General features: G+C 41.7%; 2 protein-coding genes across 7 annotated transcripts; one reads left to right on the forward strand and one right to left on the reverse strand.

Annotated features, from left to right (window-relative positions):
• Positions 1-4,161: 4,161 nt before the first annotated feature.
• Positions 4,162-52,911, forward strand: ELF2 (E74 like ETS transcription factor 2). 4 transcript variants are annotated; one of them, XM_048510205.1, is made up of 9 exons: positions 4,162-4,450; positions 15,735-15,959; positions 16,840-17,005; positions 41,212-41,325; positions 45,490-45,663; positions 46,486-46,575; positions 49,829-50,021; positions 50,375-50,719; positions 51,221-52,911. In XM_048510205.1, the coding sequence occupies exons 2-9, from the start codon at positions 15,885-15,887 to the stop codon at positions 51,846-51,848; spliced, it is 1,785 nt and encodes a 594-aa protein (XP_048366162.1). In that variant the 5' UTR covers positions 4,162-4,450; positions 15,735-15,884; the 3' UTR covers positions 51,849-52,911. The 4 variants fall into 4 exon arrangements, with proteins under 4 accessions (XP_048366162.1, XP_048366163.1, XP_048366164.1 ...); XM_048510206.1 differs by lacking the exon at positions 4,162-4,450 and adding an exon at positions 4,561-4,682; XM_048510207.1 differs by lacking the exon at positions 4,162-4,450 and adding an exon at positions 5,732-5,750.
• Positions 52,912-55,221: 2,310 nt separating this feature from the next.
• Positions 55,222-68,001, reverse strand: NOCT (nocturnin). Of its 3 annotated transcripts, none has more exons than XM_048510211.1 (3): positions 67,771-68,001; positions 57,555-57,824; positions 55,222-56,537 (listed from the first exon to the last, which is right to left on the reverse strand). In XM_048510211.1, exons 1-3 carry the CDS (start codon positions 67,811-67,813, stop codon positions 55,702-55,704), a joined length of 1,149 nt encoding a protein of 382 aa, XP_048366168.1. In that variant the 5' UTR covers positions 67,814-68,001; the 3' UTR covers positions 55,222-55,701. The 3 variants fall into 3 exon arrangements, with proteins under 3 accessions (XP_048366168.1, XP_048366166.1, XP_048366167.1); XM_048510209.1 differs by lacking the exon at positions 67,771-68,001 and adding an exon at positions 67,491-67,752; XM_048510210.1 differs by lacking the exon at positions 67,771-68,001 and adding an exon at positions 61,686-61,746.
• Positions 68,002-144,179: the final 76,178 nt, after the last annotated feature.

The following is a 144,179-nucleotide window of genomic DNA, read 5'->3' on the forward strand; positions in this document are numbered from 1 at the left end:
GGCTCAGATACCAACTCAAGGGAAGAACTCAGTAGTTGCAACCACAGCAGCAACCTGATAATAGATTGATTATGACCTTTTTGAGTGTGTGGGCACATTTGGAATTCTGACACAGCATGGTGGTTTCAGCCATAAAAAGGCTGCCACAAGAGGTGGAGATAGTAGTCTCAGAATGATTGCCATAGTTTTAATTTTCAGTCACACAGATTCTCGTGTTATGGTGGTAGTTACTGCTAAAGCAACATTTTAAAAATATACACAGCCTTGCTGGGCAACAGCTCTACCTGACCTCACCCACTTGGTGGGTGCCAAAAAAGGTACTGGTGGGTATCATGGTGCTCATGGACAACATGTTGGAGACCCCTGTTTTGGGTTATGATCCCAAGACCTGCAAGTTCGCAACTCTTTTCATAGCCCACTGAATTCAGTGGATCAGGCTCCATTGATTACTCCCCAGCCTGTCCATAGTTATGCATGTTTCTGGTATGAATGGTATTGAAGTCGTTGCTCCTGAACATTATTTAGGTAGTGTTGTAGTGGTTAAGAGCAGATGGACTCTAATCTGGTGAACTGAGTTTGATTCCCCAGACTCTAATCTGGTGAACTGAGTTTGATTCCCCATTCCAACACTTGAAGCCCGCTGGGTGACCTTGGGCTAATCACAGTTGTCTCAGAACTCTCTAAGTCCCACCTACCTTAAAAGATGTCTCTTGTGGAGAGGGGAAGGGAAGGAGTTTATAAGGTGCTTCGAGATTCCTTAAGAGGTAGGCCGCTTCCGCACGGCCCATTTATGACGGCCTGGGGGCGCCAAAAAAGGCGCCCCCAGGCCGCCGTTCGCACAGGCGCCGCTGCTGCAACGCAGCAGCGGCGACCTGACTCTTCTTCCCTCCCCAGAGGCGGCGTCAGAAGCCGCCCTACAAGCAACTAACCCTTTAAAGGGGTTGTTGTTGGGAAGAATGCAGCGTCTTCCCTACAGCCCGGTCGCGAACAGCGCCCGCCCGAGCGGCAGCTGTCAAATCTCGCCCACTCCGCGGTGTCCTCACCGCACTAAGCCTGCGAAGGCGTGCAGCCTCCGTCTCCACGCGCCTCGCGTCGCAACCCGCCCACACTGTCCTCCGACCTCCAGGGTGGGAGGCGGCAGCGCGTGCCCGCAAGCCGAGGCTACCGATGAATAGGCGACTTCCTGAAAGCGATGAAGGCGCAGAGGCTGCTCCGTGCGGAGCCATGCCTGCCGTATCTGCCCGACCTCCCCTTCGCCTGCCTTTAGCAGCTTCGATGCCCGAGCAGGCTGCCTCCATACGCCGGCCAGAACTCCTGCCCGGCGTGGGGAAGTCTAAACGTGCAGAAACGGCCGTAGATAAAAGTGGGGTATGAAAACCAACTCTTCTTCTAGTAGAATCTTTCTGGGTCAGACTGATTTATATTGTATAAAATAAGAACTGGACCAGTTGAATGATACCACACTTTTCTAATGAAATATGATACAGGAATTCTTATTTAAGATTAGAGGCACTGACACATTGTACTGTTGGCATGAGAGTTAAACAAACACACTGGTGCAATAACTTATAGGCATGCATTTCACATCAAAGGTCAAATACATCAATTGAAACTGAGGTAAGGATTGTTAGGTCATTGCCTATTGACAGTTCTGATCATATATCTTTCAATGAACACAGGAAACTGCTTCTATCTGGCCAAACTCTGTATTGAGATAGGCAATGGATTTCCAAGGGGAGAGATGAGTTTTTTTCCCCCAGCACCTTCTACCTAAGATACTTTTTAGTTGGAAATGCCAGGGATTGAACCTAGGTGTTTACTGGTATGTCTTGCAGCCCTTCCTGCTCACTGCATCAAATTGTGCATATTTACTAGGACCCCTCTTCAACAAACCACTGATTACAAAAATAGAACCACAAGGAGAGGTAATTTAAAGACAAGAGAATCAAGGTTATACACAGCTATTAATTAGGGGAAAGTAATTCAGTGGCATTTCCCAGATGTTTTAGTATTCTTTAAAGGTCAGGATTTTTTTTTAAAAATCTAGATTTAAAATTGCAGATTTTTGGTGGCTATTGAAACAGGTCAGACATTGACACTTAGGGCTCTGTCTAGCAAATCTGCGTTCAAGAGGAAGCTGAGATCCCAGCAAGAATAATCTTTTTTTTGTCCTCAACTCATGGCTGGTTAGGGGTTTCAAGGCAAGATATGTTCAGGTTTGACATTGCCTGTTTTTGCATCATGGTTCTGGTATTCTTTGGAGGTCACCCATCCAAATATTAGCCAGGTAAGAGCTGAGACTGTGTGACTGGCCCAAGGTCACCCAGCAAGCTTATATGGTGCATGCAAGTGCGGAGGTGAACTTGGGTTTCAAGGGTTCTAATCCAGCACCTGAACTACTACATCACACTGGTTCCCAAAATAATCATAGAAAGGCAGGAAAATCATCGACCAGTGTGATATAGTGACTAGTACTGGGTTGTATACAAGAAACCCAGGTTCAAATCCCCACTCTACTACGGATGCTTCCTAGGTGACCTTGGGCCAGTCACTTCCATTCAGCCTCATCTACCTCATAGGGTTGTTGTTAACAGGCCTTGAAATAAATGGGATGTTTGTTTCTTATATATCATCTCAACAAATGGTACTGGTTTTTCAACTATATTATGGAAAATGCATAGGTACTCACAGGGACTTATTTTCTCCTCTCTTTTATTTCTTCTTTCTCTTCCTTGAAAACCAAATTGTAGCCTCTCTCCTTTTCCTGTTTTCTTCTCTCCTTCCTATTCACCTGCCAACCTACCTTGATCTTCAGTTTTTCCTTCTCTCCCCAGCAACCTCTATCTGATAAAACTGTGGTCTTGCAGGCACATACCTCACTTTCCCCTCTATTCCCTTCTCTATGCTATTTCCTTTCCTCATATAATCTTCCTTGCCTACTTTCTACCCACACTTTATGTGTCTCGCATCTTCAGCTATGTTATTATTTCATTTATATGACAGTGTTCTGTACAACGGGAGCCCAAAACACCTTATATAATTCTCTCTCCTCCATCTTATCCTCACAACAAGCCTGTAAGGTAAGAGCCAATGTGATGTAGTGGTTAAGACTAGGTGCATTCTAATCTGGAGAACTGGGTTTGATTCCCCGCTCTGCCACTTGAACTGTGGAGGCTTATCGGGGAAATCAGATTAGTTTGTGCACTCCAACATATGCCAACTGGGTGGCCTTGGAGTAGTCACAGTTCTTTGGAGCTCTCTCAGCCCACACACCTCACAGGGTGTTTGTTGGGAAAGGAGATTGTCAGCCCCTTTGAGTTTCCTTAAAGGAGAGAAAGGGGGGATATAAATCCAAACTCTTCCTCTTCTTTTAAGTGCAATTGGCTCAAGATCTCCCAATGAACCTCCAAAGCAGAGTAATTATCTGAACATAGGTCTTCCAGGTTCTAAATGTGAAACTCTAACCACTGTGCCACACTGGCTTTTGTGGGGTGGCTGCCATTGAATAGTAGGCAGTGTATTGTCAAAGGCTTTCATGGCCAGATTCAACTGATTGTGGTGGGTTTTCTGGGCTGTGTGGCCATGATCTACCAGCCTGGAAAACCCACCACAACCAGTAGTAGGAAGCTTCGTTTGGGTGAGTCAGGCAAGTTGCATGGTAGCAAGCCACCTGATGGTTGTGACTAGGGTGGCCTCACCAAGTCCTCATAGGGACGAAATCAGCCCCAGAAAGGGCACAGTCTCTTCCCTTGCCCTTTACTGACAGAAACCAAGGCTTGAAAGCTGACAGTACTGTAAGGTTGCCTAGCAATGGCCATCAACAGCTACAGGTACTGCTTCTATTACTTGGGGTTTTGTAATCCTCACTGTATTTTTATACACATTTCAGGGTTTTCGGTAAACCCGGGATACTTTTCTGCCTTCTTGTTTGTTCATGGCCCCAGTCCCAGCGTTTCAATATCCACAGACGTGGACATTTCGAGAAACAGATCTATTGGTATCGTCCTCTCCCTCTCCTCCTAAGAGAGCAGTAAGGACCGTAAGGCCAGAGCCCCAGCCGCTCGCTTCCCTTTGCGAATGGGCATGTGCGAGCTTGGCGCACATGCCCACTAGGCGAGGGCGCTTCAGGTGCGTGAGCATGTGCAGAAGCACAACTTGAAGGCCGGTCTTGTGCGGGCTGCCCTGAGCGGGTGGGCGAGCGAGGGAGTGAGGCGAGCAGGGCGGGCAGCCTGGGCTATCGCACGGGCCCAGCTCGTCCTTTCCCTCCCTCCCCGTCTCCTCCCCCAGCGTCGGGCGGCTGCTGTTAACAAGGAGCGGCCCCTTTTCCCCTCCTCCCCTGCTGCTGCCGCTGCCGCTGCCGGCTGTTTTTCCCTCCCGCCGCCGCCGCCGCCGCCGCCGCTCGGCCTGGGCGAAGAAGAGCCGTGACGCTTCCCTTTGACATATAAACAAGGTAAGGGAAGGGGGGGGAGGTGGCGCGGAGGGTCCTGCGCGGTTGCCTCCGCGGCGTCGGCGTCGCGGAGCCCTTTTGGCCCGCAGAGCAATGGCAGCGGCCGTTCGGGCTGGACCCGGCCTCAGCGGTGGTGGCCGCCGAGACGGAGTAGACGAGCCCCCAAGCGGAGTGGACGCGCTCGCATCGACCAGGCCAGATGTCCTCCCTTCCTCGGAGGCCACCTCCTCAGCATGTGTGTGGGAAGGGGGGCAGATGTTTGCCCTTTCCCCCTTCTGCATCGTCCCCCTTTTGAAAAACTATGCCGGGCTGCTGAGCACTGGCTGCTCCTGGAAGGATCTCACTCCTCCCGGGCCCCGGTGGTCTGGAGGCTGCTTCCACTGTGGGGAGTCGTGGTCTCTCTCTCTCTCTCCTCCCCCCCCCCCCATCTCTGTTTGTCCATATGTGCGTCTATTTTATGGAAGTTTGGATCCTGGGTCATAATCTGGCTCTGGAAAGTCCCTGAATTCTCGTAACGTAACGATGATCTCTCTCTCTCTCTGCCCCCCTCCCCCTTGGTTAAACGATTGTGCAATTGTTGCGGGTGTGTGTTGTGCACAGTTAAGGAAACGAGGACGGGCAAGGGAATCATCCGAGACTGTGTGCTTACTAGGCTAGGGCTGGTCTGTCAGGTTTTGGTCCGGGGCTGGCGAGCAGGTCATGTCGTCTGAACATACTCGAGGCATTATGCAGGACCCGAGGGGGTGGGGGGTGGGTAGGATGCGAAAATGTCAGCGCCGCTCCCCCTTCCTGCTCCCATATTTGCTGGCTTGGCTTTGTTGACGATGCTGGCAAGGGAGGGGAGCAGAAGTGGGGAAATCGAGGCCATCGCTTTCAAGTGAGGCGGATTCAGTCCGTTCCCTGTCAAATGGGATGTCTCCTTTTCCAGCCATCTCTTCCCCCCGCCCCGCTTTACTTTCAGTTTCTCGTGTATATATGGCCTCCTTTCCTGGAGGAGACTTGCATAGGGAAATCAGGGGTGCAGGGTCGGTTCGGCTGTTATCGGAGCGACTTCTTCAGTGCCTGCGAAAGACAGAGCTTCCCCCTCCCCCTGAATGACAAAACAACAACAATCTTGTACCCGGCGTGGCTTGCAAATATTTTCCACGTCTCCGAAGAACAGGATGTGGATCACTGCCCTCTGCACGTGACTATTTTTTTCTTTTTTTAGGGAGGAGAGTTGTAAATGAGTCCTGACATGTTCTCTTTGCTGTTGGGGTTCTCTGGGTTAGCCCAGTCTGATCAAACCATTGCCTGGCTTGCTGTGAGTTTTCTCTCTCTCTCTCTCTCTCTGGGTCATGGGACTTGTCTGGGATTCCCGCTTTTTCTAACTGAGTGCAGTATGTAAAAGGAATTGTCATATGATGATTCAGTTCTAGAAAGGGAAGGCAGATTGGAGTCTGCTGTCCTTGTGACTCTTGTAGGCTGTTGCGATCCTTGACTACATTTATGTGAGCAGAATATTAGGTTTGTGTCTGTGCACACCCCAAAATCCATAATGTACTTCTCTGTTACAGCTTTAAGCTCTTGAACTATTTTCAGAGGAGACAAAGAAGAAAGAGTAGGTTTAAGTTAGCGACAGCTACAAGAATTGACACTCCCAATAATTATTTGATATTTAATAAAGAAAAATTACTATACTGTGCAAGAGACACTTGAATGTGTACTGTGTACTGATGTGTATGATACACATTTTTAAGTTTTAAATATGGTTATTTAAAATGACATTGCTGATCTGTATGGCTCATTTTTGCAAGTTTTAGTAGACCAAGGGACAGAAACAAGGTGTGCCAGGTCAGAATATTCAGCCAAGCTGTGTGTCAACTGATGTTTAGAACTGAAATAGGATACTTTGGTGAGACATACAATAGAAGGATTGTGGCTTGTACAGACAATAAATATCCTGTGCAGAGACATGGAAGTCACCAGCAAACCCCTTTTCAGGTGTTTAGCTCAGAAGGAAACTGATTCTTTCCCTCAAAGTGTGACCAGTATTGCTGTGATGACTACGTATTATTATGAGAGTATCAACTTTTGGTTAGTGTCTGACATTAATGATGAAATATTATCTCACCATTCCATGGCCTACACATTTTTGTAGCTGTCTTAGAATTAATTTTTTGTGACAGGTAGCCAGCCAGACAGAAACCTTTACTGGCATAGATGGAATTAATCTGTACGATGTAGGTGATTCTTAGACCCATTCAAAGCTATAACATAAAAGAATAGGTGAAAACATTAATTAAATTTCCCATTGGGAATGTGATGGACAATTTACTTCGTCTTTTTAGCAAAACTAGACAGCTGTTGACTGGAAGCAGCTAATAAAAAGTTTCCCACTTCTGAGGTAACAGCTGGGTTCTGATCAATTTTTTGTGAGCATGATATATCTTGGGTGTTATAATGAATTAATTGCTTTATTAGGCCCATATTGTTAGAAAAATAGAGGACCTTCTATGTAGTTCTACATATTTAGTTCTATAAAAGGATGCTTTAATTTTTGTATTAACCTGTAATCAATAATAGGGACTGATTTTAAAATTATGTATGCAGTATAAGTCTGGTACCTGCTTATACAGAGTGACTATTTGCTTTTAAGAACCTGTGTCTTGCTTGGTCTTTTAAAAATAAAAACTGATTTGTCAAAATGAAAATAAGCCAATTGGAATATAAAATTAAAGTCCTATAGTCTAACCCCCACCAATCGCTTCTTCAATCATGTGTGGTGGAAAATGGATGTAAAACAAGGATGGGTTACATTGACTGTGGTTGTGTATTACTCTTTGTGGCTTTTTCCTTGGCTTCATTCTTCTGCTGCTATTGTTGTGTACCTGTACTGGCTGGTCACTGCCCAGGTACAAGTCTAGGTGATGTCGATGCATTCTGTTGGCCATATGAAACTACCGGTACTTCTGGCCTAATGTGGTTTCTCTGGTATAGAGGTGTAAAATGTCTGAGAATTTTAAATGAATAAACAAATTCTTTTCTGCCTTTTTTGGGAAGGAACTGAAACTGGGGGCGGGGGGCAATATACCAGTAACCTAAAACCAAAACTTTACTTACTACTTTAATGACATGAAATGCGTAATTTACTTTACATAAAAATTATACTTTGGTGCGTACATGAATTTACATTTATAGATTCTATTTAAAACTCAGTCCACTAAAATCCTATTAATTTGAATTTCAAATAATAGTTGCAAATGTATTTGAGATAATCTGTAAACTGTCCCATCCTGAGGTTGTAGTTAACTGCACACTTATGCACGAAGGAACAAATAGCATTTATTTCCATGTAAATATATCATTCTTAAGTTATCAAAGTTTAGTTTTCCTAGTTGCAAAAGAGAGGGAAATGTGTGTGTTGTTTTAATGGCAGTTGTAAGAGATTAAAATATAAATTATTTGGGTTTAGAAGTGATGTATAAACATATTGTCATGACGAAATGGAAGGTTCTCTATTTCTAAAGAGAAACTTGGATACGGAATAATCATATTATTCCATTTATATTACAATTCTAGAAAAGAACATTTCCTAAGGTGTTTTTCCCAACCTTGGAAAAATAATGTAAAACTTAGTTTCCTGACTAGTTTGTGAATGTATATTTTGCCTGTTGAGTGTACCACTTCATGTCCATGACCCAGCCCTCCCCCAGAGAGGATTTATTTGAGTTTTAGAATATGCTATCCCTAACACTAGAGAAACATTAGAAACTTCTAAGGCATCATATAGAAAATTCAGGTTATCAAAGCAGATGAATTCAGATTTAAGATGGGCATGCAGTTCAGATCTTTCAGCAGAAAGGTGATACAATCACTGTATCCAGCCCCTGACAATACTCTGGTTTTCTCATTTTGGACCAAAATTGAGTTTCTGAACAAATTTCAAAGGCTTAGGTTCAGGGTATTCTGTGTGCAACCCCCACCAGGCCAGTCTGACTCCTCCTTCCTCTAGCAACCTTGTCATTAACCAACAATACCCTGGTCTTGTCTGAACTGAGTTTCAGTTTATTGGCCCTCATCTTTCTTGTTGTGATAATCACCCTTTGAAACAAATAGGCAAATCTTTTAATACAAAGGATGATTACGGTATGTTCTCTATAACCAACTCTCAATAATGAACTACAGCAGTTTATAGTAGTTGGGGCTTCTAGACAGTTGCCAAGGCTAGCTCTCAGACAGATCTATTATAAAAGGTAATGCATATTTCACATTATGCATATTTCATATAAGAGGGTGTGAGTGGTGACCAGAAATGGGGATTTCTCAGTGATCAGGCCTGGTTTGTGGAAGGTTTTCCTTACTATTGGCATCAGGTAAAGAGAATGGTTTTTTGCCTGGACTTTTAGTTAAGTTTTTCTTGGCAACTTTTGGTTAAGATTTTTGAGAATTTTTGTAACATCCTTTGCCTGTAGTTGTTTTATTTTACTGGTCCTGTTTTATTCGTTGTTTACTGATTTGGGTTTTTTTGGGGGGGTTGGTTTATTTGCTGTGTTTTTTCCATTGTGTTGATTTTAGATTTATTTTAGATTGATGTCTTAATTAGTTTATGTTTTAAACTTCTGAAAATAATCTCAAGCAGTTTATGTAGAGAAGCAATTTAAGCAAATAAATTTTCCATGTATTCCAGAGCAGTAGTTGTAGCAGTCATCTGCAGCCCAAATAAGAGTCTTGTGGCACTTTAAGACCAAAGGAATTGTGATGTAAAGTGAGTCAGAGCTCACTTTGCCACATGCAGGAACTTGGACACTTATGTGGCAAAAATGCACATGGAATAAAAACTACTAGCAGAACAGGGAAACATCACAGAAGCCTACAATTCCAAGACCCAGATGTGTTACGTTATATTTCAGAGCATGGCTGAAAACAAACATCCAGTCAAATGAGTCAGTTATCCATCAGAACTGATATGGGCCACTCACCTATTGAGTTCCTGCTGCCACTGTCTTGCTTATGAGCTTCCTGCTTATGGGTTGGCCACTGTGTGAACAGACTGTTTGACTTGATAGGCCTTGGTCTGATCTGGGTTTTCAATTTTAATTTATAATTTTGACCTATTTCCTCTTTTGTGTACAATGAGTTGATTTTTGTCAAAGTGGCAGAAGAGTATTACAAGCACATTATGCATATTTCACTTAAGAGGGTATGAAGGTGAATGTTCTAACTGATGGTGTCAATTTTGTTGCTGGGTTCTGTGGTAGTGTTTCTTGAGTAAATACACGGACAGAGTTGGCACTTTTAGATGTAGAGACTAGTCCATGGGTTTAGGTGGTTCATTGTTGCTGGTGAGCTGTTCTTCAGATTGGGGTGGTAGTCTATAAATAACAACAAGGGCATTCTTCTCAAAGCCTGCATGAAGGAAGGATCATTTTCCAGGGGAGGTGTAGATGTTGGATTGTGTACTGCAGATATTTTAGTTTTGAATGGTAGGTGACACCGTATTTCCAATGGGATTTGTCTTGTAGAAGGTGACTCCCAAGTGTGGCCTTGTCCATCCATCTCTTTACTTCCTTTGGTTTGTACTGTCGTTTTAGGAATGCTTAATGTAAATTCTGAAAGTGGTTGTGCTGTCCAACAGATCAGTGCAAGTGTGATTACATCTTACAGCTTGGCTGTAGATAATGGATCATGTAGTATACTCTGGATGGTAGTTGAAAGGATGTGATCAGTACGTTTCAGGTGCAAAATGTTCATGTGTATTGTGTAGTTAATTGTGGGGTCTGGAATATGAACCTGCTACATGGACTTGTTTAAGCTCAATCAATGGTTAAAAATGTAGAACTACTTAAGGGATTTGGGATAACTCGGCAGCCTGCCAGTTTGTGCTATGCCCAGCCAGCCTCTGCTCAGACTTGTAGAATAGCTTTCCCCTGAACTTGGTTCTGCTGAGGTACATCTCACCACTGTTTTTGTGTATGTTTTGAATGCATCTTCAATCACAGTTAGTGTTTAGGATTGTAATTCTTCTTTGTCCTGGCTCCTTATTACATTCTGTATCAATTTTGTACTAGGGTTACATCTCAAGTGGGAAACCTGTGAGGGCTTGTGGGAGTCAGTTCATTTCCCCTGTATCCTCTTTCTTCTCATATACTGGTACTTCCTTTTCCCCTCCTCCTGGCAGTCACTGCATGCTTCTTTCTTCCCCTGCTCCCCTCTCTTTCCCATTCACCATCTATCCTTCCTGTTATCTGCCCCTCAGATAATTTATTCCCTATCTTTCCTGCCAATGTGGGTCCAGATCACCTTACATCGTTAGCCTTTCTTCCATTTTATCAACAAGCCTGTGAGATAGATGAGGCTGAGAGAGAATGACTAGCCCAAGGTCACTCAGAGAACTTCTATGGTGGAGTGTGGATTTGAACCTTGGCCTCCTGGGTCCTTGTCTGACATTCTAACCACTAGGCTCTCAGCTTTCTTTCCCCCTGGGAGCCCTTCCCTGGGAAAAGCCTACTCAAGTTGCAAAACTCATCTGGTAGTGAATCGTTCAGGTGATTTGTGTGGTGGCCATTGCTTAGGCCAGCCAAGTTGTGCATGTACTGTGGAGGCAACCTCTGGGTCTACGCAAGTTGAATGGTGTCAGGTCATAACCTTAGCTGTGCCTGGGTAGTTGGAGCAAATTTTACAGTAGCTGTGGGGCGTGGCCCCTACTACAGACCAACATGGGTAGTTTCTGGAAATGTTTTTGTGGTTGCCTGGCAGTGCCCACAAGGGCCACTGAGGGTTGTCATTTCTCACACACCACTTCTGTTATTAGTGGTGATGGCAGTGGTTTCAGATTTTCTTTTGCAAACTTGTGATGTTTCTCAGATTCATAGAAAGCTCCATTTTGTCTGCCATGGGCTCTATTTTCTGGATGTAAGTATCAACAGATGGGGCCATGCTGAGACATAGATGAACTGATAGTTTTAAAGTGAATCCCTAAGAAACATGAGTGAACATCAGTAGTTTTTAAAAGTTGGATTTTAAAATCTTTAAATAAAGTGTCAGCTACAATAAGCTCCTCTTGAATGCAGACCCCTAGTTTAAAATACATTTGGAATGTAATGCAAACATACAAAACTGAATTAATGACCTTCTTATTAAGGGCTGTTATATTTTGTAAAGAAAACAATGCCATCAGCTGCGATATGGCACAGTAGTTACTGTACTGATATTATAACTTTATAGTGGGGACAAAGATTCAAAAGTTGCATCTTGTGTCATCCACTGATCCATATGGGAGACCACCTAATTTATTCTTAGGAACTTACTTGCTCTCTGCAAGTGGCCCTCTGCTGTAATTATGCTTTATTTACATTTTTATACTATGCTTGACTCCCCAATGGGAACCCAAAGCAACTTACATCATTCTCCTCTCTATTTTATCCTCACATATCCTTTTGTGCTCATATGCATTTATGTAAGTGCCTGCTCCCTGCTGGAATAACAGTCCCATGTGAGGTTCCAGAGAAAAGAATCAGGCAGGACTGCTACATTAGTGATTTCTTGCTGCTCATCACTGTCCCAAAAAACAGGACAGTTACAATTTTTATAATTTGATTGATAAGCAACAGGAGAGAAGGACCCCAACAGACTTCTGTATTTTTCTCTTGCCTGGGGGTAGATGCAGTTCCCTCCTTGAAACAGGAGATAGGTAGAGCTTCCTAGGATGAGCTGATTCCCCCAGTGATACTTTTTTGTTATTTCCAACTTTGGCAGAATTCCATCCAGCCCTAAGGCTGCTGTGACCTTTTAAAGGTGTGTCGACCTTGCAATAAATTGTTGCAGCTGACTTGCAGAAACCCTGTTGGGTTTTCATGACCTTTGGAAATGGTTTGCCATTGCCTGCTTCTGCATCACCCTGGTATTCCTTGGAGATCTTCTGTCCAAATACTAGCCAGGGTCAGGGCTGAGAGTTTGGAAAAGGCCTGGTGGAACATCCACGTTTTACAGGCCCAGCGGAAAATAACGGAAAATTCAGATTTACCAGTCTTGAGATTCTAGATACTGGGTACCATAGATTAGTTACTATCTCTAATCTGGTATTCTTTGTAATAGCAGCTGTGTGTGGGTAAGTCTAATAGTAAAATTTTAACACATTAACCGTCTGAAGCAAGTGTAGCAAGGGACATGAGGTTTTCTTTGCACAGCATTGTAGAGAAGTCTTTTGTTTTAAAAAGTAGAATAATAGAAACAATCCAGTTGATCACACGTGTGGGATAGATCTTGCTAAAAAGATGTAGACTTAGGAAGTTGCAAGATACTGATTCTTTACTACAATTAGAGGGAATTTGCTCTAGTGCTGATTATCCCCATATAGGGCTGTGCATCTGGATTTTAAAAAATGCCCTCCACTGTCCAGATGAAGATGAAAAGCCAAAAAATGTTTTGGCTTTTTAAAAGTTTTTTTTCTCGCTACCCAGTTTCTAACTTCCAAGGCCCATTTTAGGATTTTTTTTTAAATCCTAAAAAAATTGAAGATCAATCACAAGGCTGGCAGTTGGCCTTCAAATTTTAAATTCACTCACTCAAACAACTCACCTTGATTGGTGGTCTGATGGGCTTCCAGGTGGGTGCTAGAGGCCTGGTAGGAGTGGTCCTCTCTTTGCTGGATTGCTGTGGAAGGAACAATCCTCTTTGCTCTTTTCCTGTTCTGGGGCTGGTTTCCAGGGTAACAGGAGGGAGGGATGAGGCATCTTGAAGGGACAATAGCTGCAATGTACTTTGCATTGTAGTTTTGCAAAGCAGCTGTCTTAATGTGGACTGCAAGAATCTCTATATGAGGAGGGTGAAAATGGGGGTAGAAAGTTTGATTTTCCAACTGGATTGCAGGGTAGGGACAACACTCATCTTTGGCAATCACAGAAGGTATTTTTGGCCTGGATTTCTTTCAGTTTTTTTCTGTGCATGACCAAAAAGCATAAATAGGAGACCTGGCTCCAGCAAGCCCCCCAGAGTTCCAAGTTTGATAGAGCTCAGTGTACAAAGCTTAGCTTTAGCTGCTGCTCCTCACTCTTTCTGGTGATTCGTCTTCTTCATCCCTTAGATTCCTGCTGCCTGTCCGCCACCTTGAGAAGAAGATTGTAAATAGTTTGATGTAATTGAATTATTTTCTAAATAATTTGGTGGGTTGTGTGTGTGTGTGTGAATTGTGCCTGTAACACATTTTTTCTTTGGCTAGAAGGGCGGGGGCGCTCATGGCCTTGTGAGACCAAATGGGTTTTCACTTTCCTAGAGTTTACTTTGGTTTCCCTTTTGATAAAAGTTGTTTAAGGATTTTTAAATTTTTGACATGGTGTGTGTTGCTTTTCTGGTTTCCTTTTCCTGAGCTATTTTATTGTTTGCTAATTGGGGGGGGGCAGGGGGTGGTCCTTCACCTCTTCTTTCTTTTTTATTGGAAATGCTTGTCTTCTGGTGTGGGACAAAAATAATTGAGAGCCCTGAGGAACTAGTTGCCTTCTCCTGTTTGGTTGTCTAGTTTTTCTTGTGTCCTGTGAAAAAGCTGTTTTTGCTCGTTTGAAAACAATAAGAGAATGGGGGCCTATGCTGTTTTACTCCCATTGCATTCAATGGTAGATTGTTAAGGGGCTCTTGGGAGACCTGTTTTTCGAAGCAGAGGCAGCATAAAGTAGACTCCCACCCAAACTTCACCAAATATGGGAGTTCTCCTGAGGAACGTCACCAGCAGCTGTGCTGCAGATTTGCTATCTGTACCTTGAAAAACTGCCCCCCCCCCCGTTTCACAGAGATCTCCAGTTGAATGCCATCAGAGCAAAATCCCCAAGTCAGTGGTGGACCCCTCCCCCCCATGGATGCTCAGGTATGAAGATGGCCCATTAAAGTTCATGGGAATTTGGGGGGATGTTGTGTGGGGGGTATTTTTCAAAGTAGAGGCATCAAATTTGCAGCATAGCTGCAGGAGACTCTCCTTAAAAGAACAAAGTTCAGTGAAATTTGGTTCAGCCGGCCCAATTTCATGGGGCCCTGAAGGGGGTGTCTCCATTTTCAATTGGAAACAATTGAAAACTCCAATTGAAAATGGGGGCACCCAATCAGCGGCACATAAAATTGGACCTCCTGAGCCAAACTTGAGCAAACTTAAGGGTTATTGTAAGGAGAGTCACCTGTAACTATGCTGCAAATTTAGTGCGTCGAAAAAAATTCCCAGAGACTTTAATGGATCCAAAAAAATTTGGTACTCAGAAAAAAAGCTGAAAAATCTATGTTCTGGTATGGTAATGGTTATTTGGCTTTTTTCAGCTTTACCAAAAAAATGCGGGCCCAATAATCTCAAATCTGAAAAGTACTGGAAAAAATGGAGCCCGCTCCTGTCCATGGGGATAATGAGGTTGTCATGGCAGGCAGCCATGTCCTAATCCTGCACTCCAACAGGAAATTCTGAGATTGTTTAGAAAGGTTTTTAGCACATGCATTGTTCCTGGTAGCTTTGCCTGTTGTTGTACCTGACCTATAGATCACATATCCTATTTTGAGGGGTGGCAGGGTAAAATGTGGTTATTATTCTGTACGAATTTGCACAATACTCTTGAATAGTAAATTCACTGGAATAGTAGAAATGTGGGATTTATCTTTCCTAAATCTGTTACTTTTAGGAAGGCAGTGAAAAACTGGTAGTGTTGATGAGCTTGTCTGGAATCCAACCATACTATCTATTGAAAACATTGCTCTGGTCTTAGCTTTGGGATGAGCAATGTCTTGTAAATGTAGAAAGACAGAAAGCGTGTGTTTATCGGTATTTATTCGGCTAGGTCACCACTGTATTGCAAGTTTGGTTGGTTCATTTCAGCATTCTGTATCAGAATACTTGAGTTTTTAGCAGATCCGTAAATGAATTAAGTTTACTAATTCTCTCAGCCACCATGTTTACAGTTCTTCTTTCATAACAGAGTGTTTCTACTAAATCTTCTGGTATTGTTAATTGCTGTTAGTAGAGTACTTACTTGCATGGAACATATTAATGAACAATACTGAGTTAATATGAACATTTGAACTAAAATAATTAGAAATGTAATGTGCATGGTAGGAATGGATTCTTCAGATATGGAGCATAAATCTGTAACTTATGTAACGCCAAATCAGTAATTCTATTCGGAATATGAAAAGTATGACATTCCTTTTTATTTTATTAACATGTATCCCGTTTTGATGTATTGATGTACTCACTTTTGAACTGCTATGAAGTCATTAATATTGTCCATGATTATATACAAAATCCATTTTAACTGACACTTCTCTTACTCTGTTTCAGAATTTCTGATCACAGTAGCAGAGAAGTTGAATTTTGGAAGCATTCTTCTTGGTTTACGAACCTTCTGTAACTCAAGCTTCCAGCATTGCCATCATTGGGAAGATCTGGCTACTTTGCAACAACCCTTGTAATCATTCCAGGGAATGCACCATGACATCAGCAGTAGTCGACAGTGGAGGTTCAGGCCTGGAGTTTGACAGCAATGGAGTACAAATCCAAGGCGAGGTCAGGAAATGTTAAATTTACATGCAGTGTTCATAAATACTAATTAATGGATAGTAAGAGTGCAGGTTGTAAAGGAGATTGTTTAGCAAAGACTGGTACAGGAGGAGAGACATTGTCTGATGCAGTGCATGTTTATTGAGAATAATACATGCAGTGTGATTAGTGATCTTCATGTCCTTAACTTTAAAATAAGTAGATCATGCTTGGCCTGGGCAATTTAAACTATGGGTTGTGTCCAGAAGAAATTTCTGGACACAAGCAATTTCTATCAATAGAGTATGACTTCTTTACTTCCATATTCCTGTTGCAGTCCAAAATTCCCCACCCCCCGCCACAAATGTTGCTCCTGGGAGACCAGAGAGCCCCAGAAATTGCATTGGGGGAATTGACAAAACATCTCCCCCACCTCCAGGAATCCTATCAGCGGAAATCCTTCATGACATCCCATTTCGCATCATAGCTATAATTTTGGCTATCTTGTTCCAAGATAATGTCAAGTATCTATTAAATATTCAGAAAAACCCAAGTGACATGTGAATTGGCGCGATCAAAATCTCATATTTGAGGCTTACACCTAACTGTCCAATTAAATCACATTGAATTTTAATTTAGAAGTGCTTGATTTTGGCCACATTCTGCACTTAATTATTTTAATTTTCTGTAACTGAGTAATTTGAAGTTTGTTAGCTTGTTAAGACAAGACAAAATGTGTTAATTACACACAGTGGATTCTGCATGTTAGCAGTACTCTTATGCATTTCTGATATGGCCTTGGGTTTGGTTGCACACACAGATTTACTTTAAAGCCACTAAGGGGAAAGTAGAAGGAATATATTTAATTGTGCTGATGAACTACTGACACACTTTCTCACCCTTATAGGAGAATGAGCCAGTCTCTGGATATCCAGCAGTGATTGTAGAGCAGATGCCAAATGCTAGAATAGAACAAGGATATGCTGCCCAGATCTTTGTATATGACGATGAAACTTATCTGCTACAAGATGTTGCAGAAGAACAAGAAGTTGAGACTGAAATTGTAAAAACAGGTAGGTTTTAAACAAAACAAACCTTTTTGTTGGCTCTTTTCAAGTTTTAATCAGTTTAAGTGCTTTACTAAAGTTTGCGCTTCAAATTAAAACATGCTGCCTTCCTCTTCTCATTAATAGGAATGGATAATAATAATAATTAAAAAAACCTTCAGTATCAGGGAACTTTAAAATCCAGCCATTGTGTGCACTGCAAAGATATTCCATCTCTGTTCTTCCTGTGTAAAATTTGATGAAGAAACTTGATTTTCCTTCCAATTATTATTCAAAGTTAGCAAGGTGTTTGCCTCTTGGGGTGTGAGATTGTTATGGTTTTCCTTCTCACAAAGCACAGCTAACCAGCTAACAGCACTCGTCAATACTGGGGTTGTATTCAAACTTTGAATTTCACAGTGTTGATGGTTAAAGCTGTTAGTTTTTCAGACTGTTCTGGTTTGTAGTTATTGTAGGGAATAACTCCCATAACTGCATTAAAATATTAAGTATGTTAATTCCTTTTAATATTAGGAAGTAATATGCAGTTTCAAAAGTAACTACCTGATAGCTGGTCTTGCAGGTATTTTCATTTAGACTTTACATGTTAAAAATATTATTTAAATTTTACTGATTAGTGTTTCAGTTAAAGCCAAGACAATCATGATTGTCACTCAGGTAATTTTTGCCAAATGGCAAGTATCTTAGCTGGCCCATGAATACATGTACAAAAACAAACTCTTCCATTGAAAGTAATGGAATATTTCTACCTATCTGTTTAGTTTAGATACTAAGCTTATTTTGCATGAACAGTTAAACATTACAATTGTATCCGTTCTAAAACTACGAAGAATTGTTTGTGAAGAACACCCTTTCTATCCTCATTATCAGAAAGATGAGTGATTTCCTGAAAGGCTAGGATAATCATAGTTTTTAAGTGTGTGACACATATGGGCTTACTTATCTCTCATGATCCAGCTAACTTCGTCCTGAACTAGCATTACCCCTTCGCACTCACTGTGCAACATGCTGATAAAACAAAAAACAAACTAATACCCTTAAGCATAAAATTAAGAAGATACTATTAAGAGAGAGGCATGGAAGAAAAAGTGAAAGATCCTTGAGGTAGACATACACAGTCCTTCACTTGGATATAGATTGCTATATTTGTGTGGTACATGCAAGGACATAGGTAAGGGGGGGTTTCTTGGGTTTAACCCCCCCATTACATGTCTGAAGCTCTGCCCCCCGTTTGTGGGTTTTTTGTATTTTTAGGGGGGGTTGCCTGCAGGGGGCGCAGTTTTTAGGCTAGCAGCACCAAAATTTCAGGGATTTTTCACGAGACTCTCCTGAAGATACCACCCAGGTTTGGTGAGGTTTGGTTCAGGGGGTCCAAAGTTATGGACTCCCAAAGGGGTGCCCCATCCCCCATTTTTTCCAATGGGATCTTGTAGAAGATGGGGGCTACACCTTTGAGGGTCCATAACTTTGGACCCCCTGAACCAAACTTCACCAACCTGGGTGATATCATCAGAAGAGTCTCCTAAAGATACCCTGAAATATTGGTGCTGCTAGCTGATTGCACCCCTGACAGCAGGCATCCCTAAAATTTCCCCAGGTTCTCCTTTTAAACCCCCCCCCCCTTTAGCATGGATTTAAAGGGAGAATCTGAGGTCCTCAGTTTAAACATTGAAAGTAATGCTGTTTCAGTGTGGGGGAGAATCCACCCCAAAACAGCATCACTTTCAATGTTGTTTTAACTGAGGGCCCCAGATTCTCCCTTTAAGGTGGATTGAAAAGGAGAATTTGGGCTCTCTGGTTTAAACACCATTGAAAGTGATGCTGTTTGGAAGTGAATTCTAGCATCACAGCGGGCGCCCGAGGGGGGAGGGGGGGGGCACAAAACTCAGATTTTGCACCAGGCTCCATTTTCCCTAGCCATGCCTCTGCCTGGAGGGGCAGGCAGAAGGGACTGCCAGCTAGGAGCCCAGCGGGTGGGTTGGGGGCAAGGGAGTCTGCTATCTGTGGCATCAGAGAGCTGCTTTTATAAGCACTGAGGCTGGGGATGGGGCTTGGGGAAGTGTGGCCATGCCCCATGGGCTTGTGAGGGTGTGGCCCCACTCCCTGAAGTCCCTTCATAACAAATCTATACCTATGTCCCTGGGTACATGTAAAATGCTAGCATTTTAGCTCTTTGATTAGACTTTGTCTTTTATGCAGGAGTGTGACAATCATTCAGTAAAAGTTTGCAGTTGACTTTAAAAATACTTTATATATCTAACAGCCCTTTTGAAAGGGAAGGGGGGGAATGGGCTGGCATGCAGCAGCCGTGGCTGTCCCCAGAGGTGGGATGTGGGGCCAGTGTTTCTGTGCTCCCCCGCCCACTGCCAGCATAGTGAGGACAGGTTGGGGGAGGAGCCGACGCTGGTGGATTGGGCTACCTGACACTTAAAATGTTCCCACCTTCAAGAACCAGTAAGGGGACTATGGGTATTTTTCAAGCAGTAGATTTTTTACCAGGTGACAGGTTGCTTCTGAATCAGAGAATATCTAAAGTACTTTGTGACAGGGCTTGGGCAATTGCTTTTCAAAAGAAAAGTCAGAAATTCCACTGGATACAAACAGTTAGGTGTGAATTGAAACCAGACAGCTTTTTTATTCAGTTTTAATAGTCTTCTTTACTGCAGCTTCTGTGATGCATATTTTTTGCATATGGAGATCTCATCATCCTTAAAATAACTTTTAGATGTGCCTGCTGAAGCCTTTTCCTCTTTTTCATCTGTAGAAAAGCTAATTGAATCCATCCCTGTGCTTTCAATAGCTACCAGAAAAAGTGTGTTTTCTTTAAAAGCATTCATGATAGTGGTCTAGAAAAAAATCCAAGGGGTAGCTGTGTTAGTCTGTTGCAGCAAACGTAAACAAATGTCGTGATACCTTTTTGCATCCAAAGAAGGCTCTGGTCAATGAAAACATCTGTTGGAATAAAGTGTCTTCAAGACAGCACAGGATGGTGCCTTTTTGTTCAGGAAAAGTATAGCATGAAGATATTTATTTATATATTTACAAAATTTATATTCTGATTTTCTGCCCAGTCATGGCCACCAAGGCCTCTTATACAGGCAGATATATTTTAAGCACTCAACAAAATTTCTGTGCAAGTAGTTATTAAAAACAACAAAAATAAAGGAGTTTTTGAGGTTATGTGTTCCTTCCTAAGCCAAAATAAAGATTATGTTGCATACAATGCTAGATTAATGGAGGAGTTATCACTTGATTTCAAGTGAAATGTATTTTCGTGCGTGCTTTCAGTTTTCCAGAACGGGTGATAGCTTGATTTTTTCCAAAACAGTGAAATCATGTGAGAAGTGTTTTCTTTTTAGAAAAGCTGATTCTTTTAAAACAACGTTTGCCTGTTCTTGACTTCACATCAGAAATCCTCCCTGTGGCGCAATGTTGCCACTGAGAGGTAGAAGATGTAAATGAAAAACATGGAACTAAACAGAGGCTTCTACATGATTACCACATGGTAGAAAAAAGCCTGAGGCAAAGAACAGTGCTGGTGCGTATAACTTCTTTTGCATTACAAATGGATAAGCTGAACAATGGAGTTATAAATAAGGGCGGGTTATAAAGATATAGAAAACCCCTTAGCCCCTTTCATAGAAAGCTCTAATATATATTCTGAAGCAAATTTTCTTTCTTTTTCAGATTATATCAGCTCACTACAAATAATTTATACCCACTTCAAATCTTCATTTACTACTTTTTCAGTTTCATAAGCACACATTTTAAATGTATTCCTCTGAATTTTCATCTTCCTGTTAGGATGTTAAAACATTTTACATCTTTGTAAATGAACTGCTGTAGTAATCATCATTAAAACTGATTTCAAATTTTTGATAAGTATTAAAGGAACAGTAGAAAGATTAATTTGCTACATGTTTGGTCAAAAGATACTATTTGAAGAATCTGTAACAGTAAGCTATAGACAATTGGTTTGTTACCTTGCCATTAAATATGTTCTTTAACCCTTTGTTTTTGAAATACTAAATTTGTAAATACATACTTTGCCTTCTCATTTTTTGGCAATTAAAGTTGGCCTATTGCATTAACAAGATTTTTATTTGAAATGGACAGGTATGATGGGCCCATAGCAGATCTCATTACTCATGTTTTCAAAACAGAGTGAAAAAGCAAGAGGCTAGATCCAGAGCACTGCAAGTTCTGCTCTATTGGCAAAATGGAACTTGCTTGCCCCCTTTCTTGCAACCCACCTCATCCACTTGAAATGCTTTCCCCAGAAATAGCGTTGGGGACAGAGTGGGAGTTGAGGGGGAGCTGCTGAAAATTATCCCCCTCTTCCACTAGAGTGGATCCAGCATCGTCCGCTCAGCTAAATATCCTTTGGATTAAAGTATACTTTGGATTGTACTTCGTGCAAAATCTAGATAGCTGGAGTGAAAAAGGACTATAGATATCTGAAGTAGTTTTACAAATTTAGGAACACATACTATTGTCAGCTAATTTTGACTTTGGGGGAAAACTCAGCAGCTCTGTTGTGGAATAGATCCAGCAGAAAGCTTCTGGCTACTCAAGGGATCTTCATCAACAACTCACTACTTATCTCCCCTATCCCTTTTAGGTTGCATTCCTAAATGTCCCCTAAATGCTGTCTCTGGGGACAAGGGACCCCCAGAAACACCCGAGTGGGAAATGGCCAAAAATTGACCCATCCATTCTGTCAAATTTTCTGCTTGATCCAAGCCTGTATATGCAAGCTCTTGCATATATAATTTCATAATGATACTTGGTTTGGAAGAAAGTCTTGATACTGCCGTAATAATTTCTATACTTGTTTGTTTTAATTGCAGACAGTCTTCTCTCTATATATAAGACAAGGTATATTGGTGACAACACACTTTTAAAGAGCTGCGCAAGGGGAGGAGGTAGGCCATACAAGGCATGTTGGCGACAACTCACAGATCCCTAGAGTCCGTTGTATTTTGTTGTATAATGGGCTTTATTGTTAGTATGTAATAAAAGTGGAGAAAGTCAAAACCAGACTTTCCATGTAGTTTCTTTAAAATATCAATTTCATTTTATGTACATGCTTAACAGAATGGTTTAGATTGAACTTACCACTCATAACTGGCAATGCTGTTTGACTTTCAGTATGGTACATATGTTGCAAGTATTTAGATTTTACCACAGGTCTTATATGTGCTTGTGCAAGATGTGGAAAGCACCTATGTTAATTCCAGTACTGGGCTGTAGCATAAAACAGATTAAACTTGAACTGCTGTGTTAATTGGATGTAACTTAGTATATGTGGTATTTAAGGCATTACAATGGGGGTTGTGATGATTCTGGGGGTGGAAGAGAACATCTTGCATCTCTCCCCCGCCACCTCTCTGCTCTTTCTGTCTGCTTCCCTGCCCAACATTTTGCCAGGGCAGCTAATTTTGTTTTCTGTCCCCTGTGCGAACATTCACTGCTGTTGGTTCCGTTTCTCTGCTGTCTTAGACACTCTTCCTCCTTCCACTCCCATGCCTAATTCCTTTACCTTATAGCTGCTCCCCCCCCCCCCCCCCCGCAATCCTTCACTGGTCCTCCTATCCCTAAAGGCCACTTCTCCCCTCTGACCTCCCAGTGGTAGCTGTGCAATGCAGAGGCACAGCCCAAGATAGTTTTGTCAGCGCAATTACCCCCATTCTGCCCTGGTAGGCTGCAGAAGTAAGGCAATAGGTATGTGTTCAGGAGTGCCCATTCTTGCACCTCTTCAGCTTGGATCCAATACATCTGCAGAAGCAGTACTCCTTGGATTCTGCTAATGTTCCCCCTGCCTCTGCCATGCAAGTTTGCAAGTATATGGTTTGTTTTAACCCCCCCCCCCCCCCCCCCGGGATTTTCCCAAGGTTTGCTGAACCTTATATTGGCAGCCTTTATAATCCGGTTTTCTTTGATCCACACTGGTGTGTGTGGGCAGGCATAAACATGTAGATGAATGTGATTGAGCAGCAGTTCTGACAACTACTGTACAGTATCTGCTTGTTTACTCTGAAGTAAGAGGCACTAAATTCAGTTGCAGTCTTTCACTTCCTGTCTAGTTGCTGAATTGGGTTATAGTTTTGATTAATTTATACTAATTCTTGGAGGTTACTTACATCAGTGCTTTAAGAGATAATGATCACTCTCATGCCTAGGTCAGATGGACCCTGGCACCATGCAACAAGGCATGCATTTTCTGACTGATGGAACTCCTGTGTACAATGGAAGTGTTCAATCCAAAAATATCAACCCAGTATGCATTAATCCTCAGCTTTCTTGTGATATTCTAAATCAAATAACAGCAATAGCTATGATGTCTAATTTTATGTTAGATGCCTAACTTACACATGCATTAGAATCGTGAAGAATATTGGTGGGGTAAAGTGCACTGCAGTGGATTCCAGTTTTTATTGTTCTTCACATATAAATGAATAACTAGCACCAGTGGGAAGACGCGTTCGGCCGGGTCCCACCTTGATTGTGATTTATAGTTGCTGTTTAGCGAAGGAGTACATCCCAACGAGTGATTCTCCCCCTGTATTGATGCGGTGCATGCCGTTTTTATCATCTCTGCCTCCTGAATGCATAAATCGGTTCTTCAGGAAGCGCTGCCACGTGCTGTTGGTTTGTCGCATTTGTGTATCTTCCGCATAATATGACCGAGTCGAGGATTGCCGGTGTTTAGATAACAGGACTTAGTTCTGCGTTTGCCAAAAATCCAGCCAAGGAACTGTACCGCACCGCACCGGGGAAACCTGCCTTTTCTCGGGCCAACGCTTTCATTCTGCGTGGCGGAAGACGCTTGAAGAAAAACGAGGTGTTGATCGCTCCGAAGGCACACGACCCTGCGAGGATGCATGCCCATTCCAGCATCTGCCGCCCTCCTTTGCCATCCTCTCCGAATTTCTTGACGGCTGAAGTAAGAAGGGAAGCGAGCGAGAGCCGGGCCGGGCGAGTGAAGCCTTCGAGAGACGCGAGCTGCTGTTACCAGAACTGCGGCTCCAGACTGCAAGGAGGGAGGGCGAGCAGGAGCGCCCGCGCAGCACTTCCTGTCGACGAGGCCGGCGGCGGAAGGATCGGAAGGGGGGGGGGGGGGGGGAGGAGAGCAGGGGGAGGAGGAAGCGCTGCTTTGCCGTTGCTCCTGGCCGCTGCAGGCGGGGAGGCTGCGCGACTCGTGCCGCGAGAGAAGCAGCCGGAGGGCGAGCAGGCGCGAGGCGCTCTTAGCTGCGTGTTCGTGGCGCGTTCTCCGTGCGTGCGCGCACGCCGAGCGGCGGGGTCCCGCGTGCGCGCGGCCGAGCGCGAGGAGCCCCTGCGGGTCAATGCGAAGCCGCCGCCGCTGCTCGCTCCAGCGGCATAAACATGGCGACTTCCCTGCATGAGGGGCCCACGAATCAGCTCGACCTGCTCATCCGCGCCGGTAAGCGGCAGCGAGAAACGGCCGGCGGGATTGTCCGGACCTCTGGCGGGGGAGGGGAGGCGTCCGAGGGGCGCTGGCGAGAGGAGAGAGAAGGGCAGGAGCTGCGCACGCCGTCCTCTGGCGCTTCCCGGGGGCGGCACTGACGCTGGACTGGAGTCATGGAGGGAGGACGAATCCAGGAAGTGGTCGCCTGGGCGCGCGTCGTGTGCGTTGTAGCAACCTGGCTGGGCGGCAGCCGCTCAGAAGCGGCGGCGGCGGGCCGGAGCGCTCAGTGTCCGCGCGCGCTGTTAGCGGGCACAGAAGCGTGCGCGTGTTGCCGCCGCTGCGCCTCCTTTTGGAGCGCGAACCAGGAAGCGTGCGGGGATGGTAATCCCTGCCCTCCCGCCGCGCCAGGCTGCCCACCGCCAAGGCGGCTTCTTCCGGCAGCCTTTGAGCAAAGCGGCTTCTCTTCCTAGTCCAAGGACCCTCCTCCCTCGGGTGGGCTACAATAGGCTCCAGGGCCTCCCCCACCCCTTAGAGGCGTCTCTGGCCCTCTAAACTTTGTTCCGTGATGGGGAGCCTTCCGGGGCTTCCAGGAGGAAGGTGCGCGTGGGGTGGGGGGGTGCCGCTCCTAACGCGACCGGAGCTGCCTGTATTTAGCGGGGATGTTTGGGCGCCCCCTTCCCCCATAGCGGAAGCGCGGAGCTCCCTGAGGAGCCTCTGTGCGCGGGGTGGGGGGGCAGGAGGGAGTGACGGGCCTCGCCGACCAATCAACTGTCAAGCGTGTTCGAAATCAGAATTCTGCCGCCTCCATTAGGCGGGGCTTCGGTCCTTCAGACCAACCCGGGCGAGGCTGAAGTGACTGGCAGCTCCCTGTGGCGCTGACAATGCAAGCACGGAATTGGAGGGAAGAGGAAGGATTGTAAATACGGAAGCGAGGGCGGGGCTGGAGGGGGGGCAACTGCATCGGCCTTGCATCTTGCATAAATGGCCTGTCCTGTAGTATTGGTGCCTTGATGTGGAGATAACTACCGTTAACCTTTTTTCTGATTTACAGTGAACGTTATTGATCGGGCAAGCTTAGGTAGATTCTATTCAGCTACTTACCCTTGTGGGGTTTTTTGAAGTCACCTTAAGCATTTGTTCTCCCTGAAAATATTATATCCCTGTTTTTGCACACAGTTATGGACAGTTGCCATTGCTACCTATACTTATTCATTTCTTTTAGAATGGTGATATTAATAAGAAGCCCATTTTGATAGTAACATTATCAAGTGAATCACAGGTATAAATGTACTTCATTTAGAGTAGAAATAATTATTACCGAGTAGGGATTGCTTGGTTGAAGATCATGGCCTTCTTTTGATGTTGTGAATCACCTTTCTTGTCTATATTTCTTCAGCTTCCCTTTTCAAGAGGGAAAGAATTGCAGTTCCTGAGACTTAGGACACTGCAGAATTGCATGGATGTGCATGAATTCTTCCTTTACACTCTTTTTACATATTGATTAATGGCGCTGTGGGGAGCTGCTGACATGTGTTTGGGCAAAGTTTTGCAATCTATCTGTGTGTCTTTAAACAACACTGTAGGTCTATGCTGCTGTAGATTTTTTTTCTTTGATCCAATGCTAATCAAAACTACTGGAGCAAATCCACTTTTCTAGGAAGATTGGTCAGCCAGCCAACTGGAGAGTATTTTCACTGTAATTTGTATTTTCCTTATGTTGCAAATGTGTATCTTATATATTTACATAAACAACAAGAAGAAAATGGGGCCTGTAGAAAGTATGTTTCCCTAAGTCTGTCCCCTGTTCTTCTGTAGAATTCAAGCATTGTTATAGAAGGGATGGAATTATAGCGGGAGAATAACTATTTCCTTCTTATTTCCTTCTCATGATCCTTAAGCTGCAGAAGACTATTCTTTTAGATCAGGGGTAGGGAACCTGCGGCTCTCCAGATGTTCAGGAACTACAATTCCCATCAGCCCCTACCAGCATGGCCAATTGGCCATGCTGACAGAGGCTGATGGGAATTGTAGTTCCTGAACATCTGGAGAGCCGCAGGTTCCCTACCCCTGTTTTAGATGCTCTAGGACACCTAGTGATGTAACATTTCTGGAACTTTAAAGCCACAGAAAAGGGTTGGGTTTTTTAATTTTTTTGTTGAGGAAAGAGCAGAAACTTTGGGGGAAGTTGAAATGTATATAGTACTTAGCTTTCCTATCATATTTGAACTTATTTTATTGATTAAATAACATAAAATCCAATGTAAAAGTATATAATTTTGTACATTTATGGAATTTATAAGTCTTAATTTTCTATATGACAGAATTGTTAATAAGCCTTATAATTGCGAGAGAGATATTGAAAATGGTAAATGGTTTAGTAACAGGCAGCCCCATCCAAAGCTCAAGGTGAATGGGGACAGCGCCGCTACAGCACTGTCTCCAGAGGACTTTCTCACTACACAGGAAGGCATGGAAAACTTAGGGAAAAAATCTGCTGCTGGAAAGCCATCCATAGGGCTAAGTGGACATACCCTACCCTTTTTGGTACAGTAAGTCAGTGATCTTGGGTGCTGTATTCCTGGCCCTAAACCCTAGGTTAAGGCTGAGTAATGTTGACTTCACCCCTGGGAACACTCCAGTCCCTTCCCCCTGCCCCCCAGTGTCACTGCTGCAGGACTGAGAGGTGGCCAGCTGCCGGTGCATTTGTTTCCTGCACCGGTGGGGCTGCCCCTTTCATGGCAGAGGGGCCAAACATGCTGGTACAAGACTGTGCTGCTGTCCCAAGCGCATTCAGCCTGCCCTCTAGATGGGGCAGTTAGCATATTAACTATTAAACTCGTAGCATGTTAAGTATTACCAAAAAATTTCAAATGCGAACAAGAAGCGTATGTTTAAAAATTATGTATATGTCTACAGTGCACATAGGAATTCTCATTATCTGATCCTATAGATTGTTATATACAAATTTTTACACTGGACATGTACTCATCTCAAAAATAACAAAGTTTTTTGGGGGGTGTGTCTCCCAATATTTTCTGTTGGAAGAACCGAAAATGTTCTCAGACTTATTGTCTTAAGAAACATTCTCTTGTTCAAATAGAGGAAATATTTTGTGGGAGATTTTTTTTCCAGTGCAATCATTGGGGAAACTAATTCTAAATTTCATAGTCATAGATTTTGTTTCTGTTGGTAATTTTCTTTGTCATTCTAGCAGTTCATTACAGTTGAAAAGCGGTTTGCACCCTCTTCAGTTTTGGTGCCAGTTGCAGCTATATGTAACATTTTTGCTGTACTAATGTAAGGAATGATGTCTTCACAGTAGATTAAAAGCCTGTTACTGTACTGGTTGTGGGTTTTCCGGGCTGTGTGCCCATGGTCTGGTAGATATTTTTCCTAACGTTTCGCCTGCATCTGTGGCTGGCATCTTCGGAGGTGTATCACAGAGAGAAGTCTGTTACACACTGTGTCTAGATACACCTCCGAAGATGCCAGCCACAGATGCAGGTGAAACATTAGGAAGAAGATCTACCAGACCATGGCCACAAAGCCTGGAAAACACACAACAGCCAGTTGAAGCCGGCTGTGAAAGCCTTTGACAAAAAACTTCTACTGTACATTACCTGCCCTATGTCTCTTGGCTGAGCTACCACCCTAAAGCCATGGAATGTTTACAAATACTCTAACTTCTGAGAGGAGTGGGTAAATATAGAATGAGGAAAGTAAAAGGTCACTTTGGTTGGTAATTTCTTCCACAGGGCAGCTGTGTACTCTTAAGTGGGAGTGGGGTGGCAGGGTGACAGAAATAAAATGAACAAAATTAGAGGATTGAGTGTCAGGAAAAGAGCAAAGGTAAGTAGAAGATATCAACAGAAAATGGGAAATGAAAGACAGCCTATGGAAACACCTTGCACAGTAGTTAGAAACAGGAAAGACTGCCATGGTTTAAGGGGAAAACGGGTAGGATGTATAGTAGAACTTGAGCCGGAGAAACAAAGATTGGTGTGGATGCAGGGAGTGAGCAGAATTTCATCTGTTGGTTTGGAACAAACAGGCAGATACTTAGCTTCAAAACTCTCCTACTTATTTGTGTATTAACCTTCTTTTGAGGATATGTTATGTGCTTTGTTTTTTAATCATGTGTAATTCTTGGGAATTGAAGGGTCTCTAGAAGAATATTATTGTAAATGCATTTTCCTATGACAGTTGAAAAGATTTCACTTTTGTGGGGTTTAGGAATGGCTTGTTATGAGTTAAAATTTTTCAACTTCTCAAACCTATAATCTCAAAGTGCTCATATGACATGGTACAACGAGAGTTGGATGTTGTTGCGTTACTGAATTTTTACATTTTACCTACCTGTTTGCCACCCTAGAATGCTTCAGAGCATACTACATCATGTCAAGAATCATCTGCTTAATTGATGCTCTCAAGTTTCCAGTTGCAGTTTTAAGATTGCATTCTGACATATTTCCTAGGAAGTAATTGTTTTGAATTCAATTGGAATAAGAAAACAAATTCAGGGTTTAAATGTACTTTTTGGAAATACGTTCTATTTAAACTAGTGTGATGGTGTTGATACTTTGTGCATTTGCATTAGGTGTTTTTGGCAGTAGTTTTTTGGTGGGAACGTTAACTGAACCTTTTATTTGTGACAGAAAATGTTTATGCCACTTCTCCTGAGAACTTGCTTAAGATTGCTTACAAAGAAAAACATGATGAAATAAAAAAATAGTTAAAATTAACAATTAAAAACCCACCCACAGATGACATTTGGCATTGTAAAAGTCTAATGAAACTGTTCTTAGGATAGAAACCAACTGTAAAAATAATGGGGAGCCCAGCTTGCTGCAGACTTCACCCCACAGAGGCTTCCTGGTTGCCTGGGGAGGCTTAAAAAGCAAAAATCCCGAGAAACCACCCTCGGAATTAATGGACTTACGCCATCTTTTAAGGTGGCATATGTTCAAATACTCAGCTGCTGGTGCAATGGGGCGAATGGCTGGAAGGAAACTGACAAATGTTGGCTCCTACTGCACTGGCAGTGGTGGCGGGGTGCCAGCGCCATGTCTCAGCACCAGGGAGGGCCATGGCGGCCGCACACAAGCAGCATCACCCTCCAGCAAGGTAAGTGTTCCAGGGAGGGCGAATCCACCAGCACAGATGCTTGCCACTCCACATGTGGACTTGCCCCTACCCCCAGATGGGGCTCTTAGAGATATACTTCTTAATTATAAGCCTGAGTTAAAAAGAAATGGTTTGGCCTGGCGTCTAAAGTAGTGTTGGGAAGGCCTTTAGGTGAGCCTCAAAGGGAAGGAATTCGACATGTCAACTGCTGCTTCTGTTCACCATCCACATCAATTCTTTGAATATTACACCTGATCCGAATTTCTGGGAAACAGTGGAGCCCGTTCATTTTGCAAAAGAGGTTGTGTCACCATCTCACCCTTTGATCAGTATGCAAGTGGTGACACTATGCAGTTGATGACCATAATGAACTTTTACATGGGAACTTGGCTGCTGGAAGACTATACTGGGAAGAAAAAAATGGTTTGTGGAATCAGTTGTCGATATAATTTGTTTCAAGATTGAAATAGCTAGGTTTAAGCATTACCGTATATACTCATGTATAAGTCGAATTTTTCAGCACATTTTTAATGCTGAAAAAGCTCCCCTCGACTTATATGCGGGTCATTAAAATTTTTTGTGTGTTTTTACTTTGCCGCCAGCAGGTGGCGCAGTTTTTATGCTAGCGACACCAAATTTCAGGGTACCCTCAGAAGACACTCCTGATGATACCAGCCAAGTTTGGTAAAGTTTGGTTCAGGGGGTCCAAAGTTATGGACCCCCGAAATGAGGTGTCTCTTTCCATTCACCATTGTTTTCAATGGGAGCTATCAGTAGATGGGGCTACCCTTTGAGGGTCCATAACTTTTGGACTCATTCACCAAACCCGGCTGGTCTCATCAGAGAGTCTCTTTTATGATGCCAGCCAGGTTTGGTGAAGTTTGGGTCAGGGGATCCAAAGTTATTGACCCCCAAAGGGATGCCTCATCCCCATTGTTTACAATGGAAGCTTAATAGTAGATTCTTCCATTTCTGATAATATCCCTCTTAAAATCTAAGTTGGGTTACATTTGGACATACAGATGATGACGAGGAATCCAGTTTTGGAGGATTTTAACTCTTGTGTTTTAGCTTGGTTGCTGGTTGAGCTAAGGTTTTTGTACTTTTAAAGTTATTGTCGATACCATATTGTTCTTGTTGACCCTCTTTTCCAATTCTACAGAGCCAGTTTACTGTTTTTCTTTGAAATAAATATTCAAAAACATTTAACCTACTGATGCCTCAATTGATGTAATTTTATTGGCATCTATTTTTATTTTTGAAATTTACCAGCAGCTGCCATTTTCAAACTGAATTTATAATGAAGTCAATAAGTTTTCCCAGTTTTGGGGGGTAAAATTAGGTGCCTCGACTTATATTCGGGTCGACTTATACGCGAGTGTATACGGTAGTGGGCATTGCTGAGGGCAGTAATGAGCTTATATAAACACCATCATAATTTCTACCTAAAAGGCTGGGAGATATATATGTGCTTTTGTCTCATGTTAGCCAGTGTTCTTAGGAACCACATATAGCCAGCTTCCAAGATCCCCATGTGGTATGAATGCATTGTGTGCCATGTGGGCATGAGTAATAACGTCATTACCGTATTTAATCCAGAGGCTCTTCTGGTATTACTTGCTTGGTAGCACAGCACGTAGCATTTATTTATATATTTTATTTGCTTTGTTTATACCCTGCCTTTTTCAATGGGGAATAAAGCATCTCACATAATTTCCTCTTCTCTAGTTTATTCTTGCAACAATCTTATGAAGTAGGTTAGGCTGAGTTTGTGTGACTGGCCTAAAATCAACCCCAAGCTTCCATGGAGGAAATTTGAACCTGGGTCTCTTAGGTCTAATCTCCACACCACACTGTTTTTCAGTGCTATTGACTTCACTGTTATATTTTTATTTTGGGCAGCATTTCCACCTGATCAGGGTCCCCAATGTTTTGCACATAAAAAACAGTACAACAACATTTGAACAATTTAAAATATTTGAAATTATAAAATAATTAAAAAATATGAAAATTCAGGAAGGAGAGCCAATAATGGTAGTTGGAGGTATGCCAAACAAAGCAAAGAAGTCTTCAGTGCAGGTGGAAGACATCAATAGGGGCGGGGACGACGACAAAGGATCTTCCTGGGGGGGAGAGTTGTGAAAGTTTTGGTGCCTCAGCTGAGAAAGGTCTTTTTTGGATCGCCACCCGTTTAGCCTCAGGTAGTCAAGGAAACTGAAGCAGAGGATGACTGGGATAGATGGTAGGTTCTTATGCAGGAAGGCAGCCCTTTTACTGTGGGTTGGTCCCAGGCTATTCAGGCTTACCAGCACCTTGAATTAAGCCTGAAAGCAAATTGGAAGCAATTGTAGATAGAGCACAGAAATGATATGGTCCCTGTGACTCACTCTAGTCAACATTCCAGTATGAACAGGCAGGACAGATGTAACAAAATACACGAAAGATTAGACAATATCAGGTGAACATCTCTTTGGAGAGAATTCCCCATTAAATGGATGGTATTGGGAAGGCCTTCTCTCTGGGTGGCTTGCCTCATTTCTGAAGCTGGGAAGAATCTGAGGAAGGTCCTCAGAAAGTGACCTCAGTGCCGTTGCCAGTTTGTATCACAGAATGGAACTGGTATGTGAACGTGACCTAATTTCTACAGTGATGTTATGATACTGATGATGCCAAAAATGATAGATATTGGAAGATGAGGTAGAGAAAGGGAAACCGTTCAGAGCGGTGTTTAAGTTACTTGTCAGTGAACCTAATAAAGCACATGGTACTTTTGCTGTGGCCCCTCAAGTTGCTGGTGCTCTTGAATGATTTGTGACGTTGTCAGTATTGGTATTTATATTATTACTACATATATTAAATAAATGAAAAGGAAAATGGCCACCACATATAAACAAATGTTGAAAACCCATGGGATATATCACACTTATATTTTACTGTGCATTGTACACGCTGAGGAAAGATGACTGCTGCACCTATGTGGCCAAGTAGGAGACCGCAGTAGGGAGCGAAGAGAGCGATGCAAATATTGGCCTATCTGATAATTGAATTGCATTATAAAACTGAATTGAAATTCAGTTTTCTCCATTTTAAACTGGAAAGATCTAAGCTAATTAAATTGATCACTATTATAAACCTGATCTTTGGACAGCTTTCTATTATACTGAAGTTCATCTCTACTGCACTTAATTACTGATTTCACGTTTTTGTAACTTGAGAATTTGTGCACTGGCGGAAAAGTAAGTTGTTGATTATTATTTAACAGCAAGCTTTTGCAGTTTTAAAATAAATCATATCAGGAAGAGTTAGTTGCTTCCTGCTTTTAGAAAATTTTCTTCTTTAGACTAATTCTCTACAGAATGAATTGCAAGATTGATGCTGGACTGTTGTACTTCACTCTTCATGGGTCTGCTGTTGAAGTCAGTTTGGAGACTCCAGTTGTTACAGAATGTCAGAGCTCAGTTATTGGGAGCTAGGTGGAGCATACATATTACACCAGTGATGGCAAACCTTTTCGAGGCCGAGTGCCCAAATTGCAACCCAAAACCCACTTATTTATTGCAAAGTGCCAACACGGCAATTTAACCTGAATACTGAGGTTTTAGTTTGTGAAAGAAAACGGTTGGCTCCACAGGCAGGTTACTCGAGTAAGTTTGCAGTGGTAGTCGGTGGCTTCTGCTTTGAAGCAACTTCGCAACTCTTCCAACAGGTGAATCAATTACCCTGTCTAGTGGTTTACTTCACAGAAGCAAGCCTCCTATTGCCGAAGCTTACCTCCAGGTAAAGCGATCACGCTTTAGTTCTTCTCGTGATGAAAATCATCAAAGTGGGGTTTAACAGTGCTTAACAGGGTTACCTACACTGCTTCCCCAAAATTAGGTCAAGTTTAATGCTAATAATCGAGCCCAGTGGCCCAGGCCAGCCTAGATGTGTGTATGTTTGGGGGGGGGGGGGGACTCTGTTTGTGCGTGCCCATAGAGAGGGCTCTGAGTGCCACCTCTGGCACCTGTGCCATAGGTTCGCCACCACTGTATTACACCATTCTTCAGGAAGTCCACTGACTGCCCATCAGTTACCAGATTCAGTTCAAGGTACTGACTGTCACATCCAGAGCCCTCTGTGAGGTCTGCCTTGCTCTGCCCCAGCATGTCTATCTTCCATCATCCTGACTATGTTTAGCCAGGGTTCCCAACCAGCCTTAGAATGAGAAGGAGAGGGGATTGCAACACCCTGGCGCTCTACCTTTCCATGATTGACTCAGTTACCTTTTCTCCTGGGTCATGTGTGCTCAGCCTGTTTCATGTCTGGTCTGAGAGACTTTTTTCATTTGGCCTTGGACCCTATCCCCCTTCTCTGGTCCAGTCTAGTCCTGACTCCACCTTCCTCTGGAATTGATAAAGGTGGTGGTCAATTACCTGCTCCCTAGACTATCAATCTTCTATCTCCCCTTCCTTCTGTAATTCAGCCTGGCTGCAGGCTCTTGTTCCCTTGACCCATGCCCCTGGTTCCCCTGGACCAGGGCCTGGATCCAAACATCATTCTGCAGGCGTAAATCTGCAAATGGGCAAGAGCTGCAATTCCCATATGTATTCATTATCTGTTGTAGAATATGCTGCCTAACTAGGAAGGCTTTCATGCGTTTATTATTTTGTAAACCATGTAACAAATAATTGTTTAGGGGGGCTTTTTAAAAATAAAGTTTTATGTTATACAAAATCCTTGTGACTGCCATGGGGACTTTGGATAATACTGTGCCAGGCACAAATGGAGAAGGGTCTTCATTCCCCCTTTCCCTCAGTTTTCCTGACTGAATTGGTCACTGGAAGCTATTACTTGCCTAACTGGAAAACTTAGTCTTAATTATGGCCACATGCAAATTTTCCCAACAGGGCAAATAGCAGCTTTCCTGGGCTGTTTGAAGTCATGGCATGGAAGCTGATTCAGATCAGACATGCACACATCTGGGGAGCACAGAATTCCCAGTGCATGTGTGATTTCAGGTCCTCAAGTTAATCATGGGAACTTTGTTTCATGTGAATTAGCTCAAGTTGTACACTCATGTGTCCGTTGTTCAGGTTTGCTCCTCTCCCCTCCCCCCAATTAATGGGAGTGCAGGGGGTAGCTCTGAAAGGGAGACCTTACAGGGGTAGAAGGATTAAACTACTCTTTGTTTCCCATGCAGCACATACCAGAATTGGTGCTCTATGAGCTGAAATATAGCTTCAAAAGATTTACCAATGTAAATAGCCTACAGATGTCCCTTCCTGCAGGAACTGACAGTTTTTTCCCCTGGGGAGTTGTAAGGCTGCTTTTCTCCTCTAAAGGTATAGATACTTTGCCTTGAATACAGAGTGAATTTTCATCTCTCTGTTCTATACAGCAGGCTGGCTTCTGCTCTTCTGTTTTCAGATGCCTGTTGTGTTTAACTTGTTAAATATATTTTGGGGTCTTTTTAAAAAGCCAGTCTGCTTTTGTGATTGGGCAAGGAGTTCTGTGATTATCATAAGGACCAGCCAGTGAGCACTATTTGCACAGCTGTCTTCTGCTGCAACCAGGAAGAAGCAGTTGCTTCTGAGTTTTGCTGTCTTATTTCTGCCCAAATGTATAGATTCAGAACAAGTTCATCACTTAAGAGTCTGAGTTTAACTAGTATGGTCTCCCAGTACAGTTACTTCTGTGTAATGCAGAGCTGCTGCATTGCCAAAATAATTCTTCATGAAAATATACAGTGAAATAAAAGTTGAATATGCATGCTGATCAAATACGTTTGAGATGAAACTTAACTTGTTTATGTAGCATTTTTTTAGTTTGTAGGGAATTTAAGTTATGTAGATTCTTTTATATTACAGTATCTTGGTGTTATAATGTCACCTTACTGTTATTACTCTGTCATGGTATAGTGGTTAAGAGTGGAAGACTCTAATCTGGAGAACTGGTTTTGATTCCCCACTCCTCCACATGAGCAACTGACTCTAATCAGGAGAACTGGATTTGTTTACTCTCTGTTACACTTGAAGCCTGCTGGGTGACCTTGAGCTAGTCACAGTTCTCTGAAAACTTTCTCAGCCCCACCTACCTCACAAGGTCTGTTCTAGGGAGAAGAATGGATAGGAGTTTGTAAACCACTTTGAGACTGACTCCTAATGGTTGAGAAAAGGGAGGTATAAATCCAAACCCTTCTCCTCCTAAATTCCTGTTTTTTATTCATATTCTGGAGAATTTCCTTGAGTATTCTTGTTCTAAGTCTGTGATTTATTCCTGTATATAATGTTTTTCTGTACAGTGAAAATCTGGTTTTGTAACCCATATAGTAGGGATGATGGGTGGGAAATTGAGTGCCTTAAGACTGGCTAGTTGTTCAACTGCAGATACCTAGGCATTTTTGAAGGGAACTGTCTGAATTAGCATGCCAATTATCAGTAATGTTAAGTGGTCTGTTTTCAGTTATACAAAATGGATACAAGGTCTTTGTTGATCTGTTGCTTTGAATATAGACATAGTTTGGCTCTTTAATTTATAGGTGATTGCTGACCTTGGTTTATAGCATTTTCAGTACACCTGTTCCTTTCTTGATTGAGGTTTACAAAATAGGTTTTTAAATCCAGTTTTGTGTATGCATCAGGTTTTTCTGGTACGTAACCTCAAGGTTGGTTAGTTTGGCCACGTCAATGTTATGTTTGACTGTTTTTTTTGCTTACTGGCAGAGTTATCAGACCAGGCCTGATAAACAGGGACCAATCTGTTTATCAGCATACGGCAATTGGCCATGCTGGTAGGGGCTGATGGGAATTGTAGTTCCTGAACATCTGGAGAGCCGCAGGTTCCCTACCCCTGCTCTAATGTGTAGTAAATTATTTCCAGCTGCTGCTTAAATGGACTTGCCACTATCGAAATGTCTTGGAATAGAACCTAAGCGGATAAACCATAATGTACACCCAATGTACTTTCTCATGTTTTAAGTACTAGAGCAGAGATGGCAGATAGCATCAGTCCTTGCTTGTACTGACTAATGGAACACTCTGTCTGGGTTGAAGGCCACTGCTCTCTTGAGATCTGTGCTATCCCATTTCCTTCTAATTAACTGCATGTCTGTAGGAGAGTTCACTATTCATTTCTCCAGCACTTTAAAAAACATGTTATAATTCTTATTCTTAGCCCCTTGAGAAGGTGTTTAGAAATCCATTTTTAGAGCAGGGATTGGAGTTGTGCCCCATGGCCACTGTGCCGGGACTAATTATTTTAGGTTCAAGATTTCAGCAGGGCATGACATGTACTTGTGTGTGACCCGGATCCTCTCCATATTTCACATATTTTTCCAGTCACCAGCTCCCTTGTGGTGGGTGATAGCCCCTACTAACACTGCAAGCTTTACCTTTCAGCAGCTGAAAAGCCTGGTTTGCACATGCAGCTATTCTCCCTGGTGGCAGTTTGCTTGGCGAAAGTGCATTCCACCATGAAGGGAGTTGCTTGAACGGTTTGCCGCACGAATCAGCCTCCACACTATTGCATTTCAAACCAGTACCCACATACGTGTTTTCATGTGCAACTTGGATCCTAGGATCAAAAGCCTTTTTCATTTTTCAAAAAGGGGTTCTTCCTTGTCACTTACTTAATTTAGACTATTGATGTAATAGGATAACTCTTTTGAAGTTCCAGCAGAGAAACACTACTTGAATCCTCATTAGCTTACTGGCACTGGGGATTGGTGACCCTGCTTATTCTAAAGATAGACTTTGATGCTGACAGCTCAGCTGGAGTGGTTTAGCTTTGAGTAAATTTCCATAAATGGAAAGACCAACTGGAGATGGTGTGCATGTTTATACACCTTCATGTGTGGGTGATACATAACAGGTGGCTATATATTGCCGGTTTTAAAAGTCTTTGGTTGGGGAAAACAAATAAATTGCTTTCAGTTTTATATTTTATCTCTGATAATAACTGTTTATAACATAGTTGTTTTTCAGAATTGACTAATATTTTCTTTGTAAAATCCTACTGCAGGCATAGGAATATCTAAGCCCTAATGTTCAGGCTTCTTGTAGTGTTGTAGGACAAGTGCAATCTTGCACTAGTAATCTAGATCAAATACAAAAGCAGTAGTCAGCCGCTATTTTATGCTTTCTTCCTCTTCTACCAACAGAATGATTTCATCTCCATCCACATTGCAGCCCCCACCCTCCATCTTTGTTAGTCCATGTAGATCCCCTGACCTAAGTTTGGAGAAGACTTCTGAAGGGAACACACGAAAGATTTGTGATTCTTGCAACTGCCTGATTCTTGAAATGTCTGTATCTTAAAATATAAATTAAGATATTTTCCCAAAAGGTTTAGAAGGCTTTTGGCATTAAAAAAAATCAGTTTGGAAACCAACATCCCTAAATACTGATACACATTCTTTGAAGTTAAATCTCAGTCATGAATCCATAAATCTCAGTCATGAATATGGCTTTCAGTGCTGGCATATGTGGAGCACAGAGTGTGGGGGATTAGCACCATCAAAATTTGACTGTAGAAGTGTAATAACATGAATCCAGGTATTACTTATGCTAGTGATACTAGTTTTCTGGAAAATTTGATTAGAAACGAGATCTGGTTTAATACACTTGTTTGATATGAAAGGAATCTATGTTGATTTCTCAAAGAGCCAGCATGCTATAATGATTAAAGCGTCGGACTAGGCTGTGGGAGACACAAGTGTAAATCTGCACTCAAGAAAGCTCCCTGGATGACCCTGAGCCAGTCACGTTCTCACAGCTTAACCTGCTACCCAGGGTGATTGTTATGAGGATAAAGCAGAGATAGGAAAAATATATTGTAAGATACTTTGAGTCCCCGCTGGGGAGAAAATGGGGGTATAAAAATCCAACTACTGTTACACATTGTTTAAATATTTCAACAGTTTTCAAGTTGCCAGAAGTAAAATACTTGATTGGGGGAACAAATCAATTAAACAACGTAATGTGGTTTTATTGATTCAAAAATGTCTTAAGTGTTATTTAGAAATTATTTTTATTCATCCTGTGCAGAAGCTAAACTGGGTCAACCCTAGTTAGTATTTGGATGGGAGACCACCAAGGAAATCCAAGGTCACAACCCAGAGACAGGCAACGGCAAACCACCTCTGAGCATTTCTTGCTTTGAAAACCCTGTGGGGGTTTCTTTAAGTCAGCTGTGACTTGATGGCATTTTCCTCTACCGTGATAGGCCTTAATAACTCAGTATCATGTATTTCCGTTATATTGTTTAAATCTTAATAAGACCATGAAAACTAATTTCAGCACATTGAAAGTGTGTGATATGCCACTGCTGTCTACTAATTATTATTATTATTATTTATTATTATTTATTAGACTTTTATACCACTCACCCCAAAAGGGCTCTGAGTGGTATACAATATAAACATCATAACATAACAAAAGAGCACTCTCATAATTTAAATATAAATACAATATAAATATAGGCTCTAAACATTAAAATAGTTAAGCCCATTTAAAACACAGTGTACAAAATATAGCTTCCAGACATTCTAAAAAGCCCCTCGAGAGGGAGACGGAAAGGCCCGAGATGAATAAGGGCCGCAGAAGTTAAAAAAGGGGGAGAAAGAGGGGGCACCATCAGTGGCCAGCTTCTCCAAAAGCCCGGTGGAACACCTCGGTCTTAACTTTTAACTACCTAATATATTGGTATTCCACTGATTTTACGTAACAATACAAATGTTAAAGAAACAAAGCAGTTTTTAGAAATGAACATTTCCTGCAGGGAAAACAGAGGGGCGCCTTAACTTCAGTGCCTCAGATATTGCTGGGTCATCCCATATGTGTTCATGGCTGATTAGAGAGCAATCCTTTATGTGTTTTTTTCACCCTCTGTATGTATTTCTATCACCCTCTGAACTGGGTAGCCCCAGGCTAGCCTGATCTCATCAGATTTGAGAAGTTAAGTAGGGTATTTGGAAGGGAGACCTTCAAGGAGTACCAGGGTCATAACACAGAGGCAGGCAGTGGCAAACCGCCTCCGAATGTCTCTTGCCTTGAAAACCCACTGGGGTCGCCATAAGTCAGCTGCGACATAATGGCAGAAAAAGAAATCCTACCACGTGTATTTGCTGGTGACAGTTGGTACTACAAACAAAACCTCAGTATCAGATGTTTACTTGCTGGGTGCTTTTGGTTATCTGGAAGTCCTTGTGTATACGAATGTACTTAACTAGTAGATACAGCAGTTGTTCCTTATCGCCACTGCATACAGAGAGAAATGAAAATGTGAGAAACAACAGCGCAATGGAGTGCTCAGCCAGTCAGGGTCACTTTAGTGTGGCCCCACACTGACATCATGACCAATTTCTGTTTCTTTGTGACAGACATGATTATAGTTGGTTCACCATGCTGGTATACTCCCTCCCTCTTCCCCTCATGCGCTGCACATGATTGAAAGTTTTCTCGTTAGGGAAGTCTTTGGCCTCGAGTTTGAATGCAGCCACATGGGCAACTTGAGACTTATTTTCTCTACACAAACAAGGTTTCTTGTTTTCTCTACACAAACAAGGTATCAAACTATTTTTAGAATTCGGCTTTGTGCGAAGGATCAAACTCAATTTTGTGCAGACGTCATAGCGTACTGGAATTGAATTGTGAGCTTTCAGTTGTGCCCCACATACGAGGGAAGAAGGGGAGGTATTGCATGATCATAGCAAACATGCCATGTTCAAGTTTATCACAAGTGTAGGTTTGTGGAGATAGCTGAATGTTGTCAGTAAGCTCTTGGCCAGTTTCTCTGGCTCAGAACCCTTATTCCCAGTTAATCATTAGGGGAAGGCAGCATCATTCTGCACAAAGCATGTGCTTTGTTTGCTGAAGGCTCCAGGTTCAGTCCCCATAATTTCCAATTAAAATGATCTCAGGTAGAAGATTAGGAAAATCCTTACTTTACAGCAGGGCAAGAGCGAGGGAAAACTAGGCAGGGGGGATGCATGTGCCCTGCACCCTGCTACGCCCCCTTCTGCCCCAGAACACCCCCCACGCCCTGGGTCCTTGGCGCTGCATGTCTGCTTTACAGTGACCCTTGACAGCCATTTTCTGTCTGTCTTGTTTACAACTGGGTAGATTTTTTTTAAAAAATATGATGATTAATTCCCTCATTGATTAGACACACAGCTAATTGATTATAATGTAGAAGCACGTAGTTGTGTTTGAGAGGCTGTTTTGACCTGAACTTAAAGGAAGGATCAGTTCCGAAATCTTGTCTAACACTGTGCATTCTTTTTGTGGAATGGTTTCTTCACAGAGGAGAGGCGGCATGGTGTAATAGCTAGGTTGTTCTACTAGGATCTGAGAGCTATGTTTGAATTCCTATTCTCTCATAGAAGCTGACTGGGTCACCTTGAGCTAGTTACTCTCTTAGCCTAACCTACCTCACTGGTTGGTTATGAGGAGAAATGGATGAGAGGAAAACCATGTTGTAAGTAACATTGAGGTCTCCATTGGGGAGGAAAGTGTTATATAAATATGTAAATGATCTTTTAAACTCTGAAGCATTTATTGTAATGGAATTTCTTTCTTTTAAGTTTTGACTATTGTATAATGACCAGCATGTAGGTCATGTCACACAATTGTTGTCAATTAAATGCATGTATGTGATGGAATTTAATGTTCTGTTTGTGCAGTGGAAGCATCAGTTCATGGCAGCAATGTGCACTGTTCAGACAAGACAATTGAAGCAGCAGAAGCCTTGCTTCACATGGAATCTCCAAGCTGCCTAAGGGATACTCGAACTCCTGGTACGTCTAAAACACAGATGAGTATTTTTGAACAGTGGTTTAATTTGCATTGAGCCAGAGCAGAGCGGAGCCCTGAAGGTTGCATGTATTGGCCTTAATTTAGCGGTGTGACAGGTTGGATTTCTTCCTGTTCTCCTGAGCCTTCACATTGCCAGCCTTGATCCTCCTCCTCCTCCTAAAAGTTAGCTTATACACCATATGTTTAGACTGGAAGCCTTTTCCTTGTGGCAGCAGCGGTGGTGCTTCGGAGGCTCACAAATGGGATTGTTTACCCAGCAGTAGCTCCATGTGTTACAGCTGCCATTTGGAACAGCCGTTGCACTGAGCTTGTTTCAAGTAGCTTCTGTATGGCAAACGCTGTGTTTAGGCTGGCCTTAAGTGACCTCAAAAGGAAAAGGTAGTTAGTGATTCATGCCTCCAGTGTTATTTTTTGCAAATTTGTTTTTGTTGCATGAATTGGGGCATTAAATCCTTCTATTAATACTTGAGTCAGTCTGAAAACTGTTGATTGACAGAACAGAAAGTTTTCTTGGTTTTAATTTTATTCAATTTCCAGAAGTGTTTTTGAACGGATATATTTAAATTTCAGCCATTGCCATACAAATGTTGATTAAAGAACAGATTAAGTCCTTCTTTGTGACAACTGTGTATTTGGGGTATATTCATTGGTTTGGATCCAGAAATGTGCAACTGTAAACATAAATGGACTTGATGTGTTCTCTTGCACAAGATCTTTATATATTATAGTGCACAGAAATGGATTGCAGGTCTTGCACATGTGGAAACCCAATTGGGAAACAATATGTTTGTCTTGGCAATTGACCACTGTGGACTTGTATTTCTGCTTGCCCAGAGCTTTACTGCAAGCAGAAATTTTGCTCTGGATCCAATCTCTCACCTCAGTCCAGACTCCATTCTATCTCAAGGCAGTCAAATGTCCTACTCCAAAAATCTGTTAGGGAGGGGAGAGAAGTCAGTGTTTCATAACTCCTGGAGATTGTTTCAGATTTCCAAAGCCTAGATGCACACTTACACATGAGTTTTTTTTGTTTAGATCTGTCTCATAATTAATAACTCTCAGTAGTTCTGTGAAACATTATGAGGTCACCTTTGTATGAGAAGAGAGAACATGACTGAATCCAGAGCATTTAAAAGTACTTCTGTGGATCACTATTTTCTGATCAAATCATGCAGTATTTTTTTAGTCATATCTCCAAAAAGTTTACATTGTGTGGGGCAAAAACAAAAAAATACCCTACCATTTATAAAATTAGGAGTGGTATTATGCTTCATTGCTCTGCTATCAGAAGGAAAACTCTTAAGTGCCTGTATTTTGCAGATATTGTTTACTAGTGTGCTGATTATTGTGTGCTGAAAGGAAAAATGTTGTAGAGATACTTACATATGCATTCTACTAAAAAAAGTGCAGTCCTGTTACCACTCCAAAAACTGATTTTTAATCAAGAATTCTCATTCTTAAAAAAGAAAAGAAAAAAAGGAAACCTGTCTCCATCTATAGGGTCATATCCTATAGATGTTCGATTGACTGGCGGAAGGAAGCAGATCTTTCCCTCTCCCATCTAGCAGCCTCTTGTGACGCATGAAAAAGCACGGCTGGGGAAGAAGTTTTCTCACAGTTGCATATGTAGTGGGGAACTGCAGTGAGGCCGAGGGAATTGGCAAAATTGCTCCTCCTCCCTCTTCTGTCAATGGAACCGTGGTAGAAAGCAAGGAATTTCCAAAGGTAGAAAGCAAGGAATTTCTCCTCCTCTCTCGCGTCTGCTAGCTCTCGCCCGGCACAATTGTTTCGCATTATTCGGTCCTTGACCTCATTGTCCGAGGGGTCCACAAACTGTCAATTGGCTATTAGCTGTGAGGCATTTATGAGCTTTTTTGCAGATAAAGTCATGTCGCTCCGCCACAACCTACCCCCCACCTTAGAGACAATAAGTGAGCTGGAGGCTCCCTTGCCGTCTTCTGGCCCTTGTTTGGCCCAGTTCTCCCTGCTCTCGGAAGCCGCTGTTGACAGGGCCCTGGCTGCTGTTAGACCTACTACCTGTCCTCTGGATCCGTGCCCCTCCTGGCTTATTAAAGCGTGCCAGGCGGAGCTACTTAATCTCCCACCTGTTGAGTATCATCAATAGCTCCCCTTTGAGCAAGGAGTTTTCCTGGTGGGTTGAAGGAGGCAGTGGTCCGCCCCACTCTTCCTGAAAAGACCATCGCGTAGATCCTGGTGTGATCTGGCCACCACGCCCGCTTCTAATCTTTTCGCTTCTGGGGAAGGTAATTGAGAGAGAGTGGTGTTGGAGCAGCTTCGGGTTTCCTGGAGGACACATCGGCTTTTGATCCCTTCCAATCCGGCTGCTCTGCTGGGCATGGGACGGAGACTGTTCTCGTCATTGCCACAGATTTGCTCCGCTACAACTAGACTAAGGCGGATCGGCTTTCGCTGGTTTTGCTAGATCTAACCGCATAGCGTTTGATGTGGTTTCGATCCACGACCTTTTGACCCACCGCCTGGCGTTTCGAGTGCGCAGGCACTGTCCTTGAATGGATTGCCTCGCTTTCTCCGGACCGGACGCAGCAAGTGTGGTGTGGGGACCAAGCGCCCCGGAGGCTCACTCTCATTGCGGGTGCCTCAGGGAGCTTGTTGTCCCCGGGCTATTATTTAACATCTATATGCACCCCTTGCTCAGTTGGTGCGGAGTTTTGGGCTGGCGATCGTCACCAATATGCCGATGACACTCAGCTCATTCTGTTGATGGAGGGGGAGCGTCACGCCTCGCGCTCTCGCAGCATTGTTTGGAGGCCGTGGCTGGTTGGTTGAAACAGAGCAGGCTGAAACTAAATCCATCGAAGACGGAGATCCTCTGGCTGAGACGTGGGGAGGCTGGGAATTTCCAGCCGCCGTGTGGAGGGGGGCTTTATTGGCACCAGCCCTGTCTCATGATCGGGGTCCACCTGGACTGGCTCTTTCAATGGAGACCCAGGTGGCCCATATAACCCGGGTCGCCGTTTACCATCTTCTCCGACAGGCCCGAACGGTTGGCTCTTCCTCTCCTCTCAGCTGACTTGGCCACTGTGGTCCATGCAACGGTCACCTCCAGGTTGGACTATTGCAACTCGCTTCACGCAGGCCTTCCCTTGCGTCTGATTCGAGATTAAAGATGGTCCAGAATGCAGCGGCACGCATGCTTGTGGGAGGTGCCATGGGAGAGCATATTACACCCATGCTAATGCCGCTTGCACTGGCTGCCAATTGAATACCGAATCATTTTCAAGGTGCTGGTGTTAACCTTTAAGTCCTTACGGTGCCTGGGGCCTGCATCTCACGGGACCGTCTGACCCCATATGTCCCGAACCCGGTCTCTGCTCTCGGCAGAGGCCAATCTACTGGTGATCCCTGGCCCTCCATGATACGCTGGCCTCCACCCGGGCCAGAGCCTTTACAGCTCTGGCCCCAGCCTGGTGGAACGCTTCTACCTCCAGCTGTCCGGGCCCTGCGGGACCTTGCTGAGTTCCGCAGGGCCTGCAAGACTGAGCTGTTCCACCGGGCCTTTGGGGAGACTAGCCGTTGATAGGGGCCCCCTCCCTCCCTCCCTCCCTTCTTGTTCCTTTTTTTGAAGACCTATAAAACCCACTCTGTGACTCCTGTGGGAATGATATTAGGCGCCATCCGACTTTAAAGTATTAATGCTGCATTTTAACAGAGTAAGGTTTATTTTTATCGGAGCCATCCTTTTTTATATTACATTGTATTTTAATTGATGGTGCTCTTTATACTGTTCACCGCCCTGAGCCCTTCGGGGGAGGGCGGTTTATAAACCTAATAAATAAATAAATAAATAAATAAATAAATAAAAGGAAGGATGTTGAATCTAATTTCAAGAAGTATGGGTTGTAAAGTTTACAATTAGATATTCCACTTCTGACAAGCAAGAGTTATTGACAAAAAAGGACCATGTTACATCACAATAGAAGCATGTAGCATCCAGCACTGATATATGTACCTTAATGTGACTGAATGCAAAAGATACTATGATTCTTAGAAGTGGTGGAATGCCTTTGACTTAAGCCAGCCGTGCAATTTTAAAAAAAGTTTCTTACAATATAGAACATAAGAATCTGGATAAAAGCTACAGCTTACCTATTTGCTTTTTTTAGTGGAAGTTTTTGTCCCTCCTTGTGTGTCGACTCCAGAGTTCATTCATGCTGCAATGAGGCCGGATGTGATCACAGAGACAGTAGTGGAGGTATCAACTGAGGAGGCTGAACCAATGGATACCTCTCCAATACCAACATCTCCGGAGATTCATGAGCCAATGAAGAAAAAAAAAGGTATTTTAAGAGCAGTTAGGAAGAACAAGTAGTATGTCACCCCCAGAGGTTCTAGTTTTTATTAACTTCTCTGTGTATTGCCTTTATATACAGATTCCTTAAGGTGGATTGTACAAGTGAAATAGTAAAGCATTGGATGTCTACTTAAGGCATACATACAGTTATCTGTTGTTCAGTCACTTTCACCTCTCTGGGTCAGAAAGGTAGCTAGGAAATGGCATATTTCCTGCATAGGCCAATAGGTTCTTCACTGGTTATTAATATTTTGATTTAATGAAAGGTGAGGTTGCGAATAATGTTATAAATAGACAATTCAGACTACTTATTTAGGTAAGAAACTTTGCCTCTTCAACATGATCTTGACTGAACCTACAGACTAAAGTGAACTGCCTTTGTTATATTTTGAGGGAAACATATGGTTGCAAGAATTTTGGTTCAGATTTGCCCTTTGCCATGTTTTTTCAGGAAAGTAGGGGCAAGTTACATGGGCACCCTCAGTGTCCTCTCTTTAAAAGAGCGGTTTTAATGACTGACTTCATGATTTTTAAAAAAGATGTGCACTAGTAAATGAATGAATGGATGAATGAACAGGATATATATGGAATTAGTTCATCCAAGCAAGTGATTGTAATTAATGTACATGTCAACTACTTATAAATGAAAGAGATTTCCTCCTTAAAATTCAATGATAAGATAAATAGAGACTTATAAGATTATTTATCACCATTGTAATTTATGTGCACTTGGATAAACCTTACCTTGTGAGGTAACTCAAACTGTAAAGTACATACAGGTTTCAGCCTTTCAAACTGTTCTTTGCAGCTGGCCGCAAGCCAAAAACTCAAGCACCGTCAACCATTTCCAGTTCATCTCCAGACTTGGGCATAAAGAAGAAGCCAAGAGAAGGCAAAGGTGACTTTATTTATTTATTTATTTATTTATTTATTTATTCATTCATTCATTCATTCATTCATTCATTCATTCATTCATTCATTCATTCATTCCACTTTTATACCGCCCTCCCCCAAAGGGCTCATGTAATAATTCTTTCAATATTGTGAAGTATCTGGCAAACACACCTTAATTCCTACACAGCTGAGAGCTCATGAGAAAAGCATATTAACTTCTCAGTTGCTGTTTTGGGATGTCAAGGCTGCCTGTCATGATGTCCAGACATTTGCCATTGCAAGAGCTTGTTTGGCAGTCCAGGAAGATGTGGTGGCCTTGACAGTGAGAAATGAAAATGGTTCAAAAACTGGTAGGGGCAGAATGAAATGGCATTTTATTTATTTATATGCATTTATGTCTATGACTTACTTCTTGATCAATTGATCATCAAAGCAGTTTATACAGGAAAGGATATACACCTTTGGTTTAGTTCCTGGTTCTTCTCTTACTTGCCGAGTATCTTCAACTGCAGAGGAGTGGATTCCAGCTTAACATTTTTTCCAACATTAAAAAAAAACTTAAAACAGCAGGGAAAAAAGGTTCTACTTCCCTTTCTTTACTTGTGCTGGTTTTCCATTTGCAGGGATTTTAAAATTCAGACAGGCATCTCAAAATGTGGTTCAACATCATCCTCCACCTATAGTCTGAAGTGTGCATTCCATCCTTCCCTCTCTATGGCTTCATTCTCTTGTGTGTGTGAACTAAGGCTGGAGGTGGGCAGGGTGCTAGGTGAAGTTTAAGCCTCTCTCCAACTACATGTCTTCCTACTGTTGTGGTCCTTCAGAGTTTCCTATGAGCCATGGGGCAATAGACTTTCTGGGAAGTAACCTGCCAAACCTAACATATTAGATTTGCCTCTTTCCATCATTTGGTTCGTTTGCCAGGTTTCTGTTTCTTCAGGTAATGTTAGTTAGAAGTGCACATTCTCCCACTTGGCATGGTGAAGAAATAGGCTTTTCAGTTCGCATGAAAATCTGTAGTCACACTATGCAAAAATATACCTGTTCAATAGTAATGCATCTTGAAACTTTTCAGCTGGTATCCAGTGTCAAATCTATGTTTAGGAGAATAACTTTGAAATATTTGCATGCTTCAAGACTTTTTTTGAATGGCTAAAAATGAATATTCTTCAGCTGAAGGTGCAGTTCTTACCATTCTGTTAAGAATCGGCTCTCTTTTTATGCTTCTTGGAACCATGGTAGTCTTCCAGAAGGTTAAAAGCTCCAGGAACTTGTTCAGAATTGCTATAGGGTTTATGGGATGAAGAATATTTTATCTTGGGAAATTATTAATTGGGCCTGTGTTTTGTTTAACCTTACTTAATTGGTCTTTGTTATTCACTAGCTAGCAATTGTGGGTTATTCTATTTGAACTTGTTTCTTGGTGATTCTTGGGACCCAGACAAAGTCATTGGTGCAATTAATTTGTCATTGTGTTGACCCTGACATTGGAGATGTGCAAAGGAGTGATTCAGTTAGCAAGAATGAGCATTTAGTTTACAGATACTGCTGTGTGCTTTCAAAATCACTGTATGCCATATAGTTAATAGTATGTATATTCCAGTGGGATAGTCATTTTAGACTGTTGAAGCAAAATAAAACAGAAGTCCAGTGGCACCTTAAATTCTAACCACATTGATTCTGGTATGAGCTTTCTGTGAGTCAGATCTCCCAACTCCCTGAAAAATGGAAAGAAGGTATGTGTATTCAGTCCTGAAATGGGGATGACCTTTACACTGTCCTTGTACAATATGACTTCAGTTTATGGGAGCAAAAATATTTGTATTGTAGATTCTGACTCTTGTTAAAGATTGCCCCCTACTGAAATGCTGGTAAATCACAGTTGTGTGGTCAGATATTTTACAAAATTCTGCAGGAGGATCTAAGAAGTGTAAGTTTTTAGTTCAGATAGTTTTTATTTTTGTTTTAATTCTACATGTATAACAAAATGAATTGCATGTTGCTTTGGACAAGCAGTTGCATACCTTATTAATTTGCAGGTAGTTACATGTTGATTTACATGATTCTCTTAAAAAGTTGGTTTGTTTTTTGAAGGGCAGAGATACTGAAAGATTTTATTATCTAGTTATCTAGTCAGATATTTTAAGAAGCATTTTAATGTTAATCTTTGTTGATAATTTATCTCCATGAGAGACAAAACTTGATCTACCATTCAAAGCTAAAACGTAAGTCAGTCTAGCACAAAAGTTGGAGCACAAAATGAACAGGAGAGTGACTCATTAGAAGGCAACAATTTGTTCACTGCGAATATACAATTGATTTCTGGCAACCAATAAAATGACTGTATATGTGAACATCACTGGATGGCCAATACACAAATCAAATAGATTTTACAAAAGCACAAGATGGAGAAGCTCTTCTAAAACAAGACAAGGAGCTAATTGTGGTACAAACCATTAATTTTAATATTGAAGATTAGAATATAGCTGAAGAAGAAACCAAAACATTCACAGTGCTAAAACACAATCTAAGCAACATCTCTGACACATTTAACACTCATGTAAAGAACAGATTTGCATTACTAAGTTCATGTGAGCGTGAGCCAGAAGAACTGGGAGTTGAAACCAGAGATATCAAGGGACACTATGCAAACACTTTAGCAGAAAGAAATGAAGATCCTCGATGGATGATTGAGGAAACGCTTATAATTTCTAAAAGATAAATGAGAAGCAAAAAGTAAAAGGTGACAGAAACAGAATCAGAAATTTGAAGTGCAGTCAGTGTTCCAGAAATTCACATTTGGAGACAAAGAGAGTTAAATTAGGTTAAATCAGTTATTAAAAACACACTGAAATGCAGAAGTTCCATGAATAACAATTAGACTGGGGAAGAGGGAGAGTTCGTTTTCTGAAAAGTTCTGCTTAGCAGCCTAAAAATACTTCATTTCTGATTTTACTCTCCGATATCTGAGAAAGTTAAAAGCACATAATGTTATTTTAATGCTACTGTTATAGTCATATCTTATAGTTTTGACTTATACTTGCTTTTGAATTCTTGAAATTTCTGTTTATATCCACATAACAAGGAAGTTGATACATAAATCTAACCATTCAGTTTTCTTGGCAGTAGCAAGGGTAGTTTTGTGCTTTTTAATTATGGATATGAAACATATACATTCATTCATTCATTCATTCATTCATTCATTCATTCATTCATTCATTTATTTATTTATTTATTTATTTATTTATTTATTCTAGGAAATACAACCTACTTGTGGGAATTTCTTCTAGACTTACTTCAGGACAAAAACACTTGTCCTCGCTATATCAAGTGGACCCAACGGGAGAAGGGCATCTTTAAACTTGTGGATTCAAAAGCAGTTTCTAAACTGTGGGGAAAACACAAGAACAAGCCAGACATGAACTACGAAACAATGGGAAGGGCTCTGAGGTATGTATGTATGTAAATAATATGGACAAGGAGGACTACTAAAACAAAGCAAGAAAAAAATGCCTGCACTAATGATCGATTGGGAGCTTTACCACAGACATTGGAGATTTCTTCTTACTAATACAGTTTTATGCTTATAGGAGCATTATTGTTGCCGTGCTTCTCATTATTAATGGCATTACTGTAAATCTCGCTCATTTTCTGATTTTATACTATGGCAATTGATAGGCATATGTTATTTAAAATGACCTTGGGTCTCCCAATTAAATCTTCTGATTATAAATATAAAAGTCAAAAGGGAAGGTTGTTTATATCTGATATTCTGTAAAGTATTCTTGTGCTTTTCCTTGCAGATACTATTATCAACGAGGAATTCTGGCAAAAGTTGAAGGGCAAAGGCTGGTGTATCAGTTTAAAGAAATGCCCAAAAACATTGTGGTAATTGATGACAAAAGTGAATGTGGTAGTGAAGATTTGTCGATACCGACTGATGAGAAATCATTAGAGCGAGTGTCACTATCTGCAGAAAATCTCTTGAAAGCTGCAACCTCGGCTCGTACAGGGAAAAGTGCTTCTCAGTTGAACTGCACAAGAGTAGAGAAGCCGGTTACCAGAGTGGTGAATATTTCCTCATCTGGGCCTGAAATGTCCCCGTGTTCTCCCACCACCACTACTGTTCCAGCAACGACTGCTCCCAGGTTAGTGCTGCATGATATGTCTTGGGCTGAAGTCAGGGGAGCACCAGTGGATTCATTTTTAAATCCTTATTCAGATTGAGAATACAAAAAAATTGAACTGTTTAACTGCCAAAATATATATGAACTTATACATCAAACTATAAAAACCAGGAATTAGTTAAATCTGGATTGCTTTGGAGAAACCTAGTTATCTATTTTTGAATGTTTCATAATTACTTCTCGCTTAACAGTGAACCCAGGGCTTTTGGACACCAGGGATGAGTGCATAATTGATTAATCTTAAATTTTTTGACTACATTTTGGGGTTTTAATGCAGTTCTTACAGCTGCAGTAAGACAACACAGCGAAAGGAAGCATGCCAGTATGTGGTTTGGTGTGGGATATCTCTAGTTTCAAACTTTGGCTCATGCGCGTGAGGGAACGTATTTTACTTTTGGGTACGTTTGTTCCTGCTGCTTTTTTGGTTTTAATGTGCACTGTTTGTCTTTACGTATTTGACAGGACTGTTCGTGTGGCAATGCAAGTGCCTGTTGTAATGACATCCTTGGGGCAGAAAATTTCAACTGTTGCAGTGCAGTCAGTAAATGCAGGGTCACCATTAATTACTACCACAAGCCCAACAACAGCAACAACCCCAAAGGTGGTAATCCAGACAATCCCTACGGTGATGCCAGCATCTGCTGAAAATGGAGAGAAAATCACAATGCAGCCTGCAAAAATCATCACCATCCCTGCTTCGCAACTTGCACAGTGCCAGCTGCAAACTAAAACTGGCCTGCCTGGGACAGGAAGTATCAACATAGTCGGAACGCCATTGGCTGTGAGAGCACTTACTCCGGTATCTTTAGCCCATGGGACACCAGTGATGAGACTTTCCATGCCTCCTCAGCAAGCCAGTGGCCATACTCCTCCCAGAGTTATTAGCGCAGTCATCAAAGGTCCAGAAATCAAATCTGAAGCAGTGGCTTTAAAGCAGGAACGGGAAGTTAAGACACTGCAGCTTGTACAAGAAGAAAAGCCAGCAGACGGAACCAAAACAGTTACTCATGTAGTTGTTGTCAGCACACCTTCGGCCATTGCCCTCCCTGTAACCGTGAAAACAGAGGGAATCGTAACATGCGAGAAATGAAGGAAAGGTGGCTATGAACATTAGCTATGTAGTCCATTGTGGAGTTGAGCAAACTGACATATTTAGGGAGGCAGGGAAATGAACGCAATCAAGGCTGAAACAAGAGACTTCCAAATGTTAATAGTTAATGCATATATTTGAAATTTACTGGAAATGAACTTATGTCCCATGTTTCAGTGGGAATCGAACCACAACCAGACACTCACACAACTGCCTCTTGCAAACTGAGGAAAATACTAAGCAGATGAAAAAGAAAAATTCCAACTGGTGGGGGCTCCAGAAGCTCACTGCATCATCACAGTACACTAATGCACGGAACACTAAACTGATTCTGATTAGGTTGCTATGTGTTGGGAGGTTTTAAAAACAGTTGCTACAAAAGACAAATCTGATGCATTGAATATGCATACCAGCCATTACTACTGTGTACTCACAGTGTTCATCTGGTGCTATGTTAAACTTTCGCTACTAGATATTCTAGAATGTGAATTAAAGGAGGATTATAAGAGCTTCTAAGACAGGATGGAGATCTAGAGAGATTTTTGTATCATACAGCTTAAGCAGATTTAAAATGAAAGCCTTAGACTGATTTTCAGTTACCTTCCTTGAAATAAGCTAATGGCTTGTTTGTGTAAAGCATTTTTATTAAAACAATTTTTTAAAAAAAATCTTATACCTAGCACAGTATTGTTATAGAATTACATGTAACATATTTTGTATGGTAGCTAAGTCTGTCAGTTTCTTACTTGTGGACAAAGTGGCAATGGGCGTGCCAGCCTTTTGCTGCGCCATGCCCGGAGTCAACCACTTAGCCTCAACATCTGTGCATACATTTCAATTTCAGCTTCTACTCTGTCACTCGAAAGGTCACGCTTGGCATGAACTCGTGTCAGGTAGTTAAAAGCCTGTAAATTTTTTTTAGTTGAAGTTAGAGGGAAGTACCAGTGTTCAGAATGAACTATAATAGTTTGTATATTCAACATTTAAAGTATATTCTATTTTGTTGTACTCGTTTCAAAGTGTATTCAAGTAGGTTTTACTGAAATACAAACATGAAATTTAAGTTTAAGTCTCTCTTTTTTAAAACTCTGTATGTCTGATGCTCAGCCAGATAATCAGTTTTAGTTTTCATGCTAACAAAGGTTTAGTTAGGCAATATTTTTTAAAACCACATTTTGCAATAAAGGCCATTTGCGCTGATAATGCTGTAGGAAAGGCAATCCCACCATATTTCTCACTCCTGCTTCTAAAATAATAGAAGAAATGCTACAGTTAGGGGCATGGGATCATTATGATGATAACGAAAGACAGGAAACAATGAGGGAAGAAAATTTGCTAAACTGGGGCTGTACCAGGTATTATTCCTCATTCCAGTGGTAATATCCAAATCATGATACAAAAATTATGAACCCGCTGTACTGTTCTCGAAGAGAATTTTGTAACAGGATTTAGATTGACACATTAATAGCTGCATGTTTTATCATCTGATTTCCCTAGAAAAGGCAGGGAAGAAATTCTTGTCCTTGTAATCCAATGACAGGCCACTACCTCGTTGAAGCCTGGATAGTTTATGCATGCTCGGAATAGGGGTGTGTGAAAACATTTTTCAATCTTGAAACAGCCACATTGCGAAAGAGTGGATTCAGCACTTTACAGACTACCAACAGTTGACCCTGTGTTCATATTATTTGTGGGAGTATATTTCTTAGTGTCAAAATGTTCAGGGTGTCATATACTGATGATCTACAATATTGATTTTGTTGCTCAATGGAGTAATTATCTTCTAAACTTGTCATATTTTACTATGTGGCACAAAAGCTTCAATCGGTGTTTTTGTTAACATGTCCACATAGTAAAATTGAAAATGACAAGAATTAGCAGCTAGTTGTAGTGCTTTCTGTTCCACTGGAGGAGGTGCATTTCACATGGGCCAATTCATGTCCATTGAAGCAGGAGTGATGTGTAGTATTGCTGCTATGTACACTGTAACCCTGCCCCAGCGTGATGTAGCGGTTAAGAGCAGGTGCACTCTAACCAGGTTTGATTCCCTGCTCTGCCACTTGAGCTGTGCAAACTTATCTGGTGAACAAGATTAGCTTGTGCACTCCAACACTTGCCAGCTGGGTGACTTTGGGCTGGTCACAGATCTTCAGAGCTCTCAGCCCCACTTATCTCACAGGGTGTTTGTTGTGAGGGGGGGGAGGGAAAGGAGTTTGTAAGCCCCTTTGAGTCTCCTATAGGAAAGGGGGGATATAAATCCAACTCTTCTTTTTACTTCTATAGTAATTGTGATTGTAAGATTAAATAACTTAAGTTGTCCAAAACAATTCCAATGGGGAGTTGTCCATGAGCATTCAGCCCTACTGGTATTAAGGAGCTGTCCATCAGAGTTAGCTTCCATAAAAATGTTGCTCCGAGATCTATTCCTGACTCATTAGGAAAGCCAGTAGTGACAGGTCATGAATAGCAGGCTTTGGGAAAAGTCAGCATTGGCTTGCTAGGCCTTTTTCATCTACCACATCTATAGCAAACATATGTGTCTCCCAAATGCAGCTAGTATGCACCAAGACCCTTGCCCTTGGTTCTCAGTGGTACAGGAACTGGACCTTGTTCTCCATTGTCCACTGAAATTCTTCAGAATACTATTCACAAATCCATTATGTTCAGATAATATCAAACTATTGTCAATTCAGTAGGTAAGAGTTTTGAAAATAGGTACATTCACGGACTAGAATGGCCAGAAAACATTCAAACCAAGGGGAACAGCACATTACGCTACATATAGATGCTGAGGGATTTTTTTTTAGCAACCATGGCCAAACACTCTTAGGTCAGATGCTGGTCTATGGGTCAGCAAATGTATTGGTTGTCACTCCCTGAGCTACATTTCCTAAGCACTGGTGTTTGCTTCTGCTCCTAGAAAGATGCAGCAAGGAAACAAGGAAAGCAAGCTTGAAATAACAAATGGTTTAGGTAAATTAGAATGAACAAGAGCTGCAGAGGGAAGGAAAGTGGAAGTTCACCTAATTTGAAACAGTTGAATCCTCACCATGGAGTGACACAGTGCCTTAGGTATGTAATCCAATTGAGAAGCAGCTTTTTAGAGCAACAGGAGAGGCTTAATCCACAGAAGTATGCTAACTCCGGTTAACGTCAAGACCAGTTGGTCTGCAGCCAGTGTGTGACATCACTGTTTTGATGGGTCACAGCACAATTCTACGCATTTGTATTTAGACAAAAGTTCTCTACATTCAATGAGATTCTAAACAGGGCATTGAGGTTGCGGGTTAAGTTATTTTTCCAAAATAGAAATTAAAGCCAACATGTTTGCAGTACCTTTCCTTAATTTATATAATAAAAGAGACCAGTTAAGTACAAATGCAAGCATATTTTAATTGAGTAAAATCCATGTTACATTGTGTTTGCATGTATAGAATTAAATGGGCCCTAAACTGGGTCGCCCACACTTGGTCAATCAGGATAACTTAACGTTGTAGTATGACACCTTTTTGGCCCATTTTGTGAACCTAATCCATAACCGTTGGGCAAAATGATGCAAGAACACATAGACCTCTAAGCTCTATGTATTTTTTAGGAAATCAGTTCTCAAACATGATATACTGGTGGAGCTTCTCTTTCGTCTCTGTAACAAGAAATAATACCCAAGACATCTCTTGAAGTAGGCAATCAGCAGAATTTTTGTTTCTGTCACGGGAAAGTCTTAATGAGAGCATCTTTGTAGAATGTGGTTGAAAGTAAATTAGTTGTCTATCCATAAATAATCCCCCAAAGTCTTCAGAAGCAAGGGCCACTGCATTAACCCAGTAAACTTATCCCTCATATTAAACTTAAACTATAAAAGCCTGTCAGGATCTTCACTAAAGCTGAAGTCACATACTAGAGACAAATGGTCTGAAGGGTAATTGAAAGATGGTAGCCTGTTGGGTCCAATTTGTTCCTCAGTCAGAAGACTGAGAGCAGCATTCACTTGTAAGGCATGTTGTGAATACCAGATATAATCCAGGGTGTGCCTGCATTCTCCAGAGGGTCGGATCTTCCATGTCGTGTATGGGGGTTCAGACAGCCCATCGGCACTCAGCAGCTTGTAAGCACTATTCAAGTTCAGGCTGGAGTTTGCGAATTCTTTGTAAACCTCTTCAGTGGGCTCAGCATTGAAATCACCACAAACAATGACAGGGATCTCAGCCTCTTGAGTGATACTTTTCAGTTTCTGCAGAAGATCAATACCTTGCGCTGATCTCAACCTTTCCCAGCCATTACGTGCTTTCAAGTGAGTGACAGCAATGCAGAATAGTTTGCCAGTTTCATTGCATTTTAGTATCTGAGCGATAGCTACTTGGTTGGTTTTTAGCTTCATTGCGGTCAGCCTCATGTTGGCGCTGTTGATTAGAGTAAACCGGTCTTTAAGAAAGAACAAGGCACAGCCATCTGGCCCATTGTTACATTCCACATCTAAACATGGAGACCATGGCTTAGGTAAGAAAGTACATTGGTAGCCCAGACGACTAAGGAGTGGTTGAAAGGTGTCAAAATAGTGGTCCACTTCTTGAAGACACAGGATGTCTGGTTGGTATGCAAGGATCTCTTCGAGAATGAGACATTTCCTTTCTTCCCACCTGAGGGCTTCCATAGGGCACTGTACAAAGTTGTCTTTGCCTTCCCCAAGAGCTGAAAAGAAAGAACGCATAGTAAACTTTCAGGTTCAAATATTTTTACCACACATACCAGGCTAGCTCATCTCATGGGAAGAATGCGACATCAATTCAAACAGCAACTTGTGGATTGCTTTGTGCCCAACATACAGAGAATCAGCATGTGTCAACTCAGACATTTTTGTTCACCCACTGGAGGGGTATTCAGTTTATCTGTTTGGCAAATGGCCTCGGATGGGATGACTGATGCAGAAAGAACCATAAAGCCTAGTTCACATTCACAAGAAAATGAAGACGTGGCAAATGAGGTGGCAGAATGTCTCTGTGGATACAAATCCAACTCTTCTTCTTTTTCTACTCTTAGCCTGTCAGACTACAGCTGAAGGATCATATTTTGCAATGGTCCTCTATGTTAAACATCTGTGCAAACAAAATGTCAGCACAGCCAGGAAAGACCTTATTTATAAAGTTTTTTAATGCAAAGAGACATGCAAAGCTGGGTTCTGCCTCTCACAATTCATTCTACTACTTCTGGGTCTTCCATCCTCAACTTCTGAGGCACACACCCACCAATGGGTAACCCTGCATAACAGTTTCCACCCAACCTCTCCTAAAACAGATATAATGATCAATAATTGTGGATGATGTAACCATTTGAGGCTGTAGAAAACACATGAGAGGCCCTGCTTGTCCAGATCAGTGATTCATGCTGCCCAACACATTGCTTTACATAGCATCCAACCAGTTGTTTTGGAGAGCCAACAACCAGGGCATGCAGGATACAACCTTCCCCTGATATTGCCTCCCAGTGCTGGTATTCAGAGGTTTGCTTCTCCAGTATATGGAGGCTCCCTTCAGCCACCCCTGCTAGTCGCCACTGTCAGCCCCTGAGTCATGGATCGATTTCACCCTCCTTTTCAAAGCCACATATGTATGTAGGCATCACTAGACCTATTGGTAATGAATCCCACAGCTTAATTACTTGTTGAGTGAAGTGTTCCTTGGCCAGGAACAGTTTGATTAAGGTTTTTACCTTGAGCAAGTATATTCCACTGCATGACTCTAATGGGTTGGTGGCTTTTGGCAACATTGGCCTGCAGGTTCACAAAGTCTCTATGGAACCGGGCTGGACGTTTCTGAAGCACCACTTGACATTCTTCAAGCAGGTCCTTGGGGTCTATAGGATCTAGGAATTCAGCATCCGGGTGTTCCAAGTATTCCAGATGTTTTGAGACGGCACCATTGCTCAAAGTCTTTGCGAGAGCGCTGTAGAGCCTGCTTGTACTGTTGCCCATGGGATACACTGAAGGAAACAAAGAATGGCAAGTTCAGCAAAGACAAGGATGAGTAGTTCCCACTCCAGGTCTGCTAATGCTGGGTAGGCTTCACTCCCCACAAAGATCAGAATAAACAAACTAATGTTCCAGTTAGTTTTACACAGTTTCCATGCAGGATGTTTGCACAAACATTTAGACAAACTTCAAAATATTCAGTCTTTTGGATGATGTTGTACATTTATATTCCTGACAATAAAAATTACCACTGTGGCCTGAAAAAATAAAGGAGAAAAGTATACTATATTGTGTAGATTTACCATGATCTCAGTGATCTAAATACTAAGACAATGGCTCCTTCCTATCCCAGAACCCCAGGATACTTCTCACAAGACAGACAGAACATTCAGATGTAAACTTTCCAAATGGGTGCTCTCTTCAGATCATTGCAAAAAAATGTCCATTATGTGTTAACTAGACTTCGCAATAATAAAGTCTCTGGGAATGTCTTTGTTACCTGCCTCTCTCATTAAGAGACACAAAGGCCCTTAACAGAAACATGTCTGAAGTAGGTCAACCGAAGGGGCCTTTCTGCTCCCTCTTCTGCTCAGCTACAGAGTGGCTGGCTGCTGACAGCATCAAAGAGAAAAGGGAATGGGTAACATCTGGTTTCTTTCAGAGGAAGACATGAGCCTGCTGTATTCAAAACTGCAGTCACTCCAGTGGCATCAGAGCTAGCAGTGCCACAAAATCCCACCCTTCTGAGTAATGAATGTTGTGACTAGAATAGTATGGGAAGAACCTGTTCCGTGCTTTTCCACAAGACAATTGCGATTGGCTCAAATTGAGCCAGTAAGCTTCACTGGCTGGCTATCTTAACTCAGGAGTTTCCCAGTCCTAGATCAACACAATACACACTATTTAACATATTTATGTACTACTTTTTTGAAAAGCAATCAAAACAATTTGCAATTATATACACAAGCTAGATTGCAGCAAAAGAGGAGAAATACAACAGCTTGTCTATTTCCAAATGTTATTTGAACAGTTTGAGTCTTACTTTTCTGAATGAAGACTGCCAAAGTTATAATTTACCATGCTATTCTAGGCAGCCAATTCCAGAGGACTGGAACCGTCACCGGAAGAGCACAAGCACAGGCCATCCTGACCTCCTTTGGAGCTGGGATCACAAGCTACACTGTGTTAGCTGTTCTGCAAGGTTCTGAGCTTTTCAGGAAGAATATTTCCAGCAACTCATACAACTCTGGAGTCGTATGAACATAAGGCCTAAAATGTACCGAATAAAATAACAAAAAAGTATTACTATTCACTATTACAATTAACTGTTTCCTAATATTTGGAACTCCAGATATTACCACTTCCTTCTTCATGAACACATTTAATCAGTTTACCACAGAATCTGAAATACCTTGGCTCTCTTTTGCTCCTATTAATCATGCAGAATTAGTCCTGTTTGTATCTTGCAGCATCTGCTCTCATTTGAAACACTTAGTTGGAAGATGAGCTCCAGCTGCATATTTTTGTTTCAGACAATATTTTTACCATCAGTTTGAAATGCCATTTCTAAGGCTCCTTCTGCACATGCACAATAATGCACTTTCAGTCCACTTTCAATGCACTTTGCTGCTAAACTTTAGTGTGTGGAATAGCAAAATCCACTTACAAACAATTGTGAAAGTGGATTGAAAGTACATTACTCTGCATGTGCGGAAAGGGCCTAAGTGGATAGCAGTTGCTGACAGTGGTGCTGGCTAGTTATAAGCAGTGATAGGAAAATATTAATAAAAGCGTGAATGAGGTCCTTTCCTATGTTGTCCTAACCTAGTAGAACCACTGACCCATGTCAAGCTATGAAATTGGTTTGTCCCATGAGTTAAATGGACCTGGCTTCCCCAAAACAGGACATCAATATTCTATTCCTCATTCAAACACTGTTCCAACACTGCCACAAAGTCCTTACTACACCACAATCTCAAAAAATTAGCCTGGAATACTGGCTTATCTGGGAAAGTATGAAAAGAAAGGCTGCAGGATAACTTCTCACTTGTCATTTGTGTGCAGGAATAACACCAGGGGGTTCTCCACCTCGTGGTACCCTAAAGCAAGCATACTTGACCATCAAAAAACTTCAAGACCAGTCAGCTCAGAATTACCTTAAGCTTCATACTAAAAGTTACCAATGTAGCCAAACAAAAATAAGAGGACAGCAAACAAAAACGATCTATTTCCACTATACCAATTTTTTGGATTCATTTCCTATGGTGCTGCCACACTTCAAAATGCCCCTTTGTATGTAATGAGAGGCCTAAGTTCAGTAACACTGAAAAGGAATCCACAGCAGCGAAAAGGAAAATATGCTGATCTGATCCTTGTAAGGGCAAATCTTTATTGAACTAGTAATATGTTTTGAATCGATCAGTTAGTACACATTACAGCACAGAGCCACAAAGTCTCAATTGTTTGTCATGAAGGCTATGAGATGGGTATGCACAATTTCCCTCTTTTTATGAAAATCTAACTCCCAACTTCATTGTTATCTGTCATGGAACATCAGACCAGTTATTACTGCTTTCATAATGGGATTATCCCTCATCAGAATCCACTCAGTTCTACAGCAGAGTTCTGAGAAACGGAACCTTCCTTCAGCTGATTGTTAAGCCTCGGTTTATTTGACATCCCAAAGTAGCTTGTCACATGTCAGACATTTCCCACCAGACTGCACAATGCAGCTATTTGTGCCAATAGTACAATATTCTAAATGTGTGAAAAGTAAACAAAAAACAGCAGCTTCTTACTAAACTGACTGGTAGTTTATGTAATCCTTCACACCTGCCAAGTTTGATGACGCAAGAGTTTACCCCCCCCCCCCACCAGACAGGGGCCCAAACAAGTCATGAATGTTCTGTTCTATTCATTTGTGCAGCATCAGTTTACAAACAAGAAAACAGCATAGCTGTTCCCATTCACTTCCACCCACTGAGGAAGGAGGGAAAAAAAAGGGGGGGGGGAGCGACTCTAGATGATGAAAGAATGTTCTACAAGATAAAATAGCAACAATAATGTTTGTGAGAGCATGACAGAGCTAATTTTCAAACACCTGCTGTAACCTGAGGAGCAGAGAGTGGGAATCTAGAGCCACATCTAAGATATAAGGAGAGACCAGATCCAAAGATAACGACTGCTAAAAAGCATTTGGATTCATTGTCGGAAAAGCGATACCATTTTTCGTTTTCTGACTTCAGGAGAGCTTTAATTTATGCCTGTGAATTCAGATTATGGAACAGTCGCCGCTGATTCCACTGCTCTCGTGACTGATAAGCCAAATCTCCCAGAAGAACAGATTTTACCATATCAAGTCATCATGCCAACGGAGTCCTCGGCACTTCCTACCATCGTAAAGAGCTGGCAGTTTGATTTAATACCTTCAGCAGCTTTATCTTGACTGAACAGCTGTTTGTTGACAAGGTTTGCCAACTTGTCCTCAAGGGGAAACTGGCCTTTTGTACAAAGGCATTTTTCTGTGGCTCCTCTATTAAAGCAAGTTCAAGGACATGAACAATGGGGGAGGAACATGCAGTCGTACTGTAGTTTTAAAGTCTTCATACCATACAATCTACCCATTCTCACATTTAAAACAAAGAAAACAGGTCTTACTGCTTATTTATGACCGTGTTTCCTATGATACAAGAACATAGTGGTCCACTGTAAATCTTTTTTTGTCTAGCAGTTCCTGGAGAAAAGTTAAAACGGAATAAAATGATGTCCAAGCATACCCGTGCAAACTTGCCAACATTCAAAGGGTTGCAGACAGCAAGCTTTGCAATTTTTCAAATAAGCATTGATCAACAATGTTAATGTTGCATACACACCTGAAAAACTGGAAGACCACATCAGCGTTAACAGTAAACACATCTAATGGTGAAGCGCAGGCACAATTAATAGCCTCCCAAGTCACGTGAGCTCCCTTATGTTTGCTAAAGTGGTCCAGTGGTGACACCTAGTGGCCTCTTGCAACAACACTTCTAACTTGCAGGAAATGTCTCAGACTATTGCCATAATTAACTGTCATTCAGCAATGCTTAAAACAAAACAAAAAAATCCAGACTGGCTCTGATTATGGGTTTGCCACGTGGTGAATCACTCAGTAGATCTGATCTGTGGCAGCTTCGGCCCATGAAGGAAATATATGCCTGTGCGCCTTTTTACTTTGCATTTCTGAAATTTTAATTTAGTACTTCCACAGAATCTGCATGAGCCTTACGTGCTCAAGAGACCTAAGAATTTATTTTTTGAAAGGGAAACTTTCAAGGAAAGCTTCCACTCAGCAACAAAAATTCTCAGCTGCCATTTACAATTTCTGTGATGCCACCACATAACCTTGAAGCTGCAACATTTTTGACTGAACGCTGTATAAACTATCATAGGCAACTGACCTCTAGCATGCCTCTTCACCTTCATGACTCGCTTATGGAGATTTCTTTATCAATGATCTTTTAATTGCATTCCTCCAAGTTTACAGTACCCTGAATGAGTCTGCATTTACTGATAGGCTGGAGGAAACAGAAAGTACCGACACAGCCAGAACTGGCCTGTGTGTTCTGGCTTTTGAAGGATGGCTACTGAAGGAAATATAGTTCAACATGGGCAGGGCGGTGAGGGTGAGATCAGCTTTAACTTTAAATTGGAGCATATGACCTACTTTTAACATGTACATTTCTCTTCCTTTCTCCATCCAAGAAAAAAAATGTGCACTGCACTAAGAATAAATAAAATGACAGCTCTGACCCTGGAATGGCCCACTAAAATGGGACTCAACAGCTGAAGACCAGTGATTGTTTTTTGTGATGAAGAGCAGTAATAGACCTTATGAGGGCATATTGAGTTCTTCTAAAACACATGTATAACAAACTATTCAGGATTACTGTAAACACAGAAACCTGGTACTCTACCACTATCCACACTGGTGGATTTAGATAAACAATCAACTCAGGAATCATTTACGATGCAGTACTTAAGAATGCTTATCAAACATGGAGTTACAAGACAGGACTTGTAGACTGAAAGGAAGACTTTAGGGTATTAAAATATATCTCAAGGGAAAAAACCCTGAAAGATTGATCCTAGGGGCATCTTCAATAGCCTCCTATCACATAATCATTTATACTGATTATGTACACCAGCAACGTACGTAGCGGTTAAGAGCAGTGCATTCTAATCTGGAGGAACCAGGTTTGATTCCCCGCTCTGCACACCAGCTGTGGAGGCTTATCTGGGGAATTCAGATTAGCCTGTGCACTCCAACACATGCCAGCTGGGTGACCTTGGACTAGTCACAGTTCTTCTGAGCTCTCTCAGCCCCACCCACCTCACAGGGTGTTTGTTGTGAGGAGGGAAGGGAAAAGAGATTGGAAGCCACTTTGAGTCTCCTACTGGAGAGAAAGGGGGGATATAAACCCAAACTCTTCTTCTCTTCTTCAAGTATACTAGCAACTAAGTGACATAAAAATGAGTAATCAAAAAACCTGCCGTCCATCTCCTTTGTGGGTTTGAACAATGCCAGTGTGTCAGTGATGCTTGCCTCATGTACAGCAGCAAGTTCAATAATGATGCTTCCTTTAATTGCCACTGGTGTCCTCCAGTATTGCTGCACTGATTCAAAGCCTTAAGTGGGAGTTTTTTTGAACGGGTGCAACTACACTATTTGCAACTTGATCCAAACTACCTTTTCCCCTACACAGATAACCTCTGTATACAGCTACAGCACATGAACCCCAATGCTGGAACATGAGCTTCAGCAACCACACGCATTGCAGCAAGTGAAGCAGAACTGTCCCGACATCATATGCACAGCCTTGAAGATCAAACTGTGCTCCAGAAAGAGCCGGTCAAAGACTTCTGTAGCAAGCTCAGTGGTCTACAAGCGGAACTTAGGCAATAAATTGTCTGGAACTCTTCCAGGACCCATAGAGCTACTTCCACTCAACCTTGAAGCAAACGGAATATTGAACCAGAATAGAAAAGTGGCTTAATCATGCCTATGAAGTTTAGTGCAAGTTGCTCAATAACTCTGATGCAATGTGAGTAGCTTGTTCAGCTCAGTCAGTTGAGATTTACATAATCAACCAAGCATTTCTTGTGAAGGTTGCCATACCACTGTCAAGGTCAATAAAATACAGTAACATTTTATGGGGAGTACTTTTTTTTTAAAAAAAAGACTTATATAGTTATACAAAGATGTAAGGCAACTTAAACAAGTCTAACAAGATTTCCAAATAACTACTACTTAAAATGTCACAATGCTATGGTGGTCAAAAGGCCCATCAAGTCACAGATGACTTATGGCAACCCCAGTAGGGTTTTTCAAGGCAAAAAGCGTTTGGAGGGGTTTGCCATTGCCAGCCCTTGCATGAGCTGAGAGAGTTCTGAGAGAACTGCGACAGGGCCAACGTCACTCAGCAGGCTTCAAGGGGTGGGGAATCAACCTCACTTCTCCAGATAAGAATCCACCGCCCTCAAGCACTACACCACTGAAATGGAGCAGTTAGATGACAAACCTTAAGATGTGTATATGACTCCATGGTGGACCAGTGGACCATAGTTGGAGTCCACTGAATTTCTGAAAACAGAGGTGTAGCAAGTGGGAAAAGCACCTGGTGCATCCTCTGCCCCCGCCCCGCCCTGCCACGCTCCACCCCCACAGGGTCACGCACCCCCCGGTCCCCTTGGAGCTATGCCTCTGGCTGAAAAGCATTTATTTCATAGGGGTCGGTGTGGCTTCTAACCACATGGGTTAGAATAGAGTATCCTAAAACTATAACACATGTATAGGTATTATCTGGTACTTGGCCTTTTTTTTTTTTTGAGGGAAGGATTAATGAGGTCCTTGGGATCCTACACAGTTCCACCCTGGGCACAGCACCAATTATTAAGCTTTTTCTGTATGCAAGTACAAGGATTCAAGAAAGCAGCTCTGTTTAAGAATGCTTTCACTTTCTTCTATTACATCATGGGTGTAAAAAAACCCACTAGAACTACTTGTTCTTCTACAATTACACTGCGACGTGGGTGAGAAAATGACAAGAGCCTCTGCTCCAAAAGGACAGATTCTCAAGCATGACTCATTGCTTGGGGGAGAGAGAACATCTCCCACACGCGTATTTAAGTTTAGAAATACCCAGACATCTATGACAGCAGCAACTAACTGAAACCCACAAAAGATTTGAGCATGTCTATTCCAAACCTGCTTTTGAAACTGTCAAGAAGTCACCAGAGAATACCTATCCTAAGTTATCCTAAGAATGCACTGAGCGACATTTTGGACTGCTGCAGCGAAGCATCAAATAGTCACAGTTACAGCAACAGACAAGTAGTATCACTGCTATGGCCACACGTTTTTCCATATCAAGTTTTTCAAACTCTTACACTTGATCTAGAAGGATCTCTTGAGGATAAAACTCATGCATCTTGTTTGTAGGATGAAAGTACACATGTTCTTAAGAGCTGTTCCACAGTAGAAAGTACCTTGGAAATTTGTCAAGGCCTAGGTCTGAGGGCCAATCTTGAAGAGAGAATGGACACAAAAAAACTATACTGCCTGTCTCTTTAAGATGCTGTTAATGGCATACAGAGGAAGCATAGAATTCAGATGAAAATGTGATGCTAAGAAACAAGATAATTTCACCCTTCTACTATAAGTGTGCTTTCCTTCAGATGGCCATAATAAGCTTCTCTCTACTTAGTGTTATTTGCCTCAATATTATGGCACTGGCAGCTTGGAAGGAGGGGTGTGTGATTTACATCAAAAATACAGTGTGGAGCTTGACCCCCCCCCCCCATGGCCCCAAACCAAATCCCTTTGACCTCCACAGCTATTTATTTATTTGTACTTTCAAGTCTGAACCATAAAATCTTCAGAGCTTCTTGAGGTCAAATATTTACCCAATCACAGGTGTTTCACACTTTGTTTAGTTTGACCCCAATAAGTACACAAGGTTCTTTGATTCAGACTAATTAGACCTGGGGTGGAGGAACAAAGAAAATATTTGTGGTTTTAAATTAAAACTTTTGAAAATACACTACTTTGCGGATGGTTTCAGATAGGTGATCCCTGGTTCAAAAACTCTGAGTAAAGACAAAAATTCAACTTCGATGAAGAACTAAGAAAAGAAAGCAGAGGTACAGAAAGCCAAGTAATTTTCATAAAAAGTTCAAGTGATCTCAGATAATTTCTGTCACCCTCCTTCCCCACTTTTAAAAAACTGTTTTAAAAAACAAAGTCTTAAAAAGCCAGTGAGGACTAGTATCTCTGATGGCATGTTTAAAATAATATAAGAACATACTCATTTCATACGCGAATCAGCTGACATAATATAATGAAAAGGACCACATTGTAGGCTTATCACAATGGTCTCCATCTCCTATGTTCTGAAAAACAAATTTTACTTAATTCTCTGAGCAGCCAGCACAATTATGGCACATATTTATCCACTTCAGACATGAATTCCCAAGTTTCCGTAGGATTTAAAAGAAGCCTCACAGGAGAATATTACTAGGCCTTTGCGGAGAACACCATCTTTCCATTTTGCTGGATCTTGCGAAGAACCTTTTTTTAATTACTGGATTCCTAGTGTCACTTGCAGCTTTAAAAGCAACCAAAGAAACATTGCATAACACCTTAGCTTCCTTGAGCATCAGCCAACTTCACCAGATGCTCCTGAAAAAAGTGGGCTTTTTTGGGAGGTTTTGCTACCACAGGCTAATAAGGCAACCTCACTGGAATGTATTAGTCACTCTGGGAACCAGACTGTGGCTCAAAGGCAGGATAAAACGCAAGAGGAACAAACAGTTTGTTCCACACTGCCAGACACAAATGCACATTGATAATTCATTAGCAGGGTCTTTAGCAGACCTCCCCTCTAAATATGCCCAAGGGACGCTAAAATGGCAGAACAGATAATGCTTCTTTCAGCATCTGGCCAGGTAACCCAGAGGAGTGTGAATCCTATCTCAATAAGGTAGTTAGACCAAGAACATTGCCTTACTAAGAGAACAAACCAAGAGTCCTGTGGTACCGTAAAGACCAACACATTTTTATTCCAGTTTCATATCCCAGAACCAGCTACACAAACATTTACACTGGAATAAAAATCCTGTTAGTATTTAAAATGCCACAACCTTCCTGTTTATTTTTGCTGCTGCAGACAAACACCCCTGGAATTAGAAGCCTTGTCCATATTTGAAAACGAGGTCATCATTAAGTCAATGAATGAATAGTAGGCCTGTTAGTAACTCAAACGCCCCGTCTGGAGAATTTGCATCCGGCAAGCCCTGAATCTTCGATCAACATGGGAGCAGGACACTGGGGAGTCTGGACAGCATCCCAAAGAACAGTCATTCTAGGAGTTGACCCGAATCCGAAAAGCATAACTTAAAATCTCCGCTTGAACAACGCGTAACATGGCAGTAGCCTATCTCACAAGGTTGTTGGATGGCTTAGGTATTAGATGGGGTCTATCATCCCAAGCCGAAGAGGCTTTATAAAAGTCAGCGACTAACGGGCTGCCTGCCCTTCTAGCTTCGGCTCCATGAATGCCCCTCTCCTTGCCACCTACATCTAAGATTCCCAATGCGGCGCTCCATCCTCGGATTTGCCGAAGGAACTTCTAACTACTCACCCACTTGAGGACTGGCAGCCCCCCGACCCGCAACGGAGCAACCGCAGAGAGAGGCGGCAGCGGTGGAAGAGGAAGCGGCGAGCAGGGCAGGCGGGGAGAGGGCTCTCTTCATCGGCACGGGAGACCGGCGGAGCAGGGACGAGGCGCAGCAGAAAGTAGGGAGGGCCGAGCACAGGGAGCGAGCGGGGCTTGGATACATAATCGCGCTGCCCTCGCAGAGCCTCCGTAGTACACGCACGCGGCTTCTGCGGAACGAAGCCTCAAAGGGTAGCACTCTTACCTCTTGCCGGCTCTGACGCAACCGGAAGCTCCCAACTGCACATTCGAGGGGTTTTTTTTAAATAATTTTTGAAAGAAATTATCCAACGACGCTGCTTAGGGCAAACTTGGTTTGCTAAGCACTTGTATCCAAGTGTCCTTCGGGACACACTACTTTTAGAAAGGCCCGACGAGCTTCGCCTAGAAGTCTTTCAGCCCGTGCGTCCCCCTTCATGTTGGACATGGTCTGGTCCAGTCTCTGCCACAGGGCTCCGAACGCTCTGTTGCTGACGTCACAACCAACGTTGTTTCGCAGGGGCTGGGTGGGGGCAGTGGCGCGCCGCGCCTCCCCGGTTCCAGTTGGTCGGCGAATCGTGGGAAGGGAACGAAGTCTGGTCACGTCAGAGTGGGGGAGGTTTTTCTGCCTATTGATCGATCGGGTGGGGTTGAGAAAGTGTTACTTGTTACACGAAGTTTCCGACCTCACCCCTTTTCTTTACTCCTGGCCTCTGATTTCCGTTTTATAGGATCCTTACAATGCGGGTGAGGGGAAAGTCAAACTAGTTTTATTTAATTCGTTTCTGCCCCACTTTTCTCCCCACAGCGACCCACAGCGACTTACATTGTTCTTCACGGTCACTGAGGCATACCTCTCACATTGCTGTATCCGACCACTAAGGCATAGCCTTACTCTTTCAGCCGTTTAACCTTCCTGTATAATGTATGGAGGAGTAAGTTACATTGTTGAGATTAGTCCAGATCCAGCTGTAGTCACTCATAACAGCCTAAATGGGCATCAAAATATATATCCAGCCAACATTGCACATTTACTTAAATAATGTTGAACATGGCCCCAGAATAGGAATCTAAAAAGTCCACACAATGCGCCCATGTATGCATGGAGGTAGGGCAGAGGTGTAGCAAGGGGGAAACGCCTGGTGCACTGGTGCGTTTTCCGTCCTTGTCTCGCCCCGGAATGCCCCTGGAACACCCTTGCCACGCCCCGAAAGGAGTGCACGCCTGGTGCATCATGCGCCCCCATCCCCTTGGACCTACACCTCTGGGATAGAGTGGTCCTTAAAAGTCTTGGGGAATCCAAGTGTTATATTAGTACCATCCTGATGGCACTCTGGTTTCAAGTGTTAATGTCCAGAAATCCTGGATTTTGGCTTCACATGACTTGCAAAACAAGACCAGATTCTATAACAAGATAGATTGGGATATTATAGAGAAAGACAAAACAAAACAGAATGGGTGGAGAAGAATATTTGCTTGGTATGCAGATACATACTTGGATTGCCTTTTCTGCACATATAAGACTGTATTGTCTGGTGTAATGAATGTTCCGATATGGAAAAAAAGATAGCTATTATAATTTTACAAGTGGGAACCCGCAAGAACTTGGGGGAGACCTCATTTCAACCCTCGTTCGCTATTTCCTCTTTTCCTGAATATACCCATAGCCACCCTCCTTTTTTCTGCTTCCTTCTCTCCTAGGGTTCCCAATCTCTGGAGATCTCACAACTACAGAAATCAGTCCCCCCTTAGGGTTGCCAGCTCCAGGTTAGGAGATGTGAAGATGGAATGTTGGAAATGGTATTTGGGGACAGAAGCAACCTCAGCAAGGTATAATATCACTGAGTCAACCCTCCAGAGCCAGCATGGCCAATTGGCCATGCTGGCCGGGGCTGATGGGAATTGTAGTTCCTGAACATCTGGAGAGCCGCAGGTTCCCTACCCCTGCTCCAGAACAACCATTTTCTTCAGGGGAATTTATCTCTTTCATCTGGAGATTAGCTGTAACTCCAAGGGATCTCCAGCCTTCACTGGCCTGGCTCCAGATCACCTAGTGAGCTTTCACAGCAAGATGGGGATCCAGGCAAACTAGGTGTTTAGGTGTATCTAGGTAAACTGGAGCCCGGGGACAAAACCTGAGTTTGGCTCCTCCCCCCCAGTATGGACCCTCCCCTACCACGACCAAACAATGATTTTTTTGCACCACTCACAAAACACCTCCAACCCCCAGCAAAACATATATAGCTCTTTCCCCACCAACTCTCTTTCCTAATTTTGTCCTCACACCAACCCTATGAGGTAGGTTGTTAGCCTGAGAAACAGCTGCAAGCCAGTGCAAGTGGGTATTAAGCATGTAAATCTCTCACAAATCACCCCCAGCAAAACATTTACCAAATGTCAGCATCATCTCTTACAAAAAACCTCCAGCGGAATCCACCCCAAACAGCATCACTTTCAATGGTGTTTAAACTAGGGAGCCCAGGTTCTTCTTTTAAATCCACCTTAAAGGGAGAATCTGGGGTGCCCAGTTAAAACAACATTGAAAGTGATGCTGCTTTGGGGTGGATTCACCCCACCCTGAAACAGCATCACTTTCAATGTTTAAACTGAGGACCTCAGATTCTCCCTTTAAATCCATGCCGAAGGGGGTGGATTTAAAAGGAGAACCTGGGGAAATTTGCGGGGGGGGGGGAATGCCTGCTGTCAGGGGTGCAATTGTTAACGTAGCAGTACCAAACTTTCAGGGTATCTTTAGGAGACTCTCCTGATGATACCACCCAGGTTTGGTGAAGATTGGTTCAGGGGGTCCAAAGCTATGGACCCTCAAAGGTGTAGCCCCCATCTCCTATTAGCTCCCATTGGAAACAAGGGGGGATGGAGGGACCCCCTATGGGAGCCCATAACTGCACCTGAACCAAATCTCTGAACCAAATCGCACCAAATCTCACCAAACCTGGGTGGTATCATTAGGAGAGTCTCCCGGAGAAATCCCTGAAATTCTGGTGCTGCTAGCCTAAAAACTGCGCCTCCTGCAGACCAAAAACAGAAAAACACTAAAAAAAACACACACACACAAATGAACCTGAATTTTTTATGCCCCCCCATGTGACCAAATGGGGGGGCGCCCAGGGACATTTGACTCCCTATGTCCCCATGGCATATATGCCCCTGATGGGGATTCAAACCTGGGCCTCATAGACCCTACTCTGAAGCTGTGACTGCTTTATAGGGTGGCTGTTGTTCAAGAGTAGCAAGCAGCCAGGCCTAAGTAACTTGGGTGGTGTCAAGTCACCCAGTGGTTGCTGACAGGCCTGGCTCTAAAAAGTATTCATTTGAAGGCCAAAACAACCTTTGGAAAGTCCCTGCCCTCTCCCCTTACCTTTTACTCACGGAATCCAAGCATTGGAATACTGTGGCTGCCTAGCAACAGTCACTGAAGAATCTGTTTTTGAAAACTCCAGGAACTTCTTTTATCATTTGGGAGTTTAATTTTTTTTCTTTTTAGATCTCAGATTTTTCTACAAAGCTGGGGCGTTAATCCAGTTTGTAGAAAACTCTGTCTTGCCCATTTGCAGCTCCAGTCACCAGATTTGTATCCTCAGATTTGGTCATTTGCTATTAGAACATAAAATGCATTTAAGTGGACCAGATTTGCCAAATGTCTTTATTCGCTGGTTTCATTGTGTGTGCTTAACAGCCTGTTAGTCATTAAGGCAAGTCATAGTTCGATAGCTGGTTTGGTGTTCATTGCGCAATCATGTAGTTAAGGTTATAAAGTTCATCTGAGGAATAAGTAATATAGGACATCTTGGATAAAATTAATCTCATTTCTGCCAAGAGAGCTGATAAAACTATTGCATAACAACATGAATAGTGGAAAGTTAACTTTACATGGATTTAAAAAGATAACGATTTGCTGATTCTTTGATGAGTAAGCTGTTCAACAACTATTAGGAATACCAATTTAATTCCAGGAAAGGAAAACAGAATGCAAATTCATCCTGTCAAATCCTTGCTATTCAGGATTTATGCAAGTAGGAGGGGGTAACTCCCAGCTGAATAGAATGCTGAGAAAGTGAATCATGTTCATTGTGGAAATTGGTACTGGGAAATGCTGGTTGTAGTTTCTATTTTTAGTGATTTCCTCAAATGCTACTACTATGTGATTTTAAGACAGTTTTTGTTGTACATTGAAATTGTCACATGTGAATGCATAATACTAGGGAAGAAAAGGAGTAAATAGTACAAGGCATTATTGCTTAGATAAGAGAAAACTATACAAACTGAGAAGTGTCTTTAATGAAATGCTTTTGCATCTGGGTATGACACATGTGCAGTGTGTGAACTTCACAAATATGGATTTCTATTATTTTTATCTCTTCTTATTTATGAACTATATTCTTTGCCTATTACAATACTGTTGCCTGGAAGAACTGGGTGTTGGTTATTGCTCATCTTTCCCGAAGAACCAAGGGAAGATCTGTGTTGTTAAGGTTGCCAAATCTCAGTTGGGAACTTCCCGGAGAGTTTGAGGGTGGAGCTTCATCCCCTCCTCAAAAAGCATCCTCCCCAAGTTTCACACAAACAGCTCTCTCTAGAAAGTGTGGCAAATGCTCCATCTGCAAGTTTGGAAGAACTTCTAAGAATCATGTAAAAATGAAAATAGTGTTGGAATTTGGTTGAATATGGATCAGCCCAGCCCTGTGTATGAGTGCAGTAAAAGGAGCTCTTCCAGTCAAATATATGCAAAAAGGAAAACTTACATTTATTCCAAGTAACATTGGATCCCAGGCATTGTTCCAGCTGAAAAGTAGATAAATAGAAACCCTAGTCTAAAGTAGGCTGACCAGACATCCCGCTTTTGGCGGGACAGTCCCGCCTTTAAACAATTTGTCCCGCGTCCCGCAGGTTCTTCAGATTGTCCCGATTTTTGGGAGGCTGCTGCACTGTCTTCTGGGGAGCAAGGCAGTGTGGCAGCCTCCCGCGCATGCGGCCGCAGGAGCACGGCCTTCTGGGGCTTGCTGTTTGCTGCCCTGTCACAGGGCGGGAAACATCAAGCCCCAGAAGGCAGTGCGCTCTTATCTTGACTGTCTTGTACCACTGACATACCCCCACCCCCCCGGTTCACAAAGGTGACCATCTGGTCACCTTAGTCTAAAGAGATAACTTTCCTATAACAAGTGGGCATTCTAACATGCCATCACATACATGTGAGTGTGACATGCTTCTGTGGGAAAGCCCCAACAGGAGCAGGTAGCCATTACATGTGCTCAGTACAAAGGAGGAGAAGAAAAAAAATGGCTACTGGGTGAAGAAGGAAGAGTTAGTGGGCAGAGCCTAGACGTGGAGAGCAAACAATAGAACTGCAGATACATAGCGCCCCCCATTGTCCAGGCATGCAGAAGTCGCTTATTCCAACAAATAGAAACAGAGTTTATCTGGCTCATTAGCTAACTCAGGCAACCAGGATAATATCAAGCATACAGCAATTATATTTAACACCAGAATGTCAGTTAAGAGCCAACTGTTCTAAACATCCACATGCCCCATCTAGCACATTCTCCTCAAGAAGGGGGAGGCAAGAATCCAAAGAGGTAGAGTAAGGGTGTAAAGCTAAGTTTCAAGCAACCTGTATGTGCTGGTCCAGCAAAGGCTCTTAAAGCAGGAGTCCAGGAATCTAAACCAATAATATAAAGAGTAATTCAAAGCAGGAGGAGACCCATGAAGTGAGATAACTCTCAAAATAAGGGGAGTTCTGGCCAAGAAACAGTAAACTGAGGGATCAGATTGTGGTTCCAATGAAAGAGTTAGAGGATCGTTTTGGAAACGGATTCCTTCTCAACACCGCCTCTCCTTCCGTTGTTTCAAAAAGGGTTTAAGGCAAAATGAGCTTGCCAAGTAAGCTACAGTATTGGTTGAGGGTGTGTGGGTGAGTGAAACTGGATTCTAGTACTATTTCCAAAGAAATGACCTGGAGGATTATAGGGACAGTTTTGGCTGTTTTAATTAGCTGAGATTTAAGTGAGAAATCCAACAATCCAAATTAGATTGATCTCAACTGAGAACCTTTCAGTAGTTTGCTGGTATAGTTCTTTCTATGGCTGTATTTTTTTTATGCCCAGGTGCCCTGATTAATTAGATTGAGGTGTTGATTAAATTATCTAATTGCCTTGTACTGGGCAGAGCTGTTGATTAAATTATCCAATTTCCTACTTGTGAGTAAGGCTGGATATCTCTCTAGATCTGCTATTGTCCTTGGTAGGTTTGATGAGATTAAAGTGCAGTCCTGCTCCTTTTGTTGGCTGTTGCTATTTTGAGGTGCAAACGGTCACAGTTTTTTTCTTGATTTCACGTGACTAGCAAGATCTTATGTCCTATGGTCCTATGTCAAAATGGAGAGTAAGAGAAAGACAAGTCAGAATCAGAGGTGTACACACCTTTTGGTTATGTGTGTGTGCGCGGGTTGCCTGGCACCCCCCACATGACCAAAAGGCATGTGCCCAGCCGCATGCCACTGAGCCCCTCCCCCTGCAGGCAGGCTCAGGAACCAACTTGCAGGGAGGCCAGGGGGGGCTGGGGCTCAGTTGTGAATGACCACTGCGCCTGCCTGAGCTGCCTGCTGCCATTGAGCCCTGCCCCCTGGGCCTCCGTGCAGACTGAACTTTGGCCTCCCAAGGTCCTGCCAGCCTGCACGGAGGCCGGGGGGGGGGGCAGGGCTCAGCCTGCACACTGGCAGGGAGGGGCTGGTGCCCACAAGCCATTCCCCTGAGAAGGGGTTATCTCCAGGTGCTATTCCCCCCCATACACATCTGGTCAGAATAATGGCCAGATTTATGCAGGGTCCTCAGTGTTACTTTTTACTTCCTTATTTATAAACTATATACCAAGCTTAATTTAGTAAATATTTTTTAATTACAGGGATTTGCTGACTATTGGGGAAAACCATCTTGTTGGTTTGGGAAATCCTATTTTCTCTTTTACATTAAAAATGTGGCTTTCCTAAACTGAAGTTAGGCAGATTCAGAGGAGTGTGCCTGGGTTTGAAATCCAGTCTCTTTGCAACGTCCTGAATTTCCCACTGTCTTATCTGGTAAATGATTCAACATGCCTACCTAATATAAAAGGAAGCAGTTTTTCAGATGCTTAGTGTAATGTGCTTGACATTAGGAAATATTCATATGACCTATTTTCCCAAGCCACTGGAATTCCTTAACTATGACTTGTCTCCTTATTATTGTTTATACTTTAATGTTATCATTTCCTTGCAGGTAATTACGAGAGTTGCCAACTTGCAGGTGGCACCTGGTGATTACCTTCTATGACAGTTGATCTCCACTTTTAATAATTTTTGTTAATTTTATAACTACTACAACAAAACTACCACAAAACTAACCAAAAAAATACACAAAAATGATCCAGTTACTCTACACTAATTAAACAACATAGGTAAATACTACAAATAACTATTTTAAATTTCTGTCCATCACCCATTGCAGAAGTTATTCATATTATAGAAACTTTACATTAATATCAAACCCAGAAAGCTTTAAAATCTTTGTAACTATATTAGCCCAAGTTCCATTTCTAAAAAAGACAAGACAAATGCAAACATATCTACATAATAACCTTATCTTCCTAATTCAAGAATTGAAAACTAATGGATAAAATTCTTCATCCCACTTTAAAAATCTCTCGTACCATTTTATATGATTAAATCTGACATCTGACGTTTCTCTTTCACATTAATGGCTAACATTTTAATCTACTTTATAAACGTTTAACAAATAATTTGATACTTCAGTGGCTAGATATTTTAAGTAAGATCTTTATTGTTCTTCTTAAAAAAGTTCTTAACACTTGCTGCTGAGCTGATTCTCTGTTGTTGACCTGTATGTAAGAATGCCGTGTATGTAGAAAGAAGCCAAGTATATGTTTCCTCTTTAGAGCATCAACTAAAAAAGCATAGTAAAATTATTTTGTAAAACTCTCAATTGTATTTCTTTCATTATGATGATATTTTGAATCTTCCACCTTGAATGCTGATTTTTGATGAGTCACTAGGATTTGATCAGCAGTTTCTTTTGCAAAGAGAAGATAACAATATCTCTGCAAAGTCTCCATGATTTTGGGTTCTTTGAATTAACTCTGTAGACTTTTTTCAATTTTTGCTGCTATCTTTTCTTCTTTCAGTTTCAAAAAATTGGCCCAAGCTGAGGCAATTTTCTTTTTAAAGATTCTCTTCTGAAGGATCCTGTTCTTCAGTTATTTGCCTTAGCCTGAGGGCTTTCTCTCTTGTCTGATATTCGAGGTGAAGTATTGCCTGGAAAGTTTAAGCTCCATTTGTGAAATGTTTACCTCCTTTGTTGTTTTTAAGTCTTCCTCCAGCTGTACAACTTTTTAAAAATCAGTTGTGATCTCTTTAAACTTCTTTAATAATTCAGCTATTGTTGCTGGTGCAATTCTCAATTCTTTGCTTGGGATATTTCCAATACTAGTTTTTAGGGAATCTATTTCGGATTGCAAAATCTGCATATTAAGAGACGTAGCTTTCACATTTCCAGATAGCTCAGTTATCTCCAAAGAAACTGAACCTATCCTGGTTGAAGTCATTGTGTCCCTAATGAGTTCTTATGGCTTTTATGCCTCTTATATCTCTTGTATCTCTGTGAAAATATATTGGAAGCAAAAGTATCTTCAGTATCTCTAATGGCCACTAGATGTCACTATGCAAAAGTCACCCACAAACAGCAGTAAATCCTCTCTGGAACCTCTCTTGCCTCCCTCTTTTATGGAATTATGTAACAATGGCTTTTCTTTTCTGGTATTATTTGGACAATAAACCTTCACTTACTTCTGATTCTGATTATGTAATCTATTTGATTTCTTTTTTTGGCAACTGGTGATGTCCACATGTACAATTATCCACATATATAGGCAATCAAACAGACATGCGTATATGTAGACTTTGCCAGATGGCCAGCATAGACATCAGATAGAACGCATAATCAGAAACACAAGATGCAGAAGCTCTATTCTCTCTGCTAAAAGAGAGCAGCAGTGGTGTAGAAGGTTAAGAACTCGTGTATCTAATCTGGAGGAACTGGGTTTGATTCTCCGCTCTGCCGCCTGAGCTGTGGAGGCTTATCTGGGGAATTCAGATTAGCCTGTACACTCCCACACACGCCAGCTGGGTGACCTTGGGCTAGTCACAGTTTCTCGGAGCTCTCTCAGCCCCACCTACCTCACAGGGTGTTTGTTGTGAGGGGGGAAAGGCAAGGAGATTGTCAGCCCCTTTGAGTCTCCTACAGGAGAGAAGGGGTGGATATAAATCCAAACTCTTCTTCTTCTAAAACAGGACCGGGAGCTGATTGTTGTATAGACACCACTAATTCGTAAAAATAAAACACAGATAGAAATATACTTTTGAACACACTCAAGATTTAAAACACAATAATTATAACACAGAGAGGTAAAATAAACACAACCAAATTTGTTGAAACAGTTTTCCCTCCACCAAATGCTTTCTGGAATAAGAACTGCCTTACATGCCTTTTGAAATGTAACGAGTAGAAGTGTCCCTCTCATCTACACTGGCAGGTCATTCTAAAAGAACTGTTTCCTGGAGAAAAGCTTGTGACATTAATGAAGCCATATGGGTGGTCATGTAATCGGCACAGGGAAGTATATAGGAGAGATGCAGTTTGACAATTATGGGACCCTAAGCTATGAAGGTCTTGAAAGGTTACAATCAGTACTTTGAACGGCTCATAGAATCAAATAAGTAGCCATGACGGTTGATGCTGCTCTACAAGTTATGTGATCCGAGTGACTGTTCGTTTTGCATGAAACAGCACTTCTAAGATGTCTTGAAAGGCAGCTCTATGTAGAATGCATTCCAGCAGTCCAATCTGAAGGTTATTGGTTGCATGGACCAGTGTAGCTAGCTCAGCAATCCAGATGCAGAGCTAACTTAAGAGCTAGGTGTAATTTATTCATTCAGTTATTAAATTTATATTTCACCCTTCCTGACCAGTTGAAAGAAAGAACTTGTTTATGATTCAGATGCTTGACAGTTTTCCATAAGAATCAATGCCATTGATGCAGCCATAACGAATAATGCAACATCGGAAATGGCAGGTCTACAGTTATAGGGCACCACTAGCCATAAACTTGATGACACATTTTTCAGTCATGTATATGTTACTACAGGGAAGTGAAACCTATCATAGGACACCCTGAGTCTGAAGTTATTTAGGCTATATTCATAAGTTTATCATGGACAGACCTGTTTTAAATAAGTAGGTGTTCCTTTTCAATATATATTTGAGGGGGGTGGGGTGGAAAATAGAAAATAAGGTGTCCCTGCTGGCATCAGGGAGTGGCAAGAAACTTGGACACTGTGCCTTCCAAGTGGTTATATACAAAATATGAAATTACTTGTTCCACAAAAGAATACCTTAGCTGTGTAAAGTAAATAGTTCTAGGTAGTGCTTAGTGCCTTTTCAAGTACCTTTTGTTATGCTTACCATCTGTTTGCACTGTATTCCTGGTCTTTTAAAAAAAATTACTGTAAGTGTCATCAAGTTACAACTGACTTCTAATAACACCTCATTAAGTTTTCAAGGCATGAGCATAGCTGTTTTACCATTGCTTTCCTCTGCATAGCTACTCTGGTTTTCCTGGGTGATCTCCTATCCAAGTACTAAAAATGGGCAACCCTACTTAGCTTCCAAGCTCTGAAGAGCTCAGGTTAGTTTGAACTATGTAAGGATGCTGTGTTTTGTTTTTTAACCAATTCTATTTTTCATCAATGTTGAAATGGACCTACTTCCTGGTTGGTCACATAGATGCTCAGATATTTGTGTGCATATGCAAAAATATCAAACAAAGGATAGCCAGATTTTGGAAAAGCTTAGGTAAAAGGGTAAAGCCGCAAAGGTAGTCTACTATGCAAGAACCTGGTCATTACTGACCCACGGAATGATATTACATCATGTTTACTGGGCAGACTAAGTTTATAGGGTGGTTTGCCATTGCCTCCCCAGTCTTTTATCCCCCAGCAAGATGGGTACTCATTTTGCTGATCTTGGAAAGATGGAAGGTTGAATCAAGCTTGAGCCAGCTACCTGAAACCAACTTCTGTCGGGATTGAGCTCTAGTCACAAGTAGAGCTTTAGCTGAGAAAAATAAGACCACTAAAGTTACCGTATATACTCGTGAATAAGTCGATTTTTTCAGCACATTTTAATGCTGAAAAAGCTCCCCTCGACTTATACTTGGGTTATTAATTTTTTTGTGTTTTTACTTTGCCAGCCAGCAGGGGGTGCAGTTTTTATGCTAGTGGCACCTAAATTTCAGGGTACCCTCAGACGACACTCCTGATGATACCAGGCAAGTTTGGTAAACTTTGGTTCAGGGGGTCCAAAGTTATGGACCCCCAAAGGAGGTGCTCCCATTCCTCATTGTTTTCAATGGGAGCTAATAGTAGATGGGGCTACCCTTTTGAGGGTCCATAACTTTGGACCCTGTGAACCAAACTTCACCTGGCTGGTATCATCAGGAGAGTAGTCTTTATGATACCAGCCAGGTTTGGTAAAGTTTGGTTTGTGGGGTCCAAAGTTATGGACCCCCAAAGGAGGTGCCCCATTCCCCATTGTTTTCAATGGGAGCTAATAGTAGATGCGGCTACTCTTTTGAAGGTTCATAACTTTGGACCCTCTTAGCCAAACATCACCAAACCTGGCTGATATCATCAGGAGAGTCTCTTTATTTCCCACCCCTGACTTATATACAAGTCAATAAGTTTTCCCCGTTTTTTGTGGTAAAATTAGGTGTCTCGACTTATATGCGGGTCCACTTATACACGAGTATATACGGTAGTATTTTTCTGTGCTTTTGCTTCAGAGCTGAACTTTGCTTCAGTATATTAAACCTAAAATGCTGAATTAATCCTTTGAAGGAATGGGAATCTGAATATTCCCATAGTTTGAAATACAAACTTTCTTATTTTGAATTTACTTGCCAGTCAAACAGGATAAGAGTTGAGAGCTACGCAGCAATTACAGCTTTAGTCTTGGCTGGGCCAAGACCATGTTTACAGCCTTCAGTCTTTGGACTATTTAAATAGATAATTACCTTTCCAGGTGCATTTGCCTTTTAAAGTAATGGGATTATGCACAGCAATATGTTTTAATTTAAGTATTTTTATAATCTTTGCAAGGTTTCTTGCTTAAGTGCCAAACATAGAAATTTATTTGGAAAAACAGAGGGCAGAAAGCAAATGTCTTCCGTCCAGAGGTGGGATCCAGCAGGTTCTCACAGGTTCCTGAGAGTAGGTTACTAATTATTTGTGTGTGCCGAGAGGGGGTTACTAATTGGTGATGTTGCCACGTGATTTTTGCCTTAGTTATGCCCCTCCTCTCAGCAGTAGCGTGCAGAACTTGAAGCAGTCTAGCAGGAGGTGCACCGGCGTGCGTGGCAGCCTGCGCCTGCGTGCATTCGTTTCCCGCCCAAGGACCGGTGCAGCGGTTGTGTCCTTGCCACAGCCCCGCCCAGGAATGCCCTGCCCCCAGAATGCCCGGCCACTCCGCTGTCGTGCCCCGCCCAGCCCCATTGGTGCTACACCACAGTTTGAATCCCACCACAATGGGAACCTGTTACGAAAATTTTTGGATCCCACCACTGCTTCCGTCCTCACCTAAATGTAAGATAGTAACTGAAAATGGGTCTCAAACCTAATCAGTAATATTCTGACAAATTAATGAGGTAAGATAAGGTTCATCTTCAATAATAGTTACTGTGTATGAGTGCCAGTGCCAGTTGTTTAGCATGTTATTGGCTGATTACTCACAAGGCACCTGCAGCGGGATGGGGGAAAATGTGTGTCAGCGCAAGATTTTTTATATGGACATATTTCCTCAAGCCCCACTTTTACTTTTTATTTTTTCCGTGGCAAGCGAGACAACTTCTAGCATGAACTTAATTTTGCTTCTCAACCAGAGTGGGCAGATTTGCCTTGAACCACTTCCCTCTGCCCACAGCCAGCCCTCCTAATCTCATCCCCCCACTCCCTCATGCTGCTTTGCATGCTTCCCCCTAGCCCTCCTCCCTGTTGCTGACTCCTTCCCACTTCTCTAAATACTTGTATCGATACATCGATATAGTCATAACAGAGAGGTGGTTTTTCCAAAGGAACAGTGCAAGCAGGGTCTCTTTCTGGCTCCACCTCCCTCTCTCACTCTAATTCTGCCCTCCCCAATGATTGGGAGGGCATTTATAAACTTTCTTTCAGACAATCTTATATTTTAAAAACAAGCCTCTCTCTTGCAGCAACAGGGAGAGTGAGTGTGTGTGTGTGAGTGTGTGTGCAGGAGGAGGGGAAGAGAATATCAGTGAGATCTGTGCCCTTAAGACTGCTGATGAGCGGAGTTAAGAGAAGCATCAAAAGGGGAGACCAGTTGAAACTTCAGCAACTAGCTGCAGGGCAAGCATGGGCTGCCTCCTTGTGTGTAAACAGAGAAATGTGAGGAGAGCCCTCTGCAAGCTCACTGTGAAAAGAAGAGTCCTGAGGTAAGCATTCTCTGCATAACGGCTTGTTTTGTGGTTTACGACCTGTGAATGTTGACTCTTGTAGATGATTTGAGAATTGAATTCAATCAATCCTCTGCTTTCCTTGGACAGGAAAGGTTTAGTTTTCTTCTTCTTTTTGTATTTGATGATAATTAGAAAGGTGTAAAACATTTTCAAAACAATCCTAAGGTTCTCTCTCCCACATCTTTTTATACTCATTTTTCCCTTTCTCTTCAGACCTAAGTCCCAATTCAGCACAACTGATGAAAATGCTACTTTTTCTTTTTATCTCTTGGATATTGGGAGATTTCACACTGCATTAAGTGGATATCTATTAGTTCTTCTGTCCAGATGAAAAGCGTATTTCTCAAGAAAGAAGGAAAGCCAGAAACCAGTCCTTGGAGTATTGTGATGTGAAAGTGTACATTTTGTACATTTGTACATTTGTATGTACAACTTTTGAGGCATCATATTCCTCTGTGGGTCAGTATCTGGATTTTTCTCTGTTCTTTATTTCACTGTTTGAATCCCCCCTTTTTGTGGCCTTTCCTGACAATCTGATGATGGTGCATGCACAGAATTTTTAGGCCAGTTTTTCAAAACTGTCGGGTTGTCTTTAGGGCCAAACAAATAAACAATGCACCAAACTAGAGAAGACATGTGAGCTGTCTCTCTATGGCTGTTATTAAGGTGCAGCCCTGGGGATGGGACTGTAAATTTGATCAGAGCACCATCAAGCAGAGGGTATGTTCAACCTTTTTCCCATTGGCTATATTTCTGATTGAAATTGCCCCCTGCTGCTTTTCTCACCTTAAGGGGAAAAACATCTTTTGCACTGTATGTTCATGATAGCCTTTATTGGCATTCCAAAATACAATAAATACAATAAAACAATAAATACAATAAAACAATAAAACAATTGTCCATAAAAGACAGATAGTTACGGCAGCCATTCAGAGTCTCATCAATAGTTTAATCCAAATGGACTCATCAAAAGTGCCATTCCTATACACCTCTCCACAGACCTGACTGAAAACCCACCAACAGAGCCCAGGCATCACAACAGCATACAGTATCAACACTCCACTATAAAACACAGAGTTTGTTAGAGTGGCACCTAACACAGAACAAGGGATAGGGGGCGAGGAAATGGGCAAACAATTGATTTGACTCCCATAGGTTGCCACATCCTTTAGTTGTCACTCACTCCATCTAGCAATCAATAACAAAACTACGACATCCCTCAATGAATCACCCACATTTGACTTTGGGTGACCGTGACGGTGAACCCAAAGGTTGCTGGCAGAGGTACCGTATATACTGGCGTATAAGACGACTGGGCGTATAAGACGACCCCCCCCTCCCACTTTTCCAGTTAAAATATAGAGTTTGGGATATACTCGCCATATAAGAGTACCCGGCATATAAGACGACCCCACACTTTACAGATGATTTCCCAGGGTTCAAAAGTAGTCTTATACGCCAGTATATACAGTAGGCACTGTGTGCCAGTAGCAAATAGTTAATGTAAGCAGCATTGTTGTTGTTATGATGATAGCAATCTAGTTTTGCACTGTATAGAGGAAAGCAGCTTTAAAAAGGAGCAATTTTGACTGGAAGAATTGCCTAAGAAAATAATTAAGTACCCTCAGATGCACCTTTAATAAAATTCATAGTCCTGCCACATGGATACATTTTGTTAAAAACTATATGCAAGCAACTTAAATGTTTCCCCTGTCTATTTTGACCTTTGATGGCTTGTTTGGCCCTTGATGGTCTGTAAGATTTGTTACCTATTGCATGTCTTTAAAGTGTTTTTCATTTGTAAGGTTCAAAGTGAAGGTCAAGAGAAGAACCTAGAATAATCTGTTGGTTTTTTGAGTCCTCTTGATAAAGTATGTTGTTAAAAAGCTCTTCACAGTACATATGCACTTTATCCTGATGTGAATAATTCCAGTGAAATAGGAATATAAATAGAGCAAGGAAAGAACTTTTTGGCAGAATATTTAATACAGCAAAGGTAACACACATTTGCTGTATTAATTCTGTCAGTAGGTCTTTCCTAAAGTCTCTTGCCTCCCCCCTCCCCCGGCCCACCCTCCCAAGATTGGACTGCCCATGTGGAACTGAGAAGAAGCAGGATATTGCCCTGAGAGTTGCAATCTGGGGACAGCCAAGGAATAACACTTAAGAGAGAAGGTGCTGATATCACTTTCCTATCTAATTACCATGCAGGGTTTTTTTTCTTTGTACATCAGAAATTGCCTATTTCAACAAGAACTGCTCAAAACTAAGTTCAGACTTTCATCACAACCTTCTGAATGTTCCTGTCTTACTGAAATGATTGCTTTCCCCAGCCTATAGATTTCTAAGAGTCACCAAAAATGGTACTTTGAAGTAATCTTGTTTGTTCTCCCAATGCTTAAATTATTACTACATTAAATAAACATGGAAAACAAGTAAATTGTTGGATGTTCTGAGAATGTATGCCCAATTTTCTTTATGTCAGAAGCCAGTTAATAGTTCTGTGACCTTTTTGGTCTTAATTTCTGGGCTGCATTAGAATGACAAATGAGGAGAGGTCTGGATTATCTAACAGTCTTTGATACATGTGGTACTTATAGAATTAAAATTTCTTTATTTCTGGACAGGCCTTACACAAAGTTGTTTAGCAACAATTAACAAAAAAGGGAGTCCACTTTCCATGTCAGATTATGACTTTTTAAAAAATCCTCATGCTGATCTCTGCAGACTTCCTGGGATTGAGGGGGAGATGGTTCATGTAGACTTCCTAGTCTGTGTAGATATTTTTGATTGAACCTTCAAAACTCTGAGGCAAGATTGAAATGACTGAGCTTTTGTGCTACCCAGTTGGCCATATTTGTTTGGGTGCTGGAAATGGCAATTGATTGCTACCCTCAATTAACAGATGCTGCTACTGTCTAAGTCAGGGGAAATTTAAGACAAAAATGAGCCTTGGATAGCTCTTCAGAACCTTGTGGAAAGTTGGACAGATTGCTGGTGAGCATGTGTAGAGTGTGCTCTTTTAACTTCTGAATAACCACAATCACCCCCATCAGAGTTCGAATGTCCAAGGAACTGTCTTATCTACCAAGGTTGACAGGTAGGTATGAGTTCTGTCACCTTGCATTTAATAAATTCAAACATTATCTATGGCACTGTTGTCATCATATAGATCAGTGGTGGTGAACCTATGGCACGGGTGCCAGAAGTGGCACTCAGAGCCCTCTCTATGGGCACTCGTGCATAGAATTCATCATGTGGGGGGGCCAGAAAATTGCCCCCCCAACACATCTAGGCTGGTCTGGGTCACTGGGTCTGATGTGTGCGCACCATGGCAAACGGGGAGGACTCGGCTGGCGGGCCTGGTGCCTGTGCTTTGGGTGGCTGCTGCCAGAGGGGGGGCAGAGACAGAGGAGGTGGAGATGCTAGAGAGGCACACAGCAAGGGGTTGAACAAACAAAATATGTGCCTTTCCAAACACTGGGGAAACACTCAGACCCAAGTGTGATCCTTTACCTGGGAGTAAGTTGCTGGCAATGGGGCTTGCTTCTGAGTAAAGTCTCCTAGGGTCGTGATTCACCCGTTCAAAATGTTGCACGGTTGCCTCAAAGCCAAACCAACAACTACCACTAAGCTTACTCCTGAGTAAGGCGCGCCTCGGAGCCAACCGTTTTTTCTAAACTAAAACCTCAGTATTCAGGTTAAATTGCCGTATTGGCACTTTGCAATAAATAAGTGGGTTTTGGGTTGCAGTTTGGGCACTTGGTCTCGAAAAGGTTCATCACCACTGATATAGATTCTATGACTGCTATACAATGGAACTGCAGTATTCTGAGGCCCAGAACCTTTATACATACTTACAGAAGATAGCTAGTATGTAGGGGAGTTACAGTGCAACCTGGAGCAGAGTTACACGGTTCTACAGCCATTGACTTCAATGCATCTAGAAGGTTCTAGCTCTACTAAGGATTACACTATTACTCTTGCCTAGTGCTACTGTAACCTCAGCTTGTGGGTTCTGTGGGGCAGAACTTGGAATGAGTTTGCAACAACAAATTTTAAAAACAAAATGGTTTATTTTCTTAACATATAACATCAACATTTAACATCATATTTCAAGGTCCTGTTCAGGTTGCATTTTCAAGTCCTTATATTTACAGTCTACTGATACTGCGAAGTCCAATTCTTCTTTGCAAGTGGGCAGGCTCCTGAAGACTCCAAGGGCTTGATGAACAGGATTCAACATGATGAAGGTTTCCAGGAGAACTCTCACCCATTACAACCACAAAAAGAAACTCTGAAACAATAAACTCCAACATTTACAACATAGCAAAAATAAACAACTACCTTCCCAGTAGTTCCCAACAATGTTGCAGTTAATGTATTGTCGAAGGCTTTCACGGCCGGAATCACTTGGGTGCTGTGTGGTTTCCGGGCTGTATGGCCGTGTTCTAGCAACATTCTCTCCTGACGTTTCGCCTGCATCTGTGGCTGGCATCTTCAGAGGATCAGATGATCCTCTGAAGATGCCAGCCACAGATGCAGGCGAAACGTCAGGAGAGAATGTTGCTAGAACACGGCCATACAGCCCGGAAACCACACAGCACCCAAATGTTGCAGTTACCTTAACAAGGTGTTAAGGGCTTATACAACCAAGGTGGTAGCCTTGTCTCCTCCAAACTAGCTCTGCAGCCTTCTGCTGCTTTGGGTCTCCACCCCTTTCTGGGTCAACCCATTCTGAGCATGGGGGTTACACTACCGTAACACTTTCATCTCTATCTTTGCTATACAGACAAATATTTTCCTGAAGCTTGCGAACCTCTACTTGCCTCATGTCAGATGAATTAATGGTAGCACTGCCTTCCCAAAGATCAGGAGAGGCTAAGCAGTGGCATCAGAGAAATTAACTTAATTGTTCTTAAAAGGTTCAGGAGCTGCCACTATGTTTGAAAATGTGCTTTAATGAAGTGTTGCAAAGTAATACTTCAGATTATATTATTTACTTAAAACATTTGTTCCCCACTTACTAATCACTAATGTACAAACAATTACAGTGTTCCAACAAAGGGCATAACCAACAAATATTAAGTTGGGAAAGTAACAAAATCTCATTAAATCATGCCAGTTGCCCCACACAACAACACAATTTTAACTAAATATAATTACTATACTGGGAGAAAAGTATCAGTATTTTCCAGCTGGCTTACTTTGACATTTGGCAGTTTTACTACGGTAGTTTGCTGATAATATTGTTACCCTGTCTATACTACTTAACTAGTAGTGTCTGCTGCTGTCTCCACAATGTGGTACAAGGACTTTGCTCACTGACTTCTCACTGCATACATACACACAATGCACCTAGATCATGAGCCTTGCTTCCACACAGCCGCCATTTGCTTCTGTACTTAACTACTGTGGCTTATCCTGTTGAGAAAGCATTTCACCTTTTGCTTTCTAATGGCATTTTAAGAACAGCTCCTTCCTGTCTTTCAGGTGCATTAAAAATTGTATATTCTTAAATAGGGTGACAGATCCAGAGAACTTCTGTATCTCTTAAGAGTTTCATAATTGAAAGTAGACTTCCATCAAATGAGGGAAAAAGCCACTGACAGAATAGCGTTAAATGCCAAGGCAAGGTCTTAGTGTTAACCAAGAACTGTAGCTTGGCTTGCTTTAGGACTGCAGCACAAAAATAACACGCATGACTGATTTTTAAAAAATTATCTGACATGATGGATTGAAAAAGTATAGACTGATTATTGTGTTGATAGGTTTGGGATTAACTTTGCACTTTAGGTGCTCAGAGGTTAAGCCAAAGCTACCTTCGTCTAGTCTTCAGTTTTTCAGACCAACAGGGGCCACTTCACATAGTTCTGTGAGATAACAAAGGCACTTCTTTAATAGCTGATCTGTTTGCAATCAGTGGGATCTCAGGGAATACCTGAGTAGTAATTTTCCATAAAAAAGAATTGGGGTGGGGGTGGGGTGGGGGGCTGAGAAGATCAACCGTGACCTTTGCTAGAGGGATATGAGAGATAAATGGGAGTGCATAACAGTTTTGGATGCCAGTAGGGTGAAAGCGGGCTGCAGCACCTTGGGGTTCAGGTTCTCTCTCTTTGGGGACCTGATGTAGGGTAGAGGATCCATTGCCTTGTAGAAGTGCCTCTATGCCTCCACCTGCCCTCTACCTGTTATTAAATACTACAAAATTCAGCAGGTCTCCAGTTCTGTCTCCTCTACAGGGAACTGATTTAGATAGGCACCAGTGCATAGAATCTCTCAAACTTTGGAGAAGTGGCATGTCTCAATATTTTCCTTTACAATGGCCTTTATTCAGTGATGTTTCTATGAGTAAAGGCTGGATGTTTACAAAATCCACTTGAATATTTTATAAACCTTATCTATTTAGGACCAGGGGACATGTCACAGGAACTTACGGTCTGGTGTTAGTTGCGAGTTCTCCATGTGAACTCAATTCCCAATCATATTTGGATGCCATTCAGATCAGGACCATGGGCAAAAGTGGTAAAAGGGTCTCCTCCCTCCCTCCCTGAACCATTGAAACAGACCTAGGGGTACTATTTGACTTGTTGAGATCTGCACATATAGCCCATCTGTACATTTGCAGTTGCCAGCAGAACAAATATTGGCCCCCAGGTTGTTTTGGATTTACGGGAAGGGGAAGGTAAGAACCTGTGCACTGTGATCCCAACCTGAATTGAAACTTCCCAAAGTGGGAAGTCAAAATCCCATAAGGACCTTGTCTGACTGTAAGTCCCCATTGCAGTCATGTGCTATACTTACTACATAGCCTGGCCTTTAGTAGATCTATACCAGAGGTGTCCAACTCTGGTGCTTCAGATGTTGATAGACTACAATTCCCATCAGCTCAATTAGCCTTGGCAGCAGGGGCTGATGAGAATTGTAGTCCATGAACATCTGAAACGCCAGAGTTGGACACCCCTGATCTATACACTTGCTGATATTCTTAATGATAGTGCAGGAATGCAAAATATTTTGAAACACTGGAGCCAGATACCAGTCTTTTTAAATTTTCTTTCCAGGCAGTTCTCAAGAGATTAGGAAGAGCTTGCAATATTACAAGTGAGGATAGGGTGTGCAGGGCAAAGCTGTTAATAAGGGAATAAACAGAGAAGGTGTCATATTTTAAAAATAGCAGAAGGCATGAAAGGAGCAGTTATCTGCTTCCTGCTCTGTTCAGCAAACACACTCAATGGAAGTGGCGATAGCTTAAGGATGTCTGGATTTCTGCACCCCTGCAAAATGTGTGCCTACTTGTGACTCATGCTGAAATCTGATTCCTGTTAAAGCATTACCATTACTAAGTTCTTGCAAAACTATTTTTCCTGTAACAATGACGCTTGCTGCTGTATATGTGTTTTTTAAAGTCTTTGCACCATTTGACGGCTCCTCCTTTTGGATTCTAAACATGCTTAGAATAAATCCCATTATATTCAGAAATGTTTCTCTCAAGAACATGTACTTAGGAATGCTGCTTCCAACCCTAGGAACACTTTCCTGGGAAATTAGTTCCTCACTAAAAAAATATGAGTATAGGTTCTGAGTATGGACCAGCTCAGAAAGTTGGTGGTACCGTGAACTTCAAAGCTTCTACCATTATTTATAACGTTATGCTTCTCTTTTTGCTTCTTTGTTGAGAATTCAGTTTGGAACTAATTTCTCTGACATATGCAGTTTTTCATCGCTAGGTGTCACTGTCTGTACATTGAACAGATGCATAGTGAATGTAGTGTCTCTAATTAGAAAACAAAGCTCTTCAGAAAGAGGGTGGAAGCGGCTGCAAAAAAGAAATCAATTATTTCCCAGTAAGGCTGTCTTTTTTTGCAAATTGCAAGAAACGTTAGTTTTTGCTTTGGTAAATTGAAACCCTTTGAAGCCTATTGGAAAGAAGAATAGCCAAGATGGTAGCATGCTTTCCTTTGTCCCCACCCCTTAGAAATCTTGGATTAGACAGGTGTGTGCTGCTGGATTTCAAAACATCTTTGCCGGTTATCTTCTTTTCCTGTCTGCCATGTGCAGGTGGTGCGATTGATTGTATTTTAATCTTTTTTTCTCTAGAGGCAGAAACCAAAATAAAGCTGCCTAACTGCACGGAAAATATTGACACAATTTCCATCTCTTTTCTCGATTTTGATCTGCTCCTCCTCCTCTCCTGCTGAGAAATTTCTATGGAGTGTTTAATTAAGGTGAGAATGTGAACAAAATACAAAACAGGAAGAATGCAGAACTTGGCTTCCCTTAAAGCACTGACACCTTATGAACAAAGTGGATTTTTTAAAGGAAAGAAATAGAGGCTTTACTTTTTTCCTACTTCGTCAAAGCTGAAACAATAGCCAACTATTTTATAGTTTCTAGCCATTTTAAATTTCTCTTAAATAAATGAAAAACAGTTTTTGCAGATACAGGCAATACTAGAAAGCTTGACAAACATGCCATTATTTTATTAACATTGTTTGCATATTCTCATCATCATAACAGGACAATTCTAAAATTGTAATATTGGCTTTCATTTTGTGCTCTGTATCTTGGAAGGCACTGGGAGCACTGTCTGTCTTCTCATGGAGGATGGGTCTATAGCAGAGGCATAGCAAGGGGGAAAAGCTGCTGGCACACTGGTGTGTCCTCTGCACCCACCCCGCCCTGCCCTGGCCCAGAATGCCCCGCCCCCGGAATGCCCTCGCCACACCCCTTCAGGGACATGTGCCCAGTGCATCGCCCCCCTGCCCCCTTGGAGCTATGCATCTGGTCTATAATCAGCTTGAAGCTATGATGTCTGAAGGCAATTTCCACATCCAGCTGCAGCAAACTTCTGGATACCAGTGACAGGAGATAATATTGGAGAGGCCTAGGCCTCTATGCCCTGTTTATTGGTCCTTCAGAGCAGCTGGTTGACCACTGTATGAAACTGGATGCTGGGCAAGGTGGAACTACTGGTCTGGTCAAGGAGGGCATTTCTTCTGTTTATTTGGTAAATTAAGAAAAAACGATGGAAACAAAACATGTTGCTTTCGCAAAATTAATAGCATCGGTGACAAAGCATGCAAAAGCAAAATAAAAGCAAACACCTGAATACAACAATGGTGGATTCTGCACAGCATTTGTATGATGGGTTGCAGTCATTATAAAAGAACCCATTTTCCCTTTTCCTATTCACCCGTTCAGGCAGCAGTTGGAGCCGTGGAAACAAACTGGGTTGCTTTTGCACCTTCGCATGGAGATGTTTCTCTTTTTAAAAAGATTTCCTGTAGCTGTGCAAACATACAGAAAGGAACCCCTGCAGCCATGCCAATTGTCCAGCAATCTGATAGGCTCCACTTGTGTAGCTGCACATGTGCAACACACAAAAGAAAAAGAAACAGGGACTTCCCTGCAACGACCAGGCAATAATGACCTTGTTGCTGCAGTTCAGTCATACTCGCTGCCACAGGGAGAAAATGTGCTTGGGGGACTTTGTATGCTATCGAGTACTCAGAGAATCTGCTGCCAACCTGCTGGGTGCCTTGCACAGAATGGTGGGCAGGCGGATTCTCCCTAATAGTGGATGGTGCCAAACCTTATGTGAACAGGTGGAAGGAAGGGAAATAAAGCATCTCCTTTTGTGTTGTGTTCATGCTGGAATGCCTCCAACCTGGGATTGTGCCAAAGGATAGCTGGTTTAGCGATTTTTGAAAATCCTGGGTTGAGGGGAATAAAATGGGCCAAACCCATTTTGGGAATGGAACCTGTGTGATGCCCCCCCCCCCCAATGGTTTATATAAAATCCTACACCTGTTATATTTGTCCTGTGCGGAATGGTATATCATTAACTATGATTTGGATCCAAAGCTGTTGTTCTAAAAGAAGAAGAGTTGGAGTTATATCCCCCCTTTCTTTCCTGTAAGGAGTCTCAGAGGGGCTGACAATCTCCTTTCCCTCCCCCCCTCAACAAACACCCTGTGAGGTAGGTGGGGCTGAGAGAGCTCAGAAGAACTGTGACTAGCTAAAGGTCACCCAGCTGGCATGTGTTGGAGGGCACAGGCTAATCTGAATTCCCCAGATAAGCCTCCACAGCTCAAGTGGCAGAGCAAGGAATCAAACCTGGTTCCTCCAGATTAGAGTACACCTGCTCTTAACCACTACACCACTGCTGCTCCTGCATAAGTGGGGCTAAGATAATAAAACAACATTTCGTTTGGGGGAGCTGTGTGACTTTTCCTTGATTTTTCCTGCAGACCTCTATTGTCCCCCATACTGAACCTGAGAGGGGCTCAGTGTTAGGGTTGCTATCTCTGGGTTTGTAAATACCTGAAAATTTGAGGGTGGAGCTGGAGCCTAGGAGAGTGGGGTTTAGGAATGGGAGTGACCTCTGTTGCGTATAATGCCATGCAGTCCACCTTCCAAAGAATGTTTTCTCCAGTAGAAGTGAAACAGATGCATTAAATAAATAAATAAATAAATAAATAAATAAATAAATAAATAAATAAATAAATAAATAAATAAGAAAGCATTATTTGTTGCCCAGAGATCAGTTGTAATTCCAAGAGATCTCCAGCTCCCATATGAAGGCTGTAATTTGCCTTGAGACTCTTAAGAAAGGTGGACTATAAATGAAAAGAGAGAAAGAAGGAGCCCAGGCTGGGATGGATGGGATGGAAAAGCAGTGGCCAAGGGGACGGCCAAGGAGGGGGTGTGTGGGGAGAAATGGCTAATTTTTGCATTGTTTTAGGTCCACACTGAGCCTGAAAGTGGAGAGGTGGTATACAAACTTAATGTAAAGAGAGAATCTTGTTAGGGTTGCTCTGTCTGCTTCAGACATTCAGAGTGTGAACAGTGAATGCATGAGGTTGTGTGTGGAGGGTGGCATACAGTATAGTTGACTTTACTATCTTATGAATGAAGTGCATTAAATTAGCAACTCAGACTCCAGTTACCCACAACTGATGCACACCATGGCAAACTTACGTCATTTGCTTGTGGAATTACTGGAAAATGTACTCAGATATGACATGTTTCTGGACTGAAAGGCCTTGTGAACATTGTACATGATTTCTCTCAGCCACCGTACCTGACATGCTTGGGATTATCAAGGGTCAGGTTCTTGGTGCAACCATACTCTGGGTACTTTCTGTAAGGTAGTTTTCACAAAGGGATGCTGAGAAATATCTGCTCAGTCCCCTTAGTTGTTGGCCTATAGGGTTGTGCAGAGTTCCATCTTGTCTCACATGTTTTGACATTTACATGAAATCATTGGGAGTGATCATCTCAAGATTCGGTTTGTCATTTATATGCAGATGATACTTAATTCTATTATTTTAATCAAGATCATATACTTGATTAGTAGCTGGAGACTGTAATTGAACAAACTGGTCAGAAGGTTCACATGACACAGGAGGTTGCTTGGACCTACACAATTTCACCATCTGAGCAACTTGCTTTGTGACCTGCATCCAGGTTTCCTTAGTAGCCACTTGTAAAATGGTAAATGTTTTGGGTAAACCGAGAATCACGTTTCACCATCTCCTTACTTATTTGTTTATGTATGCATACTGTAGCTTAATGTTTGTTTCCTAAACAATGGAAACTGTGGTAAATAGAACCATTATGCTCCTTTTCCAAAATATGACATTTTGGGAAATGTCCCATGACATTTGTTGCACTTCATAATTGAAGTTTCTGGTTCCCACTAGGATCATATTTTATTTTATCTGACCCATGAGTTTTGTTTCTAGAGACATTTAAGGTTGTGTTTTGTATTTATTAAATTTAGTATACCACCCCATCCCTGAAGGGCTCTCGGCGGTTTACAACAAAAAGCAACAATGGTAATACAATAAAACCAACACATAACTTACTGTAAATAAATACATTAAAATTAAAATAGGTAGTGCCCCTTGGCTACATTATTTTGGAAACTATCCACTAGTGAAAGGTGTTTGAAATAGAAGAGGGCATAAGGAAGGGATCAACAATTGTGCTTGAGTCAGCTTTTTCCCTGCTGAACACTAGTTGAATGTGTTACACAAGATATGAATGATTTTTTCTTCTGTCATATGCTATGATGTGGCATATGCTAATATAAACTCAAAAATACTCTTGTCCAAAGAAAGGTTTGTATGTTACTATGTACTGTTTTCTGGTTGGGAGGGAAGGATGAATAGGAGCTGAAAGGCAAGGGAGAATTAGCTCACAATTTTTACTGAGACCTATTTGCTTGTGCTGTGAAAGTATTGATTTCTCTTTAATGATGGACTGGGACAGCTGGCGGTCAAAAATATTAGAAGCCTGAAAATTAAAAGAGCTCCTTCTCTCCTAGAAACAAAATTCTGACAGAGTGGTGCCATTAGGATTAAAGTCTCCCTCTGGGGCCTTCTCACCTTCAGTTGGTGAACACAAGTCCTACCCAGCTGCTGTCCTCCCTTATGATATCTATAATAAATACTGAAATTTTGAGCATGTCCTTCATGGGGAACAATTCCTTAATAGCAATCAAGCTCTCTGCTGATCACACAGTCTGTTTTTTCTGTTCCTTTATCTTGTTTATGAAACTGTATTATGTGAGACAAAATTCATTTGTTGGCTGAGAAGGGACATTATGTTTACTGTACCCCTCAGGCTCAGAGGTATAATCTGTCCTCTATACTACGACAAGATCCAAAATGAATGTGAATTTATTTTTAATGTACCAAACTGGGGATATGAGAGCGGGGAAATGTCATCTTATTTGTAATCAATCCCACTGTGATTCTTGTCTGCAAGCATGGCTGCACTCTCTTTTAAGGGACAAATTGGTGTCATCGTTTTATTTCACTGGTTGTTTTTTTTCATTGTTTCCACATACTTCTTAGGAATGTGTAAGATCCTTAGTAAGACCATTTAAAATGTGGACTGTTCCCTCAATGGATACATAGGTGATAATAATTAGTACTTTCAAAATATCTTCATTGTAATTTGACTTAAGGTTAGTAGGGAGGCATGCATTGATTTATCCCAGTTAAGTGGGTCATGGTTAAATTAACATTATACGTTTGGATTGATTTCCATTGGAAACTAGACGAGAGCAAATGGGATATGATGTTGCTGAATATATCTAAGAAAATGATCAATGAGACATTATTTGGTGTGGAATATGAGAAGTGCAATCCCCCCCCTTCTTGAGTGCTGAGTGCACATGACCATCATTGAGTGTTGAGTGCACATGACCATCATTCCCCTCAGTCAGGAATATACCCTTCTTGGTGTTATGTGATAAATGCCTCCAGAAGTTTTGGTTATAAGGTGGTGTAAAAATGTATCCCATCTCCCAAATGTTATACATAATGCTACTGAGTAAGGTCACCTGCTCCCCGCTGCCCATTGATATGAGATAGAGGATTATGTCTGTTAATCTTGAATTTACAGAAATGTGTTTGAGGAGTCCTCACATATCTCAAAGAACAATCCCTCTGTCATAGTCTTCTGCATAGTCTTCTGCAGGTCTTAACTCCTCTCAAGTGAGCATGAGGAAAGAAGCCGGACTCTGTTTCCTGACAGCTAGGTAAAATCCCAGCCCTTCTTTGAAAAAGGGCCTTAAGTTCTCAGGTGAGTGAAGGTGATACATATATCCAAATAAATTATCATGGGGAGGGGAACTGTTAGTTTTACAGCAAAAGTGAAGGGATATTTTGGGCACCTTGAAGACTAGAAAGTTTATTTTCTAGCATAAGCTTTTGTTGGCTACAGACCATTCTGTCAAGAGCTTTGTAACTGTGAGAGGGAACATCTGTGCATTAAAAACATATTTTGGGAATATGTTGAACTTTGTACAGAGAGAATAAGATGCATAATGGACATTGGAGGAGTTGCAAAGCTTTACAGGGAAATGTATTTTTGATATCACACTAGCAACTCCCTCTCCTGCTGATCACGTTTAGTGTACAGGCGTGCCTTCAAGTCACAGATGACTTATGGCAGCACCCATAAGGTTTTCAAGGCAGGAGATGTTCAGAGGTGGTTTGCCATTGCCTGCCTCTCCCTCATGACCTGGAATTCCTTGGAAGTTGCTAATCCAAATACAAACTAGTGAAGTCTGACAATACCACTTCAGATTTTTGGATCTTAATATTCAGAGTAAGTTGTCTTTCCCCCTCTTCTTTAATTGAAATATTTTTATATGATTTTTTTTAAAAATGATAAGAACTTAAAAAAAGATAGGGAGGAAAAGAAACTTAATACTCTATAGCAGGGGTCCCCAAACTACGGCCCGGGGGCCAAATGTGGCCCCCTGAAGGCATTTATCCGGCCCGCCAGGCATGGCGGCGATGGCTCCATTCATGTGCAGTGGGGGCTCGAGGGAGAGGAGGAACCGGCCCCAACGGCTGTTGATTGCAGTTACATGATGGCACCCCCAAATCTCTATGAATTTTCTGACCCAGAGTTGGAAACCTTACATGCAGCAACGCCTGCTCCGCCCTTCCCTCTCGGCTACTCCATGTGTTGCTCTCAGGCTTTCTGTTCCGCCTCACTCCCATTGGCATCAGCCAGGCTGGTAGTGTCCTTCCTTCAGCTGGCTGCTAGGAAGAAGGAAAGAACCCAGGAAAGATACCTGAGTCCTGGGTTAGATGGGAATGCTTCATTAGAGGAAAGTTCTGCTTTTTTTTTTTTTTTTACAGGGGAAGGTATTCCACAGCCTCCCCAACAATATTTGGAGCCCACCCTGTACTTGACATACTTTGGTCACTGTTCTAAAAATAGACCATGACAGAAAGGCTGAAAGGTGAAATCAAACATTTTACAATCATTTGTGCATAGGAATTTGTTTATAGTTTTTTTTAGTCCGGCCCTCCAACAGTCTGAGGGACAGTGAACTGGCCCCCTGTTTAAAAAGTTTGGGGACCCCTGCTCTATAGTTACAAAAAGCTGTCTTGATGCAGTATCTAGATTGTCCTTAGCTGTACTCTGTGCATGACTTATCCCAGTACTCACCAGACAAATGGCCAAAAGGCAGGTCTTGCTGGGAGAATGTCGCCAAGCACAGTCACAACAATGCCCTGATGATTTTTGATTTTTATGCATATTTAAGTTATTCTTCACTGACTGTAACTGTTGATGGTATCAACTTTATAAATGGATTTGTACACATTTAACTCGTTTTGGGACTGACTCAATGAGCAGACTGGCAATTCAGCGTGTTCAGCGTAGCATTAAAATGGAATAACCCAAGTTATGTCAAATGGCAGTTTTAATGGTTTGTGTGAACTACTGGATAAAATTGGTTCAATGTGTGTTAATCACTAAGAATACTTATGTGAACTTCAGTGTGTTAAATATGCTTCTGAGAATCTGTCTTTTAATAAGTTAACCAAATGTCAGTATGTCCTATTTTTGCCTTCCCAGCAAACTTGCACTTGCTTCTTTCAGATAAAAAAAAATCTAACCAGTATAAACAGTACACAAAGATAAGAATCAGGAAAACATACTGCATTTTTTAAAATGACTTTTTTGTGTCAAGTCTCTGTTTCTCTGCCCTTTGCGCCCCATATTAAATGTGGGCTGCTCAACATTCCCAGTACTTCCAAATAATTGTATTTGGAGACAAATACAATTCCCTGTTCTTTACACTAGAGATCTAATAAAACAGAAACAATACACTGTTAATACAACTCTGTGAATGGATTTTCTGAGAAATAGCTTGTGAGATAATGCAATAATAAATTGTGCTATGGAGGTGTTTCTGTTGCCAAAGGAAAATAAAATTCTTAAAAATGTAAGGCACATGTTCATGAAATAACAGCACTAGAATCAACTGGGCCATAATGGCGACAGGGGGCACATGGTGAGCTTCGTAGTGAGCATGCGTGCCCTGGGCTGGCTGGGCAGCCAAGCCTTACCCGGCCTGATCGTATGTGACGCATGAGCGTGAGGGGTGGAGCACGCTCCCTATATATTATGCAGCACATGGTTGCTCTGGCCTTCTTCGACGCCTGGAGCAAACTGACCCACCCTCCCTCCCTATTTGGGCAAAGTTTTTTGCTGCTCATTCTGTTGCAGCCTTGGTGGTTTGGGCAGAGGAGCACATCTTTATGGGGAGGACGAGCTTGTGCGCCTGACCTCTCTGCGGTTGGGAGCCTCCATAAGAGGCTTGGGGTGGGGTGGGCTCATGGCACATGCCATGGAGGCTGCTGCAATTGAGCCCAACACCCCAGCAGGAAGGGGGCCATAGTGGGTGGGTACCCAGGTGGCCCGGTACCTTCTCTGTCCCCCCCCCGAATATGGATTTGGGATGGTGCCAGGGTCAGCCAGGGGTGCTGACCGGCCAGTAAAAGGTGTGCTCCTCTTACTTGCCCAGCTTCTGCCTCAATAAAAAGGGCTGTGGCACAATTTAATTCCAAGACGTGTCCTGTGGTTATTCACCAGACGGAATCTCTGCACAGCTGGGCGCAAAAGCACTATACTTGCAACAAAGGAAAAATATTACACGCACTCACACACTAGTCTACTTGGTTACATATACTTGTTCAACAGAAATGAGCTAAAATGGGTTAATGATACTTTATGTATATCTAATAAAGCCACAGAACAATTGTATGATGTCTAAAACCTGCTATAAAACTTTTGACAATTTTATTTGTCATAAGTCAGTCATATGAGTATTTTTTTCTGTAATGAGGCTTCTCACACACTTGGTTCTGTAGCAATGGCTGCCCTATGTGTTCCAAAGGGAAAGGGGTACAACATGAGTCAATTGCAGTCTCATATTAAACTGATTTAGTAGGTGTTGGAGAATGCATGCTTTAGAATTTTGCAGAACTCTTAATTGTAGTATAATGGAGAAATCCTTGACCCTAACTGGAAGCTGACCTAGGTGTAAAGAAAAGCAGAGGCGTAGCTAGGGAAAATGGAGCCTGGGAAAATTTTGCGCCCCAACCCCATATGGGCAGCCACCCTCCCCCCCATGACCAAACAACATTTTTTGTCACCAGGTCATCTGAATGTCACCATCACATTATAGAACATGCCCCAACACATAATTCTGAATGCACCCAGGGGTTCCTAGTTTAAACAACATTGAAAGTGGTGCTATTTTTGAAGGGGGGGGGAGATCCACCCTGAAACAGCATCACTTCACCAAACCTGGGTGGTGTCAGCTGGAGACTCTACGGATGAAACCACCCAGGTTTATTGAAGTTTGGTTCGGGGGGTCCAACATTACGGACCCTCAAAAGGGAAGCCCCATCTACCATCAGCTCCCATTGGAAACAATGGGGGATGGGGACACCCCTTTTGGGGGTCCATAACTTTGGACACCCTGAAGCAAACTTCACCAAACTTGACTGGTGTCATCAGGACTGTCACCTGACAATAGCTTGACATTTCGGTGCCACTAGTCTAAAAACTGTGCTTCCTGCTGGCCGGTAAAATAAAAACACAAAAATACCCAAAAAATTAGGAATGAGCCCGAATTTTTCTGCATCCATCCCATTTGTCCCTGGATGTCCCCATTATATCTATGCCTCTGAGGAAAAGGTTAATGTTGGGGACTTCTGATTCACAGCATTTTCTGGGGGATCCATAGCAATTAAGCCCAGTTGACATGCAGAGTGGCAACATGACTCGCATGAAAACTGCTCTCCTTGTAAGGGGTATAGAGGATTGCAGATGCTACAGCCCTGCAAAAGGATTGAGGAGAAAGCTAGCGAAGAACTCTCTTGCTACCCTGTTCAAGCTGTGCAGGAGGGGAGCTAATGAAAAGAGAACAAAATGGGTATCCTCAAACCCCCTTCTTTCTGCCTCTGAGGCTATATGGAATTATGGCTCAGGACGATAATACATTTGACTGTTTGGGACCCTCTTCTCCACACTAGTTTGATCCAAGATAAAATCTGATTACCTCTTTGGCTGCATTGACACTATAAACGTAGGGTGCCTGGGGAATAACATATTGCACGTATTTTATTCCTCCCCCCATTGGCCTCAACATTTTCAGACATTTTACACGTGGCTTCTCCTACCTTCAACACTTCAGTTTGGTACCCCCTGTGATTTTATACCTCTCTCCTCCCCAGCTACTTTGCCCAGAGCTGACTCTGAGTCCATACTATCTAGTTTGGTTTCTGAACACCTTGGTTACAATAAAAAAGAATGATGTAGTGTTATAGCTACACAATATAGTCAGAGGAGAACCGCTGACAATTCAGAGATTATTACCAAGCAGGGTCTAAAGCCTTATTCTTAGAAAAATAATTAAAGCTGGGAATTTCAGTTGCCAAGGAATTATGTGTCCAAATCTTTCTGACATCACTTGAAATTGAATCAGCCGCCATCTGTCTTAGAATTCTGATCCTTCTGAATGCTTTATTAGGAAATGAGTTAAAGAAAAAAATATAGTTTATACCAACAGAAAAGAAAATGGGGTCATTAACACTAGTCCAGTGCTCTAACTCAATTCACACCTACATTTCAAATATTTTCTCCGAGTACTTATTTTTACAGACCTTTCATAGTTGATTGACAATAATTTCTCCCACAGTCCCTTTTTCTAAATAATCATCTTCAGAAGTAACTAGTTTCTTCATAACACTCCTGATTCTTTGTCTCTGATATATAATCCTTTTTTAATCACTTCACTGATTTCTCTTAGTATGTCTGATGACATTTCACCCTCTGTGTTAAATTCCTCATGGGTCTGAAAAAGATGTAGAGTTTCCTCATGTTCAAAGTTCTTTTTCATTCCCTTAACTATTTTTAACTGCTGTAGTTCAGGTGAACTTCCTTGCACATTCAAATATATTGCCCCAATGGCACTCACTTTTTCATAAACCACCTGAGAATCCCTCTCCAACACATTCTGAACCAGTAAAAATGTCCTTGTAAAGATATCATGCTTCTTGTGGGATTATGTAACCCCCAACAGAAAAAAAAATCCTCCTTTTTCAGACTCTGCAGATTTTTCTGAAAATTTTCTGGGATTTTTTTGTTCCTGTACTTTTAAGATCCCCCTCAACCATATTATCAATGTGCTCTCCTCTCAATGGGGACTTCAGAAAGTCTGTAACAATTGTAGTTTCCCCCGCTTCATTTTCCTTGCTTGCTTTGCTGAGTCATTTTCCCTGGACTCCTCTTTTTCTACTTCATATTCTGAATCTGCCTCTGAACTGTTTGTCAGTAGAGTTCTATGCTTAAAAGGACTTTTTACACGTCCTACTTCCTGCAGTTATTTCCCACATCTACTGGATGTTCTTTTTTATTGGTGTCATGTTTCATTAAATTGCCCCAGAATTTTCCTGCAACTATCTGCATTATATGGATCACTCTCAAGTGATTTCCCGAGTCAAATAAGTCAGAAATGAGGTTGGCTGTTCCAGAGTGACCCATTAGTAGTTGAATACTATAATAAACAAATGCTATGATAAACCATATTATAAGTAGTTTTAACTAATTAGCTCATTAATAAATTATTAGAAGATACAAAATATATTATCATTACATATACATTCATTAAAAAACTATTTACAATTTTCCATTTAAATTCCTGGTTTTATCCTATTCAGAGGCGTACAGGGGGTAAATAGCACCCAGAGACACCACCCCAGCTCTGCCCCTGATGCCCCCAGGCTTCACCCCCCACCGCCCTCGACCCACCCATGTCACCATGGACATGGGCAAGGTCTAGGGTGCCCACCTCCCACCCAGACTCCCTCTGCCGGCTGGGCTCCCTTCCTGCTCCCCAAGCCCCACCACCAGCCTCAGTGCTTATAAAAGCAGGTCTCCGAGGCCGGGACTTCAGTCTCTTCTGGCCTGCCCAGAGGGGAGGTCAGAAGAGACTTTGCAGAGCTTCGACTGCAGGAGCCCAACGCTGGTGGGGAAGAGGGGGAGTCCAGGAGGTGGGATTGAGGGCGCTTTTAAGGAGGCAGCAGGGAGAGTCCTGACTATGCCACACTCGTCATTTTTTGCGTGCCTCAGCAACTGGACATGTTGAGGCAATCGCGAGAAACCCACCTGAGCAGCAGGAGTTCCTGGTCACGTGGGGGGCTGATTTTGCGCTCCCCATGTGACCAGAGATATGCCACTGATCCTATTTTTATGTGTAGATGTGAAATGGGGTTAAAATAATTGTTGTAACTTTAAAATTACTTGCAACTTGTAATCTTAAATAATTTTAACAGAGGTGCCCAACTTTTTTTGAGCCTGCTGACATCTTTAGAATTGTGACACACTATGGTGTGTGCAGCCACACAATTGCTGCCACAGCTTACTTGAGGTCACACAGTGAAGATCTTTGAACTTTGAAGAATAAGAATTGGTTTTTATAACCCACCTTTTCTATGGTAAGGAGTCTCAAATCATCTTACAATTGCCTCCCTGCACAACAGACACCTTGTGAGGCAAAAAAACCCCTCAGTAGAAATGAGACAGTCCTGAGAGAACTGTGACTGGACCAAGGTCACCCAGCAGGCTTCATAGGGAGGACTAGGGACTCAAACCTGTTTCTCTAGATTAGAGTCAACTGCTCTTTACCACTGCACTATGCTGGCCGTGAACAGGATAGAGGCACCTCAAGCAATACCTGCATGTCCCACCCCTGTCCAGCTTGTTGCTGGTTTCATCCCTCCCCACCCATTTTTATTTGTTGCAATGATGCAAAATTGCTGACCTCATGAGACACCGACTTGACAAGAATCTTGCTGGGTGTTCTTGCAGCTTGGCAATTGCCCCTCCATGAGACCTGAGCTGTTGTTCACAGGTGATCTGTGACTCAGTTGTTAAAAAGCCCTGTTAAAGGATCAAAGGAAGAAAGGGGGAAATGCTAGAATTGAATGCCTCAATTTTCAAGGCAGTGATAAATTTTGTGTCCCATTTCATAGATTTGTTGCATGTGCGGCATGTGCGGCTAAGCTTTTAAATAGCTCTAGTGTTGAAATATCTGAAGCTGTTGCTATGTTTTTGCTCTGTGTACTGCAAGTAGAGCAATAATGATCTTTTTATTGTATTTGAAATTCTTGGCACTGGTTTTATGCCTAATAAAGGTTTTTTGGATTTGGATTTGGATTTGGATGTGCGGCATACCATTTCACACATAAACTCTGTCCACAACTGGTGCGTTGTTTCCCCTTTAAGCTGGAATAAAGAACTTTTTACTTTGCTCCAGCTGAAAGGGGAACACCCTGGGAACCCCATGAGTTGTTCTTGGAAATAATATGACGTCACATGGAAATTCCCCAATAAAGGGAGGCCATGCTGTTTTCTCCACAGGGAAAAATCCTCATGTGAAAGCAGCCGTGGAGGGTATCAGTTAAAAGATCAACATTAGGGTTAGGATTTGAGTTAGAACAGTGAGGAAGAGTTAAAAGGATTAAGCTACATGGGTTACAGACAGGGTTACTTTGCAAAATTACGTTTAGGACTATGAATTCAGATTCAGTCTTTGATTTTAAAACAGGGTCATGTGTTTACGGTTAGGGTTTTATGGTGAGAGTAATTATTAGTGATGGGACTAGAGTCAAAGCTTGGACTAGCTTTAGAGATGTGAACTGTCCCAGTCAGAAACACTGGAGGGTTGAGAGATGATCACTGAAGGGTTGAGAGATGACCCGGAAAATCCACAACAACCAGTTGAATCCGCCCGTGAAAGCCAACGACAATACAGCTTACATGATAGTTCAAATATGGTTTCGGTGCTCAGGTATGACTTCCCCCGAAGGCAAAATACAAATGCTGCATAATGTACACAAACCACGGTTAGGGAAGGATCCTCCGCCCCCACGGTCTATGTGTATCATTAAAAGAGAAACATCCAATAATGTGCATGTGCACAGTCCAAACATGACATGCAGCACAAGTATTGTTTACTGAATGATCATACCTAAGTACAGTATAGTGTCCCTGATGACGTTGCTCATTAATTGTTTGCTGCATAATTAAATAACTCTAGGGAACAAGAACTCTCACAGACCAAGGCTTAACTACCAGGGAATTAATTCTTTGGAATGTTTGTTTTATGATCTGCAAAAGAATCTTATCTTCAGAATATTGAAGTCCTTCTCTGTGACACTTAGCTGTGCCAGCAGGGGATTTGCTAATGGCCAAGCTGTATTTTGAGCAGAGATTTATGATCACCTTCCCAGTCAATTAAAATTCCTGATATTACTGAGGCAGAATTCAATCAAGGTTAATTGGGGCTTCTGAAAAATGCTTTTCCAAAGGAAAATGACTGAGGAGTTGCAGAACCAGAGGGTGGTGGAGAAATGCTCCCTCCTCCCACGAACTTTAAATAACTTTCAGAATGGTGTGTTGCTGGGATAAATAGAATGTACCTTCAGATTTTAAGCTCTTGCTATTGTGGTGAATTTCTTTCCAGAATAATTTATCTGATTTACTGCTGCTTTTATATCTTTCTCTAGAATGGGGAGAGTAAAAGTTCCCAAATAAAATCCAATTTTCTCTCCCCACCTCCCCTGCAGGCTCAATGGGATGACCTGAAAGTAGTGTGAATTTGATATTTCAGCAACAAACATTTAGATTGGTAGGTCTACTTTTTAAAACATTTGCAGTTCAGATGAGCGATTGTATTTTAATGACTAGTCAGCCTAGATTGTTAACAATGTAGTCCTATATAAAGTCTTCCCTTTCTGACTCGGTGACATCAGCTGTCTTAGAAGGGTAACTCAACTTAAGATTTACTGTGAAAACAATGTAGTAGTGAAAAGGGCTTTGTGTGAAACTGACAAGCTATTAAAATTCAATTCAGGCTTGCCACTTTTTGCCTAAATTTGCTTTTCTTGACATCAAGGACCACTGTGACAGTTTGTAGCATATTTGATTGAGTTGATAAAACACATGGGACTGTCTCACAAAATGTAGACCATGGAGCCTCCTCCACTACTCAATCATCCCAACAGTTTGTTTTGTCAGAATCTGCAAACCATTGTTTACTGTGTGGGGCCTAATAATCCAGCGCCAACAAAGTTTTTTTTTTGTTAATGAAGGAAAACAATAAGAGAGGGAAAAACTGCAACTGCTTCAGGGTTCAATTTACTTTTCACACCCAGTGCTGAGTATCTTACTGGCTGATGGGGACTTTATTTTTTAACTAAATGCTGCTTTCTGCAGTTTTCAAGGGTGAATTACCATTTTACCTCACATGTGAATTCTGTGTGCTTTTATTTCTTTAAAAAAAATACATTAAAAACAGAATTTAAGCCCAGTCTACTCAAGTATTATAGTGTCATGAGGTAAAAAAAATTGAATCAACCCTTCAAATATTATAAAGTAGTTAAAAGAGGACCATTGTGGTGTGAAGAACGGAGCATGTAATTAAATAATGTAGATGGAAGGATTCTCTAGTGAATAACTACTAATTAATTCTTTGTATTCCTCATAGAACAGAAACACATTTGTGAGGCTAAGAAATTGATGACACTTTGAGGAGAGGATAGCTAACTTCTGAGGTCCCATCTGAAATGTGGTGGATGTTGAAAGATAAGCAATATAGCCTTCAATTTAATTAACAGTAATGTCAATGGAAAAAAAAACCCTGCAGTGTTTAAAATGCACTACCACATTGTCTATTTTTGAAGATGATATGAGGTGGAACAAGTTTGTGTATATGAGTGTATACTCAGATATGGTACAAAGTTGTCACCGATCAATAAGGGACAAGAAATGTTAGATTTACTAACACATTTGGGTGAATCAGTTTGCCACAGTGACGGACAAACAGCTTTGGAAAGTGCAAAGTGAGTACTGCATACAACATTTTTATCCTACTTTTTCTTTGAGGAGATTTGAATAGGAATGAGCACTGATAAAAATTATTGGCCAATTTTGGGTTCGGGTTTTTTTTAATCTGGAATTTTTCAGTAAAGCCCAATAAAGCTGATATCCAGCAGCCCAGTGATCTGTCTGTTTTTCACCCCTGCCCTTTCTAAGCCTAGGAGGGCTTGGAAATCATTGCCTGGGGGAGATTTCCTTGCTGTGCTGTGCTTACCTTGGAGATCTTTTCCCCCATGTGGCTTGAAAAATGGAGGGGGGTTTAAAAAGCTGAAAAAGTCAAATGTTATTTGGCCCCAGGTGTATTTGGCTTTTTGGCTTTTTGAATACACCTGGTTTTTTAATCACTAAAGGAGAAACCCGAAAAAAGCCAGTTTTTTCTTTTTTTCTGCCATTCAGATTTACTGAACCACCAAGCCTAGTTTAGAACAGTGTGCATGGTTCTCCCATCTTCCACTATATCCTGATATTGAATCTGTAGTTTAGAATAAATTGGAAGGACTGGACCAAGATCACCCAGTGGCTTGAATTTTCATACTTTTGCCCTTTGTACAAAGCCTGTATGTACCCATATATTTCATCTTTCACAGCTAGTTCACGTTTAACAACTTCTGTGCTTAAGTTGTCTTTTTACAGGATAATAAAAATCTGTTTTGGTAAACCTGTCCATCCATGAAATATGAAGAAGTAGGACTTTATGAGCAGGGTGGTGTACTAAAAAGGTCTGCAGTGTTCTAGTCTGAAATGGCTTTCACGGAGCCAGAGAAGCAATGGCAGGGTCTCTCTCTCTCACTCACATACACACAGGCACAATTCTGAAGTGACCTGAACTGAATTAGGCTAATCTGTTTTAATCATAGTAAATGGCTAACAGTAAATGCACATTTAACCTCAGATTGTTAGAGAATGCCTAGAAACAACCAGACAGGGGAAAAAAACCTGGAATGGAACAGAAAATTAAGCACATTCCTTGTTTTAGTGCTCACTTAAGTGGCTTCAGTTTCAGACATTACCTTCCCTATGTCACAAACTAGAATTACCTAAGACAGAATTCCATTACATTTTACTGAAAGCTGAGATAATTTAGTGAAGGAAAAATAAAAGTAAATGCAGTTGCAACGCAATCCTAATCAATGCTAAACTCTTCCAAGCTTGTTGTCCTCTTTGAACTTAGAAGGGAGTAATTTTGTTTAGGATTGCATTGACAGAAATATAAGAGGAAAGAGGAAGATGGGGCTAAACATTTATCTGTGTTTGCAAAAGTCACAAACCTTTCACACCACTCAGCTGTGGCAGAAGTCTCATCAATCATGCATAAAGTTATAATGGTAGTTCCAGGTGACGTCAGTAACAATCCACTTCACCTTTCCCTATTGCACTCATGGCTTTCCTAGGAATGTATTTGTTGTGGATGGCTTTGGGGCAGACCCTTGGCACCATAAAAATCAAAGAAGTAATGAGTAACGTAAGGATGTAAGTAACTACAAAGAGGAAAGGCAGGATGTTAAGAGGTACTTTATCTCTGTGGGCTGGTAGAAACTCACCAACATTAGCTTTGTAGATAATGGGAATGTGAGCTATTGGTTGGCCCAAGATGCATAGCAAGGAAGAGAGCTGAGAGATCCAGATTTGGATCTGCACTCTGCCATGGACGTTTGCTGGGGTGACCTTGGGCTTGTCACATACTGTCAGCCAAACCTACCTCCTCATGGGGTTTTTGTGGGGATAAAATCCTCATTGAAGATGGTTTATGAGTAAAGCAAATAAGTATAAGGAAGAGAAACATTTTTAAAGGAACCTTATATACTGTTAACCCTTTCAAAAAAGTATGAAGGTTTAGCAACTAATTGGCCTATAAATATGAGAAACAGAAGAATAAAGTACATATACCATTTCGAATGCCATCTGTTCCTTCAGCAAAAAAAAAAAATTAAAACAAGCTAATTACCAGCTAATTACTGTTTGGAAGTTTCTTTGATCCCCAGTATTTTCAAGGAGTGCTGTCTAAAGAGGGATTTTTTTTCAGAGAAAGAATAAATAGAAGTGTTACTTGGGTGCTGTGTGGTTTCCGGGCTGTATGGCCGTGTTCTAGCAGCATTCTCTCCTGACGTTTCGCCTGCATCTGTGGCTGGCATCTTCAGAAGTGTTACTGTTCTTCCATAGCAAAGCAACCTGCATTTCCTAAACTGCCATTGTGACGGACAGGAGGCTGTCCTACCCATGAAGGAAAAACCAGCCACGCAGATGAGCCCGTAGGAGTGATGCACAGGAGAATAGGAGGTTGAGTTTTGTCTCTGGGAGAGAGCAATGACTGCTCAGGGCTTGTTCAGGAAAAAGAGCAGGCAGTGAAAGGTAGCTCTGCCCGGTAGTGTAGCAGTTCGATTTAGTTCCATCTTTGGGAGAGAAGAGAGTGCTCAGTTGTTAGGCCTGCCTCTGGTGATGAACAGATCTTGTACAGTGTAGTCTGACTCTGGGGAAAGGGCAGACTGGTATGGGAGAAATCCTGTGTGTGTAAGAGGATCCAAACTAGTGGCTAGTCCAGGGGTCTGCAACCCACGGCTCCAGAGCCACATGTGGCTCTTTCAGCCTTATACTGCGGCTCTGCGGGGCCTGGAGGTTGGAGGGTAGCGTGGGTGTGTCCCTCCAGCCCTCCAGAGAAGCTCTGGAAGGAAAGGTGAGTGGAGGGGCCGAACCAGAGGCGGCTCTGTGCAGAGTCACCTCTCTGACTCGGTAGATCTTCAGGGCCGTGGAAAACTGGTCCAAATGGCTCTTTGGGTAGTAAAGGTTGCCGACCCCTGGGCTAGTCAATAAAAGCCTGTTTGTGCCTGAAAGCATCCTAGAAAAGTTTAGCCACTTTCTGAAGTCATAATTGGTTTACATGTTCGTGCCTCAGCCAGGTTTCTACTTTGTCTGCTGGGTGACTTGTGCTGCTGATTTGTTCCTTTAAGATTTAAAACCAACCTGCCAACAAATCTTCTGGGTTACAAACTTCCATGGCAAAGTGCATATTCAAATCTGGACCTCCCAGCTCTCCTATTTGCTATGCAGTGAACCACTTGGGCCAATCAATAGCTCAGTAATCTCAATAATCTCCTTGTGTGCCATAATACTTACAGAACAACAGCAAACCCAAAGCTTATGCACTTGCTACCGGTAGAACACTTGGAAACTGAGGGGAAGGTTTACAGTTCAAAACAAACCAAGATCACAAAAATCTTAGGAGGCTGTGTGTGTTCCTCAGTAGGAAACATAAGAACATAAGAACAAGCCAGCTGGATCAGACCAAAGTCCATCTAGTCCAGCTCTCTGCTACTCGCAGTGGCCCACCGGGTGCCTTTGTGAGCTCACATGTAGGATATTAAAGCAATGGCCTTCTGCGGCTGTTGCTCCCGATCACCTGGTCTGTTAAGGCATTTGCAATCTCAGATCAAGGAGGATCAAGATTGGTAGCCATAAATTGACTTCTCCTCCATAAATCTGTCCAAGCCCCTTTTAAAGCTATCCAGGTTAGTGGCCATCACCACCTCCTGTGGCAGCATATTTCAAACACCAATCACACGTTGCGTGAAGAAGTGTTTCCTTTTATTAGTCCTAATTCTTCCCCCCAGCATTTTCAATGAATGCCCCCTGGTTCTAGTATTGTGAGAAAGAGAGAAAAATTTCTCTCTGTCAACATTTTCTACCCCATGAAAAAACATGTCACACCCATCACTGAAAAGTCACTTAAGAGACTATTGCATACTGACTAAAATACATTTATGGTACAGTACTCTTTCAGAGCCACTGAAATGATAAGTGCTGTCTGTTATTTTAAAGTTCCTTTTCAAAGCTTTATAAAGAATGGCCACTAGATGGCAGAAGAGGCATTTACAAAACAAATTGAACACAGATTTTTGTAGGTGAAGGTGCTTGCTGCCTAGGCATCTTGAAGGATGAAAAAAGCCTTGACCATAAATGCCACAAGTGGTATTGATTTCATAATGGATCATAGAGATGAGGGTGTGTGTTTCCTTTACCCCCCCCTCCCCACCACCGATCTCAGTTGAAAAACGTTTAAATTCAATAGAGGTGGTTGTTCATTTTAGTGTGCTGCCCATGTTACACTTCTTTTCAACAAAATGAGAAAGTTTCACATACTCAGACTCTGACATCGGTATGATCTCAATAGTGAGTTTCAGGGCAGAATGGCAGGAGGGAACTAATACGTACAAGCCGGGGAGTTCAGGCTGTTGGATATTATTCACTACCCCATCACATACTCAAATGAAAATTAGTTGTATTAAATCTCTATTGATTGTGATATTCTGTGATAGTGTCAGGGTCCGAGAAAAGGTTTTAGAAATACCTGTTTCAGTTTGCAAGTATTTCTGAGGAAATTAAAAGTGGATTTTATTAAATCTCTGTTGATTGTAATATTCTGTGATAGTGTCAGGGTCCGAGAAAAGGTTTTAGAAATACCTGTTTCAGTTTGCAAGTATTTCTGAGGAAATTAAAAGTGGATTTTGTCTTCTCAATGTAATAAAAATGGATGTTAAGAAGTAAAATAATCGGAAGGGAATGCTTTCCCCTTTCTTGACATGATGTTCCTCTAGTGAAAGCAGCATTGGATTGGTTCCATAGTAATGTTTCAATTGGTGCAAGGGTTTCTACCTGCAGGGTGTGAGTTTCCCACTTTTCCACTTTCCCCCTCCCCTTCCTCTCACTTGCCCAGTGCCTTTTAAATGTATGTTCCTGGGCAAGTGAGAACCTATAGGAAAAGGATTTCAGGGCCATTTTAAGCTGGCAAAAGAGGGGGTGGTCGTAGAAAAATAGCATTCCACAGATAGAGGTCCTTGGGCTCATAGAAGCATTAATTAGTCATTTTTAATGGCAAAATACACTGATAAAAATAAGCTCTATCTGTCAATCTTTTTCATAGAGGCTATGATTGAGAGAGCAAGAGAGAGAGAATGGAGCTAAAGACAGGATGGGGGGAGGGGTCTACAAACCTTTTAAAAAATCTCACAACATTCAGAAATTTAAAATAAATAATTGGAAATTTAAAACTCCCCAAACAACAGGAACATCACCCGCAGCTTTAAGAGTGCCCACTGAACCCTCAGTGGCTGCTGGGGATTAGGAAGCAACTGCATCAATATTGCCAAGCCTTGCTTTTTGTACAGCAAAACTTGTGAAGGAATAAGAGTGAATTGGGAGGCCAAAAGTGCCCTGGAAAATGTCCTGCGCCTCCTCCACTGATGGTCCAGCAGTGACTACTAGAAACTCATTACCCATACAACTTGACCTGGCCTGGCAGCCACCTTGCCATTTGGCCCAGCCTGACACCAGCAGCAACCAGCAACCAGCAGGCACAGGGCCTGGCCAAGTACCGGCAGCCACTGCATAACCGAGACCAGTCCAGTGTTGGAGGCCACTAGGAAACTTCGCCAGACTTTTCCTGGGGTATGCTAGCAGGCCTAAGGGAGGAGGAAAAGCTGATGAGTGGGAGGCAGGTAAAGGTATGTTGGCTGGAAAGTGGGGAGCAGAAAAGGAAGCAGCAAAATGGAGAGGCTATGCCATGGGCAGCTGCCAGGGAAGGGAACGAGGATGTAGTGAGGAAAGTGATGTATGGGAAAATGAGCAGCCTCCGAGAAGTCCCCAAACTGAAATGTATATATTTCCATAACTAGAGCCACAATAGCTAACTATGCACACAAAGTAGAAATATGAAATTGTATCCCTTATACTTTCATAGAGCCAGTGTGGTATGTTGGTTATGAGCAGTGGACTCTAATCTGGAGAAATGGGTTTGAGTCTCCACTCCTCCACATGAGGGATGGACACTTATCTGATGAACTCTCTCCTAAGAATAATCCCTTGTCCGGAACACAAATTGCACATGAATCAATCGGATGTGACACATTCCTTTTAAAACCATCCATAGATTTTCATAACAGTTAAAAACTTTTTTGTAGTCTATGAAACAGAGATTTTTTTCCTGACTCTCTCTCTCTCTCTCTCTCTCTCTCTCTCTCTCTCACTTACTCACTCACACAAATACGTAATCTGATACTCAAATGTTGTCAATGGCTATTTGTTCATTAGATTCAACTGGGATTGTGTTTGGGTGCTTTATGTTTTTAGTATGCTTTGGAGAAGTGGGGTAGAAAGTGATCTGTGCTCACTGCCTGTCTCTGAAGTACATCACATCAGTGAAAAATCTGTGCTTCTCCATATGGTTAGTTCCACAGACTGGCTTGCCTCTTAGATGAATAGGATACTTATCAGGTCAGAGTGATGGTTTGGAGTTGTGGCACTTCTCCCTCCCTCTGTTTCACTGCGTGGCTGCTTAAGGTCCAGCTCCTTCTTCCTTCACTTTGTCTTACCCGTGACATTTGGTCCTATTTCTGCTTTTGCCTTGAGACAGAATGTGCTCTCTGGCTACAGCGGGAGATATAGGCCTGGCCTTGCATACAGAGCTTACAGAGCTATTTCATATGTTATGCAAAAGTGAACTCAATTTTACCATTCATTGTACATTATGAACTGTAGCCAGTTTTAGTTCTCTGGCATTTTTACCCATACGGTTTGCAAACACATTCTCTCATATTCATACCTTACATTTTTAATGTGTACGCTAAAATGCATTAGGACCAAAACTGAGTGCTACTCTGGAGGTTTATAATCTGATCCCCAGAGTTAAAGTTAGTTTCAAAAGCAGTCTCTGTGGGAGAAGTATAATGATGCCGTAGTGCTGAAGGTTTTTTTTTCTTTTGAAGAAAATTATTTTCCTCTGCAACATTTCAGAACTGCTCTTCTTCCTGTGGATGCTATTAGCTCTGGTAGGGAGAAAAGGACAGGCACATCCTTTTTGTCTGTCTTTTTCCATACTGGAGGGAGTAGCCCTCCCAAGCAAGGGGACACTTTTTATCAGGGAAATGGCAGAAGGTGAAAGGATTAATCTTTCCTTCCCTGGGACTGTAGCCTGGATACTTTTGGTCTTTCTGTGGCTTATATTAAAAAGCTTGAATAACTTATCAGGAGACCAGCCAAGGGTAATTTTTTTCCTTTAGTGTATTAAAAAATTGTGAAGTAGACCTCCTCACACACATTTTTTCACAAGTCCCACTCTTTACCTCCTTTTCATATCCAGTACTGGGCAATAAAAAAAATAATCCTTCAGGTGAAATGTAACTGAAATAATGTGTGTAAATTCAGTAAACGGATTGTTGGCCTGAGTAATCCCAGGGACAAAAGGTGCAGTTTCTAACCACAGGACGTGATTTTGTTTCTTAGTGCAAAATTATAAATCCTCTTTGTAAAATGTTAAATTCTGCCCACGTTTTACTTGGGCTTTATGAAAGGAAGGCAGTGAAATGTCAAATCTCATTTGAATGTCTTTCCTTCCTCTATTAATCTTTTCCCCTCCTGAGACAAAGGAAATGCAATTAGGTATCTTGATCCCTGGTTTATGGAGACGCAGGTTTTCCCTCTTCTAAATATCTAGCTAGCCCTCGGTGAGATTTGTTAGCTTGACTTGGCTCCTTCCCGTATATGGTTGCTAACTTGATCTCAGCGCAGCTTATTTCACTCTGATCACGCAGCCAGGGTCAGGAGCTGAAGCACGGAGCTCAATCTATTTCACGCTGTTACAGACTATTGCCCTTTTATAACGGGACCAAGGAAGTCATGAAGTAGGTCATGAGATGGAGAATCTTTTGCTGGGAATAGCCTGTACAAATATATGAATAAGTTAAGTAGCTCAGATTCCTGCATGGCCACTTGCTTAACCTTTGCAACCAGACAGTCACTTGCTTGTAGGCATCTTCCAAAGGAAATGACATTGAAGAACCTTTGCAAAAGCCCCCAAAGCTGCTCCATCCTCAGTTCTGAGTACTCCAGTGTTATTGAGATGCTAGGCAGGGCTCCTATGTTTTAAAAATAAATGAACAAATTCTTGGGCAGATGAAATGAAGATGTACACATAGCAAAAATCATAGTTTATGTTTGGGTAACTTTAAAATAATGCCAAATGCCAATTTCTCAGATTTCATGTCACAGACAAACTGTGACAAAAATTAAATCCCTCTGATGGCAGCCCAACCTGGAGCTGACAGGTGGGCGGGGAAGGCACCACTTTGCCGCCACTCTGCCTGCTCTAGAGGGCTTTCCTGCAGCACAGGAAGTCTGAAAAAGTTTAAAAAACAACAACCCTCACCTAAAACAACCCCATACAGGAGAATAGAGATACACAGTGAAAATTGTGGCATATCTCTGTCTGCGACTCTGCTGGTGCACAGGGGCCAACCAGACTCTGGAGACCGACTAAGGTTGGCCCCAGTCCCCAGACTGCCCCCACCATGCTGATGCAGCTGAGGGTGCCATGGGAGTGCTGACTTGAGGCCAGGCACCATGGCCAGCCATCACAGGATGTTGCAGTGCCTGGACGACAGTGGATTTGTTCCTCCCCTGGGGGAAGAACCCCGGGGAGGGCATTTCTGCTGGTGCAAGCCTGGGGATTCAGTCCCCCCTCTGAATTAGACTGCTCAATTCCTTTTGCCTCTTGCTAGTGTTAGAAAATGAGTTTGTATTATAAGAGGCCAGTCAGCTTTGCAGTTGTCAAATTGGTCAGTCATGAGATCATATTGAGTTGAAGCCTGCAATAGTGGAAGGAATGTTTTCAAATGCTTGGAGTGCATCTAAGTTATAATGGGGCATGAACTGGCTGTATAGCCAAGGCTTATATTTAGTCATGGATGTGTCAATAAGAAGCCTTACATCTATGTATATGAGCGCCCCACTGATGTTACAATGCAGATTGTGTCATTGGCACATCTTGCCTCTTATTCTCCATCTTGGAAAATACAGCATAGGAAATGTGACTGTGGAATCTTTTTTTTGATATGGAATATTCTTTCAGCCCTTAACGTGTCACTCTGAAGAATGAATTCAGGTAATGCTCCTAGTGTGTTGTACACTGAAACAATTTAATCACATGAAAAAGTAACACGATCATTTCACCACAAGCATAAGCCATAAACCAGAGCATCCTTCTTATCCTGTTATTAAACTTCTAAGGATTTCCACATCTGGTTTGCTGTCATAATGAAGCAGTCAGATGACCTCCACTAGTGAAAGAGTAGCTGTGGTTACTTCAAGTCACTTTCTGATTTACAAAAAACATCAGATAAATTGACCCTCTTAAGGTGGAAAGGCTCATCTAGTGTGGCCAGGTCGCACCTGGAGCGCTATGTGCAGTTTTGGAAAGGCTCACTTCAAAAGGAATGTGTACAGAAGGGAGCAGTCATGGGACTGTAGACCAAGCTCTACAAGGAAAGGCTGAGGTATTTGGGAATGTTCAGTCTGGAGAAGATGAGATTGAGGGGAGTGTGATAGTTATCTTTAATTAATTGAAAGGCTGTTACTTAGAGGAGGCCAGGGAGTTGTTCCTGTTGGCAGCAGAGGATAGCATAATGACAGGTATAAATTATGGGTGGAAAGGTACTGGCTGGATATTAGGATTTTTTTTTTTACAGTAAGTAGCTTAGCAGTGGAACTGGTTGCCTAGGAAGGTGGTGAGGTGAGCTCCCCCTCGCTGGCAGCCTTTAAGCAGTGCCTGAATGAATAGGCTGATCCTGCATTGAACAGCAGGTTGCAGTAGATGGCCTATATGGCCTCTTGCAGCACTATGATTCTAATAAAAACCTTGGCCATCTTCCAGTTTCTTCAGTGGAAAAGTGTCAGTTTCTAAAAACTGTTGTCTTCTTCAAAAGTCAGAGATTTACTCTACCTGATTGGGCATTTACTTCTATGGTATATGACTATACTATACTAGTTTACTTTTCAACAGGCAACGGACTAAACATGATAATAATTTCAAAGGGGTAGCCAAGTGAGCCTGTTACAGAAAACAGTTACATGGGATTTGAGTAACACAGGAGTTGGGTAACACCTTAAGGACTAACAACATTTATTTCAGCATGAGTTTTTGTGAGTCAAACCTTACTTCCTCTGATGCGTGCATAAGATCACACATTTATTTTTAACTGTGGGAAAAGCACTGATTTCTTGTTTGTAGAGAAGCTTTGATAGTACTTGAAATCATTAAACTTGTCTGATAATATTGTGTGTCTACTTATAATAATCAAATACTAAAGTCTTTTATTTAATACTTAACATTTTAGACAGCTGAGGTTTTCCCTTTAGCCACAAATTCTGTTCAGTGCTGATATTTCATCTAATCATTCAACCTCTACCTAATGAAAACAGTGAGGTTTTTATAGTCTTGTGCCAGAATTCCCTCTATCAGTTTAATCTTATCAACTTGATAATAAATAGCTGTTATCGCATACTGTTAGGTTGCTTAAATTTGTTGACTTCAGTGGGATTTACAGTGCCGTTCTAAACAGACTGACACCCTTGTAAGTCTACTGAAGTCTGTGGACTAAGAAGGGAATGAATCACTGCATTTACATCTGCTCTGTTGAGCAGCTCAAGTGCACAATTACAGCCAGATCCTCCAGCTGATTCCTTCAAGTTGGTACCAGTTAGTCTAGGCAAGCTGCAAGTTTCATATCTGTGGAAATGATATCATTTTCATGCCTGTCACACTAGAGTTAAAGTGCCAGTATAAGGCTCAAACAAATCTTAATGAGCCAATTCTGGGTTCACCCACAGTCACATAGGAGCTTTGAGTAACTGTGCTTTAAAGTGCTGCAGGAGCCTGATTCTGCCTCCCCCCTTCTGTTTGACTGAGCTCAAAGTGTCCCAAAGTGTTATTTGTCACAGCTTAAAGTGCACAGGCAGTTCTGGGTGCATGTGCATCTCCAGATTGGGACAAGTACCTCCCCAAAGAGGGTCCTGGAAACTACCTGACTCATAAAAACTCATAATGTGAGCCTAAGTGTTTGGCATTTCTTGCATGTGAAGTATAATATGGTTATCACTGAATAGTTTTAAAAATTATTTTCTCTTCTCTATTGCTCTGGCAAGGCTATGGCAGTTTTTGTTCTGTCGTGAAAGAAGTTCTATCACGTAAAATATTGGTGTTCATGTTGCAGAATGTATGCAGTTATTTTTGTAAACTAGAACTTCTATTTTAATCAACAGGATCTAAATTCTTAAACATGTGGCCAGTTGTTACTTGCAAGTGAGATAAATATTCTGCTGCCTTTCTGCTGACTGCCGGTTTCATTGCTACGGACTGAAGTTGTGAGCAGTTAGTTTTGGAGACACTGATGTAATAAATCTATTCTAGTCTTTCCTTAGCTGATTTTTCACAGTCAAAATGTCCCATGGCAGATCTGGGAGTGTACTCGCCATGGTGCTTTTTGTCCTGCTTCTTACTCTTCACTGCTCCCCAGTTCTTCCTGGGATTCAAGGCAGGGCCAGCGTGTTATCCCCAACTGTTTCTTCACAAGCCTGGTGCTTCTCCATTTGCACTGTGAGCTCTTCCACAATGTCTTCCACACATGTGCGGACAACCTCTGTTTCCCGCGTTCTGATTGGCTGAATCTCCCTCCCCGTTCTCCCCATTCATTTCACTTTTTTAGTTTTAAATGACTCTGAACACAAAACAGGTGCTGAGAATTGGTGCCCTCACCCCCCCGTCTAAAATCCTTGTGTGTGCAAGATAATCGCTGTCCTCCACCCCCTGTCTAAAATCCTTGTGTGCAAGAGAATCACTGTCCTCCACCCCCTGTCTAAAATCCTTGCGTGTGTGTGAGAATCGCTGCCCTCCTGTTTGCTTCACCTACACATGCCACTTTTCTGTTTAAGCACCAAGGTTTCTCCCTCCATGGTTTTTTTCCACTGCAAGGGGGGGGGTGTCAATTCTCAGCGCCTGTTCATTGGTGGGGTGGGCCAGAGCGGCGAGGCAGGAAAAATGACCCCAGTTCTGCTGCTGTGGAGTTTTTCATGGCAGCAGAAGCCACTGGAGCAACAAAGGGGCATTTCAAAAGAACCTCAAATTTGGCAGTTTTAGAAATTTGCAGAGCAAAGTTAATGCTGCAGGGCGGCGCCGGGGCAACAATGTGGCAGACATGCTGCAGAACCCGGAGCTGTGAAGAACTCTCCGCTGCACCGGAGTATTCTCCGTGCTAACAACGGAACATTTTTACTGTGAAAAATCAGCCCTTGAGTAGAGCCAAGAAAGCACAATATATAAGAGTGTGCAGGCTCACTTCATCCCTATAAACCTCAAGTTATGCAAAGGACAAAGGACCAGGCAACCACCAGTTTTTCACACCAAGGATATTCTTGGCCATTTCCTACTCTATCCTATTTCTCTGTAGATACATATAGTATGGTTTGTATTTGCCCCTATTTGCTCCTGTTTGGACATTGTTCACTTTGGCAAAGGATACATGGTTTTAGATGGTATTTTCACAGTGTCCTCAACTGCCAAGAATTCTGGCTGCATCAGCCAAGAACGAGTTGGCACTCTTTTGTACCCCAACCCAAGACTCCCCAAGATTTTTTTTAAAAAAGTGTTTCATTAATAAAACAAAGCTGGCCAAGGGGAAAACAGTAATAGTAGAAGAGGCAAAGGCTGTTTGCCAAACATTAGTAACAACATTCTGATGGGCGCATAATTTGCAAACAATAAGAAGGGATGGAAATATACCTATCTAACCCTCGTTGCCAAAGGACCTACATTTGTGTCCCTTTTTTGATGACATGTGTGGACAGGAAGACACAAGAGAATGGGGCATTAACACCACCAACTGGAATGAATGCAGGCAGTATTATAATGCTTCAAAAAGCATGCCATATAAATTCTTTAAATGGGTAGTATAGAAAAACCTCATATACTGTGACTCTCAGCCCTAAGAGTTATTTCACTGTTGAATATTCTATAGTAGCTCTGAGTCCTGATTGGCTAAGAAGTGCCACTTCAAGCACAATAAGAAGATAATCAATCATGTTGCTAGCTTTTGTCTTGGCAAAGGTATTTAGATTTCAGCCAGCTGGTTAATGGCCTTAGGGCCACCTGCTTGACTGAAAAATAGAGAATGTTTCTCTCTTTCCCTCTCTTTCTCTCCACAAAGCAAAAAAGAGTGTATTGACTTGTGTGATAGTTTGAGTGGTGATGGTCGTGATTAAATTTGCCCTCTTAGGCACTAGCAGAAATTCAATTCCGATGACTGGTTAGCTTTTCATATTCTGCTGAACAACTTTATATGCTGCCATCATTAATGCTTCCCATGTTGATTGCCCTTTCACTTTCACAAAGTGCAGCATGCTTGGCTTCTTCTCTGTTTCTCCTGGCTGTAGGCTATTGAATCATGATGAGGAAACTGTACTTAAGTTGAGAGCAGAGAATCTGCACTTGGGGCCTTCTCAGACCATCTTTTTCATCCAGTAAGGGCAATTGCTTGTTCGAGAGATCTAGGCTTCCCCCTCCCTCCAAAAAAGCACTTGCTTGAGTAAATATTCACATTTCTCTCAGCCATGCTATTGTGAATGTTGCTGCTGGAAGCACAAGAGGATGTATCGATTCTAACCCTCCTGCCCCATCACAAAGGGCCATGTTTTCAGCCAAACTTGATTTGCAGTAACACACAATCATTACTGCAGCAGTCCCTGATTATATGCCTCTATTACTCCTAGTACACTTTTCAATTGCACCAACTTTAAAGTCATTCTCTGTGCTAACATTGCATCAGTAGTTCTATACGAAATTGACAAAGTAGTTCCAATCAGCCATGCTAGTTTGCACCTCTGCCTCAATGTTACATTGCTAGTTCAATATGATAGAGATAATTAAAAAAACTTTTTAAAACAGAGGAGGAGGGGGTAGGAAAAATGGCTGAAAGGGAGGTTGGGCAACTTCATGGGCGTGGATAGGGGCCAGGTGTTTGTACAAAATGGAAGTTTAAAAAATCCCTATTGGAGCAGGTGCCATTACCTGAAGGAACAGAAACACGTGACCACCAGCCCCATATGCAAAGAGCCACATTTCCCAGCCAAATTAGAACTGCAGTAACACATGAGCATTACTGTGGCAATCCTTTGTCAATTTCACTCACTCCTAACTGTGAACACAGTGGATCTTCACCTTAAAGTTACATGCTAAGCCAAGACAAAACGGACAAAACTGATACAACTGACCTGTCTTAAATCTGCGCCCTAACATTACATTGCTAATGCAGTATGACAATTTTAAAAAATCCTTTTGAAAATGAAGGTTGAAGGGGAGATAAAAATGGCTGAAGGAGAGGTGAGGATTTCATGGAGGCCTGGATAAGGGCCAAGCGTTTGGTGGGGTGGTGAAATCGAAAATTTTTATTTTTAAGACTTTAGAACTTTTTATTATTAAGACTTTAGAAACATACAGAGGTTAAGCAAACAAAAAGAGAGAAAAACACACAGAAATTAAAAAAGCAGGGGAAAAGGGTTAGTGGCTCCCTATTTTGTGAATGAGGGCCAGGTGTTTGATGGGACAGAGAAATAAAGTCTGTTTCAACATAATTGCATGTCCAAGAAAAGCTGTCTCAAAAATGGATTGAAAGATATCACAGTAAAAGTGCTTGGGAAAACACTGGAGGAAAAATGAAGGGAAATGATTTCTAGAATCAAATGGAGGAAAAAGCATGGGGAATTAAAAGACAAAACCCATAGAACTTGGTAGCATGATATGTTGTAAACAATTCATGCAGAAGAAGCCAATATTTTGTGTGTGTTTGTTTTTAAAACAATATAGAAAATCCCTTAGGCTTGTTTTGCCTGCTATACATAAGAATAAAATAATCAATGCAATGGTAGTTTCAGTGACCTTTCTACTGACATGTTTTTCTTCTGCTGTGTCTGGGCTGGCAGCCTTTTCTTTTAAGCATGAGTAAACATAATACAGATTTTGAAAAAAAAGGCAATATTGACAAACAAAGATTCTTAAAATCAATGACACACCTTTTTCACAATTATTTATGGGAGACCAGCCCAAAGTTGGTAGACAAAAACATGATATTTGGTTTTGATATTTGATATTTTGACTATGCATTTGACCTAATGAAGATTTATAAGAAGACAGTGATTTATAAAAAGTCTAGGACTGACACTATATCCCAGCAAGTGAATACGAATGACCATTTACTGAGAAATATCAGTGTGTGTTCCCCATAGAAGTTGCAGTCTGGAGCTTTTCCAGCATGCTCTGGGTATCTCTTCCCTTGAAGCCCATTACTCCTCAGATCAGCATTCGTGAGTTTACCTTTGGCAGGGGAGAGAATGGTGCAGCACAAGGATGGATTATGATTGCCCAGAAGGAAGCCAAGCAGTAATGGCAATACCAGAGGTGGCCACTTGGCAATACCAGAGGTGGCCACTTGGTTTAAGCCAGCCAGCAATGATGACAGTGATGTCCCTTCTTGTTGCAGCCTGAGGAAGAAGTCAGTGAGCAAGTCTGTGCCTGTGCCGGGGGTCATTGCCACTGCCTGGTTCTTAACTGCTATGGCTTGGCTTTTGGCTGCCAGCAGCTTCCCAGAACTGCAGCTCACTAGGAAATTTCGCTGTAAGGTTAAGCTTATTTTCCCCAGAAGAAAAGCTGTAGACAAATATCAGAGTTTTGGATCCCTACTAGTTTGGGATGCCCATTAAAAAACTTAATAACAAAGTTTGGGGTCACTACTCGTTTGGGATGCCCCTTAATCCTCTACAGCAATTGAGATTAATCTCTAGGATGGGAAGTAATATTTTTAGTTTATTGACCAACAACCTGTCTTTCTTTTTATGTCTGCTTTGGAGCCCAGGTCACATTTTCTTTTTTGTCTGTTGTCTGCCAGACGTTGTTGAACTAAGAATGACGGATGTTGCTGTTTCTACATCTCAGAAAACCCTAAGATTCAATCTCAAGATTGTCATGATGAGACAGGATAAATTTCCTGCCTTCCCCTCATCACAATTTGCTGTACCAAAGTGAATCAATTTCATACCATGTGGTGCTCTCATTACAGTCTTTGTCATTGGAACTAGATCACATTGGAAAGAAAATAATACAGATTACATCAAATGTCTTCCAAGCCTATAAGACTGGAATCATTGCACTACATGTTTTCAATAGCACAAAGAGCAAATGGCAGAACAGACAAAAAAGAGATGTTTCCCTTACAGAAGTCGACATTAGCAGTAGAAATATTTTTGTTGGAAAACTCAATTACCTCCACAAGAAAACTTTTGAACAATGCTAGAAAAAATTATTCTTGTATGAGGTCAGACTGATTTTCTCTAATTCCCCGCTCAGGACTTGGGAGAGCCCCCTTTAGAGGTTCTGATCCTTGATACCAGCAAGTATCACCAGAAAAGAACCCTGCTTTTAAGTATTGAGGGTTAGACATTATATAAACAGATAAAGCTGGCAACAGTGGGACATACTGATCAAGGTACTTTTATTTAAATCCAGTTCATATTCAGAACCATTCAAGAGAAGGTATTATTAGGATGTTGTGGTTTTAAAGGGTTGTATGGCCGTGTTCCAGTAGTATTTTCTCCTGATGTTTTGCCTGAATCTATGCCAGTCACAGATGCAGGCGAAATGTCACGAGAAAATACTACTGGAAAACGGTCATACAACCCAAAAAACCCACAACATCCTAGTGATTCTGACGGTGAAACCCTTTGAAAATACAGAGGGTATTATTCTTAGGAGGGTACCTAGACTCTGGACATTAACTTTCAAAGGACAGACAGATTATTATGGGATATCTACACACTTTATGGATTACAATGCAAGTTTTCTTGTTAATCGAAGAGGGAAAAAATGGGATGAAACCTTTTGATATAACTTGAATTGATAGGGAGGACAAAATTTATTTGTTTATGTGAAAAAACTATACCTGTAACTATGAGAAGTGTGGCTGTCTAGCAGTAACCTCTTGCGTTGTCTATATTGTAAGGTAACAGGAAACAAATGACTCTTTAAGATTGGAACTGCTGGAAAATTATACAGCAGTAAGGGATATGTTTACTATTCATGGGGGATTTTAAAGCACTCTGATAGACAGAAACAGCTTATGGATGGTAACAGAGCAGGTATAGGGAATAAGTTGATTATTGGTTCTCTGGAACTACAATCTAAAATGTTTTAATGATGATTTCCCTTGTGCAGTTGAAAACTTGCAATTAAGAATGGGTAGTTAATTATATTGGCTGCAATGGATCTGTAGTTGGAATTGATCTAAGGCCTGATTTTTTCCGTTCATTTTACATCCCACTGCTTCAGCTGTCTGTTAAAAGGTCACCAGTCTAAACTGTTAGTGTTCAGAGTGGCTTTATACAACTGAAGCAAAGTGCAAGGTATGGGATCCTTTTGTAGCCAAAACATTCAGCCAGCTGGACTGAATAAAAAAGGCCAGCAAACTTGTGAAGTATCCATGTGGCAGAGATATACCACATGATGCCTATATGTGAGATCACACAACTATGTGGTCCATGAAAGTCATGCTGATGCTCCGCTGGTTGATCTGATTGCCATGGAAACAAGGCAAAGAAGCAGAACGAATCTTTTAAAATCATTACCCTTTTCTATGACTGATCCTTTCTTGCCCTTTACTTTAAAACCTCTGTGCTGGCTACATGCCTTTTTTGAGCTCTACATGAAGCTTGTCACCATTTCCCCCGATGTTTCTTTTCATTGCATCATGCTCATTTTTTACATTCTTTGCTTTGGATAAGGCCATTTCTTACCAGTTTTATTTGTAGTGCTTATGTGGAGAGAAGCTATAATATATAATTTTCCTGACACATGAGAGGACATCTGGTTGTATTTTCCCTTACACAATTGTATACATTTGTTCAGAAAAATAATTGTTGGTCATGAGATGTATGTGACAAATGTCAGAGGCCAATGTCATGCCTTGTTGTTCCAACATAAATAAGGCTTCCAAACCCTGACATATAAGTATGTAAGGTGTTACACGGCTCTCCTTTAAATACAGAAGTCACTTCTTATTTATTTATATCTCATCTTTTGAGCAATCTCTGAGAGGCAGCGGCATGTGCTGTAAACTCTGAGAGGCAGTAAAAGGTCGCTGAACAGAGAGCAAAGGGTGAGCTCTGTTATTTCTTGGGGGTGGGAATGGGAGTGGGAAGGTTATCCTTAAAATTAAATCTTTAACTGTGTGTATTTTTGAGGGCCTGTCTGTGTGTTTGTTGTTTGGGGGCTCGGGAGGGGCTTTTATTCATGTAGGGTTTTTTCTTTGGCTCATTCCGCACATGCAGAATAATGCACTTTCAAACTGCTTTCAATGCTCTTTGAAGCTGTGCGGAATGGCAAAATTCACTTGCAAACAGTTGTGAAAGTGGTTTGAAAACGCATTATTTTGCGTGTGTGGAAGGGGCCTTTGTTTCTGGCTGTGTGCTTGCCTCAGACTTCTGAGAGGTGGGGCTTCTAGTTGGTCACCAGCTCTATTTAACTGTGATCCAGATCTTTTGAGTTGCTGTCTTGGAAGAGAAGGTCCAACAGCTTGAAGTGCAATTTGTCCATTAAGAAAAATGATAGCATCTGGGTAAAAGTTAAAGGGGAGAGAAGCAACAATGATCTACAGACTTCCAAGTCCTACTGAAGAGTTGGGTGACGCCTTCCTGAAACAGATGACCAAACTTTTAGAAAGGAGAGAAATAGTAGTAATGGGAGATTTCAATTATCCTGATATTACTCGGAGTCAAACTCTGCTAAAACTATAAGAGCAAACAAATTCCTTAGTTGCCTTGCAGGCAATTTATTTCATGGTCCACAAGGTGGAAGAGGCAACAAGGAATTGGCTATTTTTAGATCTGCTCCTTACCAACAATGATGACCTGGTTAATGGGATGGAAGCAAAAGGATATGATAGGGTCACTGTGTGGAGAAGATAGCAAAATGCTAACAGGAGATGAAGAAAAGGCAGAACTATTCAACACCTCCTTTGCCTTGATCTTCTTCCAGAAGGATAACAGTGCTCAACAAGGGGAAAATGGAACAGAAGATGCAGTAAGGAAAATTCAATGCAGAATTTTCAGAGGGAGTACAGGAATACCTAACTACTTCAAATGAATTCAAATCTTCAGGGCCAGATGAATTGAATCCCAGGATATTAGAACTGGCAGAAGTAATCTCAAAACCTCCTCCTCCTCCTCCTCCTCCTCCCCCTCCTCCTCCTCCTCCTCCTCCTCCTCCTCCTCCTCCTCCTCCTCCTTCTTCTTCTTCTTCTTCTTCTTCTTCTTCTTCTTCTTCTTCTTCTTCTTCTTCTTCTTCTTCTTCTTCTTCTTCTTCTTCTTCTTCTTCTTCTTCTTCTTCTTCTTCTTCTTCTTCTTCTTCTTCTTCTTCATGTTGTCCCCATCTTCAAAAAAAATGCGGGGGGGGGGGGGGGGGAGAAAAGACTCAACCAATTACCAGCCAGTCAGCCTGACATCAATACTGGGAAAGATTTTATAGCAGATCATTAAACAGACAGTCTGTAAGCACTTAGAAGGGAATGCTGTTACCAGACTTATCCATGCTGGGTGGAATGGCAGCTCTGTTTTTAAGACAACAGTGTATCTACCCATCCTGCCAACCCTTAGGGTGCCTAGCAATGCCATGCCAAAATTGGGAGCCCATTCTCTGCATTGGTTAGTATACCCACAAGGACGGTAAAATCTTCTCTGGACTTGCCCTTTCCCAGAGGTGGGATCCAACCAGTTCCCACCACTTCTCTAGAAGTGGTTACTAATTTTTTCTGAGTGCCAAGAAGGGGTTACTAAAGCAACCTCCCTGCCCAATAGAGACTGGAGGTGTGTGTGAGTGCGGCGGTGCCACTGTTTGAATCCCACCACCACCGGAACCTGTTATTAAAATTTTTGGATCCCACCACTGCCCTTACCCATATCTGCCTTGCAAAATACCTGCCCCACACCCTTCCTAAAGAGATTAAGATAAAATAATGCCTCTGCCTTACAAAGCATTCCCATCTCCAGCCCTGGACTACCTGTCCTGCTCAGACAAATGGTTTGCTAATGTATTTTGCCCAAACTTCTTTCTCTGACTAATTTCTCTCTAAAGACCACCTTATTTACATTGCCATTATTTTACAACTGTAGTAGACTTTGCTCTCTGCTCACCTCTGGGCACTCCTAGTTTAGCCCATCAGGTTAAACGCTCAAACCATTAGATTAACAACCCAATACTTTAATTTTATGTCATTCTCTTCTCCCTCCTGGGAAAGGCAAGACTTTCTTTTATCCAGGAAGATTAAGTTATCTTAACTCAGCCAGAGGGTTCAACCTTCCCTATAAAATAGAACTGTGCTTGGTAAGGAGGCGGCCCGTGACTTACCGCAGCCGCCATTTGCCGCCAGGGAAGGGGGGCGGCACCAGGCTCCTCCGCCTCTTCTGGCCATGGTGGGGGTGGTCTCGTCCCTCAGTGATGAGGCAGGCAGGGCCTCGCTCGCTGATTGGATGGGGGGTGACGTCAGGTCGCAGAGCCCTGGCGTCGGCCTCCCCAGACCGCCACTTCTCAATTTAAGCTGGCGACGAGCCACGTGCAGCCCCTCTTTCGCCCCGTCACTGAGATCGTCCCACCCACCCCTTTTTTCTGTTCAGGGGTTCAGGGGCTATTGTTCTTGCTGTATCCTTGTCATAGCCATTGGCGATTTGCGCATGGGGGACTGATCTTGCCCGGGGAAGCTGCTTGCTTGCCCCCTTTGGGGAACCTCCCTATGAGGTAGGGGTGGAGCAAGCCTGGGATCTGGAAGCCCTGCTTGGGTTGAGACAGCTTGCGCCCCCCCTCAGCAAATGGGGGATTCTCCAGAATGCTGCCCTCCGCCCGTCTGGAATTCCCCCTTTCTTTGCTGCCCTTCGGTAACTCAAGGGTGAGTTCATTTTCCTCAAACAGCGGGTTCGAGGAAAGCGGCTTTGGGTCAGCCTGCCTGGCTGCCCAGATATCGGATTAGACCCCCATGCTGCGCCACGCTCTTCTGTTTTCTGCCAATAAACGCTATGGCTATGGCCAATTTTATTCCACAAATAAAGTGTCTGTGTTTATTTTAATAAGTTGTGTGTTTGTTACCCGGGCAATCATCCCTCCCTCTGGGGGCAAAATTAACAGTCAGTGTACTCTAGTCGTTAAAAGGGTCAGAATCTGGGAGATTCAGGTTCAAATTCCCACTGTAGATCACTGGGTGATCTTGAGCCAAACGTTCTCCTCCAGCCTAACATACATTGCAGGGTTATTGTGAGAATAAAACAGAGGAGAGGGGAATCATGCATACCATCCCAAATTTCTTGGCGGAATCAGTGGGATAAAAATATGCCAAATAATTGGATGCTGTCAATGAAGAGATTTATAGGGCTGCATAGCTAGGATATTTGCTATTGAACTAGGTTGCTAAAATTCTTCAGTCATATCTGCTTTTCTACATCAGGTTTTTTCAAGCATTGTCACAGTGATGTTTTCTCAAACATCGTCACATTTCAGATAAGTCAAGGAGATTCATTTGAAGGGTCTGTTTAACAGTAAAATAACTTTCCCCAATTCTTTTTACCTCACATTATTTCACAGAGCACAGAAATCTTATCAGAGAAGCAAGTTTAAACTGAGAAAAACAAAGTGCATGGTGTGACCCAAATGCAATTTTAGAAATATCTTCTGACCTTGCAAACTAAAAACTAGATATAGCTCAGCCAAAAAAATGCTTGGGAGGGGAAAGGAGAATTTTTTAAAAAATAGATATAATTCACATTATTCCAGAGTTTACTACATTGTAGGGTTGTCCCCTGTTCTCTTATTACTTCATAGTCATCAAGCATGCTGCAAAAAATAAATAAATAATGGGGTCTATAACATTGACACAAGAATAACAGTCTTATCAAAATGTCTGTAGATACTTTCAGGTACATCCAGGGTTTTTACCAAGGGCATAATAAATAAGATGAAAATTTAAAGAGGACTAGAATGATGAGAACTGGACAAAAGTTAACAGGAAAGGAAACATCAGTCTAAGCTGAAACAACTGATATCTCTGAAACTCTTGCTGTTGAAATTGCTTCTGGCCCAATGCTGTCATGTCTCCCAACATGGAAGGTGTGATCCCCTGTCTGGAACTGCTGTTTCTTCCTTGCTCATTAGTTTCACTTTCAGTCATGGGCTAAAGTGCTTGATAGACTCCTGCTGGCATCTACAAAGTGTTGGGAAGTATGGGTTGTTTTGCCTTGGTGAAGGCTGTGCCTTTGCCTTCCCATGAGAACAGAGAGATACTGTTCCCTCCCTTCGGAACTAGCAGTGGAAGGTGGTGTCAAGCTATGTAGAAAAGGTGGGTGGGAATGGAGTGAGGGTATAATGGAAGCCTAATTCTCAGTTCTGTTAATGGAAGTCTAAATGCTTTATCCTGATGTTGTTTTCAATAAAGGAAATCATTTGAACACAAAATCTCCTTATTGAACAGTCCAGGGGTACAACAATATGTGCAGGGCTGCAACCTTTAGTAGAATGGTAGTCAATACATAACACAAATGGCCCAAGCATCAGGGAGTTGTAGGATCTGGGTAAGAGTTGCAAACTTGGATAACTGGATTCAGCACGCTGAACTATTTCCTGTCATGGGCTATTTCTGCAGTAAATCACTATTGCACATCTGATTTTACCCGCAATGAAGGAGAAAAAAATGAGAACCCATGTTTCTGCCAGATTGCCGGTGTGGGGTGTGGGGTGGGGGGAGTAATGTGGCTCATAGCTTTTTAGTGTGAAATTGACAATGAAGAAGAAAAGCTCTTTTTCCTGTGTGCTGGATTCCCTCTTTAAACTGCAGCACTTGCACTGCAGATGGACATAGGAGAAGAGGAACCGACACTATTCAACACTTGCATTCTGTTTAGAAACATAAGGAAAAAATTCATGGAACTTTATGGAACTTGTAATTTTGTTTTCAGCCAGTTAATTCTTTACTAAACCAAAATTCTTACTGATGTGAACTCACAGGTAACTTCAAATCAATACAGGCATAGCCAACAGAAGACAGAGCTCAATAAAATTTTTTGATTTAAAACTGTGGCAATCAAGTTTTGTGAACTACTAGTACACATTTCTCTTTTTCCCTTCAGGCTGTCAGTAAAGCAATCTTGAGGCATGGGCTGGTGCTCTAAACTAGATGAAATGTCTGAAATATGAGAGCGGCACTTTCTTTTAATCATGGAGTTTTAAAAACTCCCAACACTCTCTCACACACAGAAGCATGCCCATGCCTAGTCAGTGGTTAACCTATCAGACTTCCTTGTGAAAAATCACCATTCCACTATCTAAAAGAAAATGCATTTTCTTGGCACTTCAAGTGATTGGAAATTGAGGCATTTGGCTGTCATATATTGTTGGGCAATGGTTGATGATTACAATTAATCAAGAAAGTTGATGTTTAAAGCTGAAGTGATACTCAGTATTTGCCAAAGTCACATGGTGGCTATGTGGCTCTACTCAAGCTGGTGCTAAGCTAAGTCTGGACTTCTTTTCTTTGACAGTACAGATGTTTGTACAATGAGCTGTGGAAGGAGCTGCACATTGACAACATACAGTTAAATTTGTAGATGCTTCCATCCCCCACTGCACCATCCAATTTGCCTAATTCCCAGTTACCTTGTCCACTCACTGCCAGTTGATGCCTGCTTTCATCCATTCTGCCTTACCTAAAAAACTGCGTATTGGTTGCATATTGGATTCAGATCTCGTTTATGTGATATGGTAATTTCCTCTCCCATTGGTAACTGGTAGATTTCTTTTGTCCAATACAACAGTTTTCCACAGGGTCATGGCAATCTTGGGTCAAAGCCCAGCAAAGCACGCAAGAAATGCTTACGGTTTTATATATTATTTTCTAATATATTCTCCCCTAGTTTTCTCCTTTCTAGCTCTCCAGTGTTACATGAGCTTGCTAATTTTCATGCTTGGAAGATATTCTGTACTGTGACCTTTTAACCTCCTTTGTAACATTTTTCTTAATTTTGGTAAATTTTGTACAACAGAGCTAGTTTCAGGCCTGCATAGTTAAGATTATTTTATCCAGTGTGTATCATGTTTAATGTATTCATTATTAATTGGCACTCTGTGACCAATTTTATCAGTTCAGTGCGATCCTCTTTAATTATTTAAGTGCTGTTTACTGTACTCCCCTCAAAATGAGATAGAAAGTTAACTTCTCAACAACACTAAGTAATATTCTATTTACTTTACTTTCAGCAGGGTAGAGCCAGCATGATATAGGGGTTAGCAGCAGGTAGACTCTAACCTGGAGAACCGAGTTTGATTCCCCACTCCTCCACATGAGCAGTGAACTTTTATCTGGAGAACCAGATTTGTTTCCCCGCTTCTACACTCCTGCTAGGTGACCTTGGGCCAGTCACAGTTCTTCAGAACTCTTTCAGCCCCACCTACTTCACAACATGTCTACTATGGGAGAGGAAGGAAAGGGAGATTGTAAGCTGCCTTGAGTCTCCTTATAGGAGAAATCATCATCATCATCATCATCATCATCATCATCATCATCATCATCATCATCATCATCATCATCATCATCATCATCATCATCATCATCATCTTCTTCTTCTTCTTCTTCTTCTTCTTCTTCTTCTTCTTCTTCTGTACAACTATTCAATAATCCCTTTAATCCCTTCTGGGCTGAGTGAGCATATAGTTTTATTCTGCCCTTCTTTCAGGGGGCTCCAGGCATAATACATGGTTTTTGTCTCCTTTGTGTTGCTTTTACAACATCACCATGAAAGACATCATTTGGAAAGGGAATGACTGGCTGAAAGCCACCCAGTGAGCTTTATGCCTGTGTAGAGACTGAATCTGAGCCTCTCTTGTCTAAGTTCAGCACTTACTTCACTGCATTGACACGTACTTTTAATCTTCAGAGCATCAATTTGTCTGATGTTTCTGATAAATCCAAAAATAAATTGAAATAGAAGAGTCTGGGCTTTTGCAAACAGTGACATGTCATTCATGAGTGGGTGAGGGAATTTTATGACTGTGTCTTCCTAGTCCTAGCCCAAGACATTAACCACCATATAACATTATCTTGGATTGCCTATCATGTTTGAATCCAGCCCTTCCTTTGTGGCGCCTATAGTGTTATATATGTAGCACTGCCCGATAGTATGGCAGAGTGGTTTAACATTACCTCTGGAACAGGATAGAGTTGTGAGGCCTTGGTCTGGCGACAAGCAGATCTGGTAGCCACAAGTTTTACAGCTCAATCCAGATGGAGGTGAGCTCTGCAGGGGCTGGGGATGGCGCAGTGAAGGCACCACTGCAGCACCTCCAAAGGAACTTCTGGTCGTGTGGAAAAAAGTGAAAGTGAAAAACCCTCCTGTCACCCAAAAAGCCTCATAGGCTACACAGGCTTAGGGCACCATTTCCAGTGGCATAAGTATGCGGCTGGGGGAGGGGAGGGGGCATTCCCAGGTTGGAAGCCTGGGGGAATATTACTAAAGTTGGTTTCATCCCAGGAATGTCCGCAGCTCACCCCTGCTGAGTCAGCATGCACTCAGATGCTGGTATAGCTCCCAGGCAGCAGCATTTTCTGGGTGTAGCCGCCTGGGAACCATCAGGGTTCCAGCTCTGTAGAATGGGCTCCCTGAAGAAGTGAGGAAGAACCCCATCTTAGAGATGTTTAAAGGGTGCTACAAGGCTCAGTTTGCCAGGGCTTTTAAGAATAGGCAGGCACCTTTCAAGTGGAGAGGGGAAGAGATTTTGAATTTATTATTTTATTTTTGCTTTTAAACTGAGGTTTTTTTTAACCTGTTAATTTGACTATGGGGAAAGGTAGGATATAAATGTTTAAATAAACAAACAGTTGATTTTTTTTCCAAAGGGAGATATAGTAATTTGATTTACAACTCAAACTATTCTACAGCAACTTCCATTGGAATAAAGCTAAATAACAAAAAGTAAAGTTTGTTTTCAATTGAAGCATGCATGAATCACAATACATCCGCTTTCAGAAGCTTTCTTGGGTGTGTTAGAAGAGGGAATGCCTCTTCTAAGAAGATGTCCAATGCCCAAAGTTTTGATAAGCGTTTGAAATTAATTTTGCTTTCTTGTATTGTTACAACCTAGTTGTCCCTATTGCTTGTACATTTCATTGATCAGACCCTGTGTTTCTTGCAGGCTTGATGAAAACTGTGTACTGTAGTATATTGCCTTTCATGGCACAGTCTTTCCATTCACCTGCCAAGATGAAGCTGATATCTCATCATGTTGATTGGATGAAAATCTCATAAACTTTTATGTCTGTGAACATCCCTATAGAATAAATAATCATTGGGCTGTCAGCAGCCATAATGCTTTCTCATTATCTGATCCAAATTCTTTCTGATTCAAGAATGAAATTAACCGTCTTGGAAGAGATATATTCAAAAGACAGATCCACAGAGTTGCATTTGTTTAGTCACATTTCCTGCATAGGGACACTCTCTTGTCCTTATTCCTTACTTTTCCCCTTTCATTAGTTGTCAACAGGTTGAATCTTAATCTTATTTTCTAATCTTGAGGTAACCAGTCAGGTCAACTGTAGTTCTAATTTTGGTGAAAATGTTATCTGCTCAGAACGAGAATTATGTGATAGGTATCCCATTTCATTGTATCTTCAAGATAACAGTGCAGTCCTAAAGAGAGTTATTCCAGTATAAACCCATTCCTTAGTCTGGAGAAACTCTACATAGGATTGTGCTGTAATGCTAATAATATGTTGATGGATTGCCACTTTTTCTGCCAGGGAAAGAATATGATCCACCTGATTAATAATATATTATAACCTATTTATCATCAGATATTTGCCAACAGTGTTCAGCCTTGGAAAAACTGTGATATCCATTTCTCATTTGCAGCACACATAATATTGTGTATGCATTTGGTAGGTAAGTTCTTTTAATGTTACACAGGTCTCTTTTTTGCTCTCAAGTCACAGCTGATTTATGGCAACCCCCGGTAGAGTTTCCAAGGCAAGAAATGTTCATAGGTGGTTTGGTGATGCCTGTCTCTGGTGTGACCCTGGACTTCCTTGTTGGTCTCCCATCCAAATACTAACTAGGCTGACCCTGCTCAGCTGCCAGGTTATCCAAGTCAGGAACCACAGACCTTAGTAACTTTTTAAAAACTAGTTTCATCTGCCAGCATTGCTCCTTAAACTGTTATTGATTCCTTAAAAATTAATTAGACTTTTAATCTTTGTTCCATTTAGTATCTCTTTTCTTCACAATTTGCTTTAATGTAATGAAATTAATGTTAATATTGAAAATTGAATGATGGCAAACACTGTTCTTTTCACTTGTTTTATTAAAAGAAACTCAAACACTTCTTTCAAATTTTGTTCAGCCCTTTCTATCAAACCTTTAATAAGCTTTTTTATTTTATTGAAATAATTACTTGAATATATAGTAGGAAGCAACCACAAATTTCTGCTCTATGATTCATTTAGGCTTTTTTTCCAGAAGCAAAAATTGCCACAGGGGGAATCAGACTGGTGGACAAAAAGCAGAAAATAAAATCAGAGAAACCCTTAAACATAAAAGCCGATCAATAATGGAATCTTCTGGGAAAGAGGTACTGTTGCAACTTTGCTCCATTCAAATTATTTACAAATCCTAACAACCAAAGTGAATGCATTTCTACAGAATGTGCTATTTGGTAAAACCCAGCAGGGAAATATGTGTTTTCCCTATCTTCGCAGTACTACTTTCCTGCATGCCTCCAGTAATTTAGTTCACTGAATTCTTAACACCATATTTTTCAAGTACTACACAACATCACTGACTCACTGAAATCAAGTTAATTTAAGGTATGATCACAGATGCTCTGCATTTTTTGTTGCCACCAAGTGAACAGAGTATGGCATAGGTGTTGCTTTGAACATAATATCTATGTGCTTGGAAGGCTTTTTAGGTGCTGTATAAATACCGAATAACAAAGTATTCCATCTGTCAGGTTTTGTGCTTTTATGTTAGATATAATTCTATGATTCAAAGAGTTGGTTGAATGATAGAGTTCTTCTACATATATTTTAGGAATGAACAATGCTCACTGTTTTGTTTCTTTTTATATTTGTTTATGTTTCTGGCAACAGTTTCAGTTCTGCATTTCTTGTTGTAGAGTTTGTAGAGTTATTTGTATTGTGTTCGCTTAGTGTCCAATCTTTATACTCAATTTAAATAGTACTTACTCATCCAATATATGGCACTAATGGGTGTAAGACTGATTTGCTGAGACATGAATAACATTGAAAAATGATTAAATTCTATGTGAAGGATTCATTGTCAGGGAACAGAAAATTACACAAAAATAAACCTGGATTTGATGTAAGAGGGAAGTGAAATCAGAACAGAGATTTTTGAGTTGGAACAGTAGGACTGTTTACTATAGGAGTAAAGCCTGGGGAAGTGGTTCTAAGTAGAGAATAGAGGGCTGTCTTTTTTACCCACTGGAGGGCGGAAGGTACTGGAGCGAGGAGAGAACTTGACAGATACTAGCAGGTAGGAAGGCTTAAGGCTGGGTTCGAGGAGCTGTCCAACCAGAGTTATGGCACTGTCTGCTCTTGGCTGAGAAAACTGATACTGAAAAGCATATGCCTACAGTGCCAAAAGGTTGTTAAACTACAAAAATGGTACAGCACTTTGTGCTTTGAAAAAAGTGAAATAAGCGACTATGGCTAATTTCGCAAGTACAGCTGTAAAGCAGGAACTGCTAAACAGTTTGAATTCCATGAGTGACTTCTGTAAATTAATTTTCTACATTGCCTGGATGCTGTGGTCTATCATGCTAGATGGGCTTGGACACTTGCTATTTGCAGAACAAGTTGACAAGGCCCCCATGTATCTGTACTCATTATTCTTTGCTACTTTTTCATGTAGGTTATAAGTATTTTGCATATTCATATTGAAGAGAAGGATAATGGATGGTGTTTTCATTTTCAGTGTAACATATAATTAGAATTTCTAAAGTCCATGAGACTACTTCTTCCTATAGGGGGAAAACAAATAAGTTTGGACCGTGTGTTTTTTAAATTTATTTTTCTGGAGGGGTAAAATGTTTAACCAGACCGTAGCATCTGTTTTTATCCTTATGATCAAAATTAGTTAGGAAAACTAATTTGTTGTTTCTATAAGAGAAGTAATTTATTTGCAGTGATTGAAATGATCACATATGCAGAAGAAAACTCATTTTATACTGAATAAACAATTCTTTTATCTTCCCTTTAGCAGTAATAAATGACATAAACATGGGATACAAAAGGAAACTTGGGCTTTGGGCTTGAATCAGGAAAGTGTTTTGTGATGGATTAATGGAATATCATAAATTATCAGATAATAAGTGTGATAATTGTTCTTATTTATCATGAGGCTAATGTGGCTGGTTCTCCTGTCATGCTTTCGTTCAAGCTACCCCTGAGGATTTGGTATATAATAAATGCAGTCAAAAGGTCATTTCAACAGTTTTTAGTCATAATAGCATCCTGATTATCTTCTAATTGAAAAATGTAAACTAGAGACATGTGAAATAATGGAGGTGACCTCTACTAGAAACTCAATGCACAGTGTCATCATGTGTCCTTTATCCTACTGTAGAGAACAACACAGTTTCCATAGTATTGATTCTCTTGAATTAATTGTTCTTTCTTTTTTTAAAAGAACCCTGCTTTTATTTTGCGTTTTAATGTAAAGGGAGTATTATCCAAAATGCTTGGGTTTGCCCCTTGGAGTGGGGAATCAGCCAAGGGTAGACCTTGCTTAACAAGAGGTTGGGCAAGTTCAGAATCTTGGTTGCATGAGTTTACAAAGAGTTGCCTTGGCAAGAAATCCTCAGGAGAACTTTGTAAGAGTTTAGGAAGTTTTATTAAAAATAAAAATAATAAAAATACAAACACACAATAATCAAAGCAGCAATCCTCACACATAGTCCTAGGATGTAAATAGAGTTGAGTGGATAGGTTTGGAAAAACAGGAATTTGTGGGGAAGGGTTAAACTATCTTATTTTGGAGCAGAATGGTCTGATGAACAGAACTTAGTGACCTGTGCTAGCTTGTTGGAAACAATATCAATAGACAGAGAGATGTCCAGAGATATTTAACACTGAGTGTTCAGAGAAGGGGCTACTTATAGGGAAAAGTGGACCCTCAGGGTTATGTAGAATGACCCTTAATCTCTCAAGACATATGGAAACCTTGTCCTTCCAGGAAAAGACAAAAGGGAGACTTAAACTTATGCACTGAATAATTAATCTAATGGTTTGAGCACTTGGCATAAATGGCTAAGCCCGGTAGTGTCCACATGTGGGAAGGTAGCTGATTCAATTATATCTGTAAAACAATGGCAATGCACATAAGGTGATCTTTAGAGAAAAGTTAGTCAGAGGAAGGAACTAAGATTAGTATTGTGCTGGCAGGAATACCTTGAAGCAAACACATGTTCTTTTTCTTAGCAAGGTAGATAGTCCAGGGATGAGGGTGGAAATGGGTTTCTACAGCAGAAGATATAGCAGAAGATATTGTTAATCCTTTCAGGAAGGGAGAAGTAGGCTATTTTGCAAGGCAGATATGGGCAAGGGCAAGACAATATAAGATTTACTGTCCTTGTGGGTACACTAGCCAATGCAGAAAAATGGCACTTTTGCTCTGCGCTTCCAGGCATCCCAAGGGTTGGCAAGGCGGGCAGAGACAGGGCTCTCCCAACCTACAATGGGTCAGTCTGGCAACAGGAGCACCATTTTTTTAAGGATCAGAAGTGTTGCTTCTGATGCATGTCTGAGTCAGAAGAAGGAGTTTATCTATTGTGGACCAAAACACCAGCTGATAGAACTTAGGCACCTTGCTACTTGAATAGCAGCTGAAGAATTTTCCCTTCATGTGTAATGGCATGGAGGTAATTCTTCCATACACCAGTAGTTGGTGATTCTCTCCAAGGTCAGCAGTGCTTGGCTGTACGGCAGTGGTTCTCAACCTTCCTAATGCCACGACCCTTTAATACAGTTCCTCGTGTTGTGGTGACCCCCAACCCTAACATTTATCCATTTTACAGATGGAGAACACTGATGCAGAGAGTCTTAGCTGACCCCTGTGAAAGGGTCGTTCGGCCCCCAAAGGGGTCCTGACCCCCAGGTTGAGAACCACTGCTGTAGGGCATGTCATCTGTGACTTTTCTGAAATCCTACCAGTTTCTGAAGGTGTACTGTAACCCTTTTTGTGTCAGTCGTCAAATTTGAATTCCATTCTCTAAAGGAAATTCCATTACACATTCCATTTGTGCCTGGCATCTGAGAAGCAGTTTGAGGGAGAGTGAAGGAATGTTGCAAGTCTGGCTAGAGGCCCTAGACACCTCATTTTACTCCTCCTGCTAATAAGAAAGAAAATACCCTGACTTTTGATATTAGGATTGCATGGCTATTTAAGTTAGAATAGTTTGAGTGCATGGATAACTGGTTTTGCCTATTTTGTCACCTTTATTAAGTACTGGCCCAGTAAGTAACCAACAATACAATTATGAGTAGTTATGTGCTTCTAAGTCTATTGACGTCACTGAACATAGAATGGTCTGGGTTTGCTTAGGATCATACTTCAAGACTTGTAAACACATTTACGCAGTGGAGGGACCCAAACATTTTAATAACAGGTTCCGATGGTGGTGGGATTCAAACAGTGGCGCCACCGCACACACGCACCTCCAGTCCCAATTGGGCAGGGAAGTTGCTTTAGTAACCCCTTCTCGGCACTCAGAAAAAATTAGTAACCACTTCTAGAGAAGTGGTGAGAGCTGGTTGGATCCCACCTCTGCATTTACGTTGTACTTTTTGCTTCATTGGACCAATTTGCCCTAGGTTTGCTAGTCTCTTAAAATCTAATAAGTTCAACAGTTTATATTATTATTTTTTCTGGAATTGCTGCATTCTGAGGATTTATAGAGGATTTATAGAGGATTCCAAATTATATCTACCTTTAACATTTAGCAGGCATTTACCATATCCTGTAAAGATAGGGAGCCCAGTAGATGTAAAATATGTCATTCCTATGTTTTCCAATCTGTCTATTGTGGCTAATGTTTTGGCTGTATTTGGTGCTAGGAACCAGTGGCTTCATGCCCACGGGATGGGGGTTTGGTGTGTTGTCCCAGGCATGCCCTGGTGCAGAAGCATGGCAGGGCTGTGGTGGGGGCATTCCGGGGTGAGGCGGGGGTGGATGGTGCTGCAGCAGGGGCGCAAGGTGCACGCTCGCCCCGGGCACAGTTTCCCCTTGCTCCGTCCCTGCTAGGAACAATGCATCTATGCTACTGCCTCTTATTTATTTAATTTATTTTGTGTGTATAGGTGAACTGTTTCTTGAGTGCAAAGGCACTGTTATTCCACCACTTTTTGCATTACAGGGTCAGCATCAAGTAGAGCCTTTACTAGACAATAGTCAAGGTCCTATGGTATTAGAATGGCCCATCACTATACAGCAACAGTTGCAGTTGGCCTTCTCTCTTTGGGTGGTATCAACAGATTCCTCTGGAATTCCTCTGGAAATACTGGAGTGGGGCTATAGCTCATCAGTAAATCATCTGATTTGCATGCAGAAGATTCCAGATTCAATCCAGTGGGTGAAAGAAAAACTGTGGGAGTGCTGGTATTTGACCATTTGAATACATTGCTTTTCAGGTTATCTGATCAGGTTAAACTTTGGAACATTTTGTTTGTCGTAATCCATAGATGCTGCTAACTGCCTTTTGATTCATTGCTCAGTGCTGAATCATTATCCAAAGTGAGTAGATACTCGATTTTAAGAGTAATCAGGACTGCCAGACTTTCACCTCTTGATAAAGATGCTGATGGAAGCCCATAAATATTGTCTTTCCTTGTGGAGCCCTTCAGTTCATTTGTATGAGAACCCTATGGTGCAAATTAATTTTGGAGGGAGGCTATGATCATTTTGTTATGGTCAGGCTCAGAAACGACCTTTGATCTGAAGTCCATTCTAGCTCAATAGAAAAGATTTGGTAAGTAGTGCTGTGTTTATGTAACCTCTTCATAGGAATGGAATGAGCCTCTAATGGCAGAGCCTCTAGGGGCAGAAATATGCAGAATGTATGGAAAGCAGAAGGGAGTATGGCTGCCCACCTGGAAGTTTGAAATTTAATTATAGGCTCTTGACACCTTGTTTAAAATAACTATGATATTTGTATGGGAACTAGTTAGGGAGGGAGACTTTTGTTCTGAATTGTAAATTTTAGAATTTATTGTTTCAGGGCTGTGTTTATTTGATGGGAGTTCTCTTGGTGTCTTCATCTTCTGAGGCCAGTGCATCAAGAGTGCACTGGAGATTTCCTGGGCTGCCTACAAGAGAAAAGAAATGGACATGGGGTTGGAAAGCTGTGGAAAAGGGAAAAGTAAGTTGTTGAATTTGATTAAGATCCTTGCTTTGTTGTATTACTAAGTTCTATATTGATTAATCATTTGTTAAGTGAAAAGTAAAAAGAAAATTTGTCTTAAATTGGTTGCAAGAGTAATTCTAAGTTCTGCCCCACAGAACCCACAAGCTGAGGTTGCATTTATATTTCAGCATTTGGAACATTTTGTAGCAATGCCTGGTCTATAATGGGAAGACTGTGAGAAAGTATCTTCAAAGGACTGTCTGGTCAAGAGCACGGTCTCCTTAAACCACAATATCTTTTAAAACCAAAGAATGGGGCAAACAATGTTCTGTATGTAGTGGGATTAATCAGGGTTTATATTGTCTCTAGCATTTGTTTCTAAAGAGTTCAATCACATATTTGACAGTTCTCAAAGGTACGCTTATAGTCCTGAAAAACCTAGAAAACAATGGCCATAGTCTGAGTCTTAGATGCATACTAATCTCAAAGAAAGCTCATCTAGACCTTCCAGTATAGTATCTGTTGAAAAGAAACCTCAAAAAATCCAGGATATCTAAGCTTGTTTGCTACGTTACACGAACAACAAGACATGTTCTTGGTGAGTGCAATAAGATAATTTTGCTTGGACAGGCATGGCCTGGTTTAGCATGTGGAAAAATGTAAAAATAAATTAAAAAGAAAAGAAAAAAAAGCACTGGCAAGTGGCCCCACCAACCTTAGTCCCTAACTACTGGGTTTTGCTTCAATAAAGTATTTTTGTTGTTGCTGTTGTTCAAAGCACTCTCAATCTTTCATCAAAGAGATATCCAGGAAGCGTCCCAATGGGTTTCCATAGCTCTCACTGTTCTTTCTGTTTCTTTTGCCAAACTACTCCTTGGGTTTCTCTTTCTTTAAACCTTTTATCCTCTGGTTTCGAGTGCAGGCAGTATGGATTACATAGTGGCAGCTCCAGATATTCCACAAAGTCCTTGCTTGTTCTCACCCTGCAGTGCTTACAGTCAGAAGAAATGATGTGATGAAAGAAATTTGAAAGGCACCGTTAGACAATCCTGAGGCTGACTTGCCACATACTTCCCTTTTACAGCTTATTGCTTTCTGAATGTTTCTTTTGACCAGCCATCAATCATTATATGCTTGAAACTTTCAAAGGGGCCCTGGAATCTCTCTTTCTTATGACAAAAGTTACCCATTGCAGAGAATGAGAGAGAGAGACTTTTCTTTCTTTCTTTCTTTCTTTCTTTCTTTCTTTCTTTCTTTCTTTCTTTCTTTCTTTCTTTCTTTCTTTCTTTCTTTCTTTCTTTCTTTCTTTCTTTCTTTCTTTCTTTCTTTCTTTCTTTCTTTCTTTCTTTCTTTCTTTCTTTCTTTCTTTCCTTCCTTCCTTCCTTCCTTATCACATTTTTTCCTCAGCAAGGCTCCGCCAGTTAGCATATGACAGAACTCTCATGTGTGCTTAATCTGCAGTCTGAAGCAAATAACATTCTGAACACCCAAAGAAACTCCAGGGAATGGGAGAGAAACAAAGTAGGACACTCCTGTAGGATTTCCCCTCCTGGTCTGGGGAAAAAGCTCCTAATGCCATGTGTGCATTTGTATATGTTTCTAAACCCAGTTTTTCAAGCCTGGGGAGCTTAGTCACAAAGGCAGCTCCTGGATTGGCTCCTGATAGAGACCTTGGGCCCCCAAAAGCTGAGTTTATCAAGGACAACAAGAATCTGGGAATTTAGTGAGACAGCCAACTTCATGTTCTGTCTGCAGTGGTAGTGCCTTGGTTCTGTAGAGTTGTTGGATATTATTAGTACTGGAGTTTCATTTAATAATGTTTTATGCATCTATCTATCCTTCCACAAAAATAAATACCATTTGGCAATAATTGCCACCTCAGAACTCCCCCCCCCCCCCGCCATTTCGTTCATCAATATAGTATTTGAAATATTTCTAGAAAGTGTAAGTCTGGACTAACTGGAAGTTATTCCTTGCCTTTTTCTTTTCTGCTAAAGTTCTTCCCCAAGAGTTCTAATTTGTTAACCCCCCTCCCCTTGGATTATTTCCATTTTAAGGTCTCTTGCCCTCCGAAGTGAATCATCCTTGTAATTGAGCTGCAAGCTGTGAAACATTCCACCTTTTTTGATTAGTTTGGCCATTGATCAGGGTCATTTTTTGAGAAGGTCTGTCAACTTTGGAGTGAATCCTTTGGAGCTTCAGATACTACTATACTTTTGATTAGCTCAAAGAAGGATAGTTCTAATCACTGGATTGATGGAGTCTTTTGCTCCAGAAGGAACACTGACAGTTCATTGTTGTCTGCCAGTTTACTGAAGGGTTGCAAATACTGAAGTTTATATATAGTGGTGAAAAAGGGATGGAAATGGACTCAGATTGGTCAGGCTTTAAAGCTGCAAGATGCAAGGCCATACAGTGCAAGAAGCTGGCCTTTAGAAATGGAAACTAACCAATTTTGATTCTTCAGGTGATGGAGAAAGCAGTCATTCACAACTGAGTCATAAACACTAATTTTTCTCCAGTGTGTCATGACCAGGATTAATTAATATTTCTTGCAAAGCCAAGCAAAACTATTGGTGCAAAATCAAGCAAAACTATTAAAAAAACTAGTAATAGCAAAACTATTACATCTTACAAATTCTTGTATGAAGAACCTGAAACATTGTATTCCCATGCTGCCTATATTCCACCAAAAATTTCCAGTTTTAAAAAGACTATCCTACATTTTCATTTTATATTTCTTCTGAAGGTTTACAGAGGCATGAGTAGGTGGGTGAAGTGAATGCCTGTAAAGGCTAATCAAAACAAAATTAAAAGTTTTCAATCTAGAGTAAGTGTTATAAAGAAACCCCAAATGTCCTCCTGAAATTCTGTTCTTAGGGGCTGGGGACCCTCAGGAATATTACAGGGGGGAGAAAAATTGCCTCCTGTCTATGGAAATTTTCCCTGGAGCCAACCCCAGATTTATAGAAATACTAAGGAAATGAAACTAACACATTTCCATGCTGTATTTACATCTGATTCTTCTTCTGGGATCACAAATTCTAAATCAGTTTGGATGCAGTATTATCCTTTTATAATCCTCACAAATTAACCCCAAATGTGTGAAGAGCAAATATAGAAAAATAAAAGGCAGCTTCCAGAATTCTGTTTGGCTGCTGAGTTTCCAAGACTAGTAGAAACATCATGTTTGCAGTGAAAACCAAAGATATTCCAAAATGCATTTTTATTTGTTTTATGCCACAATGTTTTTGGCTCTCAGAACAATTATTAAGTCAGAACAAGTTCTTATGGCACATTCATGCTTGAAAAGAAAGAAGAGAAATATTGCAGAAGATGTCAAAAGAAACAGAAGGCATCAAAACAAAGGGGGGAGGGTTTAGCTAGACCAGGGGTAGGGAACCTGCGGCTCTCCAGATGTTCAGGAACTACAATTCCCATCAGCCCCTACCAGCATGGACAATTGGCCATGCTGACAGAGGCTGATGGGAATTGTAGTTCCTGAACATCTGGAGAGCCGCAGGTTCCCTACCCCTGAGCTAGACATATGTTAAAAGCCCTTTAGAAATTGGTTGTGGTAGGTTTTCCGGGCTGTGTAGCCGTGGTCTGGTAGATCTTGTTCCTAACGTTTCGCCTGCATCTGTGGCTGGCATCTTCAGAAGTGTATCACAGAGAAAAGTCTATTTCACACTGTCTAGTGAGAAGGGAAAGTTTAGTGGGGTATATATTGTCCATGTCCCAGGGTGGGAAACCAATCAGTAAGTGTTTGGATGAAACTTGCTATGCAGAGGTGTGGTTGACTGCATTTAGAAATCTTCGTTTGTAAACAGGCGTCCAGATTTCAGTATTATGACTATTTTGTGACACATGTATGGCAGTCTGTCAGATGACTACCTTATATGCAATCCAGTGCACTAACAAACATAAGAGAGAAGAAATTGATTGGAGCATCTGCTAACATATAGCATTTTTCAAAATGTGCTTCAAGATAGGCCATGCAGTAGGGACAACCACAGAGATGATGAGTTACCTGGACATGTTTATCTAAGGATGCAATCGTTGTTTTGCCAAACATAGGGAACACATTTCTGCATTCTTGTCTACTCCCCCACAGAAATGCCTTCCTTTCAGGCAGCACTTTGCTGACACTGGTCAGGAATGAAGTTGATCAGAAAGTTATATCTTTCAGCAATGCAGGTACTAATCACCAGGTACCAATTTGTATGTTCTGCAGGCTAGTGGGCACCTGGATTATTTCATCCTGTTATTTGTTTTTATATAAGTTAAAAATGGTTGCTGCAAGGGGTTGATAGTAATAATTTAAGGTATTGCTTATATAATCATAAATTGTGGCATTGTTTCTATTTTGGTTTCTTAAGGACATGGCCAAGAATAAAAAGTGGGTTTCCCTGACTCCCTGTAACAATCATGGTACTTTGTATCTGTTAAAATAGGGTGAGGTGGGTTATATGATGAATCATATCTTTTTCAGAAAATGAGCAAGTTCATATTCAGGGAAACAATGTTGAGTTCTATCATTGTTGAGTTCTATCAATATTGGAATGCAACGAACACAGAAAAAATGTTAGCCATGATACCCAGCGACCATAACTTTATCTCAACTTTATGTGTACATAAAAAGAATACACACTTATTACCATCAAGGAAACTTATATGAAATTAGGATGTTTAATCCCTCAACATTCTGGTAGAGCTAAGGAATATTCTTTCTTTCTTTTAATTCCCCCTTTTCAGATGTGAAAATTGGTCTCTTCATCTTCTCCTTAATCAAGCCCTCCAAAGGTCTGCTCTATAGATCCGAGTGAAGCATTGAAGGCTGGCAGGCTTAATCCTTTCTCCTCTCTTTTTAGGTAATGAATAGGGGTGTTGTCAGCTGCCTGCCTTGCGTTCATCACTGTCATGGTTGGCAGTGTAACAGATAACAGGATGGATTCAAGGCCACCAAGGAACTGAAGTCTGACAGGACCTCATTCATCACTTCCCTTTTAGGGGGTCTCTGTGGAAGAGCCAAAATCAAAGAAGTAATTGAGGTTCACAGGGACACATGGGGTTTGGGTGGACAGTTCTGCATTGCAAACAAACTTGATCTGTCAAACATGTTTTGTAAGTGAAATTTTTTCCTAAAAGCTGTGAGTTTATAGCTATCATTTATTTCCCATAATTTACAGCTGTGTTGCTGATATTTAAAATTACGTTTGCTTTCTCTTGTACCACAGATTAAAACAGAAATTGTATAACAATTTTTTTAAAATAGCACAGACTCTTGTGTTTAATCACTTCTCTTCTATCTATTTCATCTTTGTGTGGTCAGTGAAGTAAATACAGTATCTTGGTTTTTTGATCCACTGTGGACTGTCTCTGTGTGCTTCATGACAGAAGCTGAGATAGGCATAAAGACTTCCTGTCTTTTTGAAATCAAGGAGGAGTGGAAGAATGAGTGCCGTCTTTGGCCAGCAGAGCTTGGCTTCCTCCTGACATGAAAAAAGGAAGTGATTGCTTTTGAGTTTCGGAGTAAGTAACCTTCTCATTCTGACCTGGGATTGATGGCAGAGAGCATCACTTTATCAGTTAGACAATTGGGCCCCACAGAAGTGCTTGAATTTGTCAGGGAAGCATCCTGCTGACCATGTTTGACTCTCTTCTAACTTGCCACAGAGATGCTGTCTGGCAGCTGTGAAAAGTCTCTGATTAGGCCCAATACAGTTTCATTGAGCAATAGCGGAGCAAATGGATTCTGCTGTCCGTCTTTGCCTTCCTAGCAACATGGACTTTCCCAATAAATAAGACAGCAAAAAAGATTCCACTCCAGGTCAGTTAAAAACCCTTTGTCACAACAGTTGTGTCACTCCACAGGCTCTTGCTGTACTGCCAGATTATGGCCACCTGGACCCTTTGCATGTTCTAGCATGAACAGTTTGTATGCAAAGACAGTTAAGGGT

This window comes from Sphaerodactylus townsendi, linkage group LG10, assembly GCF_021028975.2.
Source record: "Sphaerodactylus townsendi isolate TG3544 linkage group LG10, MPM_Stown_v2.3, whole genome shotgun sequence".
NCBI classification, from domain to species: domain Eukaryota; kingdom Metazoa; phylum Chordata; class Lepidosauria; order Squamata; family Sphaerodactylidae; genus Sphaerodactylus; species Sphaerodactylus townsendi.

Coding starts and splice junctions, on each gene's coding strand:
- NOCT (XM_048510209.1), bottom strand. CDS start 67,689: ATGTATCCAAGCCCCGCTCGCTCCCTGTGCTCGGCCCTCCCTACTTTC. Junction 57,825..67,490: donor GGCTGCCAGTCCTCAAGTGG/GTGAGTAGTTAG, acceptor TGTTTCCTTCAG/TGTATCCCATGGGCAACAGT. Junction 56,538..57,554: donor GTGGAATATACTTGCTCAAG/GTAAAAACCTTA, acceptor CTTTCTTTTCAG/CTCTTGGGGAAGGCAAAGAC.
- ELF2 (XM_048510205.1), top strand. CDS start 15,885: ATGACATCAGCAGTAGTCGACAGTGGAGGTTCAGGCCTGGAGTTTGAC. Junction 45,664..46,485: donor GCCAATGAAGAAAAAAAAAG/GTATTTTAAGAG, acceptor TGTTCTTTGCAG/CTGGCCGCAAGCCAAAAACT. Junction 50,720..51,220: donor CCAGCAACGACTGCTCCCAG/GTTAGTGCTGCA, acceptor CGTATTTGACAG/GACTGTTCGTGTGGCAATGC.